Source organism: Lates calcarifer, linkage group LG18 (assembly GCF_001640805.2).
Source record: "Lates calcarifer isolate ASB-BC8 linkage group LG18, TLL_Latcal_v3, whole genome shotgun sequence".
NCBI classification, from domain to species: domain Eukaryota; kingdom Metazoa; phylum Chordata; class Actinopteri; family Centropomidae; genus Lates; species Lates calcarifer.
In genome coordinates, this window is record NC_066850.1 from 1887877 (window position 1) to 2026787 (window position 138911).

At 42.7% G+C, this 138911-nt stretch overlaps 1 protein-coding gene and 1 long non-coding RNA gene across 2 annotated transcripts; both read right to left on the reverse strand.

Moving 5' to 3' along the window:
- Positions 1-11787: 11787 nt before the first annotated feature.
- Positions 11788-89858, reverse strand: LOC108887386 (uncharacterized). The gene is made up of 5 exons (XR_001961606.1): positions 89293-89858; positions 85866-85956; positions 21790-21830; positions 14406-14451; positions 11788-11849 (listed from the first exon to the last, which is right to left on the reverse strand). It is a non-coding gene; the product is annotated as an uncharacterized LOC108887386 (long non-coding RNA).
- Positions 89859-100052: 10194 nt separating this feature from the next.
- Positions 100053-121362, reverse strand: mdfic (MyoD family inhibitor domain containing). The gene is made up of 5 exons (XM_018682787.2): positions 121044-121362; positions 120592-120751; positions 118492-118602; positions 106654-107031; positions 100053-102233 (listed from the first exon to the last, which is right to left on the reverse strand). Exons 2-5 carry the CDS (start codon positions 120683-120685, stop codon positions 101983-101985), a joined length of 834 nt encoding a protein of 277 aa, XP_018538303.1. The 5' UTR covers positions 120686-120751; positions 121044-121362; the 3' UTR covers positions 100053-101982.
- Positions 121363-138911: the final 17549 nt, after the last annotated feature.

Below are 138911 nucleotides of genomic sequence, written 5' to 3' on the forward strand. Positions count from 1 at the left end.
CATTAGGGGCCCCAACCTGGGAGCCATTAAATCATTTTAAATCGTTGTAACATCCCATTAGTGTCAGTGGTGGGACCACATAATAGTCTGTATTAGAGGGATAACCACAAGACGCTCCATTTGGACTGAGTCACACAGGTCCTCTCTGCTCCTCTCCTCTGCTCCCCTGTCCCCATCCCCAGATCCTCACCTCCGTCCTGAGGAAGTGAGGGGTCACTAGTGGCTGGAAGTGCCAGCCTAGACATGGGGGACCTGAGTGGGGGTTTCTCCCCTGTTGGCTGCTGCTGCTTTGAATCACAAGGATGAGGAGGCTGCTGAATAAGGAAACATGGCGATACCACCCCGATGAATTAAGCATGATGCAGGTAGTCTGTAATAGGCCTATTATGCTGCCTTTAGCGGTGTCAATAGGAAACAGGAGAATTAAACCTCAGTTTGCTTTGTCTGGGGGGAGGACGTCTGCTGCTTTTTTTGCTGCGTGTGTACTAGCATATCATGCGTGTGCAGCCAGCTTACGAGACATCACATAACTACATGAAACGATGTGGATAGAAAAAGCTTCTCACTGAAATGAGACAAAACTGTTTATTTTTACGTTTAACCTGTACACCAAAGTGTTCTGTCCTGACGTCAACATTTCAGGATACACTCATTTGCTGTCTTGCTAAGCGAGCACTCCTGCATCTGACAGTTAGCTTAGCTTAGCGTCTGATCAAGGGACGAAAACATCTGCTCATCAACAACTATAAATGTAACTTTTTAACAGATTATATCTCAGTTTGTTTAATGCATCAGTCAACAGTGACAGTCACTGGTCTGACCAAGGTACACATGCACCGCCACGTAGAATCACAACTTGTTGCTTTTACATTTTATTTTTTTAATGGAATAAAGAAACAAGGAATAAGATATTAATTAATGGGATTAATGTGCTGCTCTGCTGAAACTTATTTACCTTTAGAGAATGGGCTGGCTGTTTCCCCAGCTTCCAGTATGTATGCTAAGCTAAGTTAATCAGCACTGGTAGCTTCACAGAATACAACAATGAGAGTGTCTATTTCATTAAGACAATGTAATGTTACATAGACCCACAGACATAAGTACTATAAATCTCAATGTGCTGTATAAAGCTTTCATGTGTTTTATACATTAACAATGCAGGTTTATTCATTAGAATCAATAATCAAGGTAAAGTTTCACTACAGTTCAACATGATTACTGTTCTTATAAATCACGCAGGTGACAGGAACCCCTGTAACAATACAAGCCAAACCAGAAAATATGTCACGCTATTGTAAGCGTTGAGAAAAACTCTGTGTGAAATATGCATCTCTTCACTTCTTTCTCTATTTTTCTCTGCCGGATGATAAATAGCTCATTCGGCAGACCCTTGGTGTGCCCTCAGAGTTCTTAAAGGAACAAAGCCATGATGAATGGATCAATGCCAGCGGTCCAGGAAAACAGTTCTTCCGGCTGATAAAAAAGATTTGCCAATGACAATTGGGGGACAGTGGTGACCCGGAGAGTGGGTCTTTGGGGTATGGCCCCCCCAGAGGAGCCCCGGTGATGGAGCTAGGATCACCATTAGGGGGAAGATTAAGTGGCCCCGGCTTCCTCTCTCACTTAATTATACATGCAAGCCCCCTCTGTACGGCCCGCTGCAGCACCTCAGAAAAAGGCAGAGTGCTCCTTTGTCTCAGCCACTGGCCGCCACTTTGATTGCTTATTGGCTGTCTCTCCTGACAACCGCCGGGCACAGAAACAACTCCCATTGGCCAAGGTGTCAGGAAAGCAGAGGAAAGGATAAAAAAAGGAGAGAGAGAGAGAGTAAAGAGAAGAGAAAGAGAGAGTTGGATAAGAGACAGACAGCAAGGGAAGATGTGCGTATTTAGTTTTCATTACACCGGGAGCTTGAAGAGGATGGGGGAGGAAAAAAATGTCCTTGTCAGAATGGGAGTCTCTGGAGGTGCTGGGAGGCGTGCGGGTGCCATCCACCGACACTCAGCTGACAAATATGGAACCCCTCAAAATAGAGCAGTTCATGCTTTAAAACAATGGCTTATGAATAAACAACAGGACCCAAGAATCCTGCTAATAAACAAAATGACACCACTAGGGGCCGGAAAAGGACAGGAGGGGAATGAGACAAGCTGAGAACAGCCTCTGTCATATGCTAACAACATGCAGCAATACATGACAATCATTGTGTTAGCTCCGAAGGCCTGCTGGACCTGGACTCATATCCACATCCCTCCCCAACTCTTACCACAACAAAAAATGACCAGTTCATACAAACTGGGGCCTAATCTCTTCGCCATATTGCTGCAAATACTTTAAAGGCGCTGGGTATAGCGCCTAAGTGAATCTCAATGATGATGACTTCCATCCATAGCTTTCTGTGGTTTCAATTCCGAATCTGTACCACATGCATCCAAGCCAAAGTGTTCCAACATGTTGACAAGAACAGACCTGCTTTCCAAAGTAACAGCAGAAACATATTTTTATATAAGAGGATGTTTTTTTTTTTTAAATGGAACAGCGAACACACTTTTAAGATCGGGTTGCGCAAAGGACAGTGTCAATAATTAATCTTGCAGGCAACTCAGCTTCAGTGTACTCATCATGATTTAAGAACATAACTGGAGATGCTGTTAATATGTAATGGGACTGCAGAGATGCTTCCCTCCCCCTGAGCTTTCGCAGTGAAAAAAAAGGAGAAAAATCAACGTTTATGTCCTGAGGCAACCTCGAATCAAACGCAGGCGGCCGCTGCCAAATGTGGGAATGTTTAAAATGGATTACTTGGTGTTAGTGGGTTAATAGCTAATCAATACTCAGTCCAATGAAGTACCAATGATCTAATCCACCTAATCACATATGGTACAAGACAGCTGGGGAAAGAAGCGGGGATTTCAGCAGATACACTCCCTCTAAAGGTGGGAGGATGTTAAAGAATCTAGATGTTGTTGTTGATAAGTATCTTTAATCAGGAAACTTGAATAACTGCATTCTTAAAAAACAGACTTCTAAAACTCTCATCAAGTAAACGTCATGTCAAATAAGTGTGTCACCTACCACCACATAATAAGCTCTGACATGGAAAAACCTACCCTTAGCTTTTGCTTTTTGGAAATGGCATGTATCATAAAGTTGACTGGGAATCAGCGCTGACATGTTATCTTAGCCACATTAGCTCAAATTGCTTTTAGGGCTAAAATCAATAATCAAACCAACTGTTTACTATTCAAGCAGGCCCTGTCAAAGCTCACAGCGGAATGAGGGCGATGTTTGGTTTAGACTAAGAGGAAAGTTTGCAGAGAAACTTGTGAGCCTGCATTCACTTATTAGGGATTTTTGGCATCTGCATGGAAGTGGAGTAGCTCTCTAAATATTGAGAGGTTAACTAAGGCATGTCATTTTCAGAACATAAAATTCTATGCAATTCTGCATTAACATTTATGCCCAAAAGCTATCTATTATTAAATATAATTTGGGAATGATGAGCTGAAAGTGACATTAATGGCAGTAACAAGATTGATATACTTGGACTCAAACTTAAGACACTAGCGGGCAGGCACATGTACACACCCGTGCACACGCATGGGCACAAAGGTGCACACACACACACACACACACACACACACATACATAGCAATTCTCAAGTTTGCTTCTTACCTGTTTAGTCAGTGTTACAATGTAAAGCAGCATGCATTACAATTTCATAAGGGAAGTACAAAGAATGGCATTCAAATAACTACTTTTAGAAATCTGATTTATGGGCATAATTGTTTACATAATTCATGAGATGATTATCACATTACAATGCATAAATTATACCACTTTCATCATAATTTAAATCCAGCACACTGTTGTCTGAGGTTTATTTAAAATGCATTATGATCATAAATCAAAGTAAGCAACACTAATTTTGACACGTTCTAAGACTAATCACTGTCTGAATTCTATCATCAAACACAAATGCATGTTCCCGTCTTAACCAGAGCCTCTGAGGCACGAGTGAAATCAATAGGAGAAAATCAATTAGAATGTGTTTGCATATATGGATTGACACCTTGAATCATCAGTCCCTATTGATCCTCTCCACTGTGATCTTCATAAAACCCATTTGTTCCATCTAAAGTTTGCTCATCCAGCCAATACGTTGTTCTTTCTCCTTCCCCCTCTGGTTTGCATAAACAATGGTAAAAGGGTCATAAAGAATACATCACTGAACTTAGTGAAACAAATATTCAGTTCCTTCCAAACTGCATATTCTGTCGAGGAAAACAAGAATGACTGACAGCAACAAAAAAAAAAGATCTGGTGGTTTTAAGATTATTCCAGTGGAGAAACGAAGAGATTTGTTGACAAAATGATGTAAATTTCTCCAAATTGAACCATGTAACATTCAGACACACTGACTGATGATCCAGTCCTAAAATGCTAACCACCCCACCCTAAAACAAAAAGCCTTGATGAACATCCTTGTGACTGAACTGATTGCAGTTAATTATAAATTATGCAGTCATTGTGGGCCCACAAAAGAAGACATCCCCACTCTGCAGTCAGATGTAATTACCAAAGTCAGACGCACTCCACTGTGTGTGATCCACGCCTGACAGCCAACGCTGACTGATGACCTTCCCGGGTAAAGACTCCCTCAGTTGGGTCGCTGAGCACATGAGACACACCCACCTGCCAACCACCCACCCTCCCTCCCCCTGAACTTCCTCCCTCCAGCAACATCTTAAACATCTCTATACCTGCTCAGACACCCACGTGACACCCAGTGTTCAGGTACAAAGCTTATTGACAGTTTGAATCATCAGGCCGCCACGGCCCATCCTGCTTATCATTCACAATCGCTCCACATTGCTATATAGGGCAAAGAAATATGACTCCCCGTCAGCGGGTGGCAGAAGGGGGTGGGCTTTGGGGTGAGGAGGAAAGGGAGGAGAGGGCTGATTTGACACAGCTCGCTTGGCTTGCCATAATTGCTCCGTCACTGTCAGTCCTTGAGAGGCTTCCTCGGCGTACAATTTGGACACAATTACCGGCCGTTTACCAGTGGCCGTTATGCCCCCCCCCCCCCCCCCCCTCTGAAAACCCTGCCTGTTCTCCCGTTCGGCTGGTGCCTGGGATGTGCCATGCCTCATCAAACGCGGATGCGGCCCATTAATGAACACTGTTAGCATTTCTCTTAAACTTCTCCTGCCTCTAATAAACATGCAGTGTTCCATGAAGGAGCATTGCCATCCTCGTGACATGATATTTATTGTCTGTGCTGGTGGGAGGGAGGGAGGGGTGGGGAGGGAGCGAGGATGAGAGGACAGAGGTGAGGGGAAGGGTGGTTCGAAGTGAAGAGAGATATATCAGCGATGAGTAGGGGAGGGAGGGAGGGAGGGGGGGAGGTGGGGAAAAAAGACAGATGAAGAGGAAGAGATACAGACTGGAACATCTCTTTCTGCCACCACTGCTTTTACATATGAATTCACCTCAGGGCTCATAATTTTGAGATTTGAATTTCCACAATAAACACATCACAAAGGGCTGCGATGGCAGCACTTTGTCAGTCCTGATGAAGTCCTCATGTGCAATGTTTAAAACGGATCCTTTGATAAAAATAGAAAGAAAATGTACAAAGAGAGATTTAAATCAACATTTGATAGTCAAGGCTAATGTAAACATTTGCAAGTTCACTGAGTCCCTGCAGCTGCTTCACAGTAAAACATCTCCAGCTGCATCAGGACAGGAAGGATAGAAACCTTGGTATATACTCTACCTAAAGCTGTTTAAAAGACACAACATATTAACAGCTGATTAACATATGAATTTTACAGTGTATATGATGTTGAAGTCAATTACAAATTGTTTTGATTTGATAGCATGGTGCACATAATTACCAGTTTTCAGCTTCTGTACTAACTATACACTAAAGTGAATGCACATCTTTCCTCATACATGCACTCACACAACAATGTTACACTCAGCGGGGACGTAATATCATTCCACTGCACTTTGACACCTGTTTTGTTGCAACTGCCAAACACAAGCAGAGCGAGAAACAGACACAGAGAAAGCATAAAAAAAGTGTCAGAAGCTGAAAGACCGAGAGACAAACAGCAGGCAGGACACCTGTGGTGACCTAATGGCGTCTGTGTCCTCTAAAGAGGCTCTCATTTCCTCCTCTGGCCCCAGGGTGGCCCCTACGCATCGCAGCGAGGGCCGTCGTTACTGAATGAGAAGGGGCTGAGAGGGGGTGGGTCATCATCTATCACTGTGCACCTGCCTCAGTTTCCTATGCTGAAGTAATTACGCACCCAACAGACAGGGGAGGGGGTGGTCACCGCGGTCATATTCACACACAGACATAAGCAAACAGATTCAGACACACACAGACTGAAGCATGTGATTTTTCATGTACATACACACAAATGTAGACAAAAACAATGTTTCTGTGCACATGTAAAAAAGCAAAGAACGAGAGGAAAAAAGCGACGACCAAGCATTCAGACAGTCAGTGGTATTGTGTCTCTGGGGACGGTGGCCTCCACCATCACGCACTCTCGCTCTCTCCTCACCTCTCAGACCTGTAGAAATTAATGAAGCCCAGTGCAACCGCAGTCAAAGGCACAAAATGGCTGCTCATTAATATCCTGCTGTCACGGGGGCCATTATGACACAGCTAGATATTAAGGAATCAGGGGAGCTTTATTCCTGAGGCAACTGATGATAAACAAATGATTGAAAAAAATACTGAATTTGCTGCAAATGGTCAATTGCTGGGGATCTACTGAAGCATATTTGATGTTATTGATGTTAAAATGTTATTGTCTTTGTAGTGTGTTTCTAAGTCTATTTGCATAGGCTTAAAAGTCAGCATGAAAACAGCACAATGCTTTTCTGTGCGTCTGTCTGTGGCAAAGGACTGGAGAAACAAAGGGATGCAAACTCAGGCAGTTGCACACACAGCAACACATGCACATGTGCACTCACAGGCTCATGGCACAAATAACCCTGACAACAAAGTAAGACTTTTCATGTCTCTGTGGAGATATGGGCTGGCATCGTGGTGTTTGGTTGCTCATCGAATAAACTCATTAATTTGCTTAATTATGAAACTCACTATCAATTTCCCCTCCCTGGGAACTGTTCAGTGAAGCTATGCAACAACATAACACATTTAGAGACTACGTTCTCACTATCACATTATAAACAAACAGAAAATACACCAGGGCTTGATTAAAGGCCTTTACACTACAGAGCGAGAGAGAGAGAGACAGTGTTTGTTTCTCTGCTCACAGATGAAATTGTTTCAGCTTGTTTTTGACAGCTACAACTACAGACGTGCTGGCTATTACCGGGTGGGTGGGTGGTTGGGGGGGGGGTGGCTGGTTGTAATAATTAAAGCACACCACTAACCTGAATAAATTAATGCTTCCTCTGCGTGTGTGTGCAAATGTGTGTGTGTGTGTAAACGCTAATGTACCACTGCACGTTCAGACAGGCTTTGTTCATCCTGATTAATTTTTGTTTCTTGTGCTGTTTGTATGCATATGTGCGTATGCAAGCACGTGTGTGCACATGTGACTGTATGATAAAAGTAATGCATGCTGTATTGTGATGGGAGAGCTGTTTGCTTCCCTCTCATGGCTCACACTTCTTATCTCATGAATACAAATTAAAAGTTTTTAAGCCTTTTTCTTTCCCATTCTAATTACTAAGAAATAAGGGTTAAGATGAGACCAGAGCTTCTTATTCGACATCCTGCAACTAACGCTCCAGTCTCTGGATGTTACAGCAAATACAGTAGTAGTCTGGCCTTGTATTCAACTGTGTGCAACACGATTCTGTAATACTAGGTGCTAGTCACTGCAGCGTCCAGTCTGCCTCAGTCCAACATGAGAGGATGAAGAAGTGGCACCTCTTCCCTCTTCACTACACAACAATGGCTAAAGCTCTTGGTAAGTAAACAGCTGTTAATGCTAACGTTGGCTATGTAGCAATGGGAAAAACATAGATATAGCAACTTTAAGACTAATGGTTCACCATTCCAAAATAGACAAATCATTGCTGTAATACTAATCGTTTTCTGACATCCTTTACCCACAAACGTTGTAGATGGTGTATGCATCTGATCTTTCAAACACATGCGAAACCTGGTCTCTCTTGTTAAAGTGACACAACTCACATGTTCAAGCAAATCTTCTACCCAATAAAGTCATTACTCCCTGGTCCATTTAGAACAAGCTCATGCCTTTAATCCATAGAGGTGCAGTATTTAGCCCTGATGTTGACAATGATAGCAGAACTGGCTATGAGAACAGGAACGATCATAACACATATTCTGTATATACGCACATGCAAAGTCTGCACATACATAATTTCACTAACCGCACCTGTGGTTAGTGGTATGTATGAGATACTCACATTCACCTGCGCACACACACAGACACACACTCAAAAAAAAAAAAAAAAAAAGAGGGGGAGGGTGCGAGGGGAATGTGGGAGGCTCTCGTCAGACAGGGTAAATCCCATTATTTGGCCCTCATCCCGGAGAGTGAATTGAGAGTCAAGTAGGATGCATGTGGTAACCACAATGAAATTACAGCTGCTGTGAGGCCGAGCGCTGCTAATGCACCCCCATTGTGTCCTCGAGTGCATCTAAATAAGAAGGGGTAAAAGGCAGTCTGTGCTAGGGCTGCCAGGGTTACAGGGTGTGTGTGTGTGTGTGTGTGTGTGTGTGTGTGGATCTAGAGGTAAATGGAGGCCTGACTGTGATAGAGGGCTGTATTTAGGCTTGATGATGGGTAACCTGTGGGGGACCACCTGATGCGGCTTTGTTGTATGTGGGTTTATGAGGTTGAGTGTAAGTGCAGGTGTTTATCTGTGTGTGTGTGCGGGTCTCGGATATTTTCTCTGTACCGCTTAAAAAGGAAATGATTTTCTGTCACTTTCTACCTGTAACTCCACACCAGTGACAGTGACGCCAGACAAATGGCCCTTTGTGATATTTTTATCTGTAATAAACCTGTATTCCTATGGTCTCTTATGTCCTGCGCTGGTACAGAAGTAGAGGCTTTTGCTTTAAGACAGAGGGAAATTCTTGTGGACTGCAAACAGCCATGCTCTCTCACAGCACAGTAACCAGGCCATCAACTAGAGGGGATGAAAAAAGAGAGGGAAAAGATGGAGGGGGAAAAAAAGAAAAACACTAAAACTGTCAGTTGAAGATGCAAAACAGAGATCCGGATCTATCCATTATGAATGAGAAATATTTGAAAGGTGGAGGCAGAATATGAACAGTGAGGAGGAGGAGGAGGAGGACACTCACTTACCCCCTAGACCCGGCAATGCTTAACCCTCTCACAACCCCGAACCCACCCCCAGACTCACGCCCTCCCTTCCCCTCAGCACAAGCTCCGGTTCATCAACAAAAGCCTTTGTACAGTCAACAGTGCTGTTTTTATTCATGTTACATTTATCCTCAGAGCTGTCCATCAGGCGCGGCGGGGACGGCTGATCTAAAACAGAGCCTTAGACTCATGACAGGAGGATAGAGCCGTAACTCTGGAATGCTAACCTCCACTGTTATTTGGCCCACAGAGAGAACGGCAGAAAAGGGAGATAGAGGGAAAAGAGAGGGAGAGAGATACACAGCCTAATGACAACTACAAACACAGACGTAGCTTTGTTCCAGCTCTATAAAACAGCAGACTTCAGTGGGATTGCTTTAGCTTCCATGGGCCCAATCAAACTTGTGTTATTTAGACTTCAAACATGGCCTCCAAAGAGAGACAGGGAGCGAGCAAGGTGTGTGTCTCTTGCTAATAGCTGCTAGCATGATTCGGTTAAGCTGCTTATTTCCGACATAAATAATGCATCCAGGCAGATGCGCTTGACTTTAGTTGAATATGAATCGCTTGCGTGATTGACACCGAGGTTTGTTGAGCGCCGAGTTGATTCTACAGTCTCACCTTTGGAAATAGGCCTGTCTCATTTAATATCCCCTATGTTAACATAATTATGACAACCAGCACTGATTCATGCACGTGTCTGTGTAATATCCATGACAAAATTAGGCTACTATTTTTTGAGGGGGGTGGGGGGAAGCAGGCAGGATAGATTTTAGTAGAGTATCAAAGGCAACTAGATTGTCTGCCTGTTTAACAGCTAAGCCAAATCAAATCAGAAATAAGAGGACTATCTTCAGTTTAATTCTCGATACTTTCACAAGACACACTACTTACCCACCCACAAACCCTGCCCCCTCTTAGCCTCCTTTTTACAGTCATTGATTCCAATCAATCAACGCTAATTAAGCAGGCACCTATACACATATATGTCATATGCTAACAGGGTAATGATATGGGCATTTAGTTGGTGCTTTAATCTTATGCTACTTGCAGCTAACACATAATGACACTCTCTACCCAGCCATGGGAATATTTATAAGAGACTGAGAGCATGTGGACACGTGCACACACACAGATTGGTACTTCACACTGGCTCACTGTATTAAACCTTATTTACAAGCTAACAGCTATAACCATTACAGATATGGTGGCGGAGAAACCACATTAGGTTCAATGGGCCAACAGCGTGTAATCCAAAACAATAAAATGTAAATTTGAGTCAATCTCACACGCTGAAAAAAAAAAAAAGCACACATGGCTCATCTGCAAACAGATGAACATCTTTGTGATACAAGATGTTTTTCCCCCCGTTCTGTCTCTTTTAAGACCTTGGCGCATCAAGGAAGGAATGTTTCTCATTTCATTTTTAATCCCCCCTCAGTGTTAAGGTGCTGTGGATAAATATATTGCAGGCTCCTTGTCTCGTCTAACCCACGGCCCTCCCCATCCTGTGAAAAATTAGCACAGTAAAATTGCACATAGGCGAATACAAGTTGCTACAAAAACTGCACTAAAGAGGCCCAGTATACAGTAAATAATATCCATAACTGGCTAACAGTGTTAATGTTTTTGTATCCTGTCAGAGTATTTCATATGCTCATAAATTACTCTCATAAACATCTAACCACTTTGTTATTATCAGTTCATTTTGCAGTGAACACTGTGACAATCCTCATTCAATTCCCGGCCAGTTACAACAGTGCAGAGTGAAAACAGAAGCTCATAGCTCTGCTGTATGTTCTGGTATAAATGTTACTGCAGGCTGCTGTAGTCGTGTTACTGTATTTTTCTCATTGCCGTTATTCACCACTATCAGACAGTGCAGGGAGTCAAAAGTCACGAGTTGGATTCAAACTCATGACGTCACAAATACACGCTACGCTCATTCCCCTGCTGAGCCAGCAGGATGCCTCGGGCCGCTGTACTTTTTCCATGACAATACTGTGGAGAGGTTCAGGAGGGAAAGGAGCCTGAATTTGTTCCAGCAGGAAGCACTTCACTAACTATGCTGAGTTGTTATGACTGACCGGGGCCCGTGTATGGGAGACAATTTGAAGTACAAGAGTTCAGATTTACTTAAATGAAAATGAATAGTTCAATTCAGATGTGCACTGTGATGACATACTGTGCTCTAAATCATCTAGAAAGCCCTTTTTTCTTATTATAACCACAAGACTGGACAGCCTCATTTCATCCAAACACCCTTTTCTTTCCAAAACCAGATTCCAGGGGTAACAGCACCCTTTTTTTTTTTTTTTTAAATCAAAAAGTGAATGTGTCTTCTATTCTATTGTCCCGTGTGGTTTAAGTTTATTGTCAAGGATTTTGGAAGATAGATTAGCTCTGAAGCTTTGACCACGGTTAAGTTCACACTCACCTTGACCTTAAAAGTTGAGTCCAGATGCAATTCCTGGATGAATTCTTGTGCTTATTCTGAAAGACAGTAAAGGCAAAGAAAGAGTAAATGTTAGTTCATCATTTGCAATTCTTATAAACAAAAGGAACATACAAAAAAGTTTTGAGACTTTACAAAGTAAAACTAGTCACAAGTGCTGTCCTTGCAAGCCCTTACACGGGCCTTTGTTGCCGATAACAACCTGCCTCCGTGCAGCTCATCTCCTGTTCCTACTCTGTTGTGTGATCTGCAGAGAAGAACCTAAGGTAAACTCGGTTGGTGTTTGTAAGGCGGTTCTCTCTCTCCTACTCCCAAGCGATAATTATTTGATCTTGTTTAGTTCATTATTCATCTTGAGGGAGCCGGTTGTGACTTGTGGATAAATGCCATATGAAAGGCATTGTGCGCCGAGGATGCATCCTCACTTTTATCCTGGCTCCCAAAACAGATCAATTAGTAAAACTAAACAGTAAATTATTAATCACATTGCTTTGTGTCCCCGTTCCATCACCGGAAGAAAACAGTTCATTAGGGAGAGAGAGGGAGAGGGAAGCTGGGGGGGTGATTGAGAGGGGCTTTAAACTGAGCTGATGCTGTGTGAACATTTGAAGAAAAAAGAAGGAAGAATTATCAAGCATGTCCATCATTTCCAGGTAACTTCCCCCCCCACCACCACCACCACCCCCAAAATGACGTGCACTCATAAAATGGGGTCAAGCAGTGGAGGAATTCAATGTCACAGCCATCATATACGTTGCCCGTTGGGGTGCGTGTGATTAAAATAACACACAGGGATGTTTCATGTCATGGTGAGCAATCAGACCATATTTGCAAAAATATTCAGATCAGATGAATTTTAATGAGGTGTACACTCGAGGGGGATACTGCTGCCAGAGCACTGGGGATAGAAGGTGGAAGCAAGCCCGTCCCCTTATTTGCCAGAAGACAGCAAGGTACATAAACTTTTTCTCCCTGAACCCTCAGATGAAAAAAAAGAGACAGATCCAAATTCAGGGGTCCACTCAGTGTTCAGATTGCTCTGCTGTTCTGAGTTGGGCAATTTGAATAAATTATTCCAGATAATAAAAAAATCGCTCAGTGGGGTTCATTTTGTGAGAAATTATATTTTCGCAGGAAAGGTTAATTTTGAAAGGAGCTTGAATGACTGGGAACGGAGGGGGGGGGGCTGCAGAGGGAGTGAAGGGAGGAGAGAGAGAGGAAGGGGAGGAGAGAGGGAAAGAGAGGCAGAGGGAAAGAGAAATAGAGGTGGAGGGGGGCAGGAACACTGTGCTGTACGAGGAGCATTGGGCGTCAAGGAGGAGAAGGGGCGAGAGAGAGAGGGAGAGAGGGAGAGATGGAAGGAGGGAGCAAGGGAGGGAGGCAGTTATTAAAAGCGATTGCATTGCCTCCCGGATGTCTCAGGAGAGCAGAATCAGTGGAGATGTTAAACCTTGCTTGACACCCCAGTTGGATAATTGTGGGTGTGGGAGCTAATCAGCGGAAGATGTCTCCTCAATTTAAATCTTGTCAGTTAGTGAAGATTAGGCCCTCCTGTCCCGGCCACCATTAGCTTTGTTGCATGTCAATGCGCCGGTGAGGGTGTCCGCCTGGTCCGGCTGCAAGGGTAAAAAGGCGAGCGTGATGGAAACCAGCAGATTTATTCCAGCTAAACCCAGTATGGCATTTTCAAGAAAACCCATATGAGGGGGGAAAAGGGAATTTATGCAGCCTTTTTGAAAATGCATTTGTTACTACTGACCTAACAGGGGGACCCTGTGGAATAAGAAATGTAGTGCGGGGATGTGCTCTAGATTTTCTTGCAGGAAAAACATCGACGTGGTAGTTAAATATGATGTCGTACACAAACTACAGGCCAGCGAAGCAAATTAGTGTGTGTTTGCTTAAAATACATAAAATTAAGGAGAATTATAACTTCAGTAATGCACAGACCAACTGAAGTCATTAAATGTATAACCACACAGTGTCCCTGTACACATGCTGTATGCTCTGTTAAAATGTTAAGTTATGGGATAAATTTGGGCTGAAGGAAATCATAGGATCCTGATGTTAAGGCTATTAAATGACTAATAATCTGTGACAGTGTGATCTCATTAATAAAAATGTGGGGTATAATTTTAACCCGGGTTAAAAGGAATAAGGGGGTGGAGGTGGCTAATTCAAAAATGCACTGTAGTGAATTTTACAGCTCGAGTCTGGCTGGCTGCGAGCCATGGCTGTGCATTCCCCCCATAGTAAATATTTGCAACAGATTTTTCCTGCAGGACAATGGCTCCTTTCACTAAAGCAGGTCCCGTAACCTCGGAGGGAACGCGAGGTCAGGGCAAATAAACAAGGCGGCCGTGCCAAGCTGAGCGGCTCCACTGATTCCTGGGCCGGGCCCGCTGCATACCAGGGCCCTCTGCTCTCTCCTCCTCGCCACCGGAGTCTGAGTGCTGACAGATGTTTTTGAGCCTGGCTAAAAGGGAAAGAGGAGACTAAGAGAGAGGGAGAGAGAAAACAAGGGAGCTTTCCTCTCTCTCCCTCTCTGGCTCACTTTTTCCCCACATTTCGACATCTTTTTCTTGTCGTCTTACCTCAGTCCGAGCGCGTTCCAATACAGCCGCCGACACCGTCAAACACCTACAATGAAAAAGAAATCAGAAAATCATCATGAACTGCCTCTGTACAACACCAGTCTGATCCCTTGTGGGAATGTGTGTAACCTATGAACCCGGTTTTAATTAACAGCTGCACAGGCCTGCAGTCTGGGGTCAAGAACCCCTGAGTGTGTGTGTGTGTGTGTGCCTGAGCAAGAGCTGAGGAAAAATGACACTACACTCTACAATTAGTGGGCTTGTCTGCAGGTATGTGTATGTTTGTAAATCCACCAGGGTTTTCCTATACGGTAAGAAAATTCGGATGTTTCGACAGCGCCGGCTCTCAACCACCCACGACCACTTGTGTTCTGTTGAAGCGGGTCATATTAGCAGCCTAAAAGCGAAAGCTACTGGCGGCTACCACAAGGTGTGTAACGAGTTCAAGGCCCGGCTCAGGCCTGAGGCGGCAGACGGTAAACAGCTGTTACTGGGTGAGTGTGTGTGTTTTTCCTTTTTTTTTGTACAGCCCAGACAAAGCCTCTCTGTGTGAGAAACAACAGCTACAGCTGGGCTCAGCAGAGTGAGACATCGATCCATAAGCTCGTTCCTTTACACCCCTCCGAGTGCTCGTCTGGCAGTCAGGAGGAGCAGCAGCGCATGCCAGAGCTGGGGCAGTGCACTGCAAAAAAAATTATATCTATATCTATATCTATATATTATATATATATACATATATATTTCTCTTAACCAGTCATTAAATCCTATATTTGTGAAAGGAAGGAGGCAAAAAAAATATCTGCCAGCAGTTGGTGAATGAGGTTTTTAATTCAAATACAGGTGACACTGCTTTAAAAAAAACTAAAATAATTAACTGCAGAATTTAAGTTCACTGTGAGACAAAACTGATATTTTTGCTGTATATTTTGGTTTATTGATATTTTCATTTTCTATTTTTGATCTAGTGCACTGCAATGCTACAATATTTTTTTTAGCAGACAATAAATAATCAAGGAAAATCTGCAATTGGTATTTTCTTTCTAAACAGTTTACAAATACATATATATATTTTAAAATCAATTTATATTTAAGTATTCTGTTGAAATCACATTGGCCATGAAGGGCCCAGTTAAAAGTATCAAAGAGGGGAGACAAGAGACTGGCGTTTAATCTAATCTACGTTCTAATAGTTGGGGGGACATTAATTATTGATAAGGCCAGCAATTGATTGGTTAATAAGATAATGTAATTGAGAAATGAAAATCATCAGAGTTGAGTGTGTGTGTCGGCTCCAATCTGAGCTGCATAGGGGGGTTTGTGGTGGTGGGGAGGGAGGAGGCGGGGGGGTCTTAGGGGATTGCCCCTACATAGGCTTCCATCATTACTGCCACACTATAAAAGCAGAGTGGTGATTAAAAGGACTTGATTGATTTGACTCTCATTGGGATAAGCTGTCCTCGTTCCGTCACTGGGCTCCGCCTGCAAAAAAAAAGTGTCGACCATGTGTGTGTATGCGTGTGTGTGTATGAATGTATTCAATGTGTGTTGATGCAGAAAATCAAATAAAATAATTAAGCAAATGTGTCTGTAAATCAAGGATGTTTACATCTTGTAAATGTGTGTTTATGTGTGAATTCCCAAAAAAACTGAGTGAAAAAGTATTTTTATGTGTGTGTGTTCATCTTAATTGTGTGTATATTTGTGTAAGGAAAGTAATGTATTAATATCTAAATGTGTGTGTGTGTGTGTGTGTGTGTGTGTGTGGACCTGCAGCCCAGCTATAAGAGGAACAGTTGAAACGTGTGTGTGTGTGTGTGCATGTGAGACTGTGTATCCATGTCGTCAAGAGGTGGCCCCACTCCCCCAGTTTTCACTCGCCTTTTGTCTACACTCTGTACTGTACTCTGCTGCTGAAACACACACGTGCACACACACACACACACACACACACACACACTCTCAGCTCCAACCCACCCTGCGAGACAGAGACAGACCCTGCCGCCTGACACAAAAGCTATTGATTTTACTATCTGCTGCAATGAATGATCTTCCTCAGCCAATTTCTGAATTTAGAAATGAGTTCAATACTAATAATGATAGTGGAAGGATTCTTTAAACTGTTAGAGTTGAGAAGGGGGGAAATTCAGAGGAGAAAAAGAAGGAGAGAGAGAGAGCAGGAGGAGAGGAGGAAGGAAGTGAAGATTTGTGTGTGTTTGGCTTTAGAAAAAGAGAGGATATGATTTCTTGCCATGGGTGAGATTAAATAAAGATGACGCCGATGGTTTTAACAGTCTAAATTACTACATTCTACCCTCAAATACAATTACTCTTATTTGGCTTTCTTCAATGGGCTGAGAGTGGGATAAGTCCGTGGTGGGATTTTTTTTCTTTTTTTTACTTTTAACAACTCCCAACTTTTATATGAACAGTTTTCATCCACCTATTTCCACGCACCGCTCTTCTGCTTTTTATGACGCAATTTTCAATATACAGCATTCTGGCGAGCTTGCTCCTTAATCCATTCATATATTTCATGCGCCATAAAGACACAACTAGTTCAGTTTCTATTTTGCGTCGCACAAATCTTCCATAAAATAAAAAAACAGGCACATAAATATTTAACATGGCGTCTGTTTAGATGGGGAAAACTATTTATGTCAAATTAAACAACAGATACGCCGAGCAGCTCGACAGAAAAAAACTCAGAAGAGTGGAACATTTCGTCTAATATTTCATTTCTGGGTGCACATTATTTTCCTGGTTATTCAGAAAACTGCAATAAAACACCAGGAACAGCCATGTTAAACCTTGCATGTGGTGGTAAAAAGTGTGTGTGTGCTATAGAAATACAGTTTGTGCATATGTGTTGGCAGGTATGAATGTTTGCATATGCGAGCATCAGATTTTCTCTAAGTCTCTCCTCTCCTCTGATCTTTTATTTGGGCAGGCGGGCTGCAGCTTGGTGGGGGTGACGTGTGTTAATCAGAAGCCCCGTGCCCCGTCGAGGTGTTAATTCAACCCCCCTGTTACATAGAGGTGTAGATTAATAGATAAGGGAGGTCTGAGTGAGGGTCAGCGCGATACGGCCCCGGCTGTGTTCGCCCGCTTGTCAGACACCTGCCTGGATTAAGCCGCTGGCTTCGTTCTCCGTTGCGCGCAGGTGAGAGGTCAACCATTTACCCAGTTCATTGGGCTCTCATTCAGGTTTTCAAGGTGGGGTGGATCTGCATAAAGGCTCCGGCATCTGTATGCTTCGCAGGGCTCGACTGTGCGGGGGGTCCTGCACGGTGAGGTGGAGAGGCGGACAGGCGGTGCAGGATCTGCCGCAGAGGATTACAGTAAATATACTTTGAGACTCAGGAGGAGATGAGGAGTGGTTACAATGGTGAAAATGCAGTGGATTTATTTCGTATTTTATTTATTTCTTTCGTAAATCTGATTTCAGCCGCGTAAACCCTAACACGGGAGAGTGTTTTCTTCTTTTCAGGAATTTTATTGGAGTAAGGACAAGAACATCCTCGGCAAACAGAAAAAATAAAAAGGGGGGAAGAGAGGGATAAAGCAGGTTGGGGGAAGGAGAAAAACGCATGAAACATGAAACTCTGCAAATTTGACTTATAACAAGCAAAATTACACCCTGCTGTCATTTAAATTATGGCTGCCCTCTATAAAGGTGTCTTTTAGGTGCATTAATTGAATTCGGCACTATTTCCCAATAATAATCTGTAAAGTTCAGCCGTCCATCCTTCATGAGATCCCTGCCGCGTACCAGAGGAGTATCTATTTCAGTGGCTTAATTTATTTTCATGATTCGCCGATAATGACGGCCATGCAGGCTGTACATCAGAATTAACCTTCATTTCACTGAGGTATATTACGATGACAGTCCCCGACACATTTCACCTACACAAAGGGCATTCTCTCCCTCTCTATCTCTCTCCCTCTCTCTCCCTCTCCCTTACTCTCACTTTCTCCCCCTGCCTCCTCTGTCGCTGCCCCTGCTGTATAATCATCCTCGGCAGACCAAGATTGTTTGATAGCCGATTAATTTTCATAGGAAATCAAGTGGCCAGCTCTTTCTCTCTATCGCTCTTTCTTTATTTCTCCTCTTATGGCCCCCCCCTCACACACACACACACACACATACACACTTCCCCTCCATCCACCCTCCAAACACATACACACACTTCCTCTCAACAATGGCGAACAGTGCTTGTGCTTGGTGACTTTTTCTGTCAATTAGGTGTTTTATTTAATCTCATCTCACTTTTTTCCTCTAATAAATTGCACTTCCTCAACCCCCCCAACTCCCCCCCCCCCCCGCCCCCGTTTCTGATATCTTCAGCGTGGTTAATTTATTTTGGATGATGCCGATGTAACAAAAGTGCTGTAAATTAATCAGGGGACATCAAGCGAAAGGGGGTCCTTCACTCGCGCTCTGCCTCTAATTTCTATGCAAACCATTAAGTGTCAGATATAGATTCCACCATTTGCTATGGTCTCAGTCAAAAGATTTCATTAGGGACCTGACGTCACGTTTTTGAAGGCAGCGCCGGATCATTTCTGTCCTATTTTCTCCCTCATGAGCTCTTTGTTCTTCGCCCCTCTGTAGGATCCTGCCACTAAAAAGGCCCCTATGCAAATGACAATAATAGATTTCGCTAAGCGCCACCGCAACGGCATGATAGCCTATTTAGAGAGAAACCAAAGAAACATTCAATTTGTGGCATTAACCAGGGCACATGCAAAGGTTGCCAAAAAAGTGATTAAGAAATTACAGAATTGGTCCTCTCTGCTTGAAGTTCCCTTTCTCTCTTTTTTTTTTCTCCCACTCTCATTGACATGACATCTGTAATGAGGAGGGCTGGTAATTAGAATATTCTGGAGAGGTGAGCCCTGCTGGAGCTGGCAGCCAGAAGACTGATCTCTCTCTCTCCCTCCCTCTGTCTTTTCTGTATTATTTCTTTCCTCTGTCATAAGGGCCTGGACGCAGAACAGACAGAAAAACAGCTGTCTGATGACCAGACTCTCTGTGGATGTCTCTCACTCTTCTTTGTGCGAGTGTGTGTGTGTGTGTGTGTGTGTGTGTCTGAGCTGTTCAGAGCCCCTCTGTCTGCAAATAAATATAATCAATCTCCCATTTACATACAAATAGGCTTCTCCCCTTCATCCTAATAATCTACCCAGCATCCTCATAGAGGGAATATAATATTCACTCCACATGGCAATTCCATATTTATCATTAGATGGCTTTATTGATTGTTGTTTTTTTCCCCTTTGGATAATTTTTTTTCCACTTCATTTTATTAGAGGATATTGAAGACATGTAGGGCTGACATGGCACATACGCTTCATTATTTCCTGCCCAGGGACGATTATGGTTATTGACACTGTCACGTCTTCCCCCCTCGTCATCAGTTATCACTGCTTACCGCGCTGAGATACAGGAAGCCAGCGATACGGGGGTTGGGTGTGGGGGCCACAGGCGTTCAGAACATCATCATGGTCGTTTAATGGGTGTAAACTGCGGGGGCGCTGCACGTGTGCGGCTGCGTGCCGCTAATGTGGCTCATTCCACTCTGTGTCATGTCGATGATGGGGGGGTGACCGGCGGGGGCCCTGACTGAGTGTCAATTCCACTTTGGACAAACAACCCTTCTGTCAGTGCGATCACTAGCACCAGGGGCACCCAATACATCCATCATACATACACAGAGGAAAGCAAAGGAGAAGCAGGAGAAACTTTTAAATACTAATTACTTACTGTTATCTAAAATCTAGATAGAAACAGGAAGAAGAATGCTGACAGGATTATGATCTTATCATTGTACTGCAGATCTTAAAGGGGCACTTTTAGTTCTGAGTTTGTTTTTCTTTTTTCCTCTTTAATGCATATTTCCTCCACTGTACATCAGAGGTTGTTACCATTTCTCACTCAGCTTTAACAAACACTCGACTGGTTGTCAAAGAATCCTTCAGGCGCCTGGATGTAAACAAGAAAGGTGAAATCTCACTCTACTTGCAGTCAGTAATGTGACAAACATCACCGCATCATATACTGTATAATAAAGCTACTCCTGCTAACATGCTGCGTAATGAGCAAATTATCTGGCGTGGCTATTCTCGGGGACTGCTATCAATAACAACATCTGTTAGCCCGGTTGATCTTCGGAAACACAACCTGTCACATAATTAACTTGTCACTCGTTAGCACCATTACTTGCGCAAATAGGCCTCCTACACTCAGCTGAATCGTGTAATCTCTTATTTTCCAAAGCATTAGGAGAAACATTAGAAGTATTGCTCGAGTTCCAATTTTCCCCCCGTTCCCCGCTCTGCCATGTTAACTGGGTCTTAATGACCATTATTGACTCATTAGCAGACATTTGGGGACGCTTGGAGCTGCAGTGACCTCAAACAACTCAAATGCCATTCAGTCAATGGAGTCCAACCATCTGACTGACACCTTTTCAAATTAGCCACTTCTTGGTTCAAAAATCTTTTTGTAGATTAAAGGCACTCACTGAGCATTGCAGCCTCATGTTTCTCCCAAATGCTCTTAAGCTGAAGTATTGTTTTTAGAGAGCTCATGGGCCTGGATGAACAAAGATCCTGTTTTGCATTGGAGGTTAGGTTCGGTCTGGAGCGTAAGTAAACAATGAAAACATTTTTTGGGGGGGAATGCAAAACAACCCTCAAGCTCCTTTCGAAGAAGTTGGCTCAGCTTCAAAACTGATTGTGTAATCATGAGTTTCGTTGGAGATGAAAAACGGTTTTGATCAGTATCTAAGTCGTTCCAGCGATGCGTGCCATCTCTAAAACAAAAGAGACGGGTGGTGAAAGACTGAGTGAAGGTACGGTAAAAGATCATCAACGGGCGCTGACAAAGTGGTGCAATTAAGATGAATCGAGTTCTGACAAAAAAATCTGTCTGAGGTGTAAACACACAAGTCAACAGTAACTGAAGATGTAACGGCAGAAATAGATCACAGCGTTTAACAGCTTGTCATAATCAAACGAGATCATTAAAAATGTAGAAATTCCACAGGAGATGAGACTCCTGTTTCTCTGAGGGAAAATTAGATGTTTGTGTTGATAAGAGAAAAAAAAAAACAAACTCTTTCTTTGCAGTTTCCTCTGCGGTGATTCAAAGACAATCATGTTGATTACTTCTCTGTAGATAGTCAGCAAATATGATCATCACCACTTAGACAAACACTAAAAACTACACCCGCACTCGGAAAGAACAAGAACCTGGAGACGTATAGTTTGAACAGAAGCTAGTGTTGCAGTGCTAATGTCTACAGATGTGTGTGTGTGTGTGTGTGTACAACTTTGTGTAATCTGCCTTGGAGCATGGTGTAGGCGTTGCAAGATGATTTACCTTCGCACCACCAGCCATGATCGCCTCTTGTAACACCCCACCTGGCAGGGAAACAAAAAAAAGAGCAAATTAACAAAAACTGTCATTCAGGAATTATGATGGGACAGTGCACTGCAAAATACGTTTGTTCTTTGAAGTCCTTATTTCAGCAAAATTATATATACACACTATATATATTAAAAAAAAACTTTATATCTAATTAAAATGATAACTGCATTCTCATTTTTCAAACTCTCATATCCTGAGGGCCAATTGGGATGAGTGCTTTTTTTTCTCCCATGCGGCTGCAGCTTCTCTCTCTCTCTCTCAGTCTCTCTCACTCAGTCTGCCTCTCTCTCCATCTCTCCCTCTCCCTCTGTCTTTCCCTCACTCCACTGTGGCTCAGTGAACTGCTCCTACAGCAATATCCCATCATTACCATCTCCCCAGCTGAGCTTCAGCCAGCCATTATCATGCGGCATTATTAATCTTCTTGTCTTATCAACTTGCAAATCACAAACCATTGAGCCTTATGGCGCAGTTTGGGGTGCGCCGTTATTCATTTTGTAGGTCTACCTAGCCTCCGAGTCTTTCTAATCACCTGACGATTGTCACTCTCTTACTGTTGCCCTGCCCTTCTCCTGGCCTCGGTGCTCCGTAGCCCTGGAAAGGATCCAAGTGTTTCACTCCATCGTCTTACTCACACACACACACACACACACACTCTCTCTCTCTCACCTAGACACTATTACTACATCTCCTCTTTCTCCCACACAGATACAGATGTCTCTCACACCTACTGTCTCTCTCAGCCCTTTACATAAATATGTGCACACACTAGGTATATGATACCAACTGATATGGATAACCTGTAAAGTTAAAAATAAAAAAGTTTGTGTTCACTGTTTGCTCAGATTTACTGTGTATTCTTTCTTTCTTCATTCATGTGTTGCTGCTTGTGTTTAGACAAGATTTAATAAGACTGAGACGTTTGGCTTCTTTCAGTAATAAAAAAAAGGGTTTCGTTAAAAACATGTTTATTTTATAAAGTAGGTATTTAAGACCTGGAAAAAAAACGAAATTTCAAACTAAAGTATGAGTTTAATACTCAAAGTAAATATTTCAGCTTGTAAATTAAGTTTAAATGTAGATTAATATGATTTGCCCAGCAATATATAAAATGGTTAAAATTAGCTCCACCTTAACCCAACATTAAATTGCTGTGTACATGCTAATGCACCCGTAATAATAATAGTAATCCAATTTTCATCTATGCATTGTTATATATAAGTATAACAGCACTAACAAGCACCAATCTCCATAATTACTTTTGATACTTTAAGTAGATTTTGCTGATAACACTTTAGTACTTACTTGTAATGGAGTTTTTTTTATCTTTTCATCGTCACATAGCTATTTCACTTCAGCTGAAGATACCAAGCACAACTCCACATCATTCCAAACTAACCTCTTTTATTTTAATCTGTCTTCACACATTATCCAGTTCATTCTCCTCTTTGTCTTTACCTCACCTGTCTCTTCTTATGTAACTATCTATAACAAAAAAGGAACAATAAAAAAGCATTTAAATAAAATACACTGCTGCTAAACGAAGTCGACAGCAACTGGGATAAATTTTATTAATGGGCGAGCATTAACATGAGTCTGCCCAGAGCTGACCCCTTTCCCTGACACTTAACGTCCACAATGTTTCTGTCCTCTCTCGCTTCTCCCTGCTGATATTAGTATTCGAGGGGGGGAACAGAGCGGAGTAGAGAGACGAAGAGAGGGAAAGTTTCTTTAAAGACACACCATTGACCCCTGATTCTTGCTCTTACTTGAGTTTGCTTTTCTTCGGGGCTAAAATATTCACTCTGGAAAATGCGGTGTGGCTGCGGCTGCGCTACTTGAGGAAAAATGTGCATAAGAAAATTGCAAGAAATGTGTGTTCCTGCGTGTATGTGTGTATCTGAATTTGCATTTCCTTTGAAAACTTTGCATGATAAATCACCTTTTTTCCCCATAGCTCATTAAGCACCATACAACAGGTACTGGGCATGAAATATTTAGCAGAAGACAAAGTGTTTCATGTGCTCCTATGGACCCAGCTATTACCAGGCCTTTCGCATAACATCCGCTAAAAACAGCCCACCCTTTGATCTTCATTAATATCGTTTGGTTAAATATTTCAAATATGCTTTCGTGTGTTTGATTAACATCTTTCAGAATTATTCAGTAAAACAGAGATTAGCTCTGAATGTTCAACTGCTAATGATGAAATTGCGATTACCCACCCGTCACTATGAATCCAATGACGTTCAGGAAGGAGGGGTAATATTTTATTTGACCGGTGATATATGGCAATGCATACTGGACAGTTCATGAAACTTCATGTATCAACTTCCCCCATGCATTCAAATATGTGCTTATAAGCCCTGGGTATTAATATTCACGTCGAGTGTATTTTAGAGCACATTTCAGAGCACTGCGTGCTCGACATTGTAATTTCCAAGCTTATCTAATCAATTCTGCAAGCTCCATCGGCCTCATATCAGGCCTCGTGAAAGAAATCAGCTCAGTAGCACCTTCAGAACACTTATAAATAATGAAAAACAGCTTTTAAAGAGAAAGAAGCGCTTAAGGAAAAAAAGTGTTGATTAGAAAAGTGCCTTTTATCCATGCCTTCAAATCTTTCACATTCCGAAGATGCGGAGAACTCCAGGCAAACCACGACGAATAAAGTACCCCAATCTGACCAGAAAAAAAGAAGTATTAATTTTTTGAGATAAAAACTGCTGACAGCACAGAATGAGCCAGGTGGTATTTGGATACGAGCGGTGAAGATGAGATGAGAGCCCAGAAGATCACTTTCATCTTGTGTATAGACTTGTCCTTGAAAACTTCTCTGAACTCTGTGCTGTCTGGAGAGCACCATGTTGCTTGTCTTGGCATTTCGGTCGTTCATCTTTCTCCGTGTGTCTGCGAAACCCTGACATGTCAAAACCAGAGTTTGACCTGGGTGGCACGGGTCAGTCGATTCACCAGATGAGCACCTATAGGCATCATTTACAAGCAGAGGATGTATGTGTAGCCCTATTGTCTGAGGCGGTGGGGGGGGGGGGGGGGTTGAAACAGGAGAAAGGGAGATGGAGGGAAAAGGGGAAAAAAGGAAAACTTTTACATGGTTAACAGCATGTGTCCTATTTTGTCATGCTGGTGCTATGCAGGGGTGGGCGGAAGGTGGGCAGGGTGAGTGAAAATACAGAGTTTTTATGCCCATCTATAAATTAGGAGCGGTGGGTTGATGAGCAGTGAAGGAGAGTCGTGTCTTAGCTCTGAGACAGAAAGAGGGGGAGAGAGGAAAAGAGTGTGCTACTATAGCAGCTAGATGATACTTTACACACATACACACATACCCACAATGATACACTGAGGTCTTGATGACAGTTATCCTGTTAGGCTGTTAAAGAAAAGACTGCTGGGCAACACACACATGCACACACGCACACACAGACATGCACACACACATACAGCTGGCAGGCACTGAGGCCCTTGTGCATCTCCTCCGGTGAGGATTTGCATTCTGCTCCTGGCAGGTCGACCGACAAATTGCCCAGGCAGCCGCGGGAGACGGAGGCTCTGGCTGAGGGGAGAGACGCTGCTCAGAAAGCGCCTCATCTTGTCTGATTCTCTCTGCGGAACCACTCCTGCATCGCACCGCACTTCCAGAGGCAGGGCTGATAGGGGGGCAGACAGGCAAGGACTGTCTTTTGGAGACCGGAAGTGCCTGGCGGCCATGGCCGGACCTTCCCTCCCTGGGGCCAGGAGGGGCTCGGAGGCCAGTGTCCCCCCCTGAGCTCGCCTTAGGCCAGCAGCCCCGGGGCTATCGTTCACAAATCAGCCCCCGTTTTCCCAATCAAAGATGCCGACTGGGGGAAACTGGCCCAAAGTGCTGCTTAGTGCCTTGAATAATTCACCACCCGGAATGTCGTCACGCAAACGGACAATCCACAGAAATTAGAAGAAGAAAAGAGACCAGGAGCCCCCCCGCAATCCTTGTCCTGACCAAACTAATTTCAAAAACACTTATTTAAAAGCAAGTTTCAATCTTTAATCAGTTGATAAAATGAACGGCAAAGAAATGAGCTGGGAGCTGAGCAAATAGGAAGAATTGCAGAGAAAGTGTAACACATCAGGATCAAAGTGAATTTTTTCTAATTCCTACATTTTTACATGATTATTTACATGAATTAATGATTGAGGGCAGTTCTGCAGCCTTATTAACAACACTCCAGTTAAATAGTGGTGATGTAAAAAGACTAATGTTGAAACTACTAGTAATCGCCTGAACTAAGATTCTTGCAGTCCTGCATTTAGAAGCTGCTTCCCATCAAAGGATGAAGTTGAGAGAGGACGTGATCAGCCCACAAAACACCACTCAGACCAAAATTTAATAATCAAAATTATTAAAAACTAGATAGTCAGCATTTACACTAACTCAATACAGTTCACCTTGGGTGTGTGTGTGCACAGAAAAGTGCACTCAGAACCACACATATGCATCTACATAAAGTCCCATGTGTTTAGGCTAATTAGGGGGTCTAATTGTTGCCTATTCACCCTGGTCCGAGTGCTGTGCTGTGCTCCCCGTGTTCAGGACCAAATTACCTCTTGATGTCTTCTCCTGTGAGCCCAGTACACCAAGTGTCAACAATTATCACGCCCAGGTGCCCATGGCCTAACATGCCTGCCCGCCAGACCGAGCCAACCCCCAAATATGAGCCCACTCAGGGAGAAAAGAGTGCTGGGGAGAGTGAGAGCCGCGGGGGTGAGGACACAATGCAATGGATCCCGGAGAGAAAGTAGTGCAGGTAGTTGAGTTGAACGAGAAACAGGGAGAGGGGATATGAAGGAGGGTAGGGGAGATGAGGGCAAGAAATAAGGAGGACAAAGAAAAGAGGAAGAGGAAAAAATGGACAGGCACCCTCCAAGTGTCAATGTTACCTACATAGGTGCCAGTCTCTGAGGCATGGCGCGGTGGAGTAATAGATGTGTGTGTGTTTGTGTTCAGTAGGTACAGTACATACATTCCCCACTTCCCCCTTGTGTTTGTTGCCACGCTGCCCTCTCTCCCTCTCCTTAATGAGGCTGTACGCGTGGCTGCCTCAGCACCTGCCGTGGGTGGCCACAGGGTTAATCCCGCCTGGCTTCCTCTCTCACTCCGTCTTCCGTCTCTCTCTCTCTACTATGCCTCTGGGCTGCTGACGGCAGCAGGCGCTGGTACGAGAGGGGGTGATGAGGAGGGAGGGGAGGTGACAGGAGGTGCAGATACCCCGGGGTTCCCCCCTCCAGCACAGCAGAATGAGTTGTACCAGACACTGCTGGATACCTGACAAGCAAACGCCTTCATAAATTACCAAATGAAGATTGATCGCGCGCACCCCTCACCTCTTTTTGTGTCGCCACGCAAAAGCAGGCAGATGCACGCATAGGCGCATACGTCCAAAACAGACAGAGAGCGACATGTGAAGATGCATAACAAAAACACAAACACAGGCGCCGGTACACACTGTACACACTGTACACACACAGAATTGTCGGCAGCTGCTCTTGCTTGTTGTCAGGCCCTAGATAAAAGTGATCTGGCTGCTTTGTGCTCTACCAGTTAGATAAAACAGTCAGTCAAGTGCAGAAGTGAGTTGGTCAGTCAGTCAGACTAGTGATGCAGACTCCATTACAGGTCCTGTCAGTGAGGTCAAAGGAGGCTGCTTCATTTATGGAAACATCTGCAAAAGAAACTGCGAGGATGGTTGGTGTGTGTGCCATCAGTTCAAGAAAGATGTGTGGAAAAGGCACACACAGACACGCATGCATACACAAACACACTATGGCGAATGTTAAAATGTATAGTGCCTGCATGACTAACCCTAACATCGCTGTATGCCATGCTGAACGTACAACACTTCTTCCCTTCTCGCCCAAGTGGATAAAGGGGTGGATTTCAGCGCAAGGACCAGGGCCATTCCACCCGAGATTGATGCCTCTCCATCTGATGCGTAAAGATCATCTACATCAACCCAGCCGGTCGTCAGTGTCCTGCGCACTCTTAAAACCGTCTGCATCAGCAGAACATCCACAACACACACACACAGCACTCACAGAAGTTAATCGACTTGTGAAATCACAATCAGGACATTGTCTCTCACTCACACACACACACTCTTTCTCTCTCTCTCCCATTTCTTTCATACATTTTTCCAGGAACAGTAACCTTGCCTTGTAAGTTGCTTACTCAACAGACCTTGTTACGGTGTGGGCGCTTTACCACTCCTGCCTTCGCCGAAAGGTCAGCACTGTCGCAGCCAATCTCATTTCAATGGGGGCCTGCTCCGTTATGATCGGGCCATTATCATAAGCTGATTCACAAATTGGTGCGGTAAGGGATGATGGGGATGGGGGGGGTTTGAGGTGCTGGGTGGGCGAATGCGAGATAGAAGGTAAGTGAAGGGAGATGTGCGAATGGTTATGCGGCACGTACAGACAACAAACTAGCCTTGGTCAGAGGGGAGAACTCCCGTCTCTGACACTGCTCATCTTCCCATCTCCTATCTCGCACTCCTCGCCACGGACTGTGCCGGTAAATTGGCGGTGCTCCAATGAGAGACAGAGACAGACAGAATGAGAGAGAGAGGGTGCAACCTCCTAACTCCCTCCTTAAAGGAGCCTTTTACATGTGTAGATACACTAGAATGACTTGAGGGCCTGTCAGCAAGCTGAGAAAAGAGCTGAGGAGAGGAGGAAGAGAGGAAAGAAAAGTCAAATAAATCTGACTGATACTCTCCTCCGCTGGTTGGCTAAAATGCCAGATGCAATGTAAATCATGATGCGCTGACTGTCCATCCCAGGCCCGAGCTGACATTACCCCACCAGCTGTCTCCGCTTTACGATTTGGCCAATCATCTCATCTCGAGGCGCAGGCACAGAGATTGATGTTTATTCAGAACCGCTCAACATATTTCAGTTACACAACCAGCGAAAGAGACATTTTAACATTAGTCAAGCCCCTGTAACTGAACTCAGGATAATTTAATATGCCGTATAGGGGACACAGGGAGGCTGAAAAGGTTTCCAGCATATCCATTTATCTCAAACCAATCTGAAGTAGTGGCCAGGAAAGTTTACAGAGGGTCAAGTTCATGGTTCGTAATGGTTTGACATGCCTTAATATTCCTCTTAAATATTAATATTGTGCACGTTTGATTTCCACACAGTTGCTCTAATGTGCCATAAAGGGCACCCATTCAGACCTTATAGTCTGCATGTGTGGGGTCAGACTCTTGAGGTGTGCAGTAATGACAGTTATGAAAATCTAACAAATGTGCCGCTTGTGTTTCTGGCAGGAAGTCAATATACTGCCTAAACCACTGTCCAGGTGGAACTGCATACTGTGTTCCTCAAAAACAGCTATTCTGAGAGCAATGGAGGGAAATGGTGGAATGTATAATGTCATGGCCGTAATAAGCAGTATTATTACAACTATTAAACTGAAGTCATAAGTCAGGTTCAAATGCACAAAATGGGAGGGACAAGGCAGCCAAACAGAGAAAGGAAATGGCAAAAAAAGACAAATTCCTTTGGCTTTCTTCCCAAGCAGCATACATTAGCGACTCTGTAAGTACTGTACTGTGCCCCGGCTTTGACCCTTGGGAGTGCACTGACTTCACCCAGCCGTCAAGACTACGCAACCTCATGTATATTTCCACAGGTGAGCAGTTAAAAATGTTCCAAAAGCTGGGGTCTGTCTGTAATGAATTACTGGCTGCTGTCATTTCCCCAAAACATCCTCCATCTCTACATAATCAAGCCTCTGAGTAAAGAGACGAAAAGAGGAGAAATATATATATATATGAACCCCACAAAGCCAGAGTGTCTGCCTGCTCAACACAGAAATAACGGCAAGTTTAAATAATTCTGGAGAGCGGCTGGCCAATAAATTTCCGAGCAGAGGTTAATTTAGTGAGGGGAAACCTCGCCACAATTACCTTGTTCGATGCCTCCCCTCCGAATGCCCTCAGGGCCCCGTCTGAAATGTCACCCAGGAGGAGGGATAGAGGGCTGGAGGTTTGGCGGCGGTGGAGACCCAGCACAGGATGCAGCCATGAAAAACAAGGTAATCAGGACAGGCTAAATGCTAACAACAATGGAGTCCTATTAGTGTCTATCACCAGAGTGGGTGAAATTACTCTCCTTCGATAATCATCCTCTCCCTTATAATTTTCATCAGATTTTCTATATAAATTAACTTTAAGGAGCAGAGAGAGGGAAGAGCGGGGGAAAGATGCAAATAAAGAGAGAGAAACAGAGACAAAGCTGTAAAACTGAACAAAATGTGGCTCAGCTAATATGATTTTAATAACAGCAGCAAAAAAAAGGCTAATACCGAAATCATAATCACATTAGTAATGCATACAGAACAACCACTTTCTTCTGTGTCAAATGGCATACATTTATTTTGGTACCATGACAGGAGATGTCACGCAGTTAGTGACTTACCCCGGGTCCTATTTCATGTGATTTTGTGGATCAGTGACAGAGTGACTCCCCACTCCCTTCATCATCCACCATGCTTTGCCTGCCAATACACAGGACTCCATCTTTATCACACTCCCATAAGCTCTGGGCCTTGGCTTGATATATCTACTGCTGTGATCTGGGATGCCTGTAATTACCACACTATCTTCATCTACTCAAATCAGCCCGATCCAAATCTTTATTTCCCCTGAGGTCCCGGCCGGGCTCCTAGCTAGCTCCTACCTCCCAGGAAGACACAGCCAACGTACGTCTGTGCTTTTTAATCAGGCCTCGACTCAAGCTGTTCCAGCGGAGAGGAAAAAGGCGGTCAAACTGTGCCAGTGGCTTTTAGAAGGTGAAAGGTTCCAACAAAGTTTTGCCCAAATATAAACACCGGCATGCTGTTAATTCAAACGTTGCACAGTGTGTTAGTCAGCTGAGCAGCTGGAAGTACTATTTCATTTTTTTCTCCTTAGAATTGTCTCATGACACATAGTTGTCTGACTTTTCCATCTGGACTTTGTTGTTTGAGTTTTCAAGTCATTAGTGAGCTGTGGTGCCCTGCCATATTATACAGCACTAATGGCACAACAAGGAATTAGCAGAGCTGAGATCTAATTTAATTTAGCACCTCAGCTTTATAGGGAGAAATCTTTTCATTGGCCATGGCTCTGACACAGATGCTAATATTAGCTGGAATAAACATGTTTCCCATGTCTCATGTTTCAGTGTCGGCAAGTTATGAAAAATATAATCTAAAACCAAGAGAGGAAGAGGCTCATTAGCACTTCAGAGCCCGACTTAGCAATCTCTGCAGGCCTTTGCTTATTTGCTCATCACTTCCCCGCCCTCCTGCATTAAATGCTAACAAACCCAAACTGCAGGAGTCCAAAGGCCCCGCATTAGAATTTATAAACAGTTTAAAAGAGACATAAGCAAAGGCATTTACACAAACACCATCAATATTTCACAAATCATAACATTTCCCCTCTCATGTACGGTTAAATCCTCATCTGGAAATAAATGGTGCTTTAGCCTGCCGCGGTTAGCTAATTGATTGTGACTGTTTGTAAAAACTGCAGTAGTGGCATGCGATGCCGCCCCCCCACCCCCTCCTTTAAGAGAGAAAACATCTCCACAGAGGCTTTTAATGGTGTATGTACAAATAAAATCAGCCCATTTGATCAGTGGGTACATTCAATGAATGTGTCAGTCTGAAGTCTTTTCGCTGTCAAAGAAATTACTCATGAATCTCAGAAAAGATGTGATATATTGTAGAGAGTGTAGCTTGTCCGGTGCTTCAGGAGAAAAGTTGTTTTCATTTTGCGCGCCGCAGTTAAAACAGAAATTTCAAAGGAAGAGTGGGCTGATTTTAGCTACAGGTATAGACAAAACAAAACTGTCTTTATCTTGTGGAATAATCTCCTCTCTGAGCGTAGAAGAAATAGGAAAAAAAACATGAAACCCACCTACTTTATAAAAGTAACAACCCAGCATTTATTTGACGCAGAGAGAGGACAAAAAGTGCATGTACCTCGGTGAATGCGTGCCAAATAAATTAGACAAGCAGCATGAGCAAACCCAAAGGTCTAATTAGGTACACAAATTCAAAGGACATAATGTATGAGGAGGATGAGGGGGAAATGGTGGGCTAATGCCGCACAAAGCAGGAACTCACCCGCTGATTTGGGCCCAGACTGCGAGTGAGCGCAAGAGTGTGCAGCATCCTGAAGGAGCTTTTGAAGTGAGCATTGTAGTAGAGACCCCTGCTACAAATCACCTCCTCACTGTTCAGACTGAGCACTGCCCTAACACCCGCGCACACAGACACACACACACACACACTCAAGTACATGCATACTTGTAGCCAGACACACACGCACACACTCAGAGTAATATTAAGGTGTGAGAAGTGAAAATAACGAGAGGAGAGCAGAGGAGATGAGAGAGAATAATGGAAAGAGAGGGTACTCTCTCCTAGGTAGCATGCTATGGAGGACACCCATTTGTTTTTTTTTTCTATGGAAAATGGTAAACAGATGGCTCATGTGTGCTATGAGGACAGTCTCCTGTGTGTGTGTGAGGGGGGCATGTTTGGATGTGTGCCTCCTCTTGCTAATGCATCACTTATTTTTTGCGTCTGCGCTGTGATTGCGATGCTAATCAAAGCCAAACGCAGGCTTCCGCAGAGGGATAACGCTTTACATCTCTTAACACGGGCACAGGTGGCGCCGCTGAAGGAAAAATAAAGACCCATGAAATCCTTCTCCTCCTCCTCCCGCTCCTCGTTCTTCCTCTCTCAGGTGGATTGCTCATTAAAAGATTGCTGTACAGCAGGTGTTCGGTCACAGAGTGCTGAAGGAGAGGGTGCTTGAAGTGGCAGAAATCACAAAGTGGATCGGAACGCCATCGCATGTGCTTGAATAGAGTGCAAACACATACACACACACAAATATGCATTCAATGTGGATGCTGTAGGAGGAGTACTGTATGTAAGTGCACACAAACACACTCAAAGAGATAGTGAACATCTGCTTGGAGCAGGTCCCTGTAGATCTGACTACCAGAGTCCTCTCTGGCCCAGCATGGCCTGCTTGGGTGGGCCTACTGCTGATGATTCTCACACACCAACACACACAAACTGTACATACACACATACAGAAAGTGAGGTAAAATCAAGATATATAAAGATGTAATGAAAGCAAGAACAGTGTGTATGAATAAAAGAAAGGAAGACTGAAAGTCTCACTTCAAGGCCGATGCAGAGACCCCAAAGACTCTCCTTCACACCACAGATGTCAGTTGACGCCACAGCCATCGTGCTCTCTCACCACATTATGATAATGCAATAAACCCTGTAGAAAGGCAAGTCACAATAGTTGTAATTTTCCCTCTCCTGCTCAGGCTTCATGTAAATGCTGCCGTCTGGCTCCATAGGGGGGCCGGGGTGCAGCCTGCACTGCTCCGCGCTGCACCAAAGAGATAATAGCAAATGTGTTTGCAGGGGATGCTATTTTTACGCAGGGATGCCAGATCCCATTCCTTCAGCACATTTCTTTTTTTTTTTCTCTTAGACTCCGATTATTTCCTTGCCTGTCCTCCCTCCTATCCCATCCTGCCCGCCTGATTCAATTAATATTCAACAGAAGTAAGTATGAAAGTACAAAAATCAATTTATCATGCTTCAGAATCAAGTCTGCTGTTCTTTTGTGAGGGTGTAATGGTGGTTTACATACGCAGGCTAGATCGTCGAGACCCTGTCTTGCAATGTAGTTTGCTTTTGTCTTCCTTCAGTCCCAGGGAGGTTGTCTTGTCTTAGCTATGTCAGGGCACTGACACCCCGCATGTGTCTATGTGTTTGTGCAGGCGTCCCACATGTGTGTGTGCGTGCTTGTATGTGGGGACCACTTGTTATTCCCAGGGTTGGGTGCTCACTGAGGCCTGTGTCTCTGTGTGTTTACAGCTCCGGGGGCTTGTTGCCTCCTGACTACAAGAAAGACTGATGAATAAATAACATCCAACTCTCTCTAGCTCTCTCTCACTCTCTCTGAGGCCTTGAAGTTTGTGCATGTGTGTCTCTGTGTGTGCGTTCACGTCTCACCATGCATGTGTGTGTATGTGCCTTTACCTGTATATGTGTGTTTTTGTGCACAATGTGTATGCGTGCAAGAATTTCTGTTTGTGACCGCGTGCGTCACAGTGTGTGTGTTTGTGTCTTCTGCATCTCTCGGTGGACCAGGCAACTCCTTCATCTGGCTGATTCCTGGCCCCTCTTGGCAGGAAGCCGTCAGAGAGCATTCCCTCTCTGACGGAGCCAGGGACAAACACACGGATGGAGGGAAAAACATCCTCTTTATCCTAGACATCAGTAGGAATATGCAGAGGGCTATATGTGTGCGCACGCACATGCCAGCATGAGTGTGTGTATGTGCGCCTGTTTCTGCATTAGTCGAACTGAAACACTCCAGGAGATTGGGAGGGAAGAGAGACATCTAGAGAAGAAGAGAAATGCACTTGCTCGGTGTGTGTATTCTCCTGAGCAACACTACCACGAGGCTCTTTCCCAGAAGAGGCCTTCATTAACCCTTAGCCTGATAATTAAACTCCCTAAGAATTGCAGCTTGCTAACTAAACACCACTTATTTATCCTGACTGGACACATATGCAGATACACACTCTGCATGTTATTGCCTCTGTGGAGGAAAATCACATGAAGGCAATGAGAGTTAATGCCCTAACCAACAAATAAAGGCCTCTGTGATCTAAGTGATTTCTGCAATGGCTATAAAAGAGTCTCTTGTTAGTACTATAGCTACGTATTCATTTGTCTCTTGCGGCTGCTTATGAGACATGAGCAGGAGGGGGAAGTGGTTTTATTTACATGGCATTATGTTACATCAAGTGGTTGTGCTCAATTAGGGAAGCCGTCACAATGGTTTTAAGTCTCTAATACAGTCTGCTGAAAGAGACCATGACTTGCTAATAGGGTGTAATTCCTTTTGTATCTGTATCCATGTGCAGCGGTAGAGAGGGAAAGGAGAAGAGGAGGAGGAAGGGAGGGGGGCAAATCCGTATCATCAGTAAAAACAATGCATCAATTAAGCAATTAGCGAGGAACAAACTGGGCAGCTTTCCAAACCCTCCCAATAAGGCACTGTGCCAAGGGGGCTTGTAACGTTCATTATACCCACATCACAGAGATGGAGAGAGAGAAAGAGAGATAGAAACAGGCAGAGAGAGAGAGAGAGAGAGGAAGAGAGAGCCTTGCCTTTCATTTGTAAAGTGGAGGCATTTGTCTGCCAGCATGGAGACGTTTTGTTCCGCCAGATGTGCTTTTTAGCGAGGCCACATGGTCGGTCAAGGCTGGGGAGAAGTGTATGTATGTTGTGCATATGAGGGGAAGTGGGACTGTGTGTGTGTGTGTGTGTGGTGGGGGGGGACACCAAACGGCCTCTTCGCTGCCATCTGATTAATTAAGACTTGAAAGGGGCCCAGTGGCAGCAGGGTTTTAATTGTGGTAATTGGGGTTAATAAGGTGCCATTACACACGCTGATCACAAGTATTGTTTCATGCAGACGGGGAAATTGAGCGGGGTTAAACACTGATGGTAGAAGGGATGGGAGGAAAAGGAGAAAGAGGTGGTGAGTGGGGGGGTGGGGGACTTGGCAGTCATTCATGCCACTTGTTTCTGCATGTTAACACCATGTAGCCCCTGTCGGCAACTGAAAGACTAATATACTGGAAAGTACCAGTGATGGTTTTAGCTCATCAGCAAACCTGTCGTTTTCAAACTTGGAACTGGAGTTAATGTTTAAGAACTTTTCATTAAGAACTTTTCAAATCAACATGTTTAACTTAAATGTCTTACTGCCATCTGCATCACCTTTATCAGCGTCATCAGAGGCTGAAAAACACCAGTAACTTGTGATTTTAAAGTTTTAAAGTGCAGGGTTTACTGTGTTATAACTTTGCATTCAAGAACTTGATTATATGCTAATACATTATTAGTAGTATGGAGTAGTTTTGACATTCAATATATATTCTTTTTTTTTGCTCACATAGAACTAAAATGAAAGGGCAAAAACTTTTGAACCTGCAATTTTTTAAATCGTTATAATTAAGATTCATTAACCTTTAGCCATTTCAGCCTGTTAATAACTGTTAGGAAAATTGGCCTCTTCAATAAGGGCACTCCTTTTACCAAGCAGGGACTTTCTGTCAACCTCAGACAGCGACATCAGCCAACATCAACAGTGGAAGCTCTCACCTGATCATAAAAATATCAAGTGACTGGAATAAAAGCAACACAAAGGTGAAGTGAAGTGGCTCCGTCACACAGATTTTTCTCTTTTAATCTCCCATTCTGCAGCCATTATTCTCCCTTCAGGATTTCCCATTAGCTTGACTAGGATCTACACACATTCTCCCACACAGTCACCACACAGAGCACCTGTTTACTGAATGGGTAGAATTACATGGGCCAGATAGAAACAATACAGTTCTTTCCCATTATTAAACTGTCTTAAGGTCGCAGTACACCGCATGTTAATCGAGCAGTCTGATGATGATAAATGCACACACATTTAAGGATGTGGAAAAAAACCATGCTGTTCTTCTTGCGACAGGTGTGTACTTCTGCCTCTGATTTAAAGTGTTAACAGTTGGGTCTTTTAACGATCGAAAACTTCTGAGACAGGAAAGCAAAAAAGACTGATTCACCATCAGTCTCTTGGATTTTATTCCTGTACGGCCACTTAAAAGCTTACACTTGAAAGCAAACTGTATCTGTGTCTGCTAATCATTTGTAACACAAGCATAAAAAGGGCAAGGTTCAAATCTGGCAGATGACAAAGTGCAAAAAAGTACACGCTGACCCTGAAATGTTTGACAAAAGTGACATAGTGTGTTTTACGGATATGGATTAAAATAATATGGCTTCCATGATTAAACATCCTCGAGCACTTCTTGAGATTTTACTGTCCTTGATTTCATTTTTTGCCTGTTAGAAAGTTGTGTACATCCTGAATCTCTGTCAGAAAACAATGAACTGCATTATCACCCCCCCCCCACACACACACACACCCAACCCCCCCACTGTGGCAAGTCATTTTGGGTGTGCCTGAGTGATTTAAGCTAACGTGGCAAAGCTCTGTGGAGTGTGTCTTCTTCACCTGCTGACAGCAAGCACAGAGAGAGAGAGGGAAAGAGAGAGGAGAGAGAGACAATGACAGGGACAGAGAGCGAACCGAGACCGAGCGAGACAGACACAAAAAAGAAAAAAAGAAAGAAGAGAGAAAGAAAAAAAAAAGCGAAAGACGGATCATCCCTGGTGGTGTTGTGCCGTCCTGTGGTCTACCTTTCTGTCAGGTTGCCCAGTGGAGAGACGGAAGAACGCCAGGCCAATTAATCAAAGTCAGATGTGGCTGGATGCCTGGAGTCACTCATGATCCCTGTTCTGCCCCTCCCCAAACCCCCCTACACACAACAGACACACACACCACAGACTTCATCTCTTTTTTTTCCCCCTTTCTCATGCTATTTCTTTACCTGTCTGTGTCTGGTTGCTACAGCTTTGAAGAGGAGACTTTCAAGAACACTCCTGCATGCACACCCACACACACAAAGCAGAGACACATGCACACCCTCCCACCAACACATTGTGTATTCATTTAACTTCTGGGGACCTTCATTAACTGCTGTTTGTATATTGACCATATACTTAGGCACTAACCTTCAAATAGCCCCTTGAAGAAGTGAAGATCAGCACAATGTCCTCACTTTGAAGGCTTTTACTCATCTTTATACTGTGGTTTCATACGCACAGAAGTTCAGCAACACACACACACACACTCCCACCCATCCTCATCAAGTGAAAGTGAAGTCATCTCCAGCAGGTGAGAGTTGAGTCTAGTCTTTTCAACAGGATGTAAAACAGTGAGCACCTCCTTCCCCTGCGACCTCAAAATGCACAGATCATCTCCCTCGCTTCTTCTTAAAATTGTCAAACTGGCACTTTTGCTTAAAAAGGGAGTTTAAGAAACAGCGGATTTAGAGGCACCTCGGCGTCTCTTGATGTCTCGTCAGGCGCAGTGCTTACCTCCACACGTTTTTTTATCATTTGACTCTCATTTACACTACTGCCGGAAGACTGTGAGTCTTACCACAGTACAAAAACACTTGTACAACGTAAGAAAAATGGAATGGAAAGGATGTGTCTTTTGTGGGATATTACACATCTGGGGAGCTGCATTAAATTAATTATAGTGTTGATTCCTTTACTGTGTATTTTCCTGAACTTATCCACATTTCTCACAAGAATAAAATGTGTTGTTCTTGTCAACACTAACTCCTGAGGATGACCTGGGGATGGCATAGATGGCCATGTGTCTCATGCAATAAACACGATGTTGCACTAGCCACTTGAAGAAGAAGCCAAAAGAAGAAACGTGTTCAAATTGATAGAGTGGCTCATTTAAGCCAGAAAGCTTTGGTCTAGGTCTACCTGTTGATGGGGCTGTCGCTCTTGAGGAGGAAGAAAATTCATATTTGATTTGTAAACATCTGTTTGAGTTCAAAATTCTAATTGCATTCTTTAAATGCATGGTCCATCTGACATTAAACTATCATTGCTCTCCAACAAGCTGAGCTGAGAGCATAATTAGAACACCAGACCAGCTGAGAGGTAAAATGTAGAAATATTCTGGATTCAACACAATAAATGGAAAAATTCTGGTTAAAAGCATTCTGTTCTTTAAAAGGTGACACCCCTGCCTGTTGAATAGCTTGTTAATTTTAATTCGTTTATAAAGTACACATTCATATACAGCTTTCACTCAAATTTTACAGTGAAGTAAGTTTCCGTTTCCTTCTTTCATGGCCCCCCCGTAGCCTTGTGCTTTAAACTCAGCTGCAGTTGTTGCATGTGCCTCTCTCTCCCTTTATTTCCTGTTCACATCACAATAAATGTACTTGCTTAAAATAATGTAAAATTTTAGCGAAACTTTTGGTCATGTTGCTTCCGGGCTAAGAAGCTACACACAAAAGTTCAACAATACTTTAATTCTGTAAGTGTAGCTGGTTTTGACAGTCATCTGATCACAGGTATGAGTGTCACATTTTTTTGTTTGACTTGTTGCCCTGATAGAGGACTTTGATCAGCTGTAGTTGGGAAGTCGGTGGTCGTGGAAATAAGGGAAACATTACAGCTGACTGCAATTTGGAATTCAGGGGAGAGAAAACTCTGGTCATTATCTGGATGTAAAGAAGGTTAAAAGTGACATGAGTTCAGGGCACAGACCCTCCTGCACCTCCAACTGTGTTTGCCCTGTTTCCTCTGTTCTTTCTCTTTTTCCACCCTTCTCATCTCTCATCTTTCTATCTTCCCTCTCTCTCCTTTCTCCTTTCTTAACTCCTTCTCCTCTTTCGTTTTTTGCTTTCCTCTCCCTTTTCTCACTCCTCCCCCGCTGACATGGGAGCCAGATGAAACTCTAATGGAGTCTACAGGGAGCCAGCATTTACCACATCTGAAGCGAACAGGCAGGTCTCTTCTGCTTTCTGTCCCACCGAGGGCTTCCCTCCTCTTTCCCTCTGTGCTCCCTTCTATTACCGCCATCTCCGACGGCTTCATCTGCAGAGGGCCCCTCAATGCTCCATTGTCTGCCCCGGTGAGCCACGTTAGCCGGGCCCTGAGTTTTCCTCTGCCTCTCTTTGATGTGTGCCAATATTCAACAAGCTCCCTTCTTTTGTCAAGACACTTCCAAGACAACTGATTCAGACAGAGATAACAGCTCATGCCAGGCTGGTGGGGACTACATTCCTATGTGGTTGTGGGGGGAGAAAGGGAAGAAAAAGCAAGAGAAAAGCCCCATCGGCTGTGACAGCATTCCATGATCCTCCAAAATGGAACCACTGGTGTGTATATGTGTTTTTTCCACAGCCTCTGTATCAATACAGTCAACTCCTGTTGCAGTCCCTGGGGGGGCACACATAACTTTTCAGCATTCTTCCTATCCTGTCCCCCCCCCCCCCCCCCCCACCTCCTCGCACAACCAGCAAGTGGTGCAGAACAATAGCAAGTGAATCTGACGGCGACCTACTCTAGATAGAGTGGGGCCGTGCAAAACAGACAATGACCTTTAAAAGACAATATGCTAATAAATAGCCGTGGCGAGGGCCTCGGCACTCCACACAAAGGGACCTTGGGAAACCGGCAGAGTTTTAATCAGGTGCGGCTCTTTTAAAAAGAGCCTGTGGCCACATAATTGATCCCAAAAGGTAGGTCCCCACGCAGAACCTTGGGATGCCGTTCCGTTACTATAAAGAACTAATAGCACTCTTTGTTTTGCTCTCCGGGAGGATGGGGAGATTTAAATCTACTGTATATTCTTGTGCTACAAAGGCCACAAATGGTAAGCATTTTAATGATGAAAATGTTTTGATGTCTTACACCTACTGAATATGGAAGAAGGACGGGTGTGTGTTTTGCCCCTCCAGTGACGATGCATAGGCAAACAGCCTGGCCAAGATAAAAAGGAGGAAAAAAGTCACTGAATCAGTGTTATTACTGATTTAGTTGGGAAGAATTGTGTGTGTGCATGTGTGTGTGTGCGCGTTTGAAAAGGGGTGGGGTGGGGGGGTATTAACTTTCACACCAAAAGTGCCCTCCTTGGCTAAATCTGCTGCTATTGCTGCTGCAGCCATTTTGCCTGGAGTCGTGAGAATAAGCCACTGTATTAGAATTCCATCAGCATTTCTGTCACTTTCACAGCAGAATATGCACAAATGCACACACGCATTTGCACACACTCACACACACACACACACAATGGCTTCACTGACTCTAATGCTAGGATACATTGTTGTGCCACAGGTTAAAGTGGAAAGCAAATGAATGCCCATTCCTACATTGCATGTCAACATAAGGAAGACGAGTTATCCCTAAAACAATTAATCTCCTCCTTCTCTTATGAGTCCTGCCATTGATTTAGCGATAAAGATGAGATAAATGAGTGTGGAGCCTGCCAGTGGTTTCAGTGGCTGCCAAAATGCTGTTCCTGACTGCAGTTAGTGAAAGCTTTTGTCTGCCACCGCAAAGTAAACACATGTGAACCCTTGGCAGGGGAAAACACATCTTAGCTAAACTGTGGTTTGCACTGATTACAGGCCTGCAGATGCTGCAGATTCTGTCAGAGAAAAACATCACATGAGGAGGGATCCTCCAACTTCCAGTTGTCAGGTGAAACCACAGCGGCCTGCTCCTGGCACCGCTGGCTCTGGTTATATTGGCTCGGGTGTAAAGTGAGCTCAAACACAGAGCCAGGGTCTGTTGTTTGTGATAGAGTGCTGCCACAGTTTCTATGCTCAGTTTAATGGTTTTCTAGATTAAACTCCAAACAAAGGTGGTTCTCCAATTTGCTATTTTGATATTATGATATTCTGCTTTAGTGAAAAAGGACAAAACTTCCTTGTCCAACTGTTGTACCAAAAAAAAAACTATTATGGGCTGTGGTTTTAAATGTCTGCCCTCTGTGGAACTGAGGGAGTGATCTCTTTGGAAAATGAATCAGGTAATTGCATTACGCTTTCCAGGGCTGTATAGAGATCATCTTTCCCAGCTGAGTAAACGCATCACACGCAGCACAAACATCAACTTAAATGTGAAATATTACACCGATCAAAGCACGATACCCCAATTTATTCCTTGCAAGTACAGCATAAACACTGAGGAAAGAGCAGAGCAAGAAATCAAAAATATTTTTAAGTGGCGCTCTCTGAATAGCAAGACTGAGGCCAGTGCTGGAAGACCGACTTAAAACATAACTTTTCGATTTCGACAGTGGAATCAAATCAAATTACGTCCTCCAAGAAAAACAGAGACTGAGGCCTGCTTGCAGCCTAATTCATCAAACTTGAGTAAGTGATGTAAAGCTTAATAAATATCACACAACAAAGATTTTGTACCAGGTCGGCAACTAAACGTTTCCTTAATTGTCAAAGGATTAATGCGCAATATAGTCTCGTTCGCAATTTTCAAATTACTAACATTCCCTTTAATTGTCAGATTGAAAATCCAAGGACAGAGCCCTTTTACAGTGCCTCCATCATGCTAACATAGCGCCTTGCCTCCAAACCATCCCATAAAATCCCATCGCTGCACTTAATTGTTCAATATGAAGCCAAAGCATCTGAGGTAATTCAAATGTCTTTCTCCGATGAATATGTGCAATTGTCCTCTTTCCCTATTCTAATTTAATGCCATCTGGGGAAGGTGATTGGCTCTGTGTTGCCATTGCTGCCAACCGGGGTCAGCCTAACCATCAAGCGCTGTAATTGAGTAGTTAGTGGCAATTTTCTCCCCTAATTTCCATCTGCGAAATCCGGGCCTGGCATGGCAAATAGCACATTACACAGGCGCGATTGTGGCAAAGTGTAATAACATCGTTTCCACAGTTTGAAAACTTCCCCTGAACAAATGAGAATCACTGCCTGTACATGTCATTTCAAATGCCCCCCCCCCAATCCTTGATCACACACACACAAAAACATGGAAGGAAACACACACTAGGTTGGAGACGCCGTGCAGAATGAAGAATGTAGTGACGTCCCATTAACATATAGATAATTAGCTGCTCCAACCGCAGCCCTCCCTTCAGCACCCTAATCCCCTGACAAAGCCTTTGACTAGCTCTATCACAAACACCATGTTGACGCCGACGCAGCTCTTAGGAGGCCATCTTGTTTGGCTTATTCACCATGACACGCTTCTATCAGAGGAAGATGAAGGAGGTGATGATTTATGAGGGCGTAATCCATAACCAATGCCAGGCCTTGTGTGTTTTCTGGGAGAAAAAGCCGGGGTGGAGTTGTAAACTAATGGACCGGCAGGTTTGAACACTGCGACTTGATAACTTTGGCTGGGAGATTTATGGCGATCGTAAAGCTACGTCAGGGACAAAGAGTGGAAATATGAGTCGGACAGCTAATGGCTAGGTTATCACACAGCATTTCACTCAACGTCGAACACACGGACACATGCAAGCACACACAAAGGGGTTTATATTCCCGTTTCATCATGTGGATGTGAATGCTTTATTCAAACTGATAATGAAATGATCTTTCTTCAGAAATGTGAAAGGGATGATTTTAAGAAAATGTTATTTGGAGTAATACATTAAGCACTGTCGACTTGAGACACGATTTTCCCAGTAACATAAATTCGATTTTATAACTCCAGACTCCCTGCTTTTCCCTCATCTCTTCTCTTCCCTCTCTTTTTTTTTTACATTTTGTAATTACTCTGACACACTACATCAAAAGCGAAGTAATAATAGTTGTAATTTAATCTATTCACACAAGTCATTTTCATAAACTCCTGCCTCTCCCTGCTTAATGTGCGTTTCATTCATTATTGATCACGCACTGATGATGTGGTAATGACAACGGCATTGTTTTATTTTTTCCCCCCTTTTTTCTTTTCCTTAAATGTAGACCTTGTGATTCAGGGTTTTCATTACAGGCAGCACACCGGGCCTCTGGATCATCAAGGGCAAACAAAAGATAATTAACATGAGGAGGGATGCGGGACAGTCAAACCCCCGCCACCACACTGAGTACCACCACCACCACTGCTGCCGCCACTAATCCCACCTCCCCCAGTTTGACGCCATCCTTCCACAAACTGTTCTCGAGGTTCACTACATTCTGGTTCCTTCCACACACTCCCCTTCAGTCAAACAGCATAATTACTGAGGACTCGCCTTTCAGTCTCTCCCCATCTCCTCTCGCCTCTCCACCTCTTTCTATTCTGTCTGAACAAGATCAAGATAGCAAGGTTATGGACAGAGGACCCTCTCCACCCACTGGATCACAGTTGTTTGAAAGTAAGAGAAAACATAACATCATGATTCCAGTATACATCAGTTATCATATTCTTGAGTAAATAAAAACTGCAAAGTGCCCTCATGACATTTAAATTTAAGCTTTTAGGTTACACTGATTCAAGATGGCTTTGAGTTTACAATGATTGTTTCAGTTTTTAGATCCCAAAAATGAGAGAGAAATGAGAGAAAGAACTACAAGACTATGAGAGAGAAGGTCACAGTAAAACAAACAGTGAAGGAGAGAGAGAACGTAGAGGGCAACCTGTGATAAGTAACGTATCTCACACTGTGTACCTTCACTCATGCTGATGTAAATGTGGAAAAAACGGTGATTAGCATGTCTCTCTCCACCCGTTTCTCACCCTTCTATTATGCGCTTCCTAACAGAGTACAGTATATTTTATTGATTTATAGCATTACAGTGTGATGCAGCCTTTACTGTATGTTATCAGAAAGTTTGCTGTTCAGTCCATCCATCCATCCATCCATCCATACGCTGGTTTGTCTATCGACATGTCTTCCTGTCTCTTCACCTCACTCACTCCCTCCTGCCACACAACCAAAGACCACAGCAGTCTGTGACTACTCGGAGTGAAAGCCAAGGATTTTTATTAAGGAGTAGGGACAGCATTCATTTTTTAAAACCTCCTCAATAAAATATCATACGGTCGCTCCACATTCCTCAGAATTATAATGACATGAATATTTAAATTTAAATGCATTCCGAGCACGACGGTTTTCTCTTCTTCACGACGGCATCAGATCTCATTTTCTACTTAAGCTCCTCCATCATGTTTATGCATATCCACATGCATGATACATATCTCGTTTTTTTTAAAGCTCCTTAATGCAGGCCTGATAATTTTGCTTGACTTTAATGGGGAATGACTCCTCATTGGCAAGCTTTTCTCTTTAAGACAAAAATAAAAAAATATGATCAAATGCCCCTTTCATGTGGAACAGAGGCTGTTTTTGAAACTTCTTACTCCCTCTCTCCCTCTGTTGCCTCGTCTGTGAGTAAATAGATCAAAAAAGGAGGCGCAACTTTATATTCTAGTTTTGAAGCATTCTGTAATTGGACACATTTAATTGATATCCCTCAAGCCCATAATTATAATGTAAAAAGAAAGAGAAGGAAACACAGTCCTCTATAATGGAAATGCTATTTTACTTTTTTTTTTAATGAATGAATTCTTGATGAAAAATATGTCAGAAATGGAAGAGAAATAAAGTTTATGATGAATTTTCACTCAAGAATGGTGAGTATTGATGGATAATTTCGGTGTGTATCATTATGTTCGATAATGGAGTCCTTGTGAGGCTGGAATGGACCCTTGTGAGTTTCGCTCTCTGGGAGCTCATACTCTCTGATCTCTCCTCCTCCCTGACAAGGAGCTATCACTTCCTTCCCTGATGGAGAGGGAATGGTGCGCAGATAAGACTTTGTCATCTGCAGTATGTCTTTTTTGACACACTGCAGATGACTCGGTTGGACTCCGGGAGATGGTTAATTGAAGGAGACATTAAAAACTCACTACTGTCAATCTGTATCTCCGGTTTCTACAGAAAGAAATGATTTCCAAGATCTTACGGCAGGCGCTGGCAACGCTCAAGGAAAATGAATGCCAGTATTTACATTGTGAGTCAAGTAAAATTAATTTTAGATCCATTGAGACAAAGTGATTAAACTATGAATGTAGGAGGAAGAACTGTGAACTGGGATTATAGTATCAAGGATGGTATATCTTGAAGTTATGCATATAAAGCAATGAAATTGATTTCCACTTCCATTCCAGCTGATCTCCTCACTCTAATGGTCAGTGGAGAGGGTCAGTGTAAGAAAAAGCAAGGGATATAAAGATTTAAAATAATACACCCTCCTGCCTGGCAACCTGTTGAGTGAAAAGAGTTCTGAGTCACAAAAGATCATCTTTCCATCCGTCTGTCTATGTGGTTCGATCTAGGTAAGGAGTAAGGAGGCGAGTTTAAAATTAAGGGCACAGCAGCTCAGGCTTCAGCCATCAGAGCTGTCACACACACACAAGGGCCAAAAAAGAACTAAATGTGCTAATATGGAGAAATGTGTCAAGACTTAATTTACACTTTCCTTGTCCATTTGCCCCCAAAAACTGGTGCTACACAATGACAAGTGACCACGATGGAGAATTGAAAAGAGGATAGCCAACCTCATAATCACACCACTATGCTCTTTATCTGTCAGTGTGTCGTGAACGAGAGGGAGAAATTTTCATCTGGGGAGACAGGGAGAGAGACAGAAATGACACTTCTTTTTTTTCCCCAGTTCCTCTGCAGGTACCCTGATACTGGGGCTTCTATAGGGAGCTGAGCATGATGACAAGAGGCTAAAGAGGGCTGCGCAGGACCAAAGAGACGAGACCAATTTCAATGCTCTTGATCCCGTGACCCCCAGAGCCCGGAGAGAGTCTCACAGGGAATCCCAGCCGAGTGCGCCGAGGCTGGGCGACTTTGAAGTTGGGACCAGGGGAGGCCGGGAGGTTGGTAGTGTAGATCGGCTGAGGACTGGAATATACCGCTTTGTGTGTGTCTGTGTGTGTGTGTGTGTGTGTGCCCCCTGGTGTGTATTTGTGCCTGTGGAGAGGAGTGGGAGGGTTTGAGGTAAATGACAGTAACATGGTCACATTCTTGGATGAAATGGGAGACGGAGGCAAATGGGGGTACTTGGCATTTCCTGCGCCGACAAGGCCAGCTTGTTTGTTGGTGCCTAATGAGCTCTCGGACTCCATTAATGAGAGGACTGAATCCATTATCATCATCATTTCAAAAGGAGGCCCTGGCTCTAAACAGCTCCCCACATTAGCAGGACTTACCCTTGTTGCACCATTTGATCAGCAAAGGCAGCAGGGGTTTCCACACACACACACACACACACAAACCCTTCCTTGTTAACATTACACACCCTTTATGCAGCCTTGATGTGAACACATGCGCAGAGATGCACATAAATTACCTAAATGGCAGATAGAAAGATTCATGACGGCCATTTATTTGTTGATATTTTCTCAAGGAAATCAATGACAGCTTTGGAGAAGGAGAACTTTAAGGAAGAGCTATGATGTAAACTAAAAGTGGGATGACATGCTCAATAAAGGACTGAGGGAGGGATGGAGACACAAAGTGAATGAGAGAGAAAAAGGTCTATAGAGCAACGGCAAAATAGGGCACCCTCGAGGAGCAAGGAGGAAAAAAAATAGGGTCGTGATTCATAAATAAACACAGAGTGCATAGTGATATAATGGCATGCCAGCAGAGAGGGACAGATTCCATTTCCATTGCCTTCACCACCTTTTCCAGCGACATCAAAGGACCAATTAAGGTCCCAGTGAAGCTGGCCGTCAAGGCTGCAGTGGAGGTCCTGTCAGCGTTAGCCTGCCCTCAGTGCTGCTGTCTCTGTCTCAACTTCACACTGCTGACACTAGTGACAAGGACCCCTTACTGAACCTGCCTGCTCGCCTGCCTGTCTGCCTCAATTCTGGTTACCCAATATATGCATTTCCTCTCTCTCTCTCTCAGCCGCTGTGTTTCTCTTGCTCTCTTGCTTGTCTCACTCTTTACGCCCCTCTTGTTTGCTTTTCACCACCTGCACTCCTCTCTTAAAGTTTTCTCTCCCTCTCTTTCTTATCTTTCTGTATCTATTCCCCTCTGTTAAAAGCTTTTAATTTGGCAGTTGCACAGCGCCACCCCTTCAGTGGTACAGTACAAGGGGCTGGCAAATAGCTTTCTCAGAACTGAGCGTCGACGCAGGAAAAGAAGAAACACTCTCCCTCTCTCTCTCCCTTAGTTTGATAACTTCTTTGTTACACCATTCACCCTCCCATGTCCTCCTCATGTATCTTTGGAATTACTGAAATGTTAACGTGCCTTTGCTGCCTTTGATATTTAAGACAAAAGGGTACAGATGTGCAGGCTGCACGCACACAGACACAGGGCCAACTGGAAATGGGAAAGGAGCTTTAATCTCATTCTTTGTCATGCTCCAAAGAGTTCCTCCTCCCTGTGTATTTTTCTGAATCTCTTTGGTTCATCCTTCGCCTACCTCTCTGCCCTTTTCCGCTCGCAATTCCCGCATTTATAATGGCACAGCGCAGTGCGGCGCGGAGGGGTGGGCAACAATTAATGAGTGGCTGTTTTCAATCCACTGCTCACATTGTGGTTTCTACAATTGATTGCATCTCTGAAACAAAACCATAACAGGAGGTGTTATATTTCTGTGACAGAGGGAGAGGCACAAAAGAATGACTGGTGAGGAAAGATTAACAATTTTAACAGTCGAAGATTTAACAGCAGACCCACAGCATAAGAGATATGGTTTTATAAAAATCAAAGCCATCAACACCCTGGGCCTGTTTTACATGATATGTCAACTTCAACATTTATGTTTCTTGAAATTATCTGTTGGCATGAGCAAACAAACTAGATGATTGTGACCACACCATACTCATCTGCCAGCCTAATACTGATACGCCACAGTATCTGACATCATTGTATCATTGTCAGTTGCCTGGCATAGTTCCACCCTGAGGACAACAATGATACCATGGCACAAAGGCAGCTATGCTAGTCTCTCTCCCTCTATTCCTATCTCTTCCAGTGATTCACCCCCCAACCCCCCACCCCTCCCTTTAGTATCTTTCTAGTGCAGTGGCCTCCGTTTACCACCATAACCCAAATTAGCTGGGCAGGCGTTATCCTCTCCATCGCTCTGTGCCGTTAGGAGAGAGGGGGGAAAAAAATGTGGCAGAATTTCCTTTCTGCCTCTGTGACAGCGCTATCTGACAGCGTTTTACATCTCCCCTGCTCTCTCCTCACTACACTCCACTGTCAGACAAAGAAATTAATACCCCCAGTGACTGTGTTTTAATTAAGCAATTTCATGCAAATTACACATTTTAGATTGTCAAATAATATACTGCGCAAAATTGTAGGCAGGCTGATCTGATATGCATGGAGTGTTATTCTTCCAGGCACTGTGCATACATGGAAAATGAACAAAAATGCTAATTTCTAATCTATTATGCAAACAGTGGAGATACTTACATAGATTTGCACGCCTTTCTCGGATAAATACAGCTCTTGAATTCTATGTATAGAATGACTGGATTTCTTAAGCAGTCTTTGCCATTGTTATTTATCTTATTTTGTCTTTATTTCAATCATATCTCTTTTTACTTTCCAAGTAATGTGCTGTATACTTATATTCTTTATCCCTACAAGCTGGGGTCTGTGCAGCAGGATAACATAAATAAACAGATATGGTACAAATCTGTGAAGTTTATCGTTAAACACTGTTTCAAGATCTCATTGACAATGAATAATTAGGAGAGGACTGTCTAACAATCAAAGAACAACTTGACAGAGAAAAAAAATTCTATTTGAATATTCTCTTTCCTAATACAGTCTAATGAAACATAGAGCCCTAACTAATATTAGTAATCCACACTACTCTCCATCTTTTCCCATTAGCACATTGAACTTATTTGGAATTCATTATAATCCACAAGCCTTTTAGTACACTGGAATCAGTAATGATGACAAAATGAATATAACATTATACTTTATTATAGCCGACTTGATTTAATCTGGGGTTGCCGCCATATGAGAGTCCTCAGAAACACCCCTCTTGAAAACCATGGGTGTCAAAAGTCAGCGTGCGCAGGTACCGAGTCAAAAAGCAATCCTTATTAACTGAAAGCTTGAGGAGGGGTCTTGCTGTTTCTTTGTGATTCAGATCCATTTAATCAAAGGTTTGTTTCTATATGCTGCCACTTAATAGTGTATATTACTGCATACAATGAAACTCTAGTGAATCACAATCCATCCAGTGCCCCCTTCCATTTTCTTTTGAAGAGAAAAAATAGCAGGATAAGAGCAGGAACGGGCGAGACTAATGGTAGGTTGTGGGAGAGTTGTTGACGTGCATATTCAGAGCAGTGCGCCTTTCAATGGTCGCAGATTCGTACAATAACCAAGACTTTTTTTATGCTGTGGTACAATAAAATCTAGATGAACAATAGGGAAACATGTTCGCCATGCACTCTAAAACACTGTGGGGCAATTACAGGAGCTCTGAATATTCCTGCTCAACGTGACGCTGCTCGCAGGTCCCTCGACTGTGCAACTCCTGCAGTGAGGGCCTTTTCACATTATACCGCTCATCTCAATGCAGTCAACTCAGGTCCTGGCCCCTGGAAGACGACGGACACAAAACAGCTTCTTGAACTCCTGCAGGTTTCATCTAAGACACAGTGTGGCGGCTTAAGGCCTGGTGAATACTGTACAGTGGAAGAGGGTTGGGGGAAAGCAGGACAGAAAAGGATGGAGGGAGAGGAAACAATAAAAGGGAAGGAAAGAAAGGAAAAAGTAAAAGTAGAAACTCTGCTGGTTAAAAACTGCATAATATTCTATCCACTGACTTTCTGATCATCTTTTTAACCTCTCCGTTTTTTTCTTTATCTGTCTAATCTCATCTTTTACTCATCCTTTTTTCTACTTTCTCTCCCTTTTAATACACCTCCCTCTGACCAGCCACACTGAGGCGCTACCCTCCCATTCCCTCCAAACTGAACAGTAACCTGATTCAAATTCAAAGTCCCATCATCCCCTCTGTGACTCCTGGGTGAACCCACGGAATCACTCGAGGCCAGCGAGGCAGCAGGGAGGGCCAGGCGGAGGCCGCGTCCTACAGTCGGGTCCCGTGGATGTAAACAGAAACTCTGGTGACAGGCAGCCAGCGAGACAGAGCAGGGGAAAGAGTGAGGTGGGGGGAGGCGGGAGCTGGCGGGAACCCGTCAGCTGCACACTCCCAACCTCGTTGCTGGGTATTAGACGGTGATTAGAAGATTCGCTGTGCCATCTGATTACCACATGGCAACAGGCTTTATTGATCCCAGGTGGGCAGAGGGTAAATGTTTATAGTATATTGCTCGGTTGAAAGGCAGGGGGAAAGTGATTCAAACACAGCAGTCAAACATACAGCCTGGGACAGAGTGAGATTAGAGTTGAAATTCAAGACAATGTGGCAATGACAACAACTTGGCAAAGAAATGGGAGTGATGTAATAGGATAAACAAAAGGGTAATGGAGTGTTGGTAGGCATCACAAGGCTCCACCATGACATTATATCCCTGTAGTGTAATTACTGCAATGATATTTCATAGATAAAGGTGCCATGCAAGAATTGTCCCATTCAAATGCCAAAAAAAGGTTTTTAAAATGGCGTTAGAAAGTGAGTAATGAGGTATGCTTATTGAGTACAACATTACTCAGAAGGTCATTAGTCACGCAGATTGCTGGACAAAATATCACAGTAATGCTCTGTTGTCATCATGCAAATTGCAAGAAAAAGAGTGAAAAATAAATGCCCTTAAATCATCTTTGGTTATGGGACAATCAGCATTACTCAAACGTGTCACAAGGGCAGGAAGCTGGGAATCATTCCACAGTTTCCTCTACCTCCTCGTTGTTCTGCTCCTATTGAAAACTATGAAGCGAGAGGTGGACAACAACAGGCCCCGGTGTTGTGCTTGCTCATTAAGTCTGCCCAGAGGTAAGCCAATTGATCTGCAATTCATTCTCACAAGCATTAAATCGATGCAGAGAGACATGAAAAGCCCCAGGTTTTTACGACTTCAGTCAAAGATTCCTGAAACGCTTTGTAACAGCAGATAATGGTAATCTGCCTTGTTTGTGACTCGGTACTGAGCAATCAATATGGTAAAAAGGGAAAAGGAGGGAGAGAAAAAAGTCATGCACCCTGAGAGGAAGTTGATTTGAATGGAAACAATAGAGTGATTTTTTTTTCTTGGTGTATGTTGTCTATACTTCAGATAGATCTGCAATCATTGTATATGCACACACTGTCTGTTTCACTGCCTTTATGGGACACAATAGAGCCTCACTAAAATCTAAATCAACTCACTTCAAGATGAATAATAGTGCTAACAAACCTTAAACACTTATATATACCACACTAAACTAACCCATTAATTATAGCAATTCCTTCTGAGACCTCCATCACATATGCAAACACACAAACAGCAGCACTTCATTGCTCTAAGTACAGTATGTGACACCTGAGCGATCCATTACAGCTCGGTCCTTATTGATTGACAAAGTAGCAACATAAAGTAATTATAATTGATTCCAGATGAGGCTTAGCCTGCCATACACAGATCCTCCTCCTTTCTCTCTCTCCATCTCACTTACTGCTTGGAATCTGAATAGGGAGCTCGGGTAATTAGGTCACGCTGTTAAATTTTTAATGATCTCTGAAATCATATTCATGCTCACAGTGTGTCAGGTACACGTACAGCCAGCCTGGAGTGATACATCACCATTCTATGACATGAACAGAAGGCCTTAGCCATTTAATTGTGTGACCTTTTCGACCGAGCACCGGGTGAAGCCATCGGGAGAGGGAGGTATTTAGTGGGAAAATGAGTGATTGGGTATTGGTGAGATGTACAATGCACAAGCTCGTCATAATAAAACAGACTCAGACATTTTGTGTGACTGTGTGTGTGTATATGTGTGCACGATGAGGTGTTTGTGAAAAGGAGGGGTCTGTGCTGATGTAGTTTGATCGCTGCATTTTTATGAAGGTGACGGCTCAGTTATGGTCAAGGTTGAGGCCAAAGGGTATAAAGGTCAGACACAGAGACAAAGGCTGGGAACATGGCTGGCAGCTATCCCATAATTTGTAATGACACATGATCATCTTCCTTCTGATGGAACATGTGGGAAGCAGGAGGGAAAAAATACACTGCACACCTTAATAGCAGTTGAGGAAAGTAAGTACATAGAGACATATTTCATATTTAACTCCACCATATTCTTCTTAGCAGATGTAGTTACAAGTTACTTTTCTGTTTAATTTACATAAGATGCGATGCCCTGTGGTTTAGGGGTTAAAACGCCAACCATGACAGCAAAGATTCTCCCTTATTTTCTGTTCTGTGACGCCAAGTGGTATTATGAGACAGGCCAGGCCAGGGCTAGCTGGTTAGCATGCTAACTCAATTAGAAGAAAAGAGATAGAAATAGAAGCAAAACAAATGTTACTATTAATTAATGCTGACGTTGGCTATATAGCAATGGCAAAAAATTTAAATATCGCAACTTTAATCCAGCACCTCAACCTCTCTGTCTTGTGAGCCCTTACAAACTACCTGATGTCAGATATCTTTGAGTTCCACCAAAGAGAAAAAATCAAGACCCCTTAGATTTATCTTGTGACCATTTGGAGGAAGCCCAACCCAAGGTTGGCAACAGGTAAAACTGTAAAATTCTACCTCTACAACGATGCATCAGTAACAGTCTTGTAATGACTACTTCCATTCTTAATACGCAGCAGCAAAGCATTAGAATATTTCCCTCTATTGCGGTACTATTTATTGTGAGAAATGCTCTATTGACCACTTTCCACAGCATTCATAGGTAATCAAAGCAGCGGGTCAAAATACTGCACATAGACTATTATAACACTACATGGATACATGGAACAACATTTAGGGGGAGGACACAGAGAGAAACAGACAGAGCGCACAAGAGTTGAGAGGGAGTACCTTGTTCACCTCACACATGTAAAATCCTTCATTAGTGAGTGATTGTCTCATCCTGTGCCAGCATCTGACAGTAACATGGGCTTGATCCCCTATAATTACCCTTCCCATGGAAATGATTGCATCTTGAGTTTCCAAACTGACAACTCTATTTGGACACAAGTAATCCGCTTTCTTGGCTGCGGCTGATACCTGAGCATAATCTGCCCAGTCAAGCGGCAAAGGAATGGCAGCACGCTCTCCCGCAGCCGCCGCATGAAACACAAACGATGAAGCTTCTCCCCTGTTGCACTCTGGTAATTTAGCCCATCCTGGGCTTGTGGGTTTTGAAGCATGTATTTTTTTTTCATTTTCCTCATCATTGTGAGGACATGGCTGGAAGGAAATGGAGATGTAAATGGGGATAGGTTGTAGAGTGTGATGTGATCCGCAGATTAGTTTGCTCCAGTATGGTGCAATTCAGAGATCAGATTAAGCCATACAGTATTCGTCCACTAAAAAATGGTAGGTATTGACTGGATAGTAGACTAGGGGGATAAAGTGCACCACAGAGCACTGTTACATGTTATCTCACATTATATTCAACCCCTCCACCATCACTCACACAATCCTTTTCTGTTTTTTTTTTCTTTTGTTCCGCAAAAGCTTCAACTTTTATCAGCTTTGACGTCAAACAAACACACGATATGAAATTTAGCATGTTCATAAGCTGGTGTATTAAGTAGTGCAATGGACAGATGTGAGAGAGATTTTTGTTGACTTGATATATCCTCTGAGAGTTCATTATGTTTTAGACACAGCGAGACTCTGGTCTATTCATAGCAATAATGTGACACAAATCGCAACATACTCTCACACATACAAAGGTGTTAAAGCTAAACCAAATTGTGAAAATAAATTGTGGATGATGTATGGGGGGAAAAAAAGACACCGACCAGGAAGAAAGAAAAAAATCAACAGACTCTAGCAAAGAGCAAATTAATAGAAATGGCACCTTAAAACAGACTTAACAACTTGGTGCTTTCCATTCATTAGTGTGCCCTGCCGTTAATACATCATTGTGTGAGGCATGAAGGACAGGCAGTGACGGGATTACACCCCCTTCTAATAGCACGTTGCCGAAATTAAAATTCACAGGGAGACGATGCATCAGGGAAAAGTGAACGGAGGCAGTTGCATGATGGAGTTGAGAAAGAGGAGTGGAGGATGTTGGGGCGGGGAGGGGGGATAAATAACAGAGGATGAAATGACTCCCATAAATAGAGCTCGAAGTCTGGAAGGCCATTAGGCGCGACGCAGCCAACATGACAAGGCAATGATGCTGGGTAAATACTTGCTGTTTATTCATTTAAATATCGCTCAGCTGGCTGAAATAATCATGACCAACAAGTGCTGCCACAGCAGGAGATTAAGGGGCCAAATAACAAGCAATGATATAAAAAAACAATTTTGTGTAGCTCATTTGCAGAGGGAAAATATCATTTGACACAGACTATTGTGGCTGCACTTGGCAGCAAAAGCATAACTGATTTCATTTTCAGCTGCAGATTCCTCTAAATCAGGAGGGACTAACGCGATCAGCGTTTCACAGCCTGTTTATGTATTTATGTATTTATCTATTTACATTACCAGGGGAGCTGTGGTGAATGTGCGGTTGTCATGTTTGCAGAATCCCTATTTGCTAATAAGGCTAAGCCTCTTCGAATGAGCCTGGAGCCACAGAGCTAAGCTCCCCCAGTCTGTGGCTGAATATATGGTGTCAAAAGAAAATCAATTGACTAATAAGAGAGGGTGCCACAGTGTCAATATCTGCTTTTTATTAGATGAAGTTGCTGCAAGGAGGATGTGTTTGAAAGCAAGCATGACCTTGATCAGAACTTTGCATACAATTTTTCCTCAAAGTCCAGCCATGCTCAATAAATTCATAGGGTCAAAGGTGAAAGAGAACTTGTCTGATTTGAGATCAGTTTCTACAGATATTCAGAGAGAGACACAATAAGAGTTTCTGGCCCTTTCAACTCTACTCTCTCAAAGGGATGAGTCCCCCGAACAGGCCAGGACTGGAAAAAAAAAAACAGAGTTTTTTCCATATGCAGCTGTGGCTCTCCCTGTATGTGTGTGTGTCTCTTTTCTCTGCTGAACGCGTCAGTGTACACACATACACACATGCAGGCAACGTTCTGGAGAGAGTTGTGCATTGTAACTTTATGATTTGATGTCTCAGGGCGTCCGAGGTCACTTATAAGAATGTGTTTATGCAGAGAGTGCGAGTATCTTTGACTTTTTCTCTCTTCCCTCTCTCCTCTCTCTCTCCCCCTTCTCTCTGTTTTTAATTATTTACAGTTTTTGAGGGGAAAAAAGAGAAATAAGTAGTCAAGCATTTGGACATTCCTGATGCTGTGCTGCACTTTCCCTCTGAAACATCATGCATATTTAAAGTTAATAAAGCATATTCCTTACCTTTTATCCAGGGCTTTTTAATGCAGGGCATAAAGCGAGAGAAAAGTATATGTGTGTGCGTGTGCATGTGTGTGTCCAATCAGTTATCTACCGTCCTCAATAAGCCAACTCTCAGACAGACAAATCAACTCTCTGTGATCAGCACCACCACAAATTACAGCCAATTCGTCAGTGATTTCATGACCTCACACACACTCTTGGGCACGAAATGCTACAAGTGCAGACAAACCTGTTCCTTAGGTGCTGTCATTTATCTGTCAAAGTCAATCAAAGTGTCAGGAGTCCATTGGAAAGTGAAAATAATGTTGTGAGTCTAGGAAAAGTCATGAATAAATGAAGAAGTGTGGCAGCTGTGCCATGGGGCGGCGCTGTGATTAACATCTGGATGTGTATTTAATGATAGCTATGCTTAAGAGAAGGCTTTTGTGCAGTCTGTATGTCAAATGGTCATTTATGTCTCTTTTTCTATTACCATTGTTTTGAAGGCCTGGTATTTTAATTTAGAACTGTAGTTTAAAAGAGGGTGAAAGTACATGTAAAGCTGAAAAAATGAATCAATAATAAATTGATGAGTCAAGTGAAATTGAACTCAGAGAATCAAGTAATGATTTATGTCATTTATCAAGCAAACATGCCGAACATTCATCCTCTACCATTTGAAGATTTGCTGTTTTGTAGGATTGAAAAAGATCTTTGAGTCTGTTTTTAACTTCTGGTTGACATTTATAAACAAATACTTTATCTAAAATATTGATTGAGTTTGACTTCGTCAACCAGAGAGCACTGACAAGTTTATTTCTTAACTGATAAATGGCCTACTTAGTACATACTTTGGTCACATACATCTTTAATAATCTAATTTAACAGAGAGAAAAATGTCAGATATTGTCAAGTATTGATATCAGCCTCAACGTATGGTCTGGCCTATACGTGCATGTGCAGGTACATGTGCATGTCTGAGTGGTCAGGTCAGACCAAGGTGTGTGTGTGTGTGTGTGTGTGTGTGTAGGAGGGGTTGTGTCTCTGCTGTGAACAAAAGGCTGCTGGATGGAGGATTTGGAGGGAAGTCTTGACTGGGGATCCTCATAAATCACTGGCCTAGCTGCTGGATTCTGACAAGCCTGTATAGCTTTATCTGCCGCTGCTGTTCGCTCTCATGCCCGCCTGCCTGTTCCGTCTCCTGTTTATGCATATCCAGTGGATATTCCACCACTCCTCAACTCTTCTCTCTTTGGATAGCCCTCCTCCCTCTTCCTCTCTCTCTCTCTCGTCTCTCCTCTTTACCCATTTCCTATCTCCTCTGTTGTCTACCTTCTGTGTTTGTGTAACCATCGCTCTCTCGCTCTCTCTCTTTCTCCTCCCCTCTTCCCCTCTCCCTCTGATTCCCCTCCAGTAGGCATGGTCTTCTCAAGGCCTGGCCAAGCCTAGAGCCTCCCAAAGACCCTCTTTTCCTTCTCTGCCCGCTTAATTGATTCTGCTGGGGCAAAAAAAGAAGAGATATATACCTCATAACTTATTTATGCTGCCCTTTGATATGTGTGATATTTAAGAAGGGTTAATATGTATAGGGTTAATCCTTGAGGGGTGAGCTGTGTGAAATTTTCATGAAGTACTGACCAATAAGATGAGATAAAATGAAATAAAATGAAAGTTGGAAGTTGGGGCACAGGCGTCTCTCTGCGGGATGTTGCAGTGTTCGCATACCAAAAACCGAATCAGGGAATGAAATCAACTTTTGAGGAATTTATTTTTGCCATAAAACCTTAAATCCAACTTTCCACAGGCCACCTGGGAGAACTTGCACATTTTTTCTGCTGTTTTTATGAGGGAGAATAGAAAGTTAGGCGAAAGGAGTGATGGTAAGATTTCTAGTTATGGCAATTCTAAAGCCAAAAATGTCCATAGCTTTTCATATACGTATGCCATTTAATTTGTGGCGCATGTGTAGGCACTATATGTGTGCGAACGCCCACGCACATGTATGTATGGTCTGTGGGTGCTGATGGAGGGAGGGGAGATCGCGCTCAGAGGCTGGTGCGTGGAGGCTTGTGGGGCTGCGGTCCCAGCATATTCATAAATCAGGCCTTTCAGGGAGCTGTCAGAGGCTCCATAATGAGGGTCATTACTCAGGCAGGGTGTCAAAGCTACTATCACAGGGACCCGTCCCTGGAAATCACACTCACTCTGCTCCTTGTTAAATAAACAGTGCAGTATACAAAATGGCAAACAAGCTGAGGGTCAATCTGATGCGGTGCGGGGCCAGGCAGGCCTCCAGAGTAATTTACCCTCTGGGAATACCTCTCTCGGCTGGGGAGATGGATTATAGAAGGCCCTCGAAAAAGATTAATGGAAATAAAAAGCCAAAAAGGAACAGAAGAAAAGGGAAAAAATGAAAGGGAGAGAAAGGAGAGATGAGGAATTTAGAGGGTGACGACAGTGATGGACTGACAGATGGGATAAAAGTGCATGTACAAAAGAGGGAATTCTGCTGCCACTGTCAGGAAAACAGTTGACAAGACGTTCCCATTATCTCCACCCAGTGCATGTGATCTTACAGGCATTCGTTGCATCTCTACACAAAGCAGAACTGTGACTGTGATTCAAGTTTAAACCAAAATCCAATATTGTCAGAGCTTGTTTTTGCTGACATGAGGAAGTGGCACCTATCTTTGGTCTGAGCTCACAGTGCTGATGTAATGGCCTAGTAATAACAGTGTCTGAATCTCTGTTATCAAATATTCATCCTTTTATTGCCTTGCTAATATCTAACACACAGCTTTATTAATTTGGGGTGGTGGAGGTGGTGTGGCTTAGCAGGTAATGGCAGATCAGAGAGTTAAGATAAAGAAGACAGACGTTTGAATTGTCTCTGTAGTGTGAAAGTAGATTCCCCATGGAAGACAACTACTTCCATGTCTTCTATCAAGCCTAGTCTTTATTTTAAGTTAATTATTGCTAATTATTCACATTTTACCTCTCGTGTCATGCTGGCACATATCTTTATACTCAGAGTAACCATTATGCAGTAATTTTCCTCATGTCAAAACACACTCATCTCAATACACCACTAAAAGAGCAATGAGCAGTTGTTAATATTTATATCTTTAATCTTGGTTGTAATATACTACATCATATCTCTGTGTGAGAGGGCATGCCCTCTATATACACACACACACACACACCAGTCAGTATGCTGTGCAGAATTCAAGCATGCAAAATTTGAACCCAGTTTCATCTTAAAAAACCATTTACAGACAGAAAACTTCTTTAATCTCTTTCTCTAAAGAAGATGTAAATTATCAATAATGTTTAATATTCCAGTCACTTCCTTGTTCTGCTAAACAAGAACAGTGCAAACTGTCACATGGGGTCTGTTCAAGGACAAAATATTGAATACTTCCTACAGTAGCGCGGATGTGCCCTCTTCTCTGTTCTCCCCGCTAACCAAACAGCTAGGAGTGCTGCTTTTTTTTTTCCCTTTCACCCACTGATTTTCAGCTCACCTACCTGAAGGCAAAAAGATTAATCTTTTACATCTGTGAGTTTTAGACAGGCACTCACGCTGTGCGAGACACTGCTAAAGCAGCCAGCCCTTACGCAATGCCAATTAATGATTTTGTCATTTCGGTGACGGGGAGGTGGGGGGGTAGCTGCTGTGAGTTTGTCAGAGTACTTTTAAAGCACAACTGCCATTGTAATTTGCGGCCATCTGTTTCCATGCTGGAGTTGAGAGGGGGAGAGAGAGGGAGAAGAGAGGGAAGTGAAGCTGTGAGGAAGACAGTAGCCGTGTGATGATGCGTTTGTGCGACTAGCTAGCGTAGAGTGCACACTGGCTGCCATGTCTTGGGGACATGCAGCGAACATATGTTGTCTTGGAGCCCCAGGGCTGACATTGAAGATGAGGAAAGACAGTACTTCAAGGCAAATGTTTTCCCTGAAGTGAGGCTGCCACAGCCTATACAGCTCTGAGTATTGACACGTCTCCCGTGGACCACCGAACGTTGAGATTTACACACAAATGTAAAGGGCGACTAACAAAGTGCTCACTACCAACTGAGATTCCCCAGACTGTGAGCAGAAGAGGACATATGCCTCCCCAAAACTGGATCATTTCATCAGATTAGCCTGGAGGAGATGCATAATCACACATGTTATTCTAGTCACCTGCGGCTGTGCTTGTAGCTGTAACTGTGCTCAGCTGAGCTGAGCTTGTGAGGCCAGAGAATGCTAAAGACTATACATTTCAGTGCAAATAAAGTGCTACAATTACTGCTGGTTACTGTATAATTACTGCAAAGAAAGCCTTGATGCTACAGTAACAATTTGAGATAATGTTGTGCAGCAAATATGCACTTCCTGTTGTTTGGATTCTTCTTCATTGTCTTCCACTTTCCTTACATAGTAAATGTACACCATAATGACTATACTTAAAATAAATCTGCTGGCCACATGGCTTATTATGTTCAATAAAACTTTGCATCCATGTTTTATATACTACTTTCTGAGTACATATGCTGCGCACTTAAGTGGAACTAATCAAAAACCTCATCGCTGTATTGTAAAGGCAAAGTTAGTATGCTGTTATGAGGTGTAGTGGCTGGGAAAATAGAGCGCAGTTTGACACCCAACCACCTAATCTTTCCCTGTAACCTGATTTAACAGACAGCTAAATCTAACAGAAAAGTTCAGTGCTGACTTTTAAAAGCACTGGAGAAATTTATTTAAAGCAGCAGTGTTTAAGTTCTGTCTAATGCATATCCTATTCCTCTGTGAGTTTGACTTAAAACACTTCACACTCAAATGTAGGGCCCGCACCTTGATGGCTGCCTGAGAGCGACACGATAATTGACCCAGCTTAATATCGCTGAGGTGTTTGTATGAGAGCAGAGCAAGGGCCTTCATTAGGGGCCTTGCTAGCGGAGGGCCTCAGTGTCTCGCTCCCTTCTCCCTCTCAGCTGCATTCAGGCCTATGATGAATGGCTGTAGAGATGGACTGCTGCCGAGGGAGACTGCCTGACGGGCCCGAGCAAAGCCTTGGATGATGAATAATGACTCTGTAGCCATTTCCCCACAGGAAGCCCCTCAGACTCTAGTCGGCTCTTCTACAAAGGAAATCCGGTTGACAAGCTCCCCTTAACCAGGGACCGAACCCTATCACGGCTCGGTGTGGCTGGGGATTGCTCTTAGATAGTGTGAGACATCACCTGCTTGAGACAGGATTCATCATCTCATCAAAGCTCGAGCAGCATGGGCACCTTCGCTTTCGCCAACTGAAGCAAGTGAACAGTAAGTAAGTCCTTTTCTTTCTGAATGAGGAAGAACTCTCAGCAAGAAGACAAACTGTCTGTGAGGACTTCTGAAAAGCAGTAGGCAAAAAAATAAAACTGAAGATGAGGCAGAGGAGGAAACAGACAAAGAGGGGAAGGAGGAAAAAAAATCAAAGAGCATGTTTGCAAATTAACTTTGACTGCTCAACAAGGAGCGTGTGTTGACAGGGGAGAGAGATGATCTGATTTACTGACACAGGCAAAGGATAGAAAGAGAGCAAGCGGAGAGGCACGTGAGACAAAACAAATTCAATCATCTTTTCCATCAAGAGGAAAACCTTAGCCTTTCCTCCACCAAAGACCCCCCCGGCTTAAATCAATTGCAAACAAACCTGATTCTGCGACGAGACACAGGGGGAATAAACAGTAGCTTTCAATTTAATTCAGCCCTGCGCCCTGGGAGAGGAAAACTTTCATCCATCACTTTCATGTGCCTCACAAGGCAGTCGTAACTCTGAGTGCGTGGTGGAATTGGTGACAGCGAGGAACGGTAAATATGTCTCAACAAGCAGCTCCGCTGACACAGTCAGTGTGTTTACAGCAGTATACACTTGACAGACAGCCGCGCTGAGTGGCAATGCACACGTTATGATCAAGCCTGATCTGCTTCTTTGTCAAGGTACAGTAGGGACATGCCCTGTAGGTGGATAAGGATTTACATCAACCCTCTTTAAAGTCTTTCTCATACATCTGAAAGACATGCGTGTACTGTAGGTAAAGTTAGCAACAGTACACATGACTACACATACGTACTGTTGATGTTTACAGATGCTTGAGGGCACTGATTGTTTTTATGGCGGAAAAAAGCCTTTGGTGACACAGACAAGCAATAAGTGCTTCTGTGATGTATGCCTGTAAATTTAATTTCTGCTCATTTGCCTCCAAGATAAATGTTTATCCACTACAGCACCTGCTGTTAGAATTTTAACACTTTCTGGCTTTAACGTGAATTTAAACTGGCAGCATTCAAAAAAGTTTTGCCAGCTTGACAGCATGTAGATAATACATGACAACAAACACTCTCCCCTTGTGCCTATTTTCCAACTCTTCACCTGTAATCTCTCCTGTCTAAAAACCATCTACAGCTCCCTGTTCCTGTTCGCATGCAATTTTGAACACACAGGTGAACGTTTGCACAGGCGAGTTGTGCCTGTGTGTTACATTAGTACAACTTCCACATCCTTCACGACACAAAACAAAAATAATCCAAGATATTCTTATTTTCCCCTGTCAAGAAAAATCCACCACTTGGCAATCTGTTAAGCGCAGGTGGGTTTTTAGTTCTTTGCATTATAACAATTTAGTTTTCTTCCCTCTAAAACACAACCCAGAACTTCCTGTTTCACTTCAGCTCTATACCTGCCTTGCTGTTCATAAATAGAGCCTCAAACTATTTCTTGAAGGCTCCTGAGCTGGAGAGGCAGCTCTGCAGCCCCCTATGCAGAATCCTGTCTCCATGCATTGTGTCTGAATGAGTAGGTGGTCTATGCAGCACCTGTGTCTGCCTAGCCTGCCTAGCTGAGAGCCGGGGCATTAATTTGCCCTGACTGATGATGAGCATTAGCATACAGCACATAGCCGGAGAAACGTGTGTGTAAGCGGTGTGTGTGTGCAAGAGGTGAAAGAGAGTGTGTTTAAGCGGGATACTGGTGTTAAAGCGCATGCAATTTTGAACACGCGTGTGAACATTTGCACAGGCAAAGTTGTGTCTGTGTGTGCACACGTGTGCATGAGTACAACTTCCACCAGCCGCCCCCCCCCCCCCCATGACTCACTCCGACCACTTCCCCTCCACTTCCTGTCATTAAGACACTCTCAGCCTTCCCTTCCTTCCTTCAAAAATATTCTCAGCAGTTTTTTGTCAATCCAGTAATAATTCAATTTAGCAGGACTGGCCGGGCTGGGACTGCCATTAGTTTGGAGGAGGTGATTTAAGATTGATGACTTGTGTCCCCTGGGAGTCGATTCCTCATCTTTTGGGGGTGGTTTGAGGGGAGGTGGGTGGGTGGCGGTGGAGGGAGGGGGGACCCGCTGGTGGCCAGGGCTCTTCGCCTGCACCGGGCGTGGGAGTCGTCGAGCGAATTAAGGTTCCGAATTGATTTCCTCCAAATTTGAGCTGACTAATGTGACAAGTGGCAGCTGTGAGCGCCTCACCGCCGCGGCCTCGGCTGTCTCCTCCGGGCTCCTCATTGTGACACTGTGCCGATGCAGGCAACGCAGGGAAAGAGCTGCACTGCTGTTCGTGCTCGCAGGTGCACACAAATGCAAGGACACACACGCACACACACACACATACACACCTAGACACAGACATGAGTGCATACGCTGTAGCAGGTTCACACGGCCACATCTCAGAATGGAGACAGACAAAGTCATGCAGAGGCGGCGCAAAAACACACACACACACACACACACCCAAGTGCGTACACATTTACACACAAATGCACGCACACCGCCACTCCACCCCTGTGACACAGTGTTGTGCGGAGCTGCTCACCCATCAAACTCAAGTCAGTGACACAAATTACAGCCGAGGACTGGATGAGGAGAGCGTTGCTTGGCCCTGACACAGACACACACAGATGCACCCACACGGCTGTAGAGCTGACGTACACACACACATACACACACACACACACACACGCACACACAGCTACAGCGCTGACAAGGAACAGGTCAACATGATGACACTGGTGAATAATTCAAGAGAAAACTGAGAGTGAAAGAGAGAGCGTAGTGAACAGAAAGAATTGAGAGAGATGGTTGATATATACAGTAAATAAAAAAAGAGAGGAGGGAAGGCATCACTCTGGATGCATACTGTACATACTGTATTCCTTTATAAATCATACACCTTGTCACAGACCTGTATACCATCATGAGAATGTTTTATTCAGAGGTGGCTACAGAAGGTAAAGACCCATTAATCCATGACCGTAGTTATTTTTTCCTGTATTAAGAACATCCTTTGTATTACAAATGTGCTTTCTTCAAAAAGCACAGAGAAACTCACTGACGGCAGGCTGTATTTTCTTCCCCTGCAACAAACTAACAGGCAGCTGATATATTTGTTTTTAACTGCACCTCATCCCATGACTCTGAAAGTCACCAGAGGTCTGTCTCAGCCCGTGTGACAGGTTATAGACGGCTTAGAGGAACGTTAGGCAAACACTGTCTTTTTTTTTTTCAGAAGAAATAAAAAAATGTGCAGCCCTTGACGAGTCAACGTTGGAATTGGTTTCACGCATGAATGCAGCCTTTAAGACAAAAGCACCTCAGGAGATAATTACAGTGTCAAGCATACCCTGCCAAGTGCCTGACGATTGCCCAATATTTAGCTTTAATTAAATCAAAGCAGAAATGTAATTTCTCCTGAGTGAACTCTACACAGAGTGGATTCCCAGAAACACACAACATGGCTGACTAATGCATTTCCTTTGTCCCTGTCACACTGCCTATTGCTTGTTATGGCCCCAAACCCACTGTGTCCTGGAGGTAAACGAACACACTGCTTCCTCTCAGGAAGAAGAAGAGAGGAATAAAAAGGCGTCTTGCCGTGACACACCACAGCTCGGTTGGTGTGTTTATATGTGTGGAAAACAGCCGCAAATTAGCCGTAAACAATTGGAAAATGTGTCCGGGAGCGTTCCAGCACAATTCTGAGGGGAATAGTGTCAAGAGGCCACGCACTGGGATGTGTGCTAGCTCTGTTTTTTTTCCAACCAAGTAATTTGCTTTGTTCAAAGTCTTAAAGCTCCTAACACCTGCTTTGTAAAGTCTGCTTTAACATATCTGACTAATTTCCTCTTAACTTTCTTAACAGTTGCTGCTTTGTCATTTATGAAGCCAGCACAATGTGCCTACATGCTGAGGTATGAACAATTACAGCTTGATGGCTGCAACATTTTATACAAAGTATAATATGTATTTTTTTCCATCAACATTTGCATATGAATACAAACATGAAGGTATATGCACTAATAGCACATCCTGAGGTGAAGTGAGAACAAGCGAGGAAAAAATACAGCAGTAAGAACTCATATCTGTCTTAAGGATCAATACCTATGATAAGGTTAAGCTGAGGCTGTATTGAGTACACCTCTGATTTGTGTTTTCATAATATGTTGTGCAAGCAGGCAGCTTAGAGCCTGAGACTTCTTCATTAATGCATGCCTGTGTGTGCATGCAAGTGTATGTGTTTCTCTCCGCTAGACCAGGGAATTAAAAACAGCCTCTTTCTGTTTGGACTGCAGCGCCGAACCCAACGATGGCAAAAGGTCAACACGACATTAATATGGGCATTAATATTCCTAATGCAATCTCACAGAGCTCGGTGTGTCAAAGTTTTGACTGAGGTCTGCAGAAAGTTTAATAAGACCTCTCTGTGTGTGATCTGTGCTCAGCACCTGGCAAAGTTCAACGCACGAGTAAACACACACACACACACGGACGCACGCGCAGATATAAGCATGCACATGGAGTGGCACACGTGTGTACACACATATATGCACATTGTGAAACGGTGAAGTATGCTGTATACGTGGATATTATGAATGTCTTTGAAGCTACTGATCAGCACAGAGTGCAGCAGTGCAGAGGGGGCTTTGGGTCTAATTGATTGTAAAACAGTTTAAAAAGTGCCTGAAGTGCAAAAAGACTGAAAGGTTGTGTCGAGTGCTAAGGGATGTAATTACTGTTATGATGTGAGCAGGGATTTGACTCTACAAATTCCTTTAAACTGTCGAACACTGTATGTAAACACTGCTGCTGAAAATACCAAAAGAGAGTCAAATAGAGTAAAAGAGCTACTGCATAAGACACTAATTTCTGTGCTTGTAAGGACTGTGTATCAGATGTTATACTAAAGGAGAAGGAAAAAAAACTGAATTTATCTGTGAAAAGGAAGCCATTATGTTTGTTTTAATTCGTGCTGAACTCACGCAGGAGGTTTGAGTACTCCCATCTGTTGGGCTCTTACCTGGTGTTATTTATGTGAGTCCTTGTTTAGGAATGCACAACCTGCACATGTGCCTAATTAATCTAGCCGACAATTAGATATTGTTTCAATTCGCAGCTGAGTGCAATTAGCACGTGGCGGTCTGCATATGCCAGCGACGGCGCAGATTAGGTAGAGGCACGGGCGCTTTCTTTTACCTAAGGCCACTTGCGCAGAACTCCTCCTAATGATCCTCTAAATGTTGTTGATGGAGAAATAATCCATTTTTCTTTTGAAAAGCAGCGCCTTTGGAGTTTGGTTAACTCAATAATAAACCACTTCATTAGCGTTCCCTGATTACCTGGTGCACTTGTCTGTGTCTGTATAAAAAACACACCAGGTGCTTAGGAAGAGATGGAAATCAAAGATAGACTGAAAATGTAAATGTGAATGTAAAAAAAATCTTTTGTCCTGCAAGACCACTTTTGCTCCATGTATGATCTGACAAAGCAACACTGTGAGGCAGTCTTATCCAATATGACTCACACTGAGTCTCATGATATTCAGTGGGCACAAAAAACATCCCATTATTTTCTCCTCACCAAGAGGTTTCTACTATCATCCTGTGACATGTGTTGGAGGCCCCATTTGTGAGGCCTCAAGAACAGATAGAGAAAAAGTACAGCCAGAGAGAAAAGTAACAGAAAGAGCTAAGTAGTGAAGTCTCAGAACCTGATCAGGCTTGGCTGGACTGTTTTTTTTTTTTTTTTTTTTTTTTGCCACAGCAGTTGCCCGGGTGACGCTTCACAGACCGCGCTGACCTTCCACAATTTCCAACCGTCAATCTAAATGGGAGCCCCTTATCTCATCTTCTCCCCCCACTCACACCCCCTTCTTTGTAGATGTGCACATCTTTTTATTCTAAATCCAGTCATTATTGTTCCTCTCCACTGGCCAGCAGGAAAAGCCCTGCTGAAGTTGGAGAGTTAATTGAGCATGTCTCTCTCACTGCTGGCTCTGAGGGCTATAGCGACTGGCTTCACTGTCTGGCTGCTTGGCTTGCTGGCTAGCCTCTTTCTGCTCGACGTGTTTGCCTAGATTGCCGGTGCAGGGCCTGGCTGAGGATGTCTTGTCTACCGGACTTCACTTGAGCATTCATGTCTCGGCTGCGGCAGCATCCGCTCATTACGGAGAGAGAAGTGTCAGAACCAGAGAAACCAGACGACTAAGACTCCTCTAATGTAATCTGGGCATAGAACTTTTTCCTCCTTAATGATATGATAGCCTGACTTTATTTTAACGGGTGCCCTGTCAGGCCTAACAGCTTGAAGTTAGAGGACCACGGAGCTCCCTGCATTGCAGGATAGAAGACAGAACTGCTTTACTATGCAAGTCTTTTGTGCTTTCATGATGTAAAATTCACATAACCTAAGCACAGACTGTCTTAGAACTGGTACAATGTTACCTAGGCAACAATTAAACACACACTGAACAGACTGATATATCTCAGAAAGATTTAAAGCCTAATCTGAAATGTTTCTCACTCCTTGGGGGAACTAAAGGTGAAGTCAGTTATCTGCCATTATTTGGTTTAAAACATTCCCAGCAGTATCCAACATCTCTGCCTATTTGATTCACTTTGAGCATGTCTCTCTCCTGGATGCATTCATCCTCCCTAAACTCCTGAGTTGGAGTGGTTCGCCTCAGGCAGAGGAAGCAATAATGTGAACCCTGGAGAGCTATTCAGAGTGAAGAGGAGAGTGGAGAGGAGCCTCCTCCATGGTTCTCCTCCAGCGGGCCGTTTGGGAGGCTAAACGGCGCCGATATCCCTTATTAAACCATCTGGCTGATGCTAATTAGATTATCAGAGATAAAGAGAAGGAGTTTTCTTTGTACATTTTAATGAGATAATGTGTCAGGCAATTGCGAGGAGAAGCGTTATTTTCTGAGTGCAAAGACTTTTCAGGTGAAAGTGTACAAGAATGAACAGATGCAGGGGAATGATTAATACTGCTTATCTGGAAACATCTTGCCTACATAAGGGGAAAAAAGATTAGGAGACTAAAAGTCTTGCTTCCTTACTATGTGAACATTAAAAAAAGTGTCTCCCATGGCTTTTAAGAAAATTAGGACGATTAGAAATCGTATCCTCAAATACCCTCCTCATAGTCGTTCTGTGGTATTTGACCCAACACAATCTGACCAAAGATCAAACATCAGTGATCAGATGTTTTTGTTAAATCTTCACCTGCAGTGTGCTGCTGTATTAGACCACCAAGTGGTCCTTCTGGCAATCCAGGAACATGAGCAGATAGATTTCCAGGCTGGAAGCTCTTGCCCCTAATGAGAGTGAGGAGGGGGACTATTGATTAGGCTTGTCACCAGAGAAGAACATAAAAGTACACATTCAATAAGGGACTTCATATCCCGTTCAGCTAGTGTAAAGGTTAAGTGCTGGAGAATATCGCCAGGATCAATAATTGTCTGCAACTTCATGTATGGTCCACCATCACCGCCTGCCCCTGCTGCTGCTCAGCCTTCACAACACTAACTGAAGTCACATATGAAATGCCACGGGAGGCTTATGGGACTCTGTGGCCTCTGTTTGACAAACCTATTTAAAACAAACACAAATTTTGCATTCTGCCGCCCCCTCACTGTACCTGACTAACACTCAGAGGAGCTGGAATGAAGATAACGCCATCAACACACTGTAACAGTAGAAATTGGAGCTTATTAAGATTTAATAGCCAATGTACACAACTGCTGCATACTCTCCTCTTACAATAAATAACAAACTCAATTTCCCAATGGTAATGGAAAGAGAGAGGCTCCTTAAGCAAGACAAATGAAGGGTTTGCAGCACCGAGTAACAACATTAGCTGGCTAATTAAACAACAATGGAGGATGCTGCTGACTCTCGCCATAATTATGCAATGTGGTTTAATGAAAAAGGTTAACTGTGCAGAAGAAATAGAACCCTGGAGTCTCCCTGCGCCAGCCGAGGATGGCTCCCAACAAACACGGCTCCTCCTATTTGGCTCCCCTCTTATCAAGGCAAAGTGATATGTATTTCTGCAACTGCATTGTCTCTTCCTAATGGCAACTCTATCCACTTCACAGATGAATGCACGGTGAAATGGAGAGAGCAGCAGTATTATGTGGCCCACAGTGTTGCTGGGATGACTGCAGTGTTCACGGAGGCACAGCTTACTGTCAGTCTGAAAGAAAATGCACATATAGAAGTTATTTAAAGTGTTGCGTTCAATGAGTATGTGATTGCCTTATGTGCTTTGCAGTAGATACTGTCTGTATGATGGTGTCTCGGATTGTAAGAGGATGTGAGGAAAGGCAGAGTTTGTTCCTAAGCTGAGGCCTCTCCTGCTTGCTCTCAAAATGCAATTAACTGTGGTTTCCTGCTGTGAGGTGTTCATGGCTATTCCACGTGGACCCATTTTCTCACAGACACTTAAATATTCTATTAATTGATAATGTAAATACCCTGTGGGTTTAGAGGATCTCTGTTGCACAGAGATTCTAGTGGTAGATTCCTGCATGTGGTGGTTCATAAGCAAAGCAGACAAAAACAACACCTGCTTTGTTCCTCTGTCCTGAACCTCACAACGTCTAGAAATGCGGGTGTGAACTTATTTTGGATCCTACCAAAGCTGTTTTGTACATTGCATGGCCATGTGCCCATTAGACATGCTTGTGAATGTGCTTTTATTGGGATAGAGGTTGCACTTCCAACTGTTGGGTTATGCGCTCGCCGTGAACCCTTTTCCCAATAAAAAAAAAAAAAAAAGCTGGGGAATGTTGGGAATGAGACACAGGTGGGGTGAAGCAATAGATGGAAAAAGAGAGGGGCGGGGATGGGGTTAAAGACAAGTAAGAGGGGTGATGTAGAGAGGTCAGTTTCAATCAGGATCGCCGACCATATGCTATAAACAAATCTATCTACTAGCTATTTCACCAGCATCTCCAAGGCCAGGACCATGTTATTTTGTATATGCTACTGGCAGGTGTTTTGCTTTTTGTCAAATCACATGCTAAACAACAGAGTGAAAAGCAAATATTCACTGAAGTACAGTGGCACAGTAAGTACGTGTCACAAGTTGCTCCTAGTACGTGCTTGCTAAACAGTGTAGCGTGTGCGATTGCCCGCTGAGGCAGCCTGTTATTTATTCACAACAAGCTGCTGCTGAGGAGTGTTTGAAAAACAACTGTAATGATCAATAATACAATTCTTTGATTGTACATATTGTATAAGTGTTAATTATTCACTAAACAAAGTGACATAAAAGTCCATTAGCGTTGCTCTTCTAAAAAACAAGAAATTACTCCCAGCGTAAGTCTGATCTTAGGAATTATGTTTTATTGGTGTAGGGTTTAAAAAATGCATGATACAAAATATTTATCTTTATTTTTCAAAGGCTTGCGATGCAAATCTCTGATGATGATGAGCTCTAAATGGATGGTGTCTTTTCAAAAATGTATGCACTGCACAAAGCCTTCTCCCAGCATGCAGTTTGAGAGGCTTTTTTCATGAATTTGTTATGAAATGTTGGTTGACAAATACGAAAACATGAATATTGAAAGCATTTACAGCATTTTACTTTATGAGTTGACACATTTAATATGCTGACTAAAAGCCTACAGTTCTAAATTACTGTGCGTGACGGCATGTGTGTCTGCGTTAGCGTGCATGTGTTTGTGTGTATGTATTGTAGCCACTTAAAATGCATTCTGCACAGAGGAGCTCACTTAGAAAACATTCTTCAAGGCTTCATAAACACCCTTGCATTACATAGATAAGATGCTGCTGTGCATATTGTACAACTTCAAAACATGCACTCATTGCATTCATCAAAACCCGCACACCTTATTAGAATGGAAGTGCATTAAGCTTTAATACAGATGCCTGAGAAGCCTAAACACAACCGAACAGCTGAGTCTACCGCGCAAGCACACACACCGCAGCAATGCGGACACAAAGGCACTGGAAGATTACCATTTAAATGCTTTAATACAACCACACATATTTGATTCTTGAAAATTATAACAAAGCAACGAGACAGATGTTGAAAGAACACATTGATAAGCAAATTTGCAGTGATGTTCTTTTGTGTTTGTGGGAGAATGAACCACAGTGCAAGCTGCAGTTTGACTATTTGACAGAAAAATCCAGAACAAAAGATGCTAACAGATATAGTGAGCTGCAGATGACATTTGAGGGAAAAAAATATAACAGAATTATTTTCTGATAGAGCACATCTACAGTAATTTAGAATTCTCACTCCCCCTCATTCTTTTGCGGGTAACACACCTCACTGCAGGGAATACCACTTCTTACTTTTGACTCTTTTAATATTCAGTGTTTGACAAAAAAAAAAAAAAAAAAAAAAAAGCCCACCGCTTTGCTCAGAAAGAAAACTGGTAGATTGTCAGAGAAGAAAACGATAAATAGCACTACAACTAGTGTGACTGAACCTTGTTGTGTGAAGATCAGAGTCCCAAAATCGCACCTGACAATTCAAACACCAAAAGTTACACATACACACGCACACACTCACACACTTCATGTCTCCCCTGTCTCGCTCTCCGGGGTGCTGCTTTATTAATGAGTTCGACACATAAAAAGCATCCGGAGGACGGGAAGTGTCACTCATCAAAAAAGGCTGTTTTTGAACAGTCTTGGCGCATGTTAAAGAATTATTCTCTTTCATAAGGACAAGAGACAATCAGTGATTGCCAGGGTTTTTTCAGATGACCAGACCGTGAATCCTTATTCTCAGACATGGCATGAATATTGTATGTAAAGTGTGCAAAGTTGGGTTGCCTAGTGGGAGAGAGGGAGGACTGAAGGCTGTAGACATTTGGTGCTGTTCATTATGACTGTTTGCAATGGGAAAGAGTGTGTGGTTTGTCAGTGTGTGTTTGTCTATGAGGTTGTGTGAGGAAGAGACAACATGAGAGTGTGATTAATTTCATTGATTAAATGCAGTGTTTTGGGTAAATACAGATATGTGTAAACCACAAATGAATTGAGCAGATCAATGAAATTGATTTTTTGTGAATAAACAGTCCGGCTCAATAAAAGCTGCTTTCTCAAGACTAACCTGCCAAGGCTGGTAATAACAAACCACGGTATGACAGGTAAGTGAAAGCTTCTCTACACACAATCTACACCATAAAGTCAACCTGCAATCATTTGGCCCCTCACCCAGATAAAAATACACACACACACACACACACACACACACACCTACCACAGCATAACTAAAATTCAGCAGTGTGCCACCTCATGCAAAGGGCACACATATACATACATATATGTGCAACACACAGACACCAGGCAATGGCACACACTCAAGCGTGCACCCACACACAAACACACACACACACACACACACACACAGCTCTGCTCCTGTGTGATCTTGCCTGTGCCTTCCTGGACTAGAACAAATAATAGGGGGGAAGTCGACTGTGGGATTCTGAAGCTCTCCCTGTCACTGACACTGTCAGCCCTGCATCTCTCTCTACCAAACACACACCTTTGCTCCCCCCCCTTACTAAAACAGCATAGGGAACAAGGCCTTTGAATAATAAATACTCCAAAGTTTCTACACAACTCCGGCCAGAGATGCCCATCCGGCAAACAATGTTGATGTGTAGAGGAGGAGAGCCATGGAAGGAGCCTGGATGAATACAAGATACATGTTCAGACACAACACAGGGACTGAACAGGGGCTTCTAGGAAGCGAGTTGGGCCTGCAGAGCAAGAGAGCTAGTGGCCTGAGACTTGAAAATCTCTGTGTACACACAGAGACACAAGTGACATTCCAGTAGAGAATGGTACAACTGCAACATAAGCAAAAAAAAGTTCGGAATATTTTTTCTTGTGAATTTGAAGAGAAATTGTAGGAAGGGAATATCCCTAATGGAAGAAACAAGAGGGAGTGAGCAGACTTCCAAATTTTGAGGGTGGTATATGAAGTGAGGACTTTTAATTTAGCCATCTGATACATATGTTTTCCAAACTTTTCTCACCAAACCAAAAGAAGTCTTTGGAAAGAGTATCCAAGAGGGTATTCTCTCAGCCAATATTAAGATAATTGAGAACTTGGCAAACTTTCCCAAAAGCCATGGAGCATACCATATTAACAGCTTACTTGCAGACAGAGGGGTGATAACAAAGTGGCCCTACATGAGCAGCCCAAGGTGGCCCCATACTTCACTTCCCTTCAGAGGTGTAACAGGGGAGAATGAGGGGTTGGCTGATGAACAGGGGCCATTGTAGTAGTTGATGTGTCCATCGTCAGCCGATATTTAATCCTCCGGTTCCGCGGCGTGGCCTGAACATGACAGGAAATCATTAGCCACCGTGGGCCGTTAACTGTCATATGAGTGATTGAATAGGCAGTGAGCCATGGAGTTTTGTATGGCAGTTAAACGTCTGTCCTGAAGACTTGTGGTGGCGGTCCATTGAGGTCAATGATGAGGCAGAATTGGCGGGCAGCCACTCCCACTCTCTGAGGAATGGGATTCATTGATGTCTCACAGCTGAGGGGGGAACACGTAGGGGTCAAGCCAACATAGATTACATCAGTGGTCGAAGAGTAACAGAGTACATTTATTGTACTTGTATGTTTCTATTTTCTGCTACTTTAGAATTCAGAGGTAAATATTGTACTTTTTACCTTTACTACATTTACTTGATGACTTTAGTTACAAGTTACTTTGCAGATTCAGATGAATAATTACAGAATACAATCAACAAATTAACAAAAACCTTTGACTCCAGGAGGAAATTCAAGAGCAACCCAGCAGTTGTAAACTAGCTTGAATTAGCTTCACCTTTACCAGCTGCAACATTAAAGTGATGTACACCTAAATGCATCAATAATGATGATACTGTAATATTACATTTGTAACTCTGAAATGGAATGAATGCCATTGCATGCACTGGACTTGTATGGTAAAGCTCTGCATAAGCTGGCACAACATACTTGACATGAAACATATCCAAGTAGGCAACAGCATTGTCTCAATGGACGGTCTAAAAATACCACTCCATGAAACATTTTTCATCTAACATCCACCCTCTCGCCACACATATCCACTACACCTCCTTTCCTCCTCTTTTCTGTAGGTGAGTCTTGACATCAGGACCTTGCTTAGCTGGTCTGCGTAACCTATACATAAGCTTGGTTGTGTTATCCACCAGGGCTGAATCTCCATACCATTCCCCCGTGGCCTCTGTCTGTGTCTTGGAGAAAGTAGGAGGCCCTGCTTCACACACCACCTCCCTGACTTGGAGGGGGTGGTGGTGGTGTGGTCTCTGCGGGGGTGACACAGTCCGGTTTAAGAGGACAGACCACAGATGCCATTAATGTAAGATAATTCTGCCTCCCCTTTTCACCATGCTACATGTTCATTAAAGTGGCTGCTGTTAAATGTTTCTCTCCATTTCCTCTTTTTTTTTATTAAAGGAGTACATGAAAGAGGGAGAAAAAAGAGGCAGGAAATTGTCAAATTATAAATTAGGCTGCTGCTTCAATTATTTGCTTGGTTTGATAATAACATGTGGTTAATTTTTGAACGAGGTTAATTACAAGCGGGTTAATGATATTCTAATAAAAACCGAGAACTCATCACATTTCCCTGCCTAAATTACACTGACATATATGAACCAAATATTTTCTTCAATTAATTCATAATTGTTAATAAATATCTTACAATTAAGGGGGCACGCAGGCTGAGGCCATGTTTTGGAATGACATATTTGAACAGATTCTCGACACATTCTGTAACAATAATTGCGATAGCTGACTTCTCACCGGAGGTAATCTGACTCTTGCTGTCTTTGGTAGGTGGCCAATTTATTTCATGAAGTGGGGCAGATATTGCACTTGCTACACATGGTGTTATTGGGTGTGTGTGTGTGAGAGAGAGAGGGAGAGAGTAAGAGAGAGAAAGAGAAAGAGAGAGGGACAAACAGGGGGCAGGTAGGTGTGATCGCTCATTCACACTAGAGCTGCTTGACGTTGAGCCCTACAGGGCATGATTACTAGGCCCAGGGTGATCCTTCAGCTCTCCGCCTGACACTTGCTGCCTGTCCCCTTCCCTCGCTCTTTGTGCATCCCACCCCCTTCACTCCTCTCGCCTCATCCATCTCTCTATATCCTCCTTCTCTAACTCCATCTCCCTCTCTCTAAGTTTGACTGTTTTATTTACTTCCTGCAGACTCGCGTGTGTCGTGATAATGTGTTACTGCCAGTCTGATAAATAAAGCTGTTTGTCTTTTTACAGTACCCAGGACACTTACAGTTAATGTCTCCTCATCCACCTCTGCTATTCATCAGACTTCAGACATGCGTTTACTGTGCATGTGAGTCCCCTGCGGCACATTTCAACAAGGCTATTAGATTTCATGTGCTGAGGTATAAGTGGTATCTACACTACAAGCTTCAGGGGTAAACCTCTCCTCTTTGTCACAGTAAAAATTAGGTATGTAGTTGAAGCTTTCATCAAGAAGGAGTAAACAGCTGGGGCTTTCTTACTTTAAACCATTCCCACTGCAGTGTAATAACAAATGGGGTGGCTATTCATGTTCATATTGTTTTCAATGCACTTTATTTTCATTAGACAGATTTACAGATTGCTCTGTGAGTTTGTTTGTCCCACCAGTGTTGTAAAATCTAAAACAGGCTCAGGCTTCCATCTTATAGGATGATGCTAATTTGCTTTCCCCCCACTATCTGACACTTTTATTATCAGTTTCTTCTCCCCCACCACAAGTTCTGTTCACCCCACTGTCATCAGTTTAATAACTTGTCACCACACTGACTGATCAGGTAGCAACATGCTGGTAAAGTTAACAGCAGCAGGCCTAATCCATAAAAGATATCCATTAATGCATTACTGTGATACATTGCTGTACAACCACTAATTCTGAACACTAAATTATAAGGTCTGACCTCCTTGGGCACGATGCCAAACATTCATCAACTCCACATGAAGTGCTTTTGACTGCTGCCATCAACTGATTCAACTCAAACAACAGAAATAAGAGAGGAACCTACTACGAATAAAGGCTTTCCAAAGTATTGCTGTGTTTACAGTTTATAACTGGCAATGTAATGCACCTACTTGACTGAATTAGTTTTCAGTGGAAAGATGGAAACACGCATCCATGGTCAGTTTAAAGTTAGTGTATATACATTAAGATGCCAGATCATTTTCAAAAGAATCAGGACAAATCATAAAATTAAAATATGTCTCTTACATGCAGACAAATAAAATGTCAAAGAGTGAAGTGAAAGAAAAAAGAAAATACAAAAAATGTTTTGTATTTTTAACTTCTGTAAATTAAAAATTGTGAGGTAGAAACTACGAATAAAAGTGATTAAATTTGCAATAAGGCTTTTGTCTAGTGTCCAGCCAATAAGATCAGATAGTGACTGCTGGAGCCTTGGTGACAAAAAGTTGGATGAAGAGTGAGCTGATAAAGCTGCTTGAATTTAAGCTCATAGTCTCAGGGTTTAATCTTCTCTTGTTAGAAGGACACAAGGGACTTGTGGTGACTTTTTAGGGGGCTAAAATATTACCATGATGGGCTAGCAGCATCCTTTCATGCTCTATCCAACAGAGTTCATATAGACATGCTTGGCTTAAAACCACCTTGTTAACAAAAAAGAGAGTAAAGAGAGTGAACAAAAAAATTGCACTCTGTAAAAACCCTGACACTTCTGCAGTGTGCGTACTTGAATTTTTCAAACACTTGTCTTTTCTTTACCATAATAGATGTCAGTTTCCTCTGATGTAGCTCAAGTAGGGGGAGCAGCACGTAGGGTCTCACTCTTTCTGCATTTGAAGCTATCACTCAATAGCGGATCTGTGTTGTTCGACATCAAACGAAGGAGACATTCGCAGCATCACCTGCAGAGCGCTCCAAAGGGATGAAGCAAAATATCTTCAAATCACTTGTCCAAGACATTTCCCCCTATTAAGGCTGCCTCCACACAGGCTTTAAGGCGGAGACAGGCCCTTTAGATAAGCTAACCAAACCTGAGTGTTACAGCTGGGAGATCAGACACACAGTCTGTGTTCTATTACAGGACTCCCTTACAATGGCATGCCATTAAAAAACAAAAAAAGGCTCAGCGTAAAACAGTGTTAAATGAGTAGAGTGATCTACTCGTCTGTAGAGGCAAACAGCAAATTAAAAAAATACATTATTTGCAATACACTACAGAGTTATGTTTGACAAAGGAAGATAACTCTACATATCATTACTCTTGATGTGATCACCGTGTACATCACACACTGTTATAACTGCAGTTTTCCAAATGTATTTTCTTTATAATAATGATCTGTTTGACACTCACAAATAAATAGATAATTGTGAATAGGAATGTGAGCCAGTCGTTTTGTTTTGGTTTCTTTTTTCATTAATTTTGAACACACACTTTAAGTTATGAGGTCAACAAGGTTCAATTTTTGGTCAAACATCTACTGTCACTTTGAGCGAAATGTAAAAAATGTTTCAACTCTTCTTTGCATCTGTGTGTATGCCTGTGTGTGTGTGTGCCTGTTGTATTTGTATGAATGTGTATGACTCCCAACAGTGAATATGTGGTACCAGCACTACAGTGCTAGGTGCATCACGGTGTGTGTGTGTGTGTGTGTGTGTTGTAATCTCAGCAGCAGATCATGTTTTCTAGGCCTCAGATGAGGCAAAGCAGCTTTGGCAGCGGGCCGTTTCATCTCAGGCACTGGGGCCCAAAACAAAGAGAAAATGATTGATTGGATGATGAATTATTTAGAGGTGGAGGGCTGAGGAACGAACCAGCCATGCTGGAGAGAGAGAGGGAGAGAGTGATAGAGAGAGCAAGGAAACGAGGGAGAGAGAGTTCAGCTTCCCTTTATCACTCCTGCTCCTTGTAGAAGATGAGAATCCAAGTAAAAACTTTCCCCTAATTGTACTAATGCGTGTCACTGCAAATTTGCCAAAATAAAATATTGATGTGGACGCAATGACAGGGCTGCACAGTGCTGAGCGCTGATTGGAGAGGAGAGGTGTTTGCTCAGGGATCTATAGGACGTTTGAACCTACATGTAACACTACACCGAAGACAGAGGGGGAACAAACCCTCCTCAGCTCCAGACATCCATCCTTTCACCACGCTCTGTCTGTATCTCCCCATTTTTAAAGTGAAAACCACTACCACTGAATGTTTACCTGGAAGCTTACCTGCAAGATAAGCCAATACTGTTTGAATGGCAGCATGAAAACAACACACTTTGTAAAATGAACACAGCTACAGACCATTGTGTGATGCCCAATTCGACCACAGGGGGCACTGATGTGATATGTGAGAAAGAAACAGACAAGAGGGGAGAGAGAGTGCAAGGGAGACGGAAGAAAAGAGAGTGGGGGGAGAAAAGAGAAAGGGAGAGAGACAGAGAGGGAGAGAGAGGAAGAGAAATGCAATGAGGCAAGGCTACAGGGATGAACGCAAAGCGTCTCTCTCCCTCCATTTTTTCAATATCCCCTCCTCATGAAATTTCATTTGGATTGTAAATGTTCAGTAATTTACCATCATAAATGTGTAATGGGCCCCTGAATCCAATGACATTGTGCTGGCTAATCAACTCATTTGAAAATGAATATAGATCTATTAAAGGGAACTCAGCATTTCCCCTTTGTTAAGACTGGCATGCTGTCAAACATGGGAACACTTCCTAAAAGGGGGGTTTTGGAAAAGGGGATCCTCTTCAGGGAAAAGAGAAAATAATCTACTTATCAGATGTTTTGATCTTAAATAGAGATGATGAATGAGATTAAGTGCTTGTGCTAAATTCTGATTTGTTTTGTCATTAGAAATCTGACACGGAATCGACTAAAGAGAAAAGGGGCTCATTTAAAACCTCATTCAGAAAATAAAAGCGGTGACAGGAAGTTAATGACACTTCATTTTCAGCTGGGAAAATATGGCAAAATTAAATTCTTGAATTTTAAACTGTTTCTCAGTCCCACAGCAGACAGCCACTGAATCTTCCAGAAAATACACAATAACACACACACCAGGATTACTGCTTCTTATCTATGATAGACGGGGCCCGAGGCACTACCTACAAACACTTAATCAAAAACCAAGTTCAACTCATGGCAGCCAGTGACTCTTAGAAATAGAGAGCGATGGGGAGAGCGTGGAATGCAAATTGGGAACGTTGCGACTCTGTCAACGTTTGTGTGCATGTGTGTGTACAGTACGCTCCACTCTGAAAGCAAGTAAATCAGCCCCCGGTAAAAAACCAAATAAGTTACAGTGGATGTGAATGAAATTTGCAGAGTTTTGAGTGACGAGGTTTGAGTATGTCATTGACCCGTACACATATTGTCATGAATTGTGAGTTTAAAAAAATAGATTATTTGAATTTACATACAACTATAAACAGTGGTTTCAAACACTGATGTAACTGTTGATGCCAGGGTAATGAGGACAAACTGTTGAAGGAATGCTTTCATATTATTCGAGTGCTGGATGAGGAGATTGAGACCACTCTCACGTCTGCCCACTTAATATGAAGCTACAGCCAGCAGCCAGTTAGCTTAGCTTAGCACAAAAACTGGAAACAAGAGGAAAGAGCAAGCCTGGCTCATTCTATAATTATATCTCAAAAGGGTAGAACAAAACTTTGCTGGGAGGTTACTCCGTGAAGTTACTGGTCCCACTCAAGTAACAGTCCAGCATATAATTTGCTGTAAAAAGGCAAAATTTCATTTGGGCACTTCAATTCCAGTCTTTGTGCTGAGTTAAGATAACCTACTGCTGCCTGTAGCCTTGTATTTAACAGTATCAAGTTTCTCATCTATCTCAAGTGTACTTCCCAAAATGTCAAACTATTCATTTAAACCCCCAGCCTTGGACAAGTAAGCTACTACTGGCCTCAGAGTCATGTTTGAAATGCATAGAGAATCATAAAAAGATCCATAAGTTTGTCTAACATCAGTATGTTATGTGTGTCTGCACCAGTACTTGTTTATTGGACAGTCTGACCTTGGCTAATCACTACTTCAATTTTCAGGTTGTTGTACAACTTCTTTATTTAACAAAAAACAGAAGAAAGAGAGAAATTGATAATACAATCAGGCCGCTGAAGTTACTGTACCAACCTCTATTACCACTGCAGTTTATCAGACTGGCATGGTTCTGCATTTCTTCTTCTCCTCACTTCCCCTTCCTTCACAGTCTTAGTGCCTTCCTCTCTCTTTCATTCCCTCCCTCCCTCTCCTTTTTTTCCACCCATTTCCCGCTCTCGGCCCTGATGCAGCAATCAAGGAAAAGAACTCATTTATCAGGTCTGATGGCGGCAGGGGGTGTATTGTGCGCTGGTGGGGGGTGCTTGGTTAGCCTGAATGCCTGGCTTTAGGCTACTGCCCTGTTGTAAGGTCATTGTAATTAAGTCTTGGCTCACAGTGGTGGATTCTGCCTTTGAGGTCCAAATGTCTTTCCCCTCCATCCTCAAAAGTCCTTTCCAGCACCATTTGCTTGTGAGATCATACAAAAAAGTCTGATCCCACACCAAATATTAGGCTCTGTCTGTGAATATTGATTTATCTGTGGACTCAGATGGGTTGGAATGAGTTAGATTCCCCTAACTTCCTCAGTGATTACTTTGTGGAAATAGAATATTAGAGTTTCAGTGATTGCTGGAGATGGAGAGCGCAGGGCTCGACCGAACACTTAAGATTGCTAATCTAAAATCCTAAATTTGCTTTAACTTCAATTACAGGAATCCGGAGTGAGACAGAAAAGAATGGAGATGACCTATTGATAAATTTAACAGTATATCTATGTCATCGCTCTCCTGCTCTCCATTTCTCTCTTCACTGCCTCTCGTATCCTTGTTTTTAAACTTGTACTCTGAGAAGAAGTATGCTGTAAACAGCCTTGCCCACTCTGGATCCAGCTCGTCTCTCTGTCCAAAAGTCGTGCGCCACATCAAGTCAAGTCCAATCTAGTTAGAGCTGTCAGCTCGGTCAGGCCCCTCCCTGATGGGAAACTGGCCCAGATGTCACTGCTGTTTGCCAGTCCCCACAGCCAGTGTTCTTTTGTGTGCGTCACTGCGCTGAGTGGTCCCAGGTGTTATGGACAGTTTTACATCTAAACAGCGCCATGCCCACTTTTGCACTCTCTCTGCTCCCCCCCCCCCTTCTCTTTTCTTGTTGCTCGGATCGGTACAGTTTTTCACTTTCAACTGGGAAAAACCTTGTCGACCACCGTTCTCAAGTCGGAACCCCAAAAATTCCTCCTCCCTAAAGCTCCAAGTTTTTACTCAACTGAGTGAACTGCTGACTTAAACTGTATGTCAATATTACTCTGGAGTGGCTGCGCACTTTATCACCAACTGCTTGTTGTGCTCCTGAAAATGCTCATTATGAGAGCTCACATTCAGCATTTCTGGTAACATGATGCATGAAGCTGGGTGTTCTTGCTGATGGCAGTTTTCACACAGTCGTGATTTAATTCTGCCAAACGCTGGGAGAACGTTAGTGACCTACAATAGCCAGAAGTCAAAGACGCTATGATGCAGTTCATGCATTTTTTCAGGGTTGAAAGACAATCTACAACATAGCCAAAAGGATAATGTGGACGTAGAGAATACAATACATGGTAAATTTGATGAATGCAAGCAGTTTATCCTATTTGAGAAGATAGATTACCTGGACCCACTAAATGAGATGATAACCTGTGAGAAACACTGATACTGTATCCAAAATTCAGCATGTGAAACAGTGTGAAATAAAACAACAGAGGACCCATAGGGTTACAGAACAAATTAAATGCCACACTAGTGAAATAATATAGTTTTTCCAGGAAGAATCACATGTTTGGAAAAACCCACATTGTTACATAATACTGGAGGCCAAGTGTAAGGGCCATTGGCTGGTGAAGCTTCACTATAGGCTTTGTAACTTTCCAGGACACATGGACAGATGCCTGCAGACACACACATATACACACAATCGTGGACGGGAATAGTGTTCATTCGTAGTGTATTCTTCCGTGACCACAGTGATCACAGTGACTGGGAACTTACTGTTCCCACAGGGAGGACAAAGACGACCAGATGATGCAGAGGCCCAGCTAAAATACTCTAAAAGGATTATTCTCTTGGACCTGGGCCTCTGCATCATGTCTCCCATCTTCTATGGTCACTGATATACAATCTCTATTAAATGCTACCAAAAGAAATAATGCAATTTAATCCACACTGCACACACCCATCATAGACCAATCAGACTGCTGCTATTGCTGAAACACTTAAAATGACAAACAACAATAGGGGCCGTCTCTGGAAACTTTACTTTTTTGGAGTTTTTCATATATCAAAGAGAAACTTGACAATCGTTTGTGCGACGTTTGATCTTTGTGACACGATGAACACAAGCACCAGACAATATACAAGGCTCTTATTCCACTTACATAACATAGCAGGATTATAACTTTTTTTTCCCTGTGCCTCAAAATGCTCCTCACACTTCTGACAGTGGGCTGAGCTGCATTTCAACTAGCGGTGTACTGTGGCGTATCTTTGAACAACCAAACAACTCAAGTGAAGTGCCTGCAGTCCTTTAAGCACTTTATCCTCAGAGCTTCATTGGGCAACAGACAGGCAAAAAAAAGAGGGAAAAAACAAGACAAAAAATGCAAATGAACTCTTGAACACTTCTACATGCCATTCAAAACCTCCACAAAAAAGGCAGAGTACATTTAAAATGTTTTAGAATGCCAGACTCATAACAGCACTTTACAACAACGTGGGGAAAAAAAGATGGGGGAAGTGATAGAGGGAGAGAGAGTTAGAGAGATGTGCTCTTTTCTGAGGCTTCTTTGCATCGCGTTGGGGATTCCATGTGTCTCATCGTCTTGTTTAGAGTGCATTACCAGCCAATGACACAGCCTCCCTCCCTCCTCAACGCTCTAGTTTTCTTGTTGTCGGGGAAAGTGTCCTGAGGCAATAACAGCAACCATCAGCACTCCTCCTCCTCCTACACCTCCTCCTCATGCAGAGATACGCCAGGGCCTAATTTTCCATCAGCAAAGCATGAAATCAAGAGAGAATGCCACACAACAAGCACTCTTATGAGGGGACACTTTGCCGGTTCGCCCACCCATGCAAACACAGACACACACGCAAACACTGACACACGTGCAGAGACACGTCCTAACTTCTGAATAAATTATGAAATCAAGTGGATGCTAAGCTAAAGTGACAATCAGGAGCTTGTTGATGAGAGCACAAATGTGACTTTGGGAGATGGCTTTATAAATTTCAGGAAATTAGTTGACGGTTGTTATTTCAGACTTAGCTTTTCTAAGTATTTTTGATCATTTTATCTGGTTACTGTATACAAATGCTTGCTTTAACATATCATAACATGGCTTTATCCACCACATGTGGAAAAAATCTGTAAAAAACAACCAGTAAAGCAGCTTAAGACAACCAATAGTTACATTTTGTTGCAGCTCTAGCGGCTACAGTAGTCATGACAGGAGCAAAGGAGGAAGTTAGGCGATGTAGTATATAGAGCAACAAAGTCTGCACTAGGTGGAGGTTGGGGGTGGATGAACAGGTTAGCAAAACAGGTTTGGCTGTATGAAACATCAACATTACCTAACCAAACTGGGACCACAACGTTCCACAACCTTAACCATGTTTACTATTGTTACCATGACAACAAAGATCCAGTATGCCCGCCACTGGTACGCTCCGGTTGTATCCGAGGGTAGATAGACAGGTAGAGACAGATCAGTTTTCAAACCTATTCTATATATTTGTTATTATTTTTATTTGAGAGTGAAGCAAAGGTAGCTGCTTTGTGTTTTCATTCCTGTGGTAAGACGATATCTACCTGATGGTATCTGAGATTTCCTGTTATTCCCTCCTGGACTACATACCAGAAAAATGAGTTAAGAACCAACGTGGCAGACGAGAACGTTTCCTTTCTATATCACTACGTCCATAAAGTGACAGAAATTACAGTAAATTACAGCTATACACAAGGAAATGATTCAGAGTCCAAAATGTCTAATTATTGGTCACTATAAAGAGCCTTATGTAGATGTTTATCATGTGGAGAACAATGAATGAGTGAGCACAGAGGCAATTTCACACACAGCTTGAGTCTCTACGACTGATTATTTCCTTCCTTTTTTGTGTGCAATTTGTGTACATGTCAACAACAAAATTGTTATACATGGATGATGTTGCTTGAAATACTCAGACTGGTCAAACTCATGTTCTCAGAACTGAGACGTGGTCAGGAATACCAACTTAACGATGTCAGTTTGTGGACATTGAGATCAGGTCCTGATTTTCTGACATGACAGCGTTACAGCAGTTAATATGAGCCTTTATGACTGGATGCTTTGGGTCACAGTTGTAACCATGGCCAGACAGACTAATTATCTGTCTGAACTGGACAAGAAAAATAAGACAATGACAGAGGAGCAGAAAAATAATCTCCTCTGAGGAGGTTCTTGTGACTCAAGAGGGCCAGCATCGTGTTTTCAGAGATCATGCAGCCAAGCAGAGACACTGAGCAGATGTTATCAGAGACCCACTGCTAGGCTAAACTCAACAGCACTGTATCTCAGTTTTCTATCAACTGAAAAATAAGGCAGTTAGTTATTAGGACAGTAACACTGACAAATACTACAGAGAGTGGAAAACTCTTTCTCTACTACACACACACAAACACAGAGAGAAGAAAAAGATCTCACAGTGCTGACTGACAAAGATGCCCTGCAATATAGATGACGAGAACAAAGCTCCCCATAACAAACTCCACTCATATTGAGACGATTTCCTTTTCAATAATGAATCGCCATCAGCATCGGGCGTCAATACTATGTCTCTGTGTTGTATGTGCCAGCGTGTGTGTGTATGTGTGGGAGTGAAGGGGGGAAAAAAAACATCTATCCTCAACGAGAACAAAACTTCTATATTTAATCTGTGCTGAGAACAAGCAGGCATGCAAAGTCAAAAACAAAACGGGGATGCAAGCCGAGGCTTTCTGTGGCATGCAAATCACATCCGGACCAACCAGCTGCTGTGAGCTTATCCCCCACATCTTTGTGATTGACAGGATTTTTAAAATGTGTAGATTATAAATATTTATAATTGACTTAATATTGACTGTATTTTTTCTGTTTGGTTGAACTTGTGTGGGGAGAAGAAAAAAATAAGAGGCAGGAAAAAAAAGCTTTAATTTTGCAAAAAAAAAAAAGGCACAATACCACAATCCAGTTCATCCACAGTTCCTTCTTCACATAAATAACCCTCCCTCCACGACCCATAGTGTGTGTGTGTGTGTGTGTGTGTGTGTGTGTGTGTGTGAACAGAAGCCTGTTTTCCCCACTGAAGATAATGAGCATTACTTCTACTATTTTCTGTAGCTGTCAGGTCTCCTTGAGAGTTCGACTGTTCGCAGAGAGGTCAGTGTGGTCACTGTAAAGTCAAGCTTGCCTTAAAAGAAAAAAAAAAGGTGACAGTTGGAAACATGGGCCGGATCTCCAGAAATTACACCAGTAAGAAAAAAAAAAAAAAACAAAATACCACGAGCGAGCCTAATCATGGCTGGGACAAGAGCCCAGTCTGGAGAAAGGGCAAATATTTAGAGTGGTGCAGAGGGGGCAGAGCTTGCCTGTTGTTGTACCTCCCCCCATTTATCAGCTTATGTAAGAGACACACAGGAAAGCATGTATGGTACACAAACACAAGCAGCCACACACACCTGTACCAACTGACCTCAAACTTCCCCACGGGGCATCAGTGTGCAGTTGTCAGTAGAGGCAGCCTCCTGTCCTCTGTGTCGCCGTGTGACCCTGGTGACGGCACCCTATTTTAGGAGAGAAGAGGAGAGGAGGACATTTTCAGACTTTCTGCTTATTTTTGCTGAATCAAAAGGTAATCTTCTATTTAACATGACAGACAACTGCAAATCAAGAGTGCCAGAGTGTCATCACACAGTCCAGATCCAGGAGAAAAGCTATGGTTGGGGGGGACAAGTGGAGGAAACACATTGCCAGTGCAGAACCGGGATGGGCCCAGCCTCTAAGAAATTGAAATAGCTTTTGGCCTTTGATTGAATTGCACTATGTGATCACACTATACTGTATAAGCCTTCTCTCTGTCTCTGTCTGTCTAACTCTCTTTCAGCTCCACATCAAAAAGGCCATCTGCAGTAAAAAGGCCAGCCAACACACCATGCGCTCCCTTCTCATCCACAAGTTTCCTCTGCCCAGCATCCAGACACGGCACTGCCCACCGTCTCATCAATTTTCCTCTTTGATTTCATCACCGAGTGAAACTAAAATGGCATTACAAAGTTTTATTTTGCAACAGAGTAAGTTTCACGACTGAAACTATCTGAAGACCCCGAGTTCTGACCAAATACAACAAAAATCTCTTCTTAAAAAAAAAAAAAAAAGCAGAGCCAAACAAACACACAAGGATTTATTTTACAGTCTCAATAATGGCAACTGCTTTCAATCCCACAGAGCATTGGGATTTAAAGTGAGCATGAAACACAAACCCTTCAAGCAGATTAAATTTCAAATCAAGCAGGCCATGTAAATGATGTGGTGACAGGGGGCCCAGTGCAATTAGCATGCCAGGCTAGTGTTAAAGCAATTAGGCAAAACAGACGGCTAGAGCACCAGGGCTAAGCATGGGAAGGGAGGAAGGACGAACATTTCCATATTGCTCTTCAGGACATGTGTGTCTATGCGAGTGCGCATGATGTGTCTGTGCATGTACAGTTTGTTTGAGGTCATTCGACACTCGACTTGTTTGTGAAATTCTCAGAGGGAATCAGAGGTTAATGGGAACTAGACTTTGTTTACTGACAGCGTATCCAGCCATTTTTGGAGAGCGAGGAAGGGGAGAAAACTAAATAACAAATGCTGCTTTCCTTGTAACAAAAAGAGAAGAAAAAAAAATAAAAAAGGAAACAGAGAACACTGAGTCTCATGTTGCTTAGGGGAATCACAAAAACATTTACTGGTAAACAAGCCCAGAGCGGAAACTGTGGGAACCACTTTGGGGAAAAAGCAGACGCATTTGGGCAAATCTCTCAGGTGGAGCCATCAAAATGCAAGTGTCGGCTCGTACACACAGACGTGGCAGAAAGGACCACCTGGAGACAGGGACTGACATTCGTTTGAGCGTAAATTACTCAAACAAGCATGCCTGGGAATGGCATTTAATACTTGATGTTTCCCAGTGGGAGCAGTGGTGGATGCCTCTAATTCAAACAAGGAGTTATGATATACAAACACTGCTGAAAACAAACATACAGTTTCGTTGCACGGGAGGTTGTATGTGATGAGACACATGCCTTTTGGGATGCTAAGTAGGACAGTAACTCATCTCTGTCTCAGTCTCCAGCAGCAACGTGGGAAGAAAAGTAACAATAATGGAGGACGAGGGCATAAAGCCTGTCATAGCACCTTAAATCTTTTTCTATTGTGGTATGTGCACAGTCTAATATGATGAGATATAGGTATCTTTACATTTCCTTTCCGCACAGGTAATATTGTCTTATATTTGCAACGCTAATCCACAGGTGTGTCAAAGGTTTTAATTTATAACTGGTCAATTTTAAGACTAACGTTAGCGATAGTGTGTGGCTGCATTTAGCTGCATGTTATAGAGAGGTGTTCCTAATATTCTGGGTTCTTCAAGTATGTAAATGAGACTGGAAAAAGTTTAAGTTTAAACCAAGGAAAAGAAGAAAGATATTGCACAACACAGTGAAACCAACAATTTGCACTAATCTGAGGCTTTTTCACACTCATCAGTCTTCTGTGTCAAAAATGAAACACACGAGGGACACGGTTAAAAAAATAGTTTAAAAAGAAGTGACACACACTGGCATCCTAATATTTGCTGACTCTGAGTTTCGCTCTGTGTGTGTGGAGGCAGTCGCAATGTTTTTGAAGAAGTTCAGACAAAATGCTAGTGTGTGTGCGTGTGTGTTTTCCTGTCACATTTTCCTGCCATTAAAGCGTGTGAACTGAGAGAACAGCCAAGCTTAAGAGCATGAGCCAGGACATGTATGCTGTGTATGTGTTTTTATGTAAGGGGTTGCTTAGATACCACAGAGGTGAAACCTAATTACAGAACTACAGGTGTATTAAGGCGAGGTAAATAACACACTGAACTTATACACTTCAGTTTTCTTTTTTGTACAAACTCAAAAAAGCTATCAACATTTTTAATTCCTTCTGGGATTAAATGAAATAAAAAAATAGCACTATGTATCCAAAAAATGAGTGTAATCACAGCAGCAGGATCATGTTAAATTGTAATATCCTGCTTTTGCAATCACATATTTTCACACTGCGACTAATGACTAATGTGCTCCAAAGGAGCTCAGCTCATGATATAACCCTAACATTTTCTTTAAAACAGACCTAATGTACACAACTCAATTAACTGAAATTTAGATTAAATGGAAATTCCAGAGACTGTACTAATTAGTTCCTGTTCATGAATGTATGCTATGTAGTACAACCTCTCAGACTATGTAGTGCCATATGGTCGACATGGCCTATGGGCTTTGTGAGAATTACTTCATGGAGAGAGTCCAAGCCAAGCAGGTGAGGCAGTGTTTTGTTTGCAGTGTAGCAGACAGAGGGAGACGGAGAGAGGAAAAAAGGTCTTCCATGAAGAGATGGAGAGAGAGTGGGGCAAGAAAGTGGTCAAAAAATAAGGTCAAACCCAAACAAATAGAGAGAGGACTCTATCACAAGAGACGGATGTTAAAAACTGAGCAACACGATAAAGTCTGGCTTGTAGCCAAGTGAAACAAGTGACATGATGTAGCTGACTGCTGTATCCCAGTAACACAAACCCAAAAGACAAAAAAACAATGGATGAATACAAATAATTCCCAGATTGGATAATACTTTCCTCCACAACAGGAAAGATGACAATGGGGAAGGATATTTCACTCAACCTGTAAGATGCTAACGTGTTAGCAAGCCAGCTGACTTGTTAGCTAAAAGGCCACAAACCTAACAAGCTGTAGCAGCAGCTACAACACAAGTGTAAATATCTCTAGAAAGCCCTGAAGAACAACAGCATTTAACAACACTGACAATTCTGCTACTCAAACAAAGCCGCTGTGTTGTAGCAAATGTGAAAGAGAAAGCACAAATTACTGACTTACTGGAGGAGTCTTCACTTTTTTCAGAGGTGGGTTAAAGCAAAGCCTAGGTCAATCAAATCAAAATGGCTGACTGTTTATCAAGTAAGTCTTCATCTTCATTATCTTCTTCCTTTAAGCCTTCTTCCCAACAGATATTTGACTTGTCACTGCAGCAAAAGCACAGGTGGAGCTGGACATTAACCCAAGCTAGTTGGGTGAAGATAGCTAGCTAAGAAAAGGACTGCGCTAGCTTACTTCTGGGGAAAAATAAAAACAATTTAGCGCACGACGAAACAGACAGTTTTAAGCCCGCACCTGATTTCTCATTTTTCCCGGATTAACATAAAACAAAAATAAAAAATACTAGTCGTCCTTTGTTTTCCGATTTAATTGTTACAAAACGAAAATCGGACAACGGCTCTGTTTTTTGTTTCCGGTTTATTTTAAAAACGGGAAATGGCTCGTCGTCTCTTTCCTGTCTTCCCACTCCAGAACGAACATCAATTGGCCGTTATGTACACGGACCCAGCATACATATCAACCTGCGTTAATGGTATTAATTACACCTGTGTTTTCTCTGCTCTGGCATGTCAATATGTCTGCAGTTGAAGTTAACCAATGAACGTGGAATTTCAAAATAAAAGTTCATAGAATGTTGTACAAAATGTACTGCATAGTAACAAAAAATATTTTTTTATATTTTTAAAAAGCACATTTCAAAACTACCTTATGGTATACTTACTGTATATACAGGCTATACTTTTATCTGTAATATTATTAAAGTACCAAAATATGTTGATATAGTGCACAATCGTTAGTGTTGTTTAGTTGCCGTTCACGTTTGTTGTTCTTGTCACTTGAGTGTGGAACTAGAAGTAGTGGCACTCTCTGCTCTTTGATGTAAAACCTACAGTGGAGTTGTTTATGGTGCATGAAAAAAATCAAGTTTAAATCCTTCTCAGCTCTCTCTCAGTAACTACAAAATTGCAGGGTACTGTACACACAAATGCTCTAGGGTCTAACAGTTCACTGTGATTACACATCTTGAAATTTATGTCTTTTTACACATGTAACCCTCCCACAATGTCCAAAACCATGAAGTCATTACTGTGGATAACATTGTGCAATTTGTCAGCCTGACCGGATTTAAGTTTAAAGCTCTATTTGCGGGCGACAATATTTTGTTGTTAAGCACACTGAATGCCTCCACTGAGACACTCAGTTGGACTTTGAGCCCGAGAGTCCCATATAGACACACAAGCATTATACCTTGGGGATGGAAAAGTGCATAGTTGAGTGTAAACCGATGATCAACTAAAAGCTTGGCAGGATTATGTTGTGGCTTCCATGACTGTTTTATGACATGAGCTCCCCATTTTAAAGGAGTTTCTGCAGCTCAGGGCACATTATGATCCCACAGTGGAAGAAGAGCAGTGGACTTTGCTTGATTTCATTTAAACCTTCAAAGCACGTTCTAATTATACAATTTTAGCAGGAAAAGTTTAATGTTACACACTACAAACAAGCAAAAATAGAGGGGAATGTACACACTCCAGAGGGAGACTGGCAAGACTGGCACAGTGTCTGGAACAAAGTTTGGTGAAATTATACAAGAATCAATCGTGTCTCAGGTACAGTCAGAGAGGGAAAGAGAGTGGATGTTTGCTTTCACCTGTCACACGCAGCCATTTCCTAATTTCCAGACTATCATGAACAAGGCTCAGGCTTAGAAACAAAGGGCCCGCTAACAAAGCTTCCCATGGAGAATTGACTGCAGCCTTGGTTGCTATTTACATACAGATGCACTGGAAGGAATTTGCATAATGTTTTTTGTAGCTGGGTGCTCAGGGGAGCGGCATTGTAACATATTGGTGCCTAATGAACTCTGAAAAAAATTGATTTTCCACAGAGTAAATTAAGAAATGCATTATAGCTGTTAAAGCAATCTTGGGGGAAATCGGAGCCTTCCTCTGCTAAACTACGCTTGATAAGTAATAAATTACATGTTACACTTATTTGCTTTAATTCATGCTAATTTTGCCCAATTAATGTATCACTGTAGTTCTGAGGGCAGCCACTGGAGATTTAATTATTTATTGGATTTTGGTGTGTGTATGTGTCTGTGTTGTATTGTTGGCATATGACGTGTGTGTGTGAATATAGTAAAAGACTGTTTGTAGATATTGATGTACTACATGCAATTGTATTTGTGTCTGCTGCCTTCTGCTACAATTGTAAGTGTTTGTATGTGTGTACAAGTGTGTGTGAATGTCCATCAGCAAGAGAGTTAAATCCCATGTCTGCTGGGACTTCCTGACAGAGGCCTGATTGTCTGTGGCTGCAGACTCTCAAGGCTCTCTCTCTCCTTCTGCCACTCACACACACACAAACGTACACACACTTGGCCTAGCTTTGGCTGCCTTCCTCCCCTTCCTTCCTTCCCCTCCCCTCCCCTCCCGTCCCTTGCTGGCTAGCAGGGTGAGTCATTGTTTACAGGCCTTTCACTCTGCTGTCCTATCACCCTGCTCTGACGCTACTTTTCCATTAAATCACAGCCCCTGCATGTGGCGACATGACACCAGGCCTGGCCTTGCGTTTCCTCCTCGAGCCGTCTCCTGGGCCGACAGCTTTTGTCCACATGACACATCTGACTGCAGCTGGCTGCAGCTTTTCGCCACTTGATCTCTACAGTTTAAATTTCATCCAGGTGATGTTTGTATCCAGCGTGACCTCTAATGCACATGCACTGGAGCAGGTAAACAGGAAACACTTTGACATTTCTGTTGCAAGGGGTTAACCATCCTGCTTGATAATTAAAAAGCGCAATAGGAATCAGATTTGCAAGTATGAAAATAAGCAGAAAATGTCTATTTAGGAAAGTGAGAAGGCAAAACTGTGACTCTTTGCCCTTATTTGAAAATCAGCTGCCAAATAATTTGAGTACAAACACACATATGTATACACACACACCTTATTGGAAGAGTGAATGGAATCTCAAGCTGCTGCTGAATGTTCCTTTGCAAGCATTTGGCGAAACCGCTGGAAAGATTTACTGTTGAATTAGCCTTTTGTTTCAGCAGGCTGTAGCAGAGAATAGGCCTCTGCTTCCCTCCTCATAACCTTTCTCCCACAACAGCATAATGCATGCAACTGCTAACATAAAGTTACGTTCAAGAACTTTATACAACTATGTGCAATAGCATACTATATGCAAATGAAAGTTTTACTAAGGAGATCTGCAAGCATACCTGTAAAAAAAACAAAATGCTTCAACAAGAATGACATGACGGCCTAGTTAGCTATCAGCCTGCTGTCAAACCTAATAGGAATTAGAAGGAGTTAACGCTACTTTGTTTCTCTCCCCTTCAAGTACTCCCTCTACCCCTGCACTCACTTCTGAGGCATCCACTAAGTATCCACCCTCATCACGCCAATATTAAAAAGCTTAGCTGGCACTGGTTTTTCAAGTAAATTAGAGAAAACAAAATCTCTCAGATTAGTCAATTAAGTGGCACATTAGCCCGAGACTTAATTAAAAGATAGCGGGGCATACAGTCTTTAAGGATATAGAGAGGCGACGGGAGTGTTTAAACAGCAGATTGAACAAATGGCACTTATTAAAAACTTGACTGTGAGTCACTTGACACCTCACATATCCCCTGCACCTTGAGCTACATAAACAGAGTGTCAGCTCCCTGGGTTCCTGCTATGCAAATCTCGGGGATGAGGCAAAGAGAGGAAGTGCACTCGTCATACAACATCCCTGCCTGGAACGTCAAGATGCCCTCCTACAATCAACGGCTTAGCAACCAGAGAGGAAATGTAACATTTACTATCTCACACTTTTCTCCATCTATGCCACTTATGAATAGTGATTAGCAATGTTTCTCTGAGATGCAGAAGGGGAAATCAAACTTCCTGAAAATAAATTCAAGTTAAGGTTAAGATGCTTGTTTTGCTTTAACATAAAAAGTGTGTCAGAAGGTTTGGCTCCAAAGAAAACCAAGTCCCATGAACACACGAATAATATGTGTGTTAGTGTGCATGCTTAGTGTCAACCTCTCTTTGAAAGGCATCCTTAATTAAACCTTTTGTTCTCCCAAAATGGGAGGGAAAAAAGCATAGGCAGGCGAGCAAAAGGCAGTTATTGTGTCAGGGTGCTGAGACTGAAGAGCAAGGTACACTAAAACATCACAGTTCACTGCTCGTGTTGCCATCTCAGCGTCACTTTCTATCTGGAACAATGCGACAGCTGACAGCTCGCACCCAAGAATTATCACGCTAAACTGAATTATTTCTGCCACGTGTTAATTTATTAACAACCTGTGCATGCTCTAATGTAGCCTGCATTTGCATATACATTTTTAACCTGCGAGACTCAATCGTCTTGAATATTCTTTCGGGGGCTGAGAATATTTCAAACTGCCTTTTGTTGCGCCACGTTTTGAATTTTGAAGAATGGGGCGGAAAAAAGGGAAGACACATAAATCTCACACATGTCCGCAGGGCGCATATTCTTTAAGGGCAGATATCTGCACTTCATCACCTTGCAACATATGAGATGTGGCATCTCCGATCTGAAGCCTCCTCCTCCTCGCTTGTTCTGAGCCTTGCTCGCTCTTTCACTCCTCCTCTCTCTCTCTATCTCAAAGAGGCACCTATGACTGCTTTCACGTGGCTTCAAATACCACGGGCTGGGTTGTTTAGATGGTTCCCAAGGACTTTTCTGTTAAAGAAGAGCAAACATACAGTATTAATAAGCTCCAATGAAGTATTCATATTTAGCTTCAATGCACTAGATGGAATATGTAACCATGAATACTCCAGATATGTCTTATGAATACTCTAATGTGTAAACCAGTGCTACTTTAAATATTTGTGTTTTTAAAGTTAGAATATCAAGTGCACAATACAAAGTATTATCCACAGAGAAAGACAGATATTAGATATTCATATACACAACAACCATGTTCTAACAAAGTATCCTAACGATGTCACTTATCACCTGGCAGACAATGAAGATTTAAAAAAACAGGTATCTGGAAGAAAATTATAATTCATGCTGACATCTTCCGCCTTAAGAACCACATCTGCCGGCACCAGATGCATCATTAAACGTGCCAAGAAAATGACATCTCCCGCCCAACTCTCCCACTCCCTCCCACTTTTACATTAAAAGTTGCCGCCTGTGTCGTTGGTGTTCATGTTTACTTTTGCATCTGCGTGTCAGTACGCTCAGAACAGTATCGGCAGGCACCACCAGTCAATGGAAAAGAATGGAATTTTGTTTGTAGTTTTCCCTGGATAAAACACACATGGCACTGTAAACAATTTCAACCAGAACTACTTTCTACCAGAGAAATAGTCCCTAAGAAAACTGTTTCAACCAAGTAATGGGGATTCTGGTTCTGAAAATAATTGTTCCTACTGATTTTTTTTAAATCTAATTGTTCAGCTCAGTGAACACAACAAACAAAATCTCTGTCAGCCTCACTGTATTGGTGTGGATACAGAACTCACAGAGACATCTAATCCCTATAAATATATATCCCTCTTATACAGTACAGTGTGTGGTAATGGCATGTATGAAACAGTGCTGCAGTTACCCTGACAATGAACCCTTTATGCACATGTTAATTAAACTTTATGAAGTTCTCTTCTGGATGGGGATGCAAGCAGGTGTTGCCGATGCACACCTGTAAACTTTCCCCAGCATTATCTAATTCCCTGCGGCGTGTGTACAAAACACCCTGCCGATGCCTAGTTACCTTTTCTTTTGAGTAGGCGTCGCACACCACACATCATCACAAACAAACTGTCACCACAGCAGTTTGTTGCCAAACGGTGTGCAAACAAAGATGCAACAGGAGATGTGTTTATTCGTAGCAGATGACACAATTAAGTACGACTGACAGGCAAATAAACACAACAAGGCAAAGCATCTGTTAGAATGTGTGTGTGTGTGTGGGGGGGGGGGGGGGGGGCGCTTGTGAGGCACTATTTAGAGATTCACTGAACGGCAGGAAAACAAGTTAGAAGATCTGACAAACAATTAAAACTGTTTGTTTATATGTGAAAGAGACGAGAGAGACAACAGCTCGCATGGAATATGGAAAAACCCTCATGTAGACATTTGTTTGATCTTGTGTCTTCGCCAGTTGTTCCAAAGCATGTTAAAGCCAGCATTGTTTGTGTGTGTGTGTGTGTGTGTGTGTGTGTGTGTGTGTGTGAATGTGTGTGTGTGAAGCTTTGCCTGTCACTCATGTTAACTCAATGTGAAGAGGCTGCTCCAAGCGGAAAGTTGAGTCCTATATATTTGCCACAATGGCTGGTGTTATTAAGACCTTGATCCGTGTTTTCTTTCTGCATGGAGGGAGGTAAGCTACTAGATGCTCTTCCCCCCTCTCTGTGTCTGGGGCGGGGTGGCTCGGTTGAGTCGGGTAAAGAGGGGAGACACACACACAAACACACTTCTAGGCTCTGTAAACATCCCTTATTCAAACCACTGTCAGGGAAATGTTCTGTTTGTGCTCATGTTTCTGCTCAATTTGAAGCATTTTTGGTGAAAGCTGTGAAAAATAAATATGGTCTGATGCACGAAAAGGTCGCAGTTGATCTCAAAGGAACATAAACAGCCTAATTCATGAAGAGAGGAGTACTGTGCGACACAGGAACCAACCTCCTCTGCCATTCTGAGTTGAGCTGTTTCACTTGGCAGAAATAGAAAATCCACAAAAATTGCTAAAGAAAGCTATTGATTGAAACCACAATTACAAAAGACAGCTTTATTTTAAGAGCAAATATTTCAGTGTTTCTAAATGACATATTTGAGTGTTTTGTAAATCAGCAAAAGACCACATGAGCAACCAGTTTCATCATAAACAAACCTTGTGCTGTATGCGGTCGTAAACGCTCACAGATAAACGTTAACGGAACAAGCGTGCCTGCCAAAGAACCTGACGATCGTCCACGAGATCCAGATGACTGGAGGCCAGTGGAGCCCTCATTCATTTAAGTGATGTTAAGAACAAACAATCAAAAGAGCTGCTTGGGAGACCGCAACACGTCCACATCAGCAAATGACATGTAACAATGGTGACATCTCATTTATAGCTCAAGGAGCGTGTACAAGCAAATAAACAGGCATCCCTAGTCCGCACGTCCCTCTCAATTTGCCTCTACCACGGTCCACTGCCTTTCAGACGGAAGGGGTGGAAAGAATATAGAAAAAAAAGTTTAAAGTGCTCAACTGAGCTGATGTCTTATTTACAGGTCCACGACCACAACCTGTGCAGGCATCTGTGAAAGCACAAAACCTCCTCTCCGAACACACCACAGAAACCGAGGCCTCAACAAAAATATTCCGCTTGCACGTAGGGTTTGAGATGCCACAGCATCTGAACTGGGGGTGGGGGGGTTGAGGAACAAGGGGAGTGGATGTTTTCTGCAATGTGGAGGAAGAAAGGAAATGATCTGAAAACACCTCTGTGCCTCTTCCCTCTCCTTTCATTCCTAACTGTTTTTCGTTCTCTCAGGCAGATGTTGTCAGCACCTTTCATGGGGGCACGACGAATGGCAGAAACTTTGAACCTCATCGTTACCACCCCCACCCACCCACTCACCTCCAATCCAGGAGGTTTTTCAAGCTCGAGTCTCGTGATCTCGCTGACTGCAACATGTTATCTTTGCATCACCGTGGCGACGCCTCCAGGTAACAAGGAGATTAGAAGCAGTGAGAGGCCCATGTACCACAGCAAAGCTTTAGCAAAAGGGGGTCTTTAAATATTTAAGGTATGAGTACGATCACACATTGTTACTCTAAGACGAGAGGGGAACAAAGGATACAAATCTGTCACTTGGAAATCATTTACATTTCATTGCTGAGACTCTGTTCTGAGACTGATGTAATTTCTGAGTGTTGAATTTGAGTTTTGTGTAAAAAAAATTGAACAGAGGTGCCACACTTCCTGCTGGCTGAAGATAAACAAAAACAGAAATTATAATGTATCAGGATTCTGCTGCATTTTTTATGCACTTCTCATGTTGGCGACCACATTAATAATTTGTACGAGAGAACTAACAAACAAATAACACGTGGTGCACAGGAGGCAGGCTTCTTCGGCCTCTTGTCAAAGTCAATTAGAGTCCTCAGGTAATGACCCTATTTGCATTGTAAACCAGGCCCTTGTGTGAGGGGGCTAATGGGGCCACTACCTGAAGAGATTAATTGAAAGTGACATTACTTGAACTCTCCTCAGCTTTTTCCTTTTTTCCTCACACAGCCCTCTGAAAGATCGTCTCATCTTATTTTAATGTCATGCCACAAGTCTAAACAGCGAGGTCAAGTCTTTTCAAACTTTGACACCAGTGAGGAGGAGAGGAAAAAATGACATTGGTGGGAACTGCCTTTAAACACACAGAGTAGGGAGTAAGGTTTACAACTGCAAAAGAATGCATTGAAAAACATTAAAAAAGCTCACTAACCAAGCCCACTTCAATATTTAACAATCTAGCAACACTCTATAATTCTATAATATCATGTTTACAATCTATTGTGACACATGCCATAATGCAACAATGCATATAATTTTCTGATGTCCTAAGGATGCAAAAATTGCACACAGATGCTAACAGACAGTTATTGTATCCGTGTGATTATCTTTAATGACTCACAACACAATATCATAAATATATCAAAATGAATCACCTCAATGCTAACAGCCAGTTAATGATGGCAATTATGGATCTTATGGATTGACAGAGGACTGTGGGGGGGGGGGGGGGGGGGGGGGCATGCAGTCACATTTTCTGCCATTTGACAAAAAGAAGTATTGATGTTCCATCTGGAAAAAACAGATGGTGAATAAAGAGAAGTGTGGCATATTACTGCCACCCCCTCTTGTCCTGTCTAATTAGTCATATTATATGTAATTATAATATGGTTATAATCTTATCGGTATACAACTCTAAGGTCTATCTACCGTGTGTAAATGAAGGAAACAAAACATCATTAATGTGCCATCTGCTTTTTCTCTCATATAAAGCAACAGCAAAAGCAGTAATTTGTTCTCGTGGCCAAGGGCAGGAGACTTTCATTTTCTGACTGAAAGAGTTCTATCCCACCCAATTGAGCGGGAAAAAGGGATGGATGGACGGATGGATGGATGAATACCTGGCGAGCAGGACGAGGTGGCCGCCGCCACTCTCTAATTTATTTAATAATGTAAGAGAAGTGACCTTGAGATCAGAGAAGTGCTGAATTTATCCCCAGACGGCAAACAGAAACAATGGAGCCGTCCTAATTGTGACATTACAATCCAGCACACAGCGAGCGATCAGAGGGGGATTGATTAGAGGAGTGGAAAGGTGGACGACTTTGTGAAAAGGTCATTGCACACTCTACCTGGAGTTTTTAATATTTTCAACCCTCCGACTCCTCTGTGAACGTGGAATAAAGTGAAAGAAAGAAAAGTACAACTCCTATGTGATTACAGACTTTCTGGACAGTGATATTTTCCCCAACGCATTAGTGAAATAAGATGGTAATTTCCTGGGGCTGGGGTGTATCCAGGCAGAAAATGATAAAAGGAAATAAGGATAGAATAGAAGGGGGGGGTCTCTTCCTCTCTGCTCTACCAGCAGGGGGGCTGACGTGGAGGTTAATTGAGGGGTTAATAGGGGGGTGGTGTCGGCTGAAGGTCAGACTGCTGTTCAAGCCAGCAGGAGGTCCCTGCTCCCTGATGACCTCACTGGGTGTTGTTGGCCATGTTTCCATGTTAGTGCTAATGCTGCACCCTGAGCACCCTCTCTAATAGAGAGAGGACCAGAGGAGAATGACGGTGCAACAAAGAGCTGTGAAAAAGGTGAGAGGTTACGAACGTGGCCACCGTGAAACTTACACTTTCTGCTGCACTGTGCAACCTGGTGATCAGAAAACACAAGTCTCCCATTAGAGACATGCATGTCAGATGTAGTTCAAGACTGCAATGTCTGCAACCAGATGCTGCCATAATAATGCATGTTGAGCAAAGTCAACCAGGAGATTCAGAAATTGACAATAACAAACAAACAAGAAGTAGCACAACTATTATTTACAAGGCAAATAATACAAGTGGAGAGAAATGACAACAGCTCCTCTACCGAACTGTCTTTAAATTCAATTTAATATCACAGCTGCATTTCAAAAAAATCTGTTGTAGATTTTATTAATTAATCGATTTATTTTTTGGTCCATAAACCACCATAAAACAATTTAAAATGTTGGTTATGACTTCCCACAATCCACAGAGATGTATACAAAGGTCTTATTTTATTGGACCAACAGTCCAAAACCCAAAGACATTCACTTTATTATTAGAGAGGGCAAAGAAAAGCAGAAGCTAGAACCTGCAAATGCTCTGGCTCTGCTAAAATGATCAAAATAGTTCCTTTCACGTGATTAAACAACTAATTGTTGACAACTGCACAAAACTGTTATTATAAGTAAATATTAAAAGTATGCAGCTGCTGTTAATCACCGTTCAGTCAGTTGACTGAGCATGCACATAAAAATGAGCATCAGCGAACAAAAAACATTTTCAACAACACTATGTCATGCACAATCTTCCCAAAAATGTAAATTCAATGTGTAAATTACAAACACAAGACTCCACATGCAAAGGGGAGAGAGGTATGTTCCACACATTTTGCCCCTAGGCATTGCCAGAGCAGACTGAGAAGAGTTTACTAGTCTAAATGACCAACACAGAATACACCATTTAAGAAATTTGTGAAAACAATAATCATTTCATTTTTTCATGTTTTATTTTTTAAAAACTGTTCTCTCTGCTATTGAAGATAATGTACAAAACAAATAAAATGAGTTGTGAACTCCAAGTTACTGCATCAAGATGAAAATGAGAAGGATCAAGTGTAAGGCACAGAATAAAAAAACATAACAGTATAGTATAGGAGGACAGCTACTGTAGCTACATGTATACACGTTTTCGTTTAGATTAATTTTTCACATTATCTATATAGTGTTTTCTTGTCACTCTTTAGCCCATATGAACTTGTGGCTTGAGTTAATCATAAACATGAAAATGAGGTTTACTTTCTGCACATTCTCTGCTGCAGAGGTGCCCATCCAACCTCCTTATACACAATAACAGTGCGCCGTTAAGACGAGCCGTACATGACAGCACATTATCTTTGTTGGCATTACGAAGGGACATTTTTTGTTACCATTTATCGAGCAGTGCTAATGAGGGCCAGCATTAAGTATCATCACTTAAACAACATCAAAGCATATCTCCGAGACAAGAAAATGACTCCACTGGTGATTCACCACAACCTCATCTCCAAATACACAGAATTAAGGAACAGAAAAAAAGGAGAAGAAAACTGCCTTTACCCTGCATTAGTTTACCATTTCAACATGACAGTTCATGATTCCCTTTTTGTATTGTGAGTCACTGGGCTTGATACCCGAAAGCCGCTTATGTGGCAACCAGGGTCACCATTTTTTAATTCCTTATCAAACCCCTCGTGAACAGAGCTCAACAAGTCATACTTAAACAGTATGTATGTAAAATGGCATCACAGAGGAGACTTGTACCATATGCAGCTGACAAAGCCTAATCATTGATGGCTGTAACATTAGAGGAGGACTTTCAAAGAGTAAAAAACAGAAGCTGTAGACATTGTTTATCCTAACATTGCAGAAAACTGTACAGTCAGAACCTTTTGTGTTTAAGATGCGAGGATCTGTGCTGTATTTCCAGTAAACCCAAGGCTTCAAATACTGCCAATTAAGAAGGCGAGAGTGTGAGATGAAATTCTTTGGAACAAAAATATTTTCATTGATATTCCAGTACTCTGTAAGATTTAGCTATCAGCAATTTTGTGCAGTTTTTTTTGTAATAATATGACATCTCAGTTTTTAAAAAAATAGAAACTATTAGCATTTTGTCCCAACAACATTCTTTACCTTCAGCGTCAGAATGTAGCAAATGATATGGTATCCTGATTCACCTTTGATATTTCACCAGTTTCAACTGTTGTACAGTGCTACAGTAGATGGTGTGTAAATGAAAGTCTACAGTATGCAACTAAGAATGTCACATAAACCTTTTACAGTGTTGTGCAGTGCTACGACTGCAACTTCAGTTTCTCATCATCAAAAAAACAGAAGCATTGAAAATGGAAACAGAGGAAATGTTATCATTTTGTTTGGTCGAGTCACCAAAATGACCAAAAAAAAAAAAAAAAGGCAAGATAAGATACAATTAGACAGCATTCCTGATGTAACAATAAAATCTTCAAAGGCATTCTGTTATAATACTTTTTTTGCCAAGGATAGAATACTTAACAGAAACAACTTACTATCAACTAAAGATCTAACTGTTCATATATCTGGAGTTACTTCTAGCCCCTGCTGAGCTGGTTTTGATGGAGAAGCCCAGTGTCAAAATACATCTTTGAAAGCATGCTTTACTCAACCACACCACACGGCTCCATACACTCAGCAATCATCACACATCGTGAAAAAAGGACATCCACAAACATATGGTGACCATCACACACTCACACTCACACACGCACACACACTTGTTCCCTCTGTCTGTTGCTGAATTCAAAGTGACAGCAGCAGCAGTGTCCTTCTATATGTTCTTCCGAGGTCCACTTATCCCCTCGCTGAGACACCTGGTCCACACACCAGCACAGGCCTCCCTATGTAGGGAAGCAGATGCCGCAGCACTCCATACAGATTTCCAGGCAGTCCGAGGACTCGCAGCAGGCATCCATGATGCCGCAGTCCATGTCACAGGGGCAGTTGCAGTCGTCGCCCAGGTCGTCGGTGCAGCAGCAGCAGCAGCAGGCCTCCGATGTGCACGCGCCGCACGAGGCCTGCGCCACCACCATGTTGCAAAGTGTCAGGAACTCACAGAACAGGCAGGCCAAGATGCAGTGGACGCAGCAGTCTGAAGCCACGTCAAAACCAGCCAGGGTGACAAGTTGTAAAATGAAGTAAATATGTGAATAAAATAAATCAATCTAAACAACAAAAACACAAACAGGACACACACAAATATGCATGTGTCTATAAATTAATGTCATACATATTTTAAGGCTTGTTTTCAACAAAGTGAGTGCCTGTTAAAAACACAGCAGCAGTGCAGAGTGAGAGAGAACTTGCAGGCTTGGCAGGCTGACAGGTACAACAGAGCAGGTATGTGGCGAAAGGGTGAGGGCTAACTGGGGAGGAGGATTAAAGGAAATAGGAGAAATTCAAAGAAATGAATTCCTCTCCTGCAGTTTTGATTAATGGACTGTTAAATAATTGTGGCATTATCATGCAAACTGCCAGGTTGATCACACAAAGATGATTAGCAAAGTCCAAGAGTCTCCCTGGCAAATAGGTGGATTAATGCGGGCAATGCTCACACCTCTGATTAACATTTAACCTCTTCACTTTATGTGGCTGGTGGCAAGTTTCAGCTTGTTGTTTCCCAGCAATAAAAGAGTTCCCCTTTAAATTACCAATGTGCCCATTAACCATCACAAATCTGTTTTTGAATGGCCAAATTAGTCACTCGTTTCATTAAAATGCTGCAATGCTGGTTTGAATAAGTAATGAAAAAGGAAAAATGTAAAGTTTCACTGAGAAACTTTCACTGACTTAGTATGTTAGGAGTTTTATTCCCATTTTTTTAAACTCTAGCTAGAAAACATAATTACATGAAATATAAGAAATATAGGTGCAGTCAGTCATAATAGCTGAATAATCTTTTTCCAAACAGTGAAAAAATCCATTTGGAATCAAACTCTTAAATGTGTTGCTGAATAAAATAAAGCAGAAAAAAATCAGGAATGATTGGGGTACAAGGTGAGATTAAATATACAACAATGATTGTTTATTCATAGCGCACACACACACACAAATAAGAGATAAATGCACACAATTCATGTTGTCATGCAGGCTGCTCCACATTAGAACTTCTGTAGTTGTATCCAAGTCACTAAATCATACTAAGTATCACTCACTAAGTGCACCTGGCATACACTGCTTGCAGCTGTCTCCTTTTTGAACCAAGGCCAGCACAGCGCCACTGCTTTGGAGTGTTAAAAAGACATGATGTGGATGGATGCAGAAAAATAGCATTACAAACAGGGCACATTTGCATAACTTTCATCAGACCATCTTGAGCTGTCAGAGGGGGCTGTTACTGATTGGGTTAGAGGGAAAGCAAAAGGAGGAGAGTGTGGAGGACGGCATGGGAAGGCAAGCTGAGGACCGCTGGATGCTCATGTTTGATTAATCAAAGTAGAGGGTTTTTTTCTTCCTATTTTTGCGGTGCTCAGGGCTGCAGAGCTGACCAGAAGCGCTAGCTGACTGCGATACAAACAAGATAGTGAAGGGAACATGAAACGAGCAAGTGTGTGTACGTGTCTGTGTGTCTGCGAGGGTGCCTGAAGTTTGAATGCATCTTATTATCCTTATCTGAGACCATAACACTGGCAGTGATGGGAGATGCATGAGAATAAATCCTTCACTATTGAACATCTGGTGTGGACATGCAGTGAATTGCTGTTGGGCAGATTGTGGATTTGTTTCATGGTAGCATAACAAAACCCATACCACATTCTATACTGGCACTTACCGTAGCCTACTGCCATCTGAGTGCTACGACAAGCCAATAAGAGCAGTAAGCGCTGCCCAGCCACAGCTGCATGCTCAAAACCTCAAAGTTCAGCCTAACAAACTTTGAAGGACCCAGAGGGTATAGCCATGCCAGTGTTGCGTTCAGAATGTAACAGTAGACTGTGAATACGATATAAACACAGTACACAGGCATTAAGCAGCGGCCGGCCATCTCAGCTATTCACTTGGATGTATAATTCAGCACCAGCGATTAGTCTGGATCTTAGCGAAGCCTGCAAGAAGGAGGGGAGCAGGGAAGAGGGGGGGTCGTATACTGTACACAAGAGAGCTGGACGCAAGGCACATCACCATGAAAACAGAGAGAGAGACAGACAGGCAGACAGAGACAGAGTGAAACCAACCAACAGACAGACAGAACAGCACACACTGACACTGCTCTTGTTTAATGTCAGCGAGCTGCGATGAAGCCCAGAGTTTGCAGGGCCAAAAACAGCGTCCGGCGCCTCTGAGGAAATAGTTCGAGACATCTGGAAAGCTAACATCAAAAAAAAGGGAGCGGCATGACACAAAACAAGCTGGATGGGCCTCGGAGCGGCAAGCTGTGCAAAACATTCAAACTCACAAAGAGGGAGAGAGAGGGCGAGATAGCTAGACAGACAAAGATAAAGGGAGAGAGACTGATCAGACAAAGCCTTGGTGGCCAAGGGAATGCACAGAAGGCGCACATGGGTAAAGAGGGCAGAGGATGTGGGCTGGACAGCGGAGGTCCACCACATGCACTTTAAAGGAGGTCTGTTTATAATGTATGACTGAGGGAAAAGTTAACGCTAAAGGAATAGAGCTTACACAACACAGACAAACACATCTAGGTTTAAAGCTCAGGAAAAGACTGCGCTCGCAGCCTTGGCTCTAAATCTCTAAACGAGTCTAAAGCAGCCTGGAAACCTTAACTGATTACACACAATTAACAAAAACACAAACTGGATGACAAGACTCGAGACAACACACCCCGCTGAACAAAAGCAGTGTGGTAAATGACTCCTCAGAAGCTGTGGTGTTATCGCAGATTGGCTACGGTGCCAACGGCGTGTGCCAAGAAACACAGGGAGCAGCAGGATCCCCAGAGCTAGTTCCTGCTAGCTTACGCCTTTTATTTCCTGTGTTCAGGGGGCTGTTTAGGAGGCTAATTTCACAGGCAAACAGATTATGTTAATCCGTGTAAACATTCAAACATAACAGCTTGGCTGTTTTCCAGAGGGAAATAAACAGTTGAGAGCGAACATATTGATTCTGAGAGCTCTCGCATCTGCAAATAAGCAACACAAAAGCCATAATGAGACAGACTTGTTGAGCTGCTGTTGTTTTGTTTTTTGTTTTTTTCACGCTCTCTCTTCTGTTCTTTACCAATTAAGATGTTGAAGACATGATGTGTCTGGAATATCTCTGGTGGATGAATCCCACCTTTACTCACAGAGTGCTGTGGATGTGTGTGTGTGTGTGTGTGTGTGTGTGTGCCTTTTTGTTTTGTTCGTCTGTAACTGGATCTGATGCATATTTCATCATCAATGATCCAACTGTCCACTTTTCTCCTTCATTTAAACTTATACCTCAGCCTGACCATTGTGAATCATTTGATAACATCACAGCACATCTTACTTGTCAAGGCCTTGGGTTGGATGAGTCAGTAGGTTTAGCTGCTCTACTTTAAAGAAACATGCCTGAACCCTAATATAGTATGGGCGATGGAGGGATAGAGAACACATGCATGTCCACAAACATATGCACAGCAAGTACAGTGGTTGTAGGAGGGATGCGACAGCACCCTGTTAATGAGGGTCAGGGTGGTGCTGACGGGATGTAGGGAGAGCCAGAAAGGGCCCAGAGAGGTGTGAGGGGCCGTGAGGGGCCCGAAGAAGGCTGCTCACGACTTTTAATAGGCACCCCGTGCTCTCAGGCCTCGTTAGACGGTCACACCTATCTCCCCAATGGAAAAAGACCAGCAGACCGCCTTCATTACTGGACTCACCTCGGCCTTGCACCTGACAAAGTGACGGCTCCCCTGCATGGCAAACGGACCCCTCTGACTTGTTGTTAAAGAAAATAAAAACCACAGGAGCGGGATAAAATGTCGTTTGCTTGACGGGAGCGATAAATATGAGGGGTCATGCACACCCATCATTAAAAGGTGAGAGAAGGTAAAAATTTATTATCAATATCTTACAGGGTATGATTTCAAGAGAACCTCCCAAAAATACCCCTTCAACACAGAAATCACTTTGATGGAGACTGAACGCGTTCTCACTGTGCAACTGCAGATTAGAAATGACTCAATTAAGTGTACAAAATACACCTGCACTGTAAAGAACTGTTTATTTTAATTAGACATAAAAAATGTAATAAGAAATCCTTGTTTCATTTTTGATTTTCAAATTAACTATTTAAACTGACATTATATAATGTGTCCTTTTACATATATATCAAGTGTTTAACTTAAGTGCTATTAGGTGTTTATGAACCCTGATGTGTCATTTTAAAAATGTCCTGACAGGCGTCAACTCCAGAGGCATCCTTCCTACAGATGAAATGAATTCACAAGCAACAGAAGGTGGGAAGCAGAAAGAGAAGAGCGCAAGCAAACAAGTGTTAGAAAAGTTAGTATTAGTATCAGTTGTCAGTGTGTGTGTGGGTTTGTGCTCTCTTTATTTGCTGTGATTATTACCTGGTGTGTGGATACTCACCCTCTGGTAAAGGTGGTTTCTGCGACCCAATGGAACTGCCTTTGCTGCGTCTGCTGCTGTCACTGTTGACTGACAAGCTGGACCTCAATTTCCTCTGCATCCTCTGTGACACAGGTGTGGACGGCTGCTTCCTGGGCTGCTCTGTAGTCGGCGCCCCTCTTGCGCCAGGGCCCAACCCAGCCGCGGTGCCCATGCTGATGTTGGCACCGCAGGAACATACGCGCGTGGCCCCTGCCCCGCCGATGCCAGGGTGGATTCCGCTGCCATTACTCAGCGCGGGCGTGCCAGTGCTGTTGTGGTGAAAGCCATTTTGGTCCTTGGCAGCATCTCCTTCTGCAGGCTCCGAGGGCACTGGCTGAGACTCAGACTGAGGTTGAGCTGGAAGGAAACATGAAGAAGAAAGGATATCGTTTTTACTTCTGTTTAGTAAAAAGTTGGGTGTGTGGATTCAGCACAATTACTTAAATTAGCAATTAAGTGATGAAATTTCCCTGGAGTATTTCATCTGTGGTGCATTCATTCAGCCGAAACACCTGCAAGCTAAGAGTCTTATTATGAAGCAAATAAAACAGAAGACTGCTTGTTTAATCACAGATGCATTTTTGATGTGAATACAGAGGACAAAACACAATTTAAAAAACAGGAGCAAGAAAAGGAACTAGTGGTTTACTTTAATAACTTACTTAGCGTTTATGGTGTCTATCTTTTATGGAAGACAAAGAGTTGTGGATTGCTCTCAGCCTTATGGGAGTAAATGCTGTAACTTTATCTTAACTGAAAGAGAACTTTATCTGCACTCTCTGCACCTTACACTTCATATCTTTTATTCACATATAAAGTCGCTGTAGCTAGTGATGTTCTGCTCTTACAAACCGAACACAGATGGAGACACCATTCTGAACGAAATCATTCTCAGCAAATTCTGCCACCATTTCCTAACATGATAATATCGATCATATGGCAAACATTTCAACCCGGGATGACAGAAAGAAGCGTAGAGATATAGGAACCTTATATGTGACAGGTTCACAAAAGCCACTGCTGTAGGCAGACAGACATTTGTGGGAGCAGTACCCAGGTGAGTTGAGACAGTGTGAGGGAAAGAGAGATTAATGCAGTAAAAAGAGAAAGCGAGCCTGTGATACTGTGCATATACAAAATAGCTGCTGTCTGCAACTGTAATGATCTCCTTTCCACTGAAAGCTCAGAGATGGCCTCAACTAGTCTTTCTAAGTGTATGTGTGACAGGCACAGAAAGTCAGGAGACAGCGACCTGTCTGATAAGAAAGAAGGCGAAGGATGTGAGTGAGCAAAGGAGGTGGCATTTTACTGAGAGGAACACCTGCACATTCAGCTCTACTGGGAGTTACTCCTACATTACCTTCCCTCCACATCAGAGCCACAGTGCATGTGCACACGCTGCCAGTGCATGGTTAACTTGAGATTTTGTGAATTATTCATCTCTTTTTAAGTTTGTCTGTGTGAACCATACTTATTCATTTTTTTCTGCTCTATACTTTCTCTGTATACATTTAACACCTGGTGTCTTCACTGCCAAACTCTCAATCCTGCCTTATTTACCAGCTGTATGGCACTAGTTTAAGTGTCTTGCAGCTGTCTAAAAATCAACAAATTTTCCAAAGTGGATGCAAACTTAATATGACGCTGGTAATTTCTTTCCATCTCTGTTTTCTTTCTGTCAGCTCACCAACAAGTGCAATTACAGTTAACAAGAGAGGGAGAGAGTGTGGGAATCAGGCCTTGCGCTTTTTTAACAACACATCACCCTGGGAGAGGCCGGACGTGAATGTGGATGTAAAACAAAGCAATTAAATACACACACTGGGTTTTTGCCTTCTCCTCATTCAGGCTTCTGCATGCTGCCCTGATAAACAAATATAGACTTTAGGGATCAGGATTCCATGCAATTTGAATTAGACAACTGGGTAGCACACGATAGAATTCATTATGCAGTGATTTAAGACCAGGTTGATGGGTTTTCTTCTCCAAAAGACAAAAGCCTCACAGCCTGCCCATGACAATGTGAGGAAAGCTAAAGCTCGCTAACAAGGAGACTCAGAGTCGGCTACATCTGTTGTTGTTCTAGTTTTACCCCTGACAGCTGCAACTATCCATGTTTTTCCACTTCTTCTTTTTTTTTTTACCTGAGTGAACAAATATCATAAAGACAGCTAGAGACACACACATCAACACAGTGATCTTTAATGGGGTGGTTTTCGCTGTACCAGGAAGATGTCTGAAAAGGTTTTCTTTGTTGTTTGAAACAAGTATCAAATTAAACTGATCTGGAGTCAGTTCAGTTCATCACTATCAAGCTAAATGTTTTAATCAACAATAATCACAAACCAGATTACACGTGGCTGTGATGTACAGTTTGTTTCAAGGAGCAAACTAGCAGCAAATCAGATTATTGTCAGTTTGTTTTTCTTTTTTTTTTCCCTCATACTTTGCTGTTTAAACACAAAAAGCACTGTCTGACATTTATGGGGTTGACAAAGTAAATCCCTCTCTACAGCTAATGATTAACTTGTCCAAACTCATTTGTAAAGACCCCATACACACACAAACATAGCACAACACGCAGCTGACACTGCATAACAACAATGATTCACCTGTTTCTTGAGTATGATGATGTTAATACAACGCAGCAAACTCCAGTCTAGAGGATAACAGTTGACAAATCAATCACCCATAGTTATCACCCAAGCAAACTAGCCACATGGACTCACACACACAAACACATTCATCCACAAATAGGCCAAAGTAGACTGGGAGGCATAATTACCTTTCCTTTTGAGGAAGTCAAGCCTTCAATTTACCAAAGCACAAACAGTTATTAAGAAACCACCATGTAAAACCCAGAGTACATAAGCAGGGACTCAGGTTTCTGACACACTACAAAGTCCTGCAGAGTGGTTCAAGTCTGAAGAGTAGCGCGCTTCAGTGGCAGGTTCTTGGATAGTCTTTACACAGTCACTCTTTATTTTTATCCTGATGAACACACTGACTGAGATGAATGGACACAGTGGAATAATATTCATAATCATTGATCATGATAATGATGATACTGTCAAATATGGCAATGACAGACTTGTGCAGTCAGCGTGAGACAAATGAAGACATAATGAGAAAAAGCTGAAATACAGTCAGTCCTGTTGGAATTGCACAAAAACTTTCACTGCACATGCAGCGAAAGAAAAATCTGTAGCATCTGCTCCGACTACATCCTAAAGACTCAAAATGACTGTGACTTTTATTCTAGACATTTCAGACTCAGAATTTCAAAATAATATAATGCAGTAATGAAGTTTCTGAACATAAAGTTTGATTCCACATCGGAGGATTCAAGCGATTTATGCAAATGATAAATCCTGATGGAGCACTGAGACGCACTGCTACTGCATTGTCCCTATAACGCAGGAGGAATCATACAAGTTGTGCCATTGCCACAAGCTTGCAGAGATGGGTAGGTGTCCTGAGATAACTGAATGCACACAGCCTGACAGGTTGCATTAAAACACCATGTTTTGGAGGAGCAACTGGACACACATGCATATACACATACATACACATGCACACACACAGACACTTCAAATTGGACTTGTAACCGCCCTATTTCTAGCACATCAACATCTGTTGAGAGTGTACATTTGTAGTTGAATAAAACATGGTATTCCCCTACACACGCTGTCACACACATCACAGGGGAAACTAGGGGGTGAGTAGTTCTTGACTGTCTAAGCAGCATCCCAATTTGGTCCCAGCTACTAGTAGCTGACAGCCTCAAATATCTGGGGAGCATTTTTAAAAGGCCAGTGTTTGATGGATTCATGAAGAACACACAAATATAATTGCCATTTGTCACTGAGTCTTCAGTGGCTGCGCCACACAGGGACCGAGCACCGGAGTGCCTGGAGAGCGCTGGAGCTGTGCCAGAGCTGTGTGGGGGATCGCTCTGTATGTAAAACTGAGTATATAAACACCTCCGTTTTTGTCACAGAAAATAGGTCCTACAGGAGGGAGCTGGAAATTGCACCCAAAAGACAGAAGAAAGAGTATACATATATATTTATATATGTACAGTATATGTCACAAGCCTACTGGATCTCTCTCTCTCTCTCTATTTCACACACACACACACACACACACACAGGCAGACCTACCAGGAAGGAATATGCATGCATGCATGTCAACTGAAACAGAGCTGTATAAACAAGAATTCTAAAATAGTCAAGAACATGAAAATATAACACAGAGGTCAAACAGGGCAGTATGGAGATTCTCATTTACACACCGCTACGCCGAGAGTCGCAGGTAAAGCAGGGAGCAGATTGAACAACCACACAAGCTCTGTGTTTCCAAAGCTCAGTCCTTTTTAATATTAATGCCCCTGAGACAGAGAAAGAGGGAGAAGAAGACGAAGGGTGTTTGCCTAGGCTTATTAGAATGCCCATCATAGAGAGCATACAGTTATTCAAATGTCACATCATGTCAGCCAAATAAACACCACAGTCCAGATCTTGTATTCATCTCCTAATAGCCGTTATTACACAATGCTGCGAGTTTGTGAGTTAACACTGAATATTAGAGCAGAAGAGACATCCTTATTTTTAGTTATGAGTCCCAAACAGGAACGTGCAGAATACATAGCAGCGGTTAGCTCTGAAATGCTAATTCTACTAACACAGACAGTGTTTTGTTTATCTTTTTGTGCCTTGTATTAGAAAAACATGTATATTTTCTGCTCGGCTGGCCATGTACCTGCATGATTGAAATGCTAATTTGTAAATGTGCAATGACCTAGCCAGACTCCTCTTACCACCACCACCCCCTCCCCTCTCTGCCAAAACAGCCTGAGGTATCATCTCTCCTCCTAACAAACAGCAGCACGTGGAACAGCCCCTGCCTTTCAATCCAAAGGGATATATTTTCTCATTAGAAATTATACATCTTCCCTGTCCATATTTATAGACGCAAAACCAGGGGAATTATACTGCAGAGAGAGAGAGAGTGAGAGGGACACAGAGAGAGGAAAATAGTACAATGAATGTTATTACAAAGGGCTCTGATTGAAATTTTCCTTGGGCATATCAAAGCCTCGTTTACCGTTTGACCTTCCAAACTCTGGGACAAGGACTTTCTTTATTGTCTAGAAGGACGCATTGGAAGGGACAGACTCCAGGATCATCACTGAAGTGTCCTGTCACAACAACAAAAAGGCTGTGATTAGTATTGATATAATGCAGATATTAGTAGTGTAAAATGAGAGGAGGAAACTGACGATGTCAAACTGGCAACCAAGAACTAGAATGTGATTAGAAAATTAGACTCCTGTAGTGTAAAGATGTGGGTGCCATGCCAAGTCTTGTCTTGAGCGTAGAGGATAGCGACCTGACACGGGCTAACAGAAATGTCACTTGTTCCAACAGACGTGGAAAAAATGTGACTCTGGACATCACACAGCAATCCTGGACCTGTCAGTTAACACACACCCACGATGTTTTGTATTTATCCAAGATAAAATGATGATGATGGCTGCACGGATGACGATGGCCGCTGAGGATAGCTAAATTACTCGCTCTGATATTGGATCTTCATCAGCAAAAGTGACATGCTCTGTATGTGTGTGTGTGGGTGTGTTATAGTAGCCTGCAACAGAACTCTATTAGCTGTCTTCACCTGTCAAGGCTGATCATATTGCGTAGCATCTCATTTAAGCAGGAAACATCACATTTTTTGTCTGTTTTTCTATCCCATTCCAGGACAGTCAGTGGTGACATACTTATTTTCCACCCTGTTTTAATTCGCTGTGACAGCCATTCAAATTTGGCTCCTCCAACCTGCTGAGGGGGAAGTGACACTTGAAGACAGCGCTTAATATTATTTCCAAGCCCCCCACCCACCCACCGCTGCCGCCGCTACCACCTCCGCCCAACAAAGAGAGAAGCAAGGTGTCAGGGGTTTCCTAATTTCAAATTTTGCTGCTGATTGAGTGGAAAAAATAACCCCCTTCGGACCTTGTTCTGTTTAATTACATTTTACAGTAGAAAAGGCAACTTGAAAGACAAGAGCTTGATTCGACACAAACCTCTCAGCATACTCAGTGCATGAGGCTGGCTGAGGTGTGTGTTCATGTGTGTGTGATATGGGAAGGGGCGGGTGGGAAGATGGTGGTGGGGGTGGGGGTCATCAATTATCCTTTGATTTCAAAACGGAACATTTTCCCAGATTAATATGTCTGACTGCTATCTAAATCATTGAAACTCCCAATGAGATGCCATTTTCTCTTACATGAATCATGTTGAGGAGGGAGGTCATTCACACTCAGCCCACCCCCTCACGGCCAATGCTCCGGCCACAGAAGTCTCTGGCCTCTCCACTGTTGTGTGGAATTTGGCATGGTGCTAATTTGAGTGCTACTAATGTAGCAGAACGCAAGACATCAAGGAGCGTTCAAAGCCTTACAACCTGGCAGCTGTGAGAGGCACTAAATGGAGCCTTATTCTCTTCCTCTCCTCATTTCTGAGATGAATTTGTACAAGCCTGTTTCTGCATTAAGCTTTGTCAAACGCCTTTCATTCTCCCTCATTTGTTTCTTACCATCCAAGAAGGGAGAGAGTGTAGTATAAAGACAGCTGAATGTGCGACTGCAGTATCTTTAAAAAGCTGCACATCTTGCACAGATTTAGGCTTAACACGGCTAGCTACCACAATTTCTAGAAAGATCAATTATGACGTGACTCAGAGCAGGCCTGAGGGAGCTGCCAGGCTCCATACTCCAAAAACGTGCTCCACCCTCTCCTCGCTGATGACTCAAAAACAAAAACTGAGCAACAGAGCAAGAGTGAACAGGAGGGAGGGGGGAGAGAAGGAGGGAAACGGGGGTATTTTCAGTTTCAGTTACATCGATGACTCAAATATTCCACCGGCTTCAAAATCTCCTCACTGAAGTAGAAGTTCCACAGGAAACTCGTTCGTTTGAAATTCAAAGGCAGGGCGGGCAGACTTGCACATGCGCACTTTCACGCTTGTGCACATATACTCAAAAGGCATACAGATGCAAAAAGACAGACACAGGGACAACCACACACACCAAATAAATACAGTGTGTGCGCAGCCACTATTGGAGTCAGAGATGAGGATCTGGCAGTAGCACTACCACTCCCTGAAAGCCAAAATACAGCTGAGGTCTGTCTCTGGGTCAAAGAGGGGAAAGACAGTCTATCAAAATACCCGCATACCTAGTTCCTTTATTTGCTCAGTATCAATCTCAACATTAACCCTCTACTAATGGGACAGCTGTGGGTCAGCGCCTCACATCTTCGGGGTGCCAATCAAGGCCTTAAGCTGAGAGATCAGCCTTTGAGACAGAGTTGCTCGTCTGCCTCTGAGTGGCTTTTTAAACACGGAGACGCCTGTATCGATTTTAGCTCTAGCCTGAAAGAGAGGAGGAGGGGAGCGGGGTGTATTGCACTCGCCGGGGCCTGTGTCGGCTGTGGCTGTCTGTGTGTCTGGACGGGAGCCATTCCCTGGTCCCCGGTCACCCTCCACTGATCAGGGGGCCTGACAGAATGACCTAGCAGAGAGGCACTGAACCTGCAAACACGAAGGGGGCAAGGAGCTGGAAGCTCGAGGGGGTCGGGGCTGGCGGGGGCAACATCAGCAGAGATCTCAGTAATAGAAAAGGGTTTTAACCTTAATGTTGGAGCCAAAACCCTGTTAGAGGCCAAGTAATCCCCCCTGCGCTGCTCTCATTTGAACTAGCTGATTTTTTTCTCTCTCTTCTCTCGGTGAGTGGCTTGTGAGAGGCTCTGACTTGTGTGGCACTGGTTCAGGAGACAGTAAACATGAGCAGGGCAGTCCACCTACCTTACCTGTGCTAAACAGACAAAAGATAACAGAGATTCAGTTTCACCTGTCTATGTATATTAGACACACATTAAAAAAATACAGGATGAAATGTCTACAATACCACAATTTCACTGTACAGATGTGCAGTCCAATTTCTACATCTACCTCACTGAATTTGAAACATTATGCTTTTATTCCACTGCAAAATGTGTTAGCTTAGTTGCTAGTTGATTAGATTAGAGCTACGCTACAATACAGAAAGTAGTTGAGAGTTTCGTGAGCATTCATACACAGTATATGTAGTATTGCCATTTTCAATTAAGTAAAAGATGTAAGAATTTTTTCCACCCGTGCACATATGTGCTGCACAAGCACCATTAGATCACAAAGGTCAAGTGGTGTTAAAATAACTTGGACTGATCACTCTAAGGATCCAAAGTCTCTGCAATGAAGGAAAAAAAACTCTCTTCCCCCACAATCAGAATCCATATATGTTGCCTTGTATCTAATGCACTTAAAAGAATCAGTCCATGACCTGAGGTATGCATATCTAATCATTTGGCTCAAGTATTTTGAATATCTTAAAAAAAAAAATTAACAGTGAATAGGCTCGGGCACTTCGGGTAAAATATGCTAATTAACACACTTGAAATTTCCCATATGAAATCTATCTGCACCAAGACAATGAGAAAATAATTACAACAGAGGTAGAATTACAATGGCCATTTTAATCAACCCCTACACTACCATTTCACCCTATTTATACAGTTTTTGATTCCATGACCCACTGGTAAGTAATCACTTGAAAATTACGGTTCATTTTATAATAGGTCTATGCTTTAGACACATTATTTCTGCAGGGACAGGGCTCTGAGGATTACAATAAAGATATGAATCTTGCATAACAACAATCACAAGGCAGCTCCTATAGCAGAATAAAAAACATTCTGGGTTAAAAAGTCTTGAAGTACTTAAGGAACTTCTGAATATCTATGAGGCAAAGTGCGACTGTCTCAGAATGTTGATTCAACACTTGGGCAGCAAAAGTATTTCAGCACTGATGGTGAAAATGATGATGAAGAGGCACTTGCCCTGTGTTTTATCCTGGTCTAACTCCTACTACTACAACTACTATCATAACACTTTATGGTTTTGTATATGAATTTTAATTGTTGCACTGTCAAAGAATCTGTTCTTTGCAAGACAGGTGTAAGTATGAGACTCTCTCCCATTAAACAATCCCTTTTACTGCATTTATTAGGGGTCACAAATTCACTTCTGAAAGGTCAGCTCCGCACACAGGTAATAACCTTGAAGGTGTGCCACTAAAGAGCCCAATCAGGGATTCACACAAGGGTCAGATTAATGCCTCGCTTTAAAAAAAAGAGAGTCATGTTATTTGACCTCGCTTTTTCACTACAGAATTTTCATGAGATAAAAAAACAGACCTGCTCTTTGGAAGCTAGTAAGGTCATCTTTATCAACCACAGAAGCGTTTTATAAAAGTATTTGACAATCCGATGAATAATGTGACGATTAAACTCCTAAAACTGGTCCTGGGTGGTAGCAATTTATTTCGAGGCAGGAACTGGAAAGCTAAGGCCCTGTTTGCAGGAGATATCAGCTGCTTGAAAACCCAGAACGGTCTCTTGAGGAATGTCTGTCTCCCCCACAAGATTCTCACTCCTCCCCCAGGATGGTGGAGCCACAGAGGAACCGTTCATTGACAAAGGCCAAACAGGAAGGGCAGAATTGTACTTTTTTTCTATAACAAGCCACAGTGGTTGGCAATCCCGAGAGCAACGACACACAGATTTCTGAAACAACAGCTTTTTAGGTCACACGTCTAATGATTAATTTCTGCAATTGTGTGGCAAGATGAATTCACTTTTTAGCACTGTTTGCTGCACTCTTATGTAAATACATGCTGTGCACCACTAAGAACAGTTTACTTACTATGGAACCACAGCCATGTTTACTCTCCTGCTTTAAAGGAGGCCCGCTGCTTAAAAAGACAACTTGTCAAAACAAAGTTATCATAAATGAAATAGGATCTGTGTTATTATTACATCACTACAATAGGCTTCCTCTTGTTGTGAAAACTCACCATCCACATACTGTACACAAGCTTTAAATCGGGCAGCTGGGGGAAAAAACAGCGAGCACCAGGATGTAGGCGAGCAGATGATTTCTTATTGATTTCCTGCTCCTGCGCTGAAGAGGGCTCTCAATTACCCCTGCCAGCGAGCGTTCGGATTGGTCACCTCAACAAACAAAACCACAGCGAGACTGCTCGGGTCTGTGTAACAAATAGGTTAACTCGAGCCACCGTAAACGCTAAGAATTTCTAGCTTGGATTTAACCACAAGGAGACACAGGTACATAAAACTTTAACAGAGATTATCACAGCACAAATTTGGGGTTTTGTCTTTATAAGACATGACTGTTTTATGCTCTTGTAACTCTATCAAAGAGGAAGTAGCATGCCTCCCTTCCTCTAAAATTCCCTTACCAGACTGTGTGTGTGCATATGTGCAAGAGAGTCTGTGTGTGGGAGCTTTTGGGGGTGAAGGGGGGGTTGCCTTCAATTACAACGCAAAACTGTTGTCACAAGGGCTTATCTGCTGAGATGAAAGAAAAGCATGCCTCCCTCCAGAAGTGCAATACTCCACGTACCTGCCAAGCAAGAAAGACCTCCTGACAGAACATCTCTCTTTTTTCCTCTTTCTCTTTTTTCTTTTTGCAACTGAATCTCTTTTTCTCGCTGCTTTAGTAAACAAGCCACTGGCAAGTCATTAAGCTTAGTACCAAAAAAGGCAGGAAAAGGCGCCCTGGAAAAGTTAACAACCTAGAAACAAAAGAACTGTTGTGTCAAATGCAAACACAATCCTTATTATAGCTAGGCACTTACATGGATGGAAGCAATCAGCTGCTATTAGCCTTTGCTGACACATCTCACTCTTGTTAGGAACAATAAAACACACACACACACACACACACACAACTTTTAGCCGGTTTCCTTTTGTGACCTGCAATCCATAGCTCAGAATTAAGTCATTTTACTGAACAAGAGTGCATCTAGACTTAATCAGACCAGCTGATAACTCAGCAGTTCACTGCCAAGTAATTATTGTAAGAACTCCCTGCATCAGGACATTTGCATAAAACAGTGAGATTATTTTTTAAGATACAATATAGTTTCCCATGTTATAAAATACGATTATAAAATGCAGGAAAAAGCCAACCACGATTTTAAACTCTAAAACATATGTTCCTGGTATAGTAACTTATTGGTAGGAATAATAAACCCCTGCAATGTTGTGACTGTGACTAAAAGCTGAATGACACTGAGGACAGTATTCAACAGAAAAATGCCTCTGGTAGCTGGCGCAGTTCTTGTCCAATAGGTAAATGTTTGATACGTGGGTAAAAACATTGCGGCTAAAATGCAATCAGTGTGTTAAGACGGTAAATGCCAGAACCACAAACAGGATTTCCCCACTTCCAAAACACAAGGCTGAGGGTTGGAAAGAGAAGCAAGCAACAGAGAGAGGAGCCAAGTTCTGGTCATTATGGCAGAATGGAGAGCATGCATATTACCATTCACTTGCCAAGAGACCTCTGCACTATCTTGATATTATTTTAATTGGAAACACTGAGGCTAATATTTTGGTTGGCCAACTGACCCTACCTCATGCATGTACACTTTGCAACTGTCATAACAACAACTGTTCTTGACAGTTGGAGCACATTCATAAAAAGGAAGAAATTATAACCGTTTAAATGTTAAATAAAACATTGCTAAACACCTACTGCAGTTAAACTCGACCATCTGACTGCACAGGCAGAATATGTTAATCATTTTCACGCTCTCCAATTAAACAGCTCATTGTTGTTTATCATTAAAAATAACACCCAAGATATCCTGCTGTCCGCCCACAGCTTTCCCAGGTTGTTAAAACTTACTTCTTACAGGCTCGCAGTAATCAGGCTTCTCGTCTGTCACGTGACTTTGTCCTTCAGTGGCTGGTTTCCTGGGAGACAGAGTTCTTCCTGATGATTCACCGTCACACGCATCTAGGACCACAAGCATTTAATGTTAAACATGGCTGAAGAAGGAAAGCCTGTTGCACACAAAGTTTAAAAGCAAAATATTTTGCTGCGTAGTACCTACTAGAGAGGGCTTCATGTGATTAATTTAATGGTATCCTATTATGAGCTCAACTGTTCTAAATTAACTCGTGTTACAGCATTCCTCCACAAACAGATGTAAACTTTTACTGCAAGGTCAGCCACAGTGGACAAAATATCAGGGACAGCTGGACGAGCCAGAGTTACAGAGGCCACTCTGCCTATTTTTGCCAGAAAAAACACAGGCTGCTGGCAAATGGTTGCACAACATGGTGGGGCGGTTCAGGTAAAGGCCTTGCCAGAGCTCTGGATCTCATTTTCTCTCCTCCTGCTCCCGGGTGTGCTCTACCTGCCAAGCTTCTTTTTACTGCCATAAAGGCTGCATTCATCTAAATTGGAAAAAGTATGTGGGCAAAAACCCTAGGTCTGATAGCTGTGCAAAAACTCAAGAGACAGTTTCACTCATCTCTCTAAGCCGTGTCCTCAGTCTTCTTGACTTTAAGACTCGCTGACGCTTTGCTCACTGCACACTGCCGCTTTGTTCAGTAAATAAACCTTCCACAATGACTTTATTCACTGGTTTGGTGCCAGATGCCTACTCATAGCCCACAGATTTTCTCAAAGCCATGAAGTTTTTCAGTCACATACTATGTCTTGAGCCACTTTTGCTGCGATCCTAAAGAAAAGATGGTGAAGAATGATTCAGCAGAACCTAACAATCATGTTTACCAAAGCTTGATGTGTTTGTTCCAATGCTACAACACCCTCTGTTTGTACGCAGTGATGGATGGAGGAGTGGAACTAATGGCCGCTGGCCAGCAGCTCTAGATATATATGGCACAAATCTCAGCTTGGAGCTGAACGGCAGTTGCGTTAGCAGCAGTACTCTGTGATGCATCGCAGTATTTAGTGATCACAGTTAGAAATAAATTGGTCTATTCTCAGTACATCCACAGTCCCTTGAGAGGGGAAATTCAGTCTTTACTGCAAGCGCCTTTGAAGGTCCAGCGAAAATCCATTCGCAATCCAGCGGCCCCAGTGATTGCTTACTTTGTCCTACTTTGCTATTTTTTGACAGTGCCATAATGATGCTTGGTATAAATAGGATGGTTAACGGTTCATTGCTTGTTTGAAGAAAAATGAAAAGGGGGTGTGGGGGTAAGCTTATTTTACATGTGATAATCTTAGGGGCAACTAGAAAGTTAATTAAAAACTATAATTGGCTGTGGTTGCTGTTAATAGTCACCAGGGCGTTTCTTCAGACTTTATTGAGGAAAAAAAAGCAAAAACATTATCAAGGCTTAACACTGGAGCGCAGATACTGATGTACACTACAAGTCACATGAATATAATTTAAGAGGACAAGGCTGATATTGTCCCAAGCAGACTGATAAATGCTGATATGCAGCAGTAATCTGTTAATGCATTCACACAGTCACTTTCAGTATTTTCTTGTTTGTACTGTTCCTCTCATGTTTGAGCGTGCAGGCAACATGAGTTCTTGACACAGAACGTGTCACTGATATTTATAGCTCAGTTTCACTGCTGGTGCACTGGCAGCAAGGAGGGAAAAAAAACCCTCCATAAACATTCACATAAAAGAACTTCATGTACACATGAGCTGTGTATTATATCGCAGGGATTCCTAAATATTAGCATGTCACAGGGTGCGTATACAGACGTACTGTGGACCCAGTGAGTGCAGGGTTATGTTGTTATATGAACCAGTGTAGATCAGGACATATTTCTACTTTTGAGAGTCATTTTCTTGATTATGCCATCACTTAATCAAATGTTGGTTACTTTATTACTCACTGAAGGAGATCTGGGACCCTCTTGAGGCCCCTGTAGAACCGCAGACCCCACTTTTTGTCACCTAAATGTAAGTTTTATTCCCCATGCTATTGATTTCTGCCCTGTCCTGTGTGCCCTTACCGTGTGAGTCTGACAGCAGAGGATTTGTCTCTTGCTGGGGGCCCTTCCCTGCTCCAGCCGGCCCATCCGGAGGAAGGACGGTCTCCTTGGACATGAGACAGTCGTCTTTTCGGGACACACACGGCAGAAGAAGTTCCTCCCTTTCCCTCAGCCCTCAGCGCTGTGAAAACCAATGTCTCATCATCAGCACAAGCGTGAAGACACGAAGCAACACCGTGCAGCAGGTCATTACTCAACTGGAGAAAGTCGTCTGCTTATTCACACACCGAGAAAGTGACGTCGAGCTCCAGTAAAAACTTAGTGGAAATTTCCCTTCTCTCGCTTTTTACATAAACTTGTTGAAAGACTCCATGTGCTGTCCATTTGTTCACACACTCCCTTTTCTGTATCGGACGCCAGCTAAGTGCCGTTTACATCTGAAGCGGACATATTGTTTATAAAGCATAACTTACCTTTCAAACATGACAACTCTCTTGCTTCAGATTTGACTTATTCCCATCCTTCCTTCCTCCAACCCGGGACGTTGTGAAGAAAAACAAGAAACTGGGTGAAAGAGTAACTTGTCCTTCAAAAACTTTTTCGTTACCTTAAGTTGCCAGTTTGTCCCGGTTCTACTTATTCCAGAGTGTTGACGTCTAAAAATATCAATAATAGTCCTCGCGACGCCTTCGACGTTGTGTGGCGGTAGTTTGCTGAGGATAGTTGAGTCTAAAACATTTTCATCATATCCGGATTCCTGCACAACAGCCAGTGAAGCCACTCTTCTCTCCTTTTTGCTTTCCTTGGCGGCAGAGAGGTGAACAAAGCCCTCCCTGAACATGTGTCCCCAAAGTTGGATCAAAAAAACAAAACAATAAAGTAAAACATAAAAAGATTTTTAAAATAAATGATATAGTGGAGGTTTTTAATCCATTTTAAAATTAGGATTGTAAATAAATAGGCGTCAAAATATATTCAGTGGACCCAACTTTGGGACTAAAACATCAAAGTTTTTTCCTCATAGAATTTTAGTTTATACCTTCTCATGCCCAAGTTGCTCAGGTGTCGTGGCGAAAGTTTAGTTGTTATCACGTGACTTCATTATCTCGTCAAAAAATAAATAAATTAAAATAAAAAATAGTTAATTTTAAAATTGCAACATGATATATGAACTTCAGTTCAGTTCCTCTTCAGCAATTCAAAAGACATATGTAACTTTATTTTAGCAGCTTGATACTTCATGACTTTTGCTAATTTTATTAGAATGGCTTATAAAACTCAGGGTCTCAGAGACCTTAGCTCTGAACATGGTTGAGCACAGTAAGTTTTTATGTACTCCATAACTGTGATTGGTGTTTTTAAGCAGCACTACCCCTCAATCAATCAATCAGCCAATCAGAAGTTCTGTTTATCTAGTTCTGTAACAGTTTGTTTATATGAGGTTTAAGGTAGGTAAGAGTTGAAGAGTTAAAGCCCTGCGGTCACTCTGTAGGATAACATTGTGTACATTTCTTTTTGGCAAAAAAAGGAGCATGTTTGTTTATGAATTGCCCATTTAACATGTAAAACATGAGAAATGCTTTATGATCATTATTATATTTTGTCACCATCAAGTGGTACGTCCAGTTTGCAGCAATGAGAAGCATCACCCCTTCAGTACTTTTCTATACATACTGTGGTGTGTGGGAACCCAGACAATGGGGAAGTAAAGTACATTTCAACAAAATACAAGGATTAAACTCACATTTTTCTCCTGCCAGAACTGTGCTTCACTGAAACCCTCAGTATCTGAAGTATTGTTGGTTGGATACTAAACCTCAGTTACAAACTCTAGTTAAGCCCATCTCCATGAAGAATATAAATAAATCTACTGCAGGAAGTCAGCTGGAAAGTTAGCCAACATGAGTTAAAAGTTTGAAAAACTATATATATATATATATATACACACAACAGAATGATAATCTCAACAACATATTTTACTTTTCTCCATTTCAGTTCACATAGAATTTATTTTAAATAAATGGCTACGGAGCCTCATGCTGTGTCCTCTGTGTAGTCAGGAGGGTATTGTTAGTGTAGTATCTTGCTGATTGCCATCATAGGCATTGAACCCTATTGGTAACAGTATAAGTGAGATTTAAGCCTTGGTAACATGAGAGTGTGGAGGTGATTGATGTGAAATATGCCCTCCCTCATTGACTGGCTGAACTCCATTTTCTGCTCCTAATGCAGAAATCACTCCGGGTCCCCGGCATAATGATTTACGATGAATCTGTGTCAATGTTGAACTCGGCAAACCCCACGTAATCCATCTTGCAGATATACCTACCTACCCCGCCCCACCTTGCCTGCTCTCACCCGCCCGTCCCCTGCCTTCGCTGTAGGAAGGTAAGGAATGCAGCTCTCTCTCTCCGTCTATAAGTGTTGAATCCATTACAGGGCTGATGTGTAATCACAGAGGACCTCTGTGCCCCCTCAGACTGTAATTACTTGGATACAGATACTCCCTCACTCCATCCCCTAGAGCTGCTCAAAGCCAAGAACTCCGTTAACCAGCATGCAGTTCTTTCAGCTTGCCTATCTGGGTGGCAATGTGGAGATATATTTGAGAGATGGGGCCTGTAAGAAAAAATCATGGGTAAAATTGCATTTAAGTAATGGGATTTTGACCTTGCAGTGTGTAATGGCCACAGTTCACCTCGGAGATTGAATCATGCAGAGAGCAAATCAAAGTCTGCACCTCGAAAAACTGACTGCGAGGTCCTCCCTGCATATGGAAATCTTTTGAGGACTGCACATGCAACATGACTGCACCGTGAAATCAACCCCCGTTGTCTATCTTTGTCTCTCTTACATGGTGACACTGCTGTCGCTGCTGACAAACATTATCTTGTGTGTGATCATGTGCATAGTGTCACCCCCCCCCCCCCACACCCCTTCAAAATAAGTCAAAGTGGAGCCGGCTGTGTAGACACAGTGGGCTGTCACACTGTCAAGCGTCGGTGTCAGTGTTGCATCTGTTGCAGTCACATCTCAGAAGACACAAGGAAACGTCTCTGTTGACTTCATCTGTTTGTTTGGCAGCTTGCCTGATTGCTGGAGTGTGTAGTGGCGAAGAGACGGTGCACACGCCACCGACAAACCTAATCCTCCTTCACTGGGAAAGAAGGGAATCTGGCCCCAAACAAACACGCATCTCAGTGCCTGGCTTTCCCTGGCAAACACACAAACACACAAATCCCAAAAACACTCCCAATGCAAGCTCTGATGTCTTCTGTCTCTGACACGACAATAGGCCAGGCATTGTAAGCTTCTCATTTTATAACAAAATTGTTTTAAAGTACTATATGTAGGTTTTTAGTATCACTATATAACCATCATTAGCATTAACAGCTGTTTAGAAGAAACATTTGCAAGTTCGTTATCAAACTTCACTCTCTTACCAACGCTATAGTGTTCTTTTTTTTTCTTCTACTAAAGTTAGCATGCTAACCAGCTAACCCTGACCCCCCCGTGTCATAATATCACTTTGCGATAGTAATTATATTCATACTACAAACTACTATGAAAGTGGTATTGAACTTCTTGTATAACTTGAAAGAACGTGAACAAACTTATTTCCCAAAATACTGAACCATTGTTTTCCTTTAACACAGTGATAATGGCGTTTGCAACGAGTGTTTTGTTTGCTGGTACACCTGCATCATTAACTGTGAGGCTCCCCTCTTATCATGAGCTTCTTAAGAACCACATAAAATTTTTTTGTTACAGAGTAAAACTTTTGCAGAAATTGATCTGAAAAGCAGAAAATGGCTGTAGGACAGAACATCTGTAATTATCACTAATGAGCTTATTCCTTAGCAGACTGCAGTTCTAATAGAAATGCAAAAGTTGGCCCACATTGGCCTTCGTGTCGACTTTAATGGCCAGGCGAAAGAGCTGAGGTGCTGCTTTGAACAGCAAGAAGCAGCACCTGTACCTGATCAAATCTTCAAAGATTTTACACACAAGTCCATGCAGAATGAGTAGGAGTTAATAAGTATGGCTTTTTGAAGATGACCGTGACACCAGCTGAACCCTGACGCCCTCACATGATTAATAGCATTATGGTAAGTCCTTTTTTTTCTCCAAGTAAAGGATTGTTTGAGGCTGTCTGATCAAAACATTCAACCTTTTATTGGCCCAGCTGTCAAAGGAGGCAGACTTTGTATTTGGCAGTTTGAGTCATTCTGTCTGGATGGGGAATGGACATGAATAGGGCATGAATTGATGGACTCATTAAAGAAAAATCTCTCTGTGATCAGAATGAAGCCCGTTACTGCAACTGATTAGCGTTTCAATGCAAACAAACACCCTATTGCTCGAGGAACGGGGACGCTGGGGGTTGAATAAGTTTCAGCTTGTATAACTGCACATCTGGACAACAAGTTTGGATTGAGAAGGGAGCACATAATCAGTTACAAATGTTCACACAAAAGCACCAGACTTCATAAATATGTATCCCTTGGATAAAAAAAGAGAATAGCAGGTGATTGACGACTAATACTGACGTTAAAAACAAGAGCCCACTCAACGGGTTATCACAGTAATTTGGGCCAGGCGATGCAAAATCCACATGTAAAGAAGACGCCTGCTCCACAGCTTTAGAGAGGTTTCAAAATGGCTTCCGCTGGCTCCTGGAAGAAAATGAGATCAAAGTTGACACCCATCTGTGATTAATTTAACTTTATTGACAATCATCCAAAGCCACCGAGACAGCAACTGTGTTTGACCCATCACTCAGGCTCATTGCTCTGCCATATGCTGATGTTTTGATGATATGTGGAAACCAGGGAAAGGTGGAATGCAGTTTAAAGCTTGGGTCTAAATGCAGAGACCAACTGATATGAGGAACACTGATACTTGCATGCATGCCCTTATTAGTCACCTCTTCATTCCTTGACTATCATAACACATGGAACAAACACGTCTTACATGATGACATTTTACACTGTGGGAGTGATTTATGACATGCAACTTTACATTAGGTACATGCCACTCAGGCTTACAGAGGCATTGACTTATTAAACCACATTGTGGCAATTGATGCAATGTTACAAGTTCGTGACAGAGGTGACTCGTAGCTGCTTATGTGATCTGAACCTTCAGGCACACACTTAGTGAGAAATGCTCACTGCAACTGTGAATTAGGACAAGCAGCTTAATGCTTGACTGAAACTGTCATTATTCTAATTTTTAAGATGTTGTTGCATCCATTTCTAACCCAAAATCTAATTAGTGAATGAATTTAATATATTTAACCATTCGCTTTAAAGTTCTGTGTCTTCTTTGTCCTTTGCCGCCTTTGTTGTCCAATGTGGAATGATAATCAAAAATGTCAGACTGTTTGGATTTCTATGATCCTTCACAGATTTGCGATTAGCATAAATCGTAAGCCAAGCTAAAGCGACACTAGCTAAAATCACAGTGGGATCCTTATTTGTTAAGGCGTGACGCCTCATAGCCTGTGTGTCCTGCTTTGAGCTTTCTCACACGGAGCCAGCACATACCCCTGAGTCCTGTTAACGAAACCCCCCCTGGGTTGAGGCAGATCAAATTTTTACCCACAGGCACATGCAGCCACCCACATGTACATTCGCAAATGACACACAAACAAAGCACAAATATGCTCCCATATTCATGTAATAACTCTGTCTCACACGCACACAGACACTTCCCTGCACGCTCCTGCACAGTCCACAAACATACCTATTTCTTGATTAATTGGATGCCCTGCCTAAGCTTCCCAGATTAGGCTCTGACATGGGTTATAATTAAATAAGACAAATTCAGGAAGTGTATGAAATCTCTCATTTCCTGAACAGAAATGTGAGTTTTAATTTACCTCATGCCGAGGCAAGCTGTGGTCACCTGCAGAGAGCCAATTCACTGTGCATCGCTCTGCGCATGATGTCTGGCTTGGACAGAATGCGTCGTTAAAATAAACCCCCAATGCCAATTTATGGAACAGCGGTCAAATATTTATCCAGTTGATGAGCTGGGCTGTGTGTTCCTCCCTGACAATAATTAAAGACAAACCCGAGCTAAAGGTGAGCAGCAGCCATGACATCACTTTGCGACGGCGCTCAGATTTGGCCTGGTTTGAATAAGCAGCCTGTGCACAATGCAAAAGTGCTGTGACTTGTTATTTTTCTTTTCTCGAGCTCGTGCGTGACCGCTGAAGTGAAAGGGAGGATGTGATGTGCGATGAGGCCCTTGGTTGTTTTTTCCTGTTAGCATGTGCTGATGCATGTTGGGTAAACATCCCTAAATGTCAGAGTGACTGCTTATCCAAACTAACTTAACCTCCTCAACAGCTGCAGCGAGAATGAGACACGTCAGAACTGAAATAAATGAGTTTGCCTTGTTGATTTGAACCTTTCACCTCCGACAAAGTGCAACACACCCCCGCCTGAGATGACACAGCAGAATCTCAGTCTAATTCTCTCATCTGGAAAAAGGAGTATATTCCCCAATCTTCCACTGCACACACACACAACAGACTTCAAACATGCAAGAATGAGCCTCGATGCCCTTATTCTCCATATGGCTTCCTCGGTAGAAGCTATTGAGATGTAGGCATGAATGGGTATGAATGGGGCGCTGGGTTGTGTGCTGCTGTGGGAAAGGCCTGTTGTGAGAGCTGGGGGTTTCTCAGACAGGGATCACAGCCTGAGGTGCTCCGTGTGTCCAATGAACAGCGCTCAGCACCCTGGGATAACAACAAGAGCAGAGCAGTTCTGAAAATCAATAAACTGCTGGAGCTCTCCGTGGTCTCCTTCATAGAGAAATAACAGCATACTAGAGTCTATCTGTGTTTCTCTCTTTTTCCCTTCTATCTCTTTTTAACACTCTTCAGCTTTTGTTTTTATATAGACACACACACATAAAAAAGTCAGGCAGAAAAAGCAAAGTAAGGTCAAGAAAGTGTTTGCCAGTGATGCAGTGCACTGCATAGAGTAAACACACACTCCTCTGCATTTATTCTTTATGTGGAAATGAGGATATTTTCTATATATCTTTTGGTTAAATATGCCCTTATAAATGTCACATCTAATCCGCGGACTCACAGCATTAACGTGAGGATTGGAAGACGTGCATGGAAACAAGTCAGGATGGGAAAAAAAGGGGGGGGATTTCATAAATCTCCCATCAAAGTTGTCTAATTATGTTAATCAAGAATTCTCCAAATGTCAGCATCACTGGAGAGGATGAGATTTGGAGAGAGGCTACTGTAAACGATGGGCCGGCCAATCAGCTGGACCACAGTGATAGTAGTGACATTAATTAATTAAAGTTGGACATACAAAAGAGGCAGGCTTAAATCATGGGCACACTTGAAGAGTGAACACATGAATTAATATCAAGAATCAATTTGTTGCAAGATAAATATTTCCTTATGCCGAATCAGCATGAATTTGTGCTGTGTTCGTGGAAATGAAAGAGTTCTGCTCTGCCATCTGTGGAGAGTGACAACCAACTCACTGACAGAACAAAATTAATAGAAGCATGTGTGTTTCCAGCACCACTTAAACAGCTAAGATCCACCTGCAAGCACAAGTGTATAATAAAAACCAGAGCTTTAAATGTTCAACAGCTTTAGAGTTGCTATTTTGCAGATTTTAGCTAGCTGGTCCATATATTGTTACCACCTGACAGGCCTGATTATAGCTTTATGTTTAGGGTTCAGATATGGTAGTGGTGCTTATCTTTTCAAGTAACTCTCAGCAAGAAAGCAAATCAATGTATTTCCCAAAATGTACAAACAATTTCTTCAGTAGGTGTCAAGTTTTGTAAATATTTCCAATTTTCTGCACATTTCTGTCTCAATACACACTGAAGTGTCAAACTTGAGTGTAAAAGACAAAGATAGATAAAGGGAGTTTCTGAAATGTAAAAAATACAACTGAAAAGAATTCTAAATGTATTCTTAAATGAAATAAAATATCACTGTGCGCAGCGAAATACATGCTTTCAGACTGGAGTAAAGCTGCAGGATGAGCGGGGGCAGGGTAGAGTAGCAGACATTAAAAACAATCAAGCTGTTTATTGTGTTTGCAATAATTAGATCTTTAACAGCAGGAGGCTTTTTCCCTATGATTCTCTAATTTGATACAGTATCGTCTCATCACCGTGCTGCAGGTTAGCCACATAGGGAGGAAACATTAATCTAATCTAACACTTTCATTCAAAACTCCAGGGGATCTCTGCTTAGTGTTGCAATCGTGGACTATTAAATTAATGTTGTTGTTTGTTTCATTCTGGAACAAATAGGATATGCTTGATGAATTAGTTCTTTTGCTGAGCAGAAAATTGGACAATTTAAGTGACGTGCTGTAGTGGTGGCTGTAAGCATTATTAACACACCTGAGTGTAATACTGGATAACGAAGACACTGGGGTTTAAATATAGCGTTATCACTTAATTTTAGTATTTATATCAAATTGATGAAGTGAATCATATTGAGCCTTGGAGCTTTTTCTGTGATGTATGATCACTCCAAAGACACATGAATAATTTGTTAGATATGTTGCCAGGAAACCCTTGTAATCCTTGATTACTGACTGCATGTAATGCAGATGATTAAAGCTCCTGTTACATGCATTGTAAGTGTTACTAGATCAGAGTGTCCAATAAAATTTGTAAAATCTAAATGTAAAATGTGAACTTTTTTTATTTAAAATGGTCAAAGTCGAACTTATTTGTGAGTCCTGACAGTCAGTGACGTGTCAGCTGTTCTCTGAGCCACATATACAGGCTGTGGTATAATTCCCAGAACACCTCAGAACTCTGTGGAATGGGCTTGAGACAGAACAAAACATTACACCCCATTTGCATGTCATTAGGAAAATGGAGAGCCACCTCCCCCTGTGGGTTTAACCCCTTATAAATATATTTAAATATATAAATATCATGAATACATTAATTGACATTGCCCCTCACACAACACAACCACTAAAAGCATGTCACAGTCCCACTGTGGAGCTGCTTTGTCTCTCTTGGGAGAGGTCAGGCGTGCAGACGGCTCCATAAGCACCTGGAAACACACACACACACACACACACACACACATCCACACAGACAAACAAAAATCATTACAACTTGGCCACACATTTCACCCAACTTATTCCTGACCTTCTCATAAACACACACACAGAGCCTCACACTCCACCCTCTATAAAATAGTCACACACACGTCCTTCCTCGCTACCCATAATCCTCAGCCCTCCTTCTGACTTTACAATGCAGACTGTCTCTCTCTCCTCTCTCTCTCTCTGCCTTTCTCTACTTTCCCCCCTTTTCTCCCTCGCCTTTCTCTCTGTTTTCATGGATCAGCAGAGAGAGCAATTACATCAGCGTCGGTCCGGCGGCCTGGAGATGAAGAGCTGTGTGGCTGTGGGCAAACACCTGGCCACGGTTTAGAGGAGCAGAGAAGGAGCAGGAGGAGGCGGAGGAGGAGATGCAGTGTAGACAGATGTGCTGCAGGTTCTTTTGGGCTGTGGGGAGGCCGGGAAGCAGTGTCTGTGTGTGTGTGTGTGTGTGTGTGTGGTGGGGGTTGAGTTCTGATGGGGAGCAGTGAAGCACAAACGTGGGAACCCACAAGATATGTGAGTGTGTGCGCGTGTCTATTTGTAAATCATGTGTGAGTGTGGTTGAGTCGAGTCAGTGAAGCCCTAAAACAACCCCCCATCACATGCAGTTAACATTACAATCCTTCACAGCAGTCAAAACTCTGCACCGCCAAAGTTTCAGGCTATCCATTCAGCGTGTGTCTGCCTTTCTACTTATTGACAGAGTCACAGCCATTTGCATTACAAAGGGAAACTGTTTGAAAATATGCACAAAACATGTCATCTCTGATACGGCTTCAAAAAATCCTTCAAACACGCTCAAAAACGTTGGAAAAACTGCAGCGGAACTCAAACGTAAAGAGGACAATAGAATGTAAAACACTCGCTGTGCTGCCATTTCCTCTAATCTGTTGCTGAGGGATATTTAACTTTTAAGTGAAGAGAGAAGGAGAGAGAGAAAAAGTTTGCAAATGACAGAAAAAAAGGAGACAGAAAAAAATGAGTAATGGTAAAAGAAAGAAAAAGAAAAAAGAGAGCGAGAGGGAGAGAGGCAGTGGGGTTGCGTGAGGATCACAGCTCTGCTCTTTGACCTCAGTCTAACCTCTGAGAGGCCTTAGACAGACATGTGGTTGCCATCTGGCCTGGCTTGCCGTGCTATTATACCAGCTGATTTATTCTTAAATGTTACTTGGATTATGCCGCTATGGCTGATTTAGCTTTAAGTTTTGTTCACAGCTGAAGTTGGTTTAATTGCTTAAAGTGACAAGAAAAAGTGCATTAGTACTTACCATATATAATTGGTATTTTAGTGGCTAGAACCAAATTTTAGCTACTCTGGTTTGATGTGATTTCAAACTAAGAGGTGTTGGTGCTTCACATTTTCCATTTTGGAAAACTTTTTGATTATATTTTAGATGCAACTGTTGACTTCACTCCTTTGTGTTTATATGAATATTGCAGTTTGTACTTTCTTTGCTGTCAAAAATCATAAAATGTCAGAGTAGATTTGAAACTACCTGAATGAAGACTCAGCCCTGTCCTTTTTTAGCGAAAGATGTTGATAACAAACATGGCTACTGGACAGTTTATACTGTATATCCAAGCTTAAAAAGATGGATGCTCAATGGACATAAAGCATAGCAATATAGAGCAGCTTTAAGAGGCACTTCAGGTGGAGCTCAGTTGTGAGCTTGCACAGACCCAGTGTAGACAGAAAGCAGCACTAATTAAACTGACAGTGTATGTATTCAAAGAGACAAACAAAACCTGGCTAGACTGCTTATGTTGTAGAATCAGTCAATGTAAACTACCGCCTGTCTTTTCATACATTCTTGGCTGACAGTGAACAAGGCAATGGTGAATAGGAGTCACCTCCAGACCTCCATTCAGCCTGTGGAAATGTTATCAAGCAATATTCAAATAGATATTGATGGTATGATTTATAACCTGCTGTCAAAGTGTACTTGTACAAGCCAGGCTGCATGATGAATGTAACAAAGGGTGACAGATGCATAGCTTGTTTAGGTTGAGAAGAGGCAACCCCTAGTGAGGATGAAAAAGATGGAGCTCCAGGATACAAAAACCCTGTCATAATCATAACAGCTAGTCAAGATAATAATTTACTGAAAGAGGATACAAGTGTGGCCATGCCAAGTAACTGTGAGCTTCTCCACAGACCAATGAGAAAGCTCTCCTCAGAGATAAACCAACATATACAAGAATATGTTTATGTAATCTAATGACAAACTGCACTACGAGGACTATCCCCTGAATTTAACGCTCAACTTAGCCTCAACTTATTGTCCCAGTAATGATATCAGTGTTTCTTTTATGCAATTAATTATCATCCCCTGACAAGGCTATGTAACTGAATTCTGAGGCCTAGCATGGAAGAAAGGGTTTGTGAGGGACCAGAGGACTGGCACATGAATGAGGGCTCAAATGTGGACTCACAAGTCAGAGGTAGAGGAGCAGCAACAAGCTCTACATGGTCAAGGGTGGTTAAAATGAAAACAGTCATCATCAGAAAAGCAGACAGTCAGCCAAGGAGGCTGAAAAGAAAGGCCGGTGGCCTCGAAAGAAAACATATGAAATCATGCAGGAAGGAAAAACTGAAACAACACAGGCGCAGGCTGAGGGGCAAACGCTCGCTGGGGAGTGCATCTGTACTGTGGCTGACATTTGATGGGGAACAGGTGTGCAGAGAGGTGACTGGTCTGGTAATCAGGTAAGGTAGGAAAACACTGAGGACAGCTATTGGACAGGTGAGGAACAGCAGGATCGTTAGTAACGAGCAGGAGAAATAATCTTATTTTTATAAAAAGATTACTATATTTCTTAATGTGATATATTATTTAATTTAACTGGTAATCCATTGAAAAATATGAATATATTTTATGAACATCAGTCTCATACAACCCTGTCTCCACGCCATGCAACACTATGTATTCATAAAATATATTACCAAAGTAGCACTTTGAATACAAGCAGGAAATATTATAATTTTATCTGAGTGCTAAAAAATGAGGTTTTTGTCAAAGAGAAATACTGGCCTAACTGTTGGAGAGTATTCAACTGGACTGACAGACCCAGTTAGTTGAGTTTGGTGTGTAATAGTTTTGCAGCAGCTGTAGATCTGGCTCTTGTAAGGACGCTGATCTTTGCTCTGTGCAGCTCTAACCCAACTCAGAGAGACTTGTTGCAGATGAGCTTAAAGCCGCAGCACGCCTCCTAGCCAATTAACAGTGAAATCAACCCAAACAGATTTCCAATTGATAAATCTTTAATGATACCAGGGATTTTACACAAATGCACACTTGACAGTGCTAATTTAAAGCAAATAAGAAGCTTGATTAAAAATTCCCCAGGCAGGGTGGGAGGAAGATAAATGTTTGAATAATTTATCAGATTTAATTGACATGACTGCGATGTTGTAAACAGAAATGTTTTGATGTTCGTAATGCATTTTGACACGATGAGAATTTGGGACGGTTCCAAGGAGGAGAGCGGTGGAATTTGAGAGAGTGGGGAGAGAATTTTGGGGAGGGGGGGGGGGACTCCAGGAAGTGAAAGAGGCAGACAAGGAAGGGGGAGAGCAGCAAATCAAATCAACCCGAAGTACTCTCTATTTACATATTATTCCAGATCAAGCTGCCTGTACAAGCACTACTGGGTATTTTATTATGACAAATTAAAAAAATAAATAAGGCAGGAAAAGTGCTGGGCTATAGGCGGGGAAAGTGATCAGCAAACACAATGATACACAAGCCCTGGAGCCAGCCTGAGGCTACAGCACTTTGGTTTGACCCCAAGAATGTGACACTAAACAAGGATGTAAATACTGTGAGAAATGTGATAGGAAAGAGGAGGAGATAGAGGGAACGAAGGCGGGAGGAGGGGGGGGGGGGGGATTCTTAAGCCGAGCACATACGGTATTTGTCGCAGCACTGCAAACATCAAGATAGACAGAAAGTGAGAGGGGTAGGTATGGAAGCATCAGGAAGACGACAGGAAAGGCAGGGAGACCCTGTCGTATTCTGCGGTCTCATGTTCCACTGGGGACCTAGCTGGGGTTACATGGCCGGCAGGTGCAGGGCCACCACTTTGTCCGATAAGAAACCGATCTGCATGTGCGGGTCTGCTTTCCCATTGCCCGGCCCCTGGTAAACATTCCGGTTATCTGCAAACAAACAGAGTTTACTAGCGACTACGAATGAATACATCAAATTTTGATGGAATTGCCACATTGGGCTCCCCCACGCTCCGAATGCATCTCCACCATGATACAATGTACACCTGAATACATGAATAGCCAACAAGGAGGCCCTTGCTGTTTGTAGGGGAAATGTTGACTGAATTTTTAAAGATTTTATTTTGATTTGACACGACTGCTGGCTCAGTGGAGTTCAGAGGGGGGAAGATACAAGACAGCCAGAGGTAGAGACAGAAAATCATCCAAGGCGGCCTGTGTCTGGGGAAGGGGCAGGATAAACAGCAGTGGGAGAAGCGAGACAGGACGAAGACAAAAGACAATCAGCTGGTGAGGGATGGAATCACCATACTGACTGTCATGGGGACAGACAGTATAGAAAGAGTGAGGGTGGGGAGGGGGGACAAAGACACAGAAGCAAGCAGATAAACAGATCTGGAGATGACAGGCTCACAGTGACAGTCCTACACATAAAGACATAAAAGCTCTAACACATAAAGACAGCCAGATGCAAAGACGTATTGTAGAATTAGATGTCAGCATTACAGACAGCAAAATAAAGTCACCAAGACTGCCTGCAGGTGATGTAAGTAATTGGCACCATTTGTTTTTTCTTACACCTTCAATTTATTCCCAACAACGACAATAAGAGTCAAATTGAAAATCACAACGCGCCTCCACACAGCGCTGCACACACAATGCAAAAAAAGGGGGCTAGGAGCAAAGCTGACATTACAACACATGCGTTTATGTTGCCTGACAATGTATCGCTTCCACATCAAAGGAAGCCTCACCTTTTGCAAAGGAAGCGAGGGTGAAATAAGCGGAGGCCTCTCGCTTTATTAACTCCCAATCAATAAACATGCAGTCGGTGGCAAGGTAATCAGGAAACACTGGCAAATGGCCTGACAATGTATCAAAGCCGGCGCTCCGAGGCAACGGCACAAACTCTAACAAGCATTTTATTACCGGTAGCTGTTACTGACATTAGTCAAAAACCAAGAGAGATAAAATAGAATAAGGAATGCAGCGTGGCCGACTCACAGGGCCCCTCGGCTGAGAGTGTGCACCTCACGCGTTTGATAGCCGCACGCCTCCTCTTTGATATGATAACAAATATAAATTGTTTAAAAACATCAAATGGGCAGTGAGCTGTGAGCAGGCGGGTGTCTGGCGTAGGGGGGCGATGATGCTGCTTGTCCACAAGCATGGGACGATTCCACTGCAGGCTTTTGGTTGAGTCACAGGAAGTTTTAGTGGGAGGATGGTGCAGAGTTTTATTTTTTTTTTTTTCAATGCGTGAGATGGAGCTGCAGTACTTTTAAGTGCTTTACATACAGTCAGGTAGTTAAGTCCCAGCCAGAGGGTCACTAGAGAAATGATATGATCAACTGATAATTTGACATTTATTTAAATACTATATAGTACTCTGTACTGAAAATATAAGGTTACAGTCAGTAGCTGGTTAGCTTAGCTTAGCTTGTTTGTGCTAAGCTAAGCTAACTGGCTGGGGGTGGTAGCATCATATTTATTGTACAAACAGTGGCCATCCAACATGCAAGAAAGCAAATAAGTTTATTTCCCAAAAAGGAAAATATTCTCTCTGATACAAAGTAAAAATATTCAGTAACAAGAAATAAATATGAAATTTAAAAACAATTTAAATTTTACTTGAGTAAATGCACTTAGGTCTTTTCCATCACTGCCAAGGTGTGTCTCATCCCATTTTTCTCCAGCCATGCTTGTGCTGTTTGGCAGCCTTGTTCATGGTTTGCCTGCTCACCCCAAGGATCACGCACAGGTGAGGAACCGAGATTGAAACCCGCTCCTCCCCGTCAGCTAATTTGTTTGTTTCGTTCCGGGGCACAGCTGATATTAAAAGGAGATCCTGAGCAGCGCGGCGGTGGGGAAAGAGGGATGGAGGGAGCTGGGGAAAGAGGGAGTCAGGGAGGGAGGGAAAGGCAGAGGAGGGGGAGGGATGAGTTTACAAGCCCCAGGTATGGTGAATGAGTGAGTGAGAAGATGCAGAAAAGAAGGCAGTGAGGGAGAGAAAAAAAAAAAATCTCATCCAAATAATTTTCACCCCGTGGGTGCTAAAATGCAAATCACAGATCAAAGAGGTTTGGAATGGAAACTAGCGAGATTGGGAGAGAATATCATCAAGCTGGGGTTATATATGTATGTTCAGGATGTGAGGGAGACATGCTGGACCCAGGTAATGGAGCTGACCTGTACTTGAACACTGCCCCCCACTGCCACTATCATTTTCCCACCTGCCTTCTCCCAGGATTGTAGCATGTACAGTACACTGGAAAGTAATTTACTTTCTCCTTACAGTACCTTTCTTCCCTTTCTGTTGCTTTCAACCTCTGTTTAAAACGCTTTTCATCAGCCAGCGAATGCACAGTTTACACAAACCTCCTCTCAAAGCAGTGGCGAATTCCCCTCTTACACGATGACACTGAACCGATGTTCAGCGGCGGCCTGTTTGCTTGTTGCCCTGTGCAGCGAGACACACACAGGACACAGCAAACAGATTAATCTCAGGAAGGAAAGTCAAGCAGTCGCAGAGAAAAACAACAACCAGCGCTGGAATGTGCAAGCAGTGAACAAAGAACTTTACCAGCTTTAAATGTTTGACATACCCGAGTGATGTTTGATTTAGTTTTACAAGACTCGGGAAGCAAATGGAATTGCCCCAGAATGCACCTTTGCCGGAAAAAAAAGTTAAGTCTAAATAGCAGTGTAGTTCACTCTATGCACAGATGAGAGAGAACAAGCAATATGATGGGGGGGTGGGCACAGAGAGAGAGAGAGAGAGAGGGCCGAGCTATAGATAGAAACAGAGAGGAAGGATGTGACTGGGAGAAAGTGAGGGTAGACTCAGTATGAGGAGTCTCCACATTAATGCCTAATTAATGTCTGTCTCCCCATTAATGTCTTATTAATAATCCATGGCTGTCTCACCCACCTGAAGCTGTCATAACTTTTCTTGTATCCTGACATCACATGTGACAACGCTGGCTTGAGGCACACACTATTGTTGTCTGCTCCTGACTTCAGCTGGCACATGAAAGCGTTTGATATTTTCACATAAACAGATTATTTTAAGTGTCAGTTACTCAAGTACTTCAGCCCAATTTTGAGGTGGTTGTACTTGACTTGAGTATTTCTAGTTTCTTCACTACATGTCAGAGGGAAAGGAATTTTTACTGCGTTACATTTCTGCGACGTGTCTATTTTAAGGATCCCTATGTTGGTAACCGTTAAACTAAACAAGTGAACTACATATATAGTAGTTAAAGCACATTGCACATCACTTCATTCTGCAAGTCTGAAATGCAGTTTAAGAAAATCCATTCATATGCAAAGGAAATTCACTTTTTAGAGGCTTAGTGTGTCTTCTGTGATACAGAGCAGGTATTCAGTTGCAGAACTCTCTGTGCCATCTGCATCAGCACCAAAGCGCCTCCACGGCTGTGGATTAGCGGTTCGTGGCCCTTTGACTCTCGCTGCCACAGGATTCAAAACACAGCTGCTTTTTTATGGTTGGTCAGCACAACCTGTACGGGGGGACCACACTTCATCCAGTCTTCAAAGACACTGTTTCTTCTCCACTGTAGTCTCTTTCCCTCGTGGTATTTGCTTTTGAATGTAAATCCTTAATCCTCCCATCGTGCCTCTTCTCTCTGTCCATCCATCCTTCCATCTTTTCTCCCTGCGAACTGCTCCATCCCCTTGTTACTGCCAGCCATCCAAATTTTTTTTCCTGCGCCCAGTGTCACCTGCTTTGTAATCTGATTACTTCAAGGCGGAATTAGTATGTATATTTAATGCAGTTTCTCTTCTTTTCTCCTCTCTGTCTTTTATTCTTTTTAAATCTTGATGAGTGATGCAGGAGGAACGGAGATGGGGTGGGGTTGCTCTTCTTGCATGTCTGGCGGATATGCCAGGGCCATGCTAATAAATGACAGCTGATTTATGCGTCTGTATTCTTTTATTTATAAAAAAATAGCAAGCGGGCTGATTTCTGATATTAATAATACAAGTGGATCCACTTTGATTAGGCTTCTGTGGAGAGCTGTGCATATTCAGCATTACAATTAAAGCCTCTGATGTGAAATAGGAATGACACGCTAATGAAGCGAGCTAGCGAGCCTGAACCGCGACTGTCCAACAGCATTACGGCCCATCTCGGATGAAGAGTAATTATACAAGGAACACTGAAATGTCATTAAAAATCTTCAGTAAGTGATTTAACCCACCATTCCTCACTAATGCTAGATACTTCTTTTTTTCTTCACCGCCCCACCAACCCACACACCATCAACTCCCAGGGTTTTCCTTTTCTTTTATGAAAAGAATTCTTTCTTTTCCACAACTTCTCCTTTAGAAGTTCCACAAACAGCAAAGGGCACCGGCCTCCTTAAACACAAACATATTGAGATTTGAGACAAAGACATACAATTGCATTGTCCTAATTTAATTGCAGAACCCGGTGGTGCCGGTGGTGGTAGGTAATTGAAATCATTCCATTATAAATTCCATTATGAATTGGTGATTAAGGCCAGATGTGATTACCATGGATTAAAGATGATAGTTGGGATTTTTCCTTTTTTTTTTTGGCATAACCTCTCGAGCCACCTGCACACTATCCACCTCAAACAGCTCGATTTCTTACAACATACAAGGGAAGAAAGTAATGTGAGAGCGAGATATGATGTGTGAATAAGAGGGGGAAATGTGGGTGATAAAGGCGAAGAGTGTGTTTGAGGGGAGTGTTGTTTCTAAGAGGATTTAGTTAATCTGATTCTACCCTTTCATTTTTGTTTGATGTGCTCATTTTCACAGCCAAAAGATTTACCAGCAGCCTAGAAGGGTTGTTGTTGTTGTTGAGGCACAAAGCAAACAAATAATGAGCAATATCATGCTGCCATATCATGTTCATTAGGACTATTGTTGAGTCTCTCTGTGCTTTTGTGGGTGAGTGTGTGCGTGTGAGGCAGGGGGAGAGAGAACCT

Coding starts and splice junctions, on each gene's coding strand:
- mdfic (XM_018682787.2), bottom strand. CDS start 120,685: ATGTCCAAGGAGACCGTCCTTCCTCCGGATGGGCCGGCTGGAGCAGGG. Junction 107,032..118,491: donor TTACTGCGAGCCTGTAAGAA/GTAAGTTTTAAC, acceptor GTTTCCTTCCAG/CTCAACCTCAGTCTGAGTCT. Junction 102,234..106,653: donor GAAACCACCTTTACCAGAGG/GTGAGTATCCAC, acceptor ACGTGGCTTCAG/ACTGCTGCGTCCACTGCATC.